Source organism: Schistocerca serialis, chromosome 2, assembly GCF_023864345.2.
Source record: "Schistocerca serialis cubense isolate TAMUIC-IGC-003099 chromosome 2, iqSchSeri2.2, whole genome shotgun sequence".
NCBI lineage: Eukaryota > Metazoa > Arthropoda > Insecta > Orthoptera > Acrididae > Schistocerca > Schistocerca serialis.
Genome location: NC_064639.1, coordinates 1,031,008,366 through 1,031,152,544, shown reverse-complemented (window position 1 = coordinate 1,031,152,544; position 144,179 = coordinate 1,031,008,366). Strand labels below are relative to the sequence as shown.

Genomic DNA, 144,179 nt, shown 5'->3' with positions numbered 1-144,179 from the left:
TCACAACCGATTGTAACCGATTTCAAACTGTCTCTATTGCGCATGAGCAGCTTCGTAATACTTTCAACCCTTTGGGTTTACTCGCACGCATATTTTGTGTGTTTCGTTGTCTGGCCGCCTGCAGCGCTAGTTGACACCTCTGCTCTCTTCGCCTTGCTCAAATATTTCTGATTTAAGTAATGAAGCAGTCCAGCGGGTACTTAGCTCTTTCGTACTTAGCACTATGTGTTTCGGGAATTTATTCTCATTGTCAAATGAAAATATTTACGTAAGTATTTTGTGTGCTATTTGTATGTGTGTTGAGCCGGCCACGGTGACCGAGCGGTTCTAGGCGCTTCAGTCCGGAACCGCACGACTACTACGGTCGCAGGTTCGAATCCTGCCTCGGGCATGGATGTGTGTGATGTCCTTAGGTTAGTTAGGTTTAAGTAGTTCTAAGTTCTAGGGGACTGATGACCTCAGATGTTAAGTCCCATAGTGCTCAGAGCCATTTGAACCATTTGTATGTGTGTTGGGCCTCTCTTGCACTGTATTGTGTCGTTTTTTTTAGGTCAAGGTACAGTACTGTGCCTACCACATTATGCAGGACAAACACACATACATACACATTATGCAATTTCACAAATAGTCAGAGTGATAGTTTGGGTATGTCTTGTTTCCTGTATATTGGAGAAAGCGCAATATCTTATAACCATAAAAAGACGGCTACAGTACAAGACAAACAGCGCAATACAAAAATATTAATGTCAATATTTGATCATAACAATGAGAAATTCTCGAAGTGCGTCGTGCGAAGCATGAAAAAATAAGTAAGTGGTGCAGTGTTTCGCTACCGTATTTAAAGAATGAATGGCAGTTGCAGGCTGTACAAAATCGTTCATTATGACGAATGAAACTGAGTCAAATGCTTCTGTTTCCCATTTGTGGTCGGCACTTCTTGGAGAACCAGTGATACAAAATGTCAACTGAAGACGTTCTTAATTATCCCTGACACTACTTGCCTCATCAACATTCTGTTATCTTTTACGTATTCCGATTATATCCATATGATGAAAAAATGTGATCAGCTTGTCTCGTTGATTTTGGTAACACAAATTTTCTTGCAGATTGACAATACATTGCAGATAATTAGTACCAATGTTAAAAATCAACAACATAGTAAATTCCCAAACATTACAAATGACGGAAACTATCTAATCTGAAGAAAAAATTGTCGATGGTTTAGTTGGCAGGGATTGGTCTTAATGTGTCCACTCATTAAGATTCTGGTACGCAGCTCAGTTTCACTAATGTATGTGTAACAGCATAGCACGCTTGTTTCTATGACACCTCCCCCCTAAAATGAGCCAACTTAATGTTGGCGTTTCATTCATAGCAATGAGTGTAGTATGTGACCCTAAAATTATCGGCTTTTGTGATCAGATCCATGTATGTAAGAGAAAAAATTATTCATTTTGAAAGTGAGTTAAAGGACAGTGATACCCTTTTGTTTTGGATACCCCAGGCTTTATATATGCAACTCATTTCTACAGGAAAAATCCATCGAGGGAATAATTTGGGACAAATAGTTCCTTTACATGGCTAGCAGGAGCCTAGAACTTCTTATCTTCGACAATGCTACGAGACTGAACACAAAATGCTCTGCAGATGCGCGCGCTAATTTCTATGTAGCAGGCTTAGTCATGGCTTTGGAGCCAGTCAGAAGGATTTCCTCTGATCAATCGAAACTAGTCGCAACCGTCCATTAGTCGCAACTCGAACAGCTTTTACCGAGTCACAAACCACAGGAACTGGGAGAATGCCTGCTTCGACCGCATTCGCGTGCTTGCAACGGTTGCAACTGTATCTCGAACGAACCTGATGTTGCTACGGTCGCAGGTTCGAATCCCGCCTCGGGCATGAATGTGTGTGATGCCCTTAGGTTAGTTAGGTTTAAGTAGTTCTAAGTTCTAGGGGACTGATGACCTCAGACGTTAATTCCCATAGTGCTCAGAGCCATTTTTTTTAATTAATTAAGATTTTCATATTAAAACTTTAATTATTTTTCATTTTCGTAATATAAAATTCAGACAAAATTATTATTTGTGTTTTATGTCGTTGTGGAAATAAATGAGATTGAGTGAGAGTGTGTATGTGGGAAATAAGTTAAATTTCAAGATTAAGATGAAATAATACATTACATAATCATAGTGTGGGAAAGATATTTGTACCCTCATTGCTGATGACGTATGTCTAAGAGTATTTGCTTTTGTAAGAAGGCAGCCAGAATAGCCATTTGCAGAATAATAGTTTTCTAAATGAATTCCCAGGTTAGTTTTCCTTTGGTTTGGTGTTGTTAAACATTATATTTGGTACATTAAACATTATATTAATATTTGCATACTGAAAAGACGCACATGCTTTTCTGAACAGTGATTGGCTTAGGCGAGTTTTCGCGCGAGAATCATCTCGAATGATGATACTGACTGGCCAGTCAAACGAATCAACCAATCAGAATTAAGCAGTTTCCGCGCTCTGCTAGATAGATATGCGGTGATAGAAGCAGCATCCGGAGAGTTGCTAGACAGCTATTAGACGTGCAGGTGATGTTGAACGTTTCAGTCTTCATTATGTGTAAAATGAAGGAGTAATTGGTTTCTTGCGCCTAGATTCCGTTGCCATGAAAGCAGTTGCATTTTCGAACAGTTTGTTGAAAGTTGGAAGTTTTAGAATTGTTTGTTGGAAAGACAACTGCGTGTGAACTTTCGGTCTGTGTAAATTCCGCGTGGCATGTTTCTTTAATAGAACACCACTGAAAAGGACTGAATGTGAAACTCACTATTAGAAGCGGATCTGTGACTGTGAGATCGCGTAGTCAATTGGGTCGGACTTATGCAAAATTCTGGCTGCTTTGCGTTTGAAGTTTGTGGTTTAACTGAGAATTAAGAATGAAAGAACAGTTTTTCACTAAATAAGGACTTTGTAGCGCGTGAATTTGTGTTATTCAGCAATAAACATTACTACTCTGTCCTCCCCGATAACGCCGGCACGGTAGCTCAGCGTGTTCGATCAGAGGGTTAGCTGCCCTCTGTATTAAAAAAATTTGAGTTAATCGATCAACGACGAACTTAAAACGGGTGTCTTACGACGTCCGCCCCGACCAGGTGAAACGAACGAAAGCGAACAAAATGAGATTAAAAAAAAGAAAGGTAGCTGACTGGTCAGCGTGGCGGACTGCCGTCCTAAGGGGCCAGGGTTCGATTCCCGGCTTGGTCGGGGATTTTCTCCGCTCAGGGACTGGGTGTTGTGTTGTCTTCATCATCATTTCATCCCCATCCGGCGCGCAGGTCGCCCAATGTGGCGTCGAATGTAATAAAACCTGCACCAAGGCGGCCGGACCTGCTTCGTAAGGGGCCTCCCGGCCAATGACGCCAAACGCTCATTTTCATTTTCCATTACTAGTCTGAAAATACTAGCACATTTATTCCAGTCGAAATGAACCACATTACCATCCGAAATTATGTTAAATCGCAATACAGGAACTGCTACGAGAGTTTACGAGGACTTTGCAGGACGGAAATTAGGCGACGTCTTTCTTCACCGCTGCTATTTCGTCATCGTGTATCTACGTCTGCAGAGTAAACGGCCAGTGAGCGGACGCCGTAATGAGGTAGGTGGATTTTAAATTTGACCAGTACGACGAACGAAAAATATAACTCGCCCCGCTGCATATTCTCTTCTTGTCTAAACTGTTTAATATCCATGTTTCACTTCCATACATGGCTGGACGCCATACAAATACTTTCAGAAAAGACTTCCTATACTTAAATATATATTCAGTGTTAACAAGTTTCTCTTCTTCAGAAACGCTTCCCTTGCCATTGCCAGTCTACATTTTGTACCCTCTCTACTTAGGCAATCATCAGTTATTTTACTGCCCAGTCAGCAAAACTGGTCTACTGTTTTAAGTGTCTCGTTTCCTAATCTAATTCGCTCATCATCTCCAGATCTAAATCGACTGCGTTCCATTATCTTTGTTTTGGTTTGGTTGTTGTTCATGTTACATCCTTTCAAGACACTGCCCCTTCCGCTCAACTCTCCCCTTCCAAGTCATTAGCGGTCTCCGACAATGTCATCGGCAAACCTCAAAATTTTTATTTCGGCTCCTTGAACTTTAATTTCTTCTCCAAACTTTCCTTTGGTTACCTTTACTGCTTATTCAACGTACACATTGAACAACAACGGGGATAGGCTGCAACCCTGTGTCACTTCTTTCTCAACCATTTCTTCCCTTTCATGCCCGTCTACCTTGTAACTGCCCTCTGGTTTCTGTATAAATTTTGAAAGCCTTTCGCTGCCTGTGTTTTACCCCTCCTACCTTCATAATTTCAAAGAGAGTATTCCAGTCAATAACTTCAAAAGCTTTCTCAAAGTGTATAAACGTCATAAAAGTCGGTTTGCTCTTCCTCGAACTGTCTTCTAAGAAAAGTCGTGGGGTCAGTATTGCCTCGCGAGTGTTTCATTTCTCCGTAAGCTAAACCGATATAGCCCGAGGTCGGCTTCCACCAGTTCTTCCATTCTTCTGTTAAAAATTCCTGTTAGTATTTTGCAACGATGACTTAGTAAGCTCATACATCTGTCAGCACCCGCTTTCTTTGGAACTGGAGTTATTATATTGTTCTTGACGGTGAGGGTATTTCATTTTTCTCATTCATCTTACTTTTGTCATGACTGATTCTCGCAAGGCTATCAGTAGTCTGACGGAATGTCGTCTGCTCCAGTGGTCTGTTTCGACATAGGTCTTTCAGTGCTCTGTCAAATTCATATCTCCCATCTCATCTTCATCTACGTCCTCTTCCCTTTCTGTAATATTGCCTTCAAGCTCATCTTCCTTTTATAGACTCTCTATATACGCCTTCCACGTTTCAGATCTCTCTTCTTTGATTAGGACTGGCGTTCCTTCTGAGCTCTTGATATTCAGACAGCTGAGTCTCTTTTCTCCAAAGACCCATATAGTTTTCATGTAGGCGGTATCTATCTTTACTCTAGTGAAATGTGCGTCTAAATCCTTATAATTGTCATCTAGTCATTTCTCCTTAGCCATTTTGTAATTCCTGTCATTCTGATTTTTTATACATTATATTTCCTTTCGCCTGCTTCATTCGCTTCATTTTTAGATTTTCTCCTTTCATCAGTTACATTCAACATCTCCTGTGATATCTAGGGCTTTCTACTAGGCTTTTGACCTGTTTGAACCTCTGCTGCCGCCACTATTTCATCTCTCAAAGCTAACCCATCCGTTTTCTACTGTATTCCTTTCCCCTGCTCTAGTCAACCATTGCCAAATGCTGCCTTTGGAAATCTCAACAACATCTGGTTCTCTCAACGTATCCATATCTTTAATTTCCTACCTTTTCGCATTTTCTTCAGTTTTAATCTACAGGTCGTAAGCAATAAATTGTGGGCACAGTTAACACCCGCCCCTGTCAATGTCTTACAATTTAAAATCTGATTCCGAAACCTCTGTCTTACTATTATGTAATCAACATGAAACCGATTCTTAAACCAAGTGTTAGCGATGATTAATTCATGCTCTGTGCAGTATTCTACCACACGGCTTCCTCTTTCGTTCCTTTCCCCCATTCCATATTCACCTACCGCTTTCCATTCTCTTCCTTTTCCTACTATCGAATTCCAGTTTCCCATCATACTTAAATTTCCGTCTGCTTTAACTATCTGAATAATTTCTTTTACCTCATCAAACATTTATTCACGCCGGCCGGTGTGGCCGAGCGATTCATTTCAATTTTTAGAATTGCTATTTTTTCCGTCAGTGTATGTTGTACAAGCCCCCGAATCATATGGTCGATCGTTCGATCTCTAGCGTCGGTAATCGTTTTTTCTCTCCCAGCCGCTCCAATTGCTTTGTGGCGGAATATTGTTCCCCAGTGTCCATTGTTTGTGAGTGCACCGGTGAAAATTCGTTTGTTCCAAGTATACGGGCACAATTACTTATCTACTCCTATCGTCAAATCATTCCCGTAATAATGTATGCAACCTTGTATGACATGTGGATATATACCAGCGATCAATTATCGGATGTTTTTACTGAACACCTAATTCCGCTATAACAATTGTAGAGTCATTCAAAGGAAGTCCGCACTTAGTAGCATAGACGTATCCAGATCGTGCAATACTATCTGGAGGCGACTCTAACCTAACGAGTACAAACTCAGACATCTGTGGATTCACTGCAGATGGTACGGATAGACAGTCTGCGAGTACATTTAAATATATTTTCCGAAAAATACCTTGAACAACCAGTTAGATAACCCACATGCAATGGAAATATTTTAGACCTTGTAGCTACAAACAGGCCTTACGTTGCCGACAGTGTCAATATAGAGACAATAATTAGTGATCATGATGTCATCATAGCGACGATGGTTATGATGTTAATGGCTGTGTCAAGAAAGCTGGCAGAGAATTTATGTGAGAAAAAGTAGACAAGTCTTTGTTAGCATCCCACTTATACAATGAATGAACATCATTTAGCTCCAATATGACGGATGTAGAATAATTATAGGCAAAATTTAAACTGATTGTAAATAATGCTCTGGAGACGTATGTGCCAGTAAGTGGATTAAGGATGAAAAGGACCCTCCGTGGTTTGACTCGTACTTCAAAAAACAACGCACGAATGTTGACAGGCAAAAGTTATTAGAAATTTGAGCGTCCACAAGAAAATCAATTTGCGAAGAATACAACTACATCAGCTGCCATACCTTAGCGAAACATCCTGCCGAGAACCCGAGAAAATTCTGTACCCATGTAAAATCACTGAACTTGTCGAAGACTTCTACCCAGTCACTCGTAGACCAGCCTGGGGTAGCAACAGAAGACAGCAGAAGGAAATCTAAAATTTTAAATTTCACGTTTAAGAAACCATTCGAGCAGGAGGAACGTACAAACATACCATCGTTTGACTGTTGTGTAGAGCCGGCCGAAGTGGCCGTGCGGTTAAAGGCGCTGCAGTCTGGAACCGCAAGACCGCTACGGTCGCAGCTTCGAATCCTGCCTCGGGTATGGACGTTTGTGATGTCCTTAGGTTAGTTAGGTTTAACTAGTTCTAAGTTCTAGGGGACTAATGACCTCAGCAGTTGAGTCCCATAGTGCTCAGAGCCATTTGAACCATTTTGTTGTGTAGACTCCCGCATAGGAGACGCAGAAATAAGCACCCATGTTGGAGAGAAGCAACTGAAGCGGTTGAAAACAAATAAGTCGCCAAGGCCAGATGAAATCACAGTTCGGTTTGCAAATGGCTCTGAGCACTATGGGACTTAACTTCTGAGATCATCAGCCCTCTAGAACTTAGAACTACTTAAACCTAACTAACCTAAGGACATCACACACATCCATGCGCGAGTCAGGATTCGAACCAGCGACCGTAGCGGTCGCGCGGTTCCAGACTGTAGCGCCTAGAACCGCTCGGCCACCCCGGCAGGCACAGTTCAGTTTTGTGGAGAGTATTCTACAGCATTGGCCCCTTACTTAACTTGCAGTTATCACGAATTTCTCGCCCAGCGTTAAGTCCCAAGCGACTGAAAAAAGTGCAAGTGAATCCTGTTTATAAAAAGTTATAAGAATGGATCTGAATAATTACAGACCCATATCGTCAACAGCGGTCTGCTGCAGAATTTTTTAAGACAGTCTGAGTTCGAATATAATAAATTGCCTTGAGACGGAAAAGATCGGCATAGATTTAGAAAGCAAAACTCAGCTTGTCCATTTCTCACATGATATCCAACAAAAACTGGATGACAGGAACAAGCAGATTCCATGTTCCTAGATTTCCGAAAAGCATTTTACACGGTGCCCCATAGCAAACTGCTGATTAACAGCCGAGCATATCGTTGAGGTTCTCAGATATATGAGTGGCTCAAAGGTTTTTTTTTCTTTTAAGTAACGGAACCCAGAAAGTTGTTCTCAACAACAAGTGTTCATCGGAGACAAGGGTACCATCAGAATGATAGAGGGAAGTGTGATAGGTCTGCTCTTATTCTCTCTAGACATAAATGATGTGACGGCTAGTATGAACAACGATTTCCCACTGTTTGCGATGAAGCTGTGTTGTACAGGAAGGTGTAGTCGTTCAGTGACTGAAGTGACGGGGACAACATTTCTAGATGGTGTGATTGAATGGCAGCTTGCTCTAAATGTAGAAAATTTAAGTCAATGCGGATGGGTAGGAAAGACATTACAGTATGTTCGAATATGGCATTAGTAGGGTGCTGGTTGACACTGTCACAATAATTAAATATCCAGGCGTAAAATTGCATAGCGATATGAGCTGGAATGAGCATATGAGTTTGGTGATAGGTAAAGCGAATGCTGGACTTCATTTTATTGGAAAAATTTTGGGAAAGTGTAGCTCATCCTTAAAGGAGACGGCGTATAAAACTCTATTGTGACCCATTTTTGAATGCTGTTCGGATTAAAGGAAGACATGGAAGCAGTTCAGGGGCATACTGCTAGACTTGCAGATTCGATCAGCACGGAAGTATTACAGAGATGCTTCGTGAAGTCAAATGGGAATCTCTGGAGGTAAGACAACTGTCTTTTCACTTGGCACTGTAGTGGAAAATTAGAGAACATGCATATGAGGGTGTCTGTAGAACTGTTTCTGCCACCGCCACCATACATTTCGCGTAAGGGCCACGAAAATGTGAGAAATTAGATAGTCGTTTTTCACTCTCTCTGATTGCAAGTGAAACGGGAAAGGAAATGACTAGTAGTGGTGGATGGTACTCTCCGCCATGCGCCGCATGGTGGCTTGCAGAGTGTGTGTGTAGATGTAGATGAAGACACGTCAATTTTAGAGGAATGCCTACGTGGAGGTGACTGCATTCTCTGAAATATCGAACAGGCTGAAGAGTGGGAGAGAAACTCCGAGCCGCGCGGAGTGGCCGTGCGGTTTGAGGCGCCATGTCGCCGATTGCGCAGCCCCTCCCGCCACTCGAGTCCTCCCTCGGGCACGGGTGTGTGTATTGTTCTTAGCATAAGTTAGTTTAAGTAGTGTGTAAGTCTAGGGACCGATGACCTCAGCATTTTGGCCCCTTAGGAATTCACACACATTTGAACATTTTGAGAAACTTCGAATTGTTTAAGAACTGCCACCCCAGGTGTTTAACAACTGGTTAATGTTGCTTAACTTTTACTTCGAGGAGAGATTGATGACTTGCTAAAAAATATGTCATTGGCGAGCACTTTTCAGAGCCGTTGCCATTGAGGTCCAAGAATTGCGCAGACTTACAAAGTTCAGAACGGTCTTTTTTCCTGAGAGAGAACACTTCCTCGGTTGTGGCGAGAGAGAGGTCGCTTCTGGTCGAGGCATGGTGCAGGGCAGACTTACATTCGAAGGCTAGAAGAGAAGACTTGACTTGAGGCTCCAGTGGGTGCGTTGCTGTTTGCAGTAGATCATGGCACCCACTTCCCTTCCACTCCCGAGAACTGAATACGATGAGAAATCGCAGTGTTAGTGAGTAGGATGCGAGAATTCACGTCCATTTATCGGCACACTGTTAGGAACAGCCATATTTCAGAATTAAATGCTTTCAAGAACGTCCGCAGGTTCATTATAAGTCAATCGGAAACGTTAATTGCATGTGTAATCCTTTCAATCTTCTGGCAGACACAGGTAATAACTGCACGAACATCGCAGATTCACTTCTCCATAAATCATGTGCATATTCCAGTCTTCTCCCGTTCACCTAAATTATCCAACCATCGTTGAGGATTTCATTCGTTAGATCTGTATTGAACCTTCTTAAAAATTGAAAGTTTCCTTATTCCCTACATTGCTTGTCGTTGAACTGATCCTGTAATAATTTGTGATTCATGTATGTCTGCTGAGAACTTTGTGATAAACAGGGATGAATGTGAACAATCGTTTTATTTCATAGCTGGATGAACACCCTGTTTGTTATCTCTTGTGAGGTACAGCATACACGTCTCATCTTTGCTAGGGCCACGTCTGTCTTGTTAGTTATCCAATCTGCAACACCTTTTTCATTACATACATGTGAGCCCGTGGGGCGCGATATGAATAGAGGGCAGTGCAACTGCAGCCGATTATTCTGACATCCACGAGGGTGGGTTGAAACATCAGCCACACCCCCACACAGGAATATGGTGATGATGTGGAGGCCATTTGATGTCTCCACGTGAATTCCAATCTCAGATACATGATTTGCTGTGAGACACATGTGAGAACTGAATAGCGACCTATGGAAACTGCACAGATTTTCAAGTGGAATCTGACAGAGAAAATCAGTGGAGACGTGTAGGACATGAAGGTTGTACTTTTTTATTGTGGTGAACGTGAGGTACTTGGTTTTCTTTTCATAATTCCACAATTTCATTTTGTTCTATTGCACCGTGATTTATTTATTTATTTACTAACGATTCATCAAGAACATTAACACATTTAATTAGACTATTTAAGCATCGAAGTAGTTGCCAGGGAGTAACTGATGAAATCATAACCAAATTCCTGTTAACAAATGGGAGTTTTATTCACTTTAATAGTGCCTAAAAGGATTTTCGTAAAAGAAACATTCAAAATTATAATCAGAAAGCACCCTCTAAATATCAAAGTTACAATTTATTCACAGGCAGAACGAAACAAGTTTTGACTGTATGAGCTTTCGCCGCTCCCTTTTGACACGACCGTAGTTGCGACCGCTCACAACAGCCTCTGAAAGACCACACTGGTGCAAATCTGCAACACACCGGATAACTTTAAACTAAGAGTTTTAACAATTTACACAAGCGCACAAACTATGCATCCCCCGTAGGAGGGATGGAAATGGTACAAAACACTAATAATTAAAATATTAATCTTGTCACTGAAGGTGCAACTTCATTTTAACTTCTAAGAAAAATCTTACGGTGAAAGGGTGGCAACTTTATATACTAAAATGATCATTTAAATAAAAGCCCATGAAATGCAATCTTATATAAAATTCTACAAGGTTGGCCAAACAATAGTCAAGATGCTCTACAGTGCACAGATCATAGGCAATAATATCAAAGTTTCCAAAGATCAAAACATATTTCAGGTATTAGGCCGTTACACTCCAAGCAATAAATTCGTTAACACACCAAATCCGACAAACATGACGGAGGCAGCTACTAACGTACGGTAGATTAATAGGGAGATTACCGAACAACCCGAACCGCTGGTTTCTCTAACCCCCCTCTACTCCACAGCGGAAAAACGGACCACCCAATTTATAAACAACCACCTTCCCGCCGTTGGGCAAACGGGGAAGAATAGTGGGACGACCCCAAAGCAAAACGGCTGGTGGGTTGGGTTGTGTGGGGGAAGAGACCAAACAGCTAGGTCATCGGTCTCATCGGATTAGGGAAGGACGGGTAAGGAAGTCGACCGTGCCCTTTCAAAGGAACCATCCCGGCATTTGCCTGGAGCGATTTAGGGAAATCACGAAAAACCTAAATCAGGATGGCCGGACGCGGGATTGAACCGTTGTCCTCCGGAATGCGAGTCCAGTGTGCTAACCACTGCGCCACCCCGCTTCGTAAAACGGCTGGTGGCCTCACCAAGAAAACAAGTAGAATTTAACAAGAGGAAATCAAACAAGATATAACGAATCACTTAACTTCTAATAAACTGCGATTTCGCGGTAAGAGCTGGTGCTGCACCCCCAAATCACTCTCCCGAACCGTCCGCTGCCAGCCGCTTCAACAGGCGCAGGAAGGCGCGCCGATCTCCCGTCTCACGGCTTCGCAGCTCGCACCGGCCAGACTGATGTCGTGGGTTGACTCCTGTTGCTCTCGTGTCGACCGCGAAGTCACTACCCCTCGCTATAAGCCGCGGCCCACTGGACTCACGAAGCGACCTCACATGCGCCGACACTCAAGACGGACAAGTCATCTTGTGTCTCAGTGCGCGACCGACCAACCAATCGATCCAACCGCCAATGACCATCGCCTGAGCAAACTCGAGCAGACTGGCGGCCTAACGCGCAAACTCAGATGCAGGAACTAAGCCCCAACCGGGCGACCACTCGCTGAGTTCTCTTACTGGCGGAGTGGAAAGGTTGATCGGAACGGCAGACATACTAGCACTCCGAACGACAGACAGACACTAACTGCCTAACAAATGCAGACGAGAGACAGGCTAGCAAGCTGGGGACGAGAGACTGACCCACTGGCGAGCTCATAGCGCCCCTTAAATGCACATGAACAGGAAACCTTTCTCCTTTCCCACCAGAGGGAGACACCAAAGATGCGATTGCCACATCGGCGCCACCGCCAGAAACGGAGGGCGACTGCTTCACACTACGCACTGCGGCGCGCTCTTCCAAACAGCAATTTTTACCACGGCTCATCTATATTCATAAATAACAAAGATGCAGTTTTTTGTAGTGACCAATAATAATAAAGGTACAGTCAAGTATCTCAACAGGTAACTGATAGAGGACTTTGTTTTTTTACTATTTCGGATTTCTTGAGTCTACTGGATTGAGTAAGCCAGAATACGTCAGTTAACAACATGCAGTCCATCCCACAGAAAGAACAAGTGGTCTTGTTTTTCAGCCATCGTTATGATGCTAAGGGAATTTCCTAGTGTTTACAGCATGATAGAACGGTAAAGGCATGTAACACAGACTACAGGCTCGTGACGGTCTTTACGTATGTGATGTACAAAACAGTTTATAAAGAAGTATTTGTTACACCGAGCGTCCAACAAGCGAACAAACAGCAGTAACACGAATGGCATGTCATTCATGCCACTGTATAGATGTGTTCAACAGTTGAAATACATTATTTGGAATTTTTTGTATTTTGGGTTAATATCCTTCTGTGATCGTTTGAAATTTAGAATATATGACGAGAAACCCTGTACATTTGCAGCAACTGACCACAAGTTCCCGTTATTCTACAAACATAGAGATAAAACTTTGAAAATAGTTATTTAGTTGGTTCTTGGTAACAGTTTTACGAGTACATTCAATAAGCTGACATATGACAGGTAATTAGCAGTACAATGTCATTTCGATTTCTTCAGTCACAAAAGTCTTTAAGGTAGATCTACAATGGAGACTATCGTTGACAAAAGGAGCTTATCTTGAAACGGCGACTACGTTTGGAAGAAAATTTAATACTTTCGTTCCCGAAACATTGAAAGCTGTCAACAAAGATGAGATAATTTCTGTACGTGTGGATTTCCGGAAGGCTTTCAGCACGGCACCACACTGTCGGCTGATAAAGAGAGTACTTTCGTATCATTTACCGGCACTGATAAATGGCTTGCAAAGACGTACTTGACGTGCACAACTCAAATGTTATCTTAAGAAATAACTGTCCGTGTGAAACTCAAGTCACGTCAAACACACCAAAGGAAGTCGTGATTAAGTCTAGCTTCTCACTGGGGCCAAAGATATACATTACACAATTACTATCAGATCGTTAGCATGAAAGGCTCTTACTGGCGGTGAAATATTACTACCGGAAGCTTATTTCAGTGATTACGGTATCATGAAGGAAATTTCCATTCAGTTTTCTGCATCAGATACAGATAAATGCAAAATGCTTGAATAAATATTAGGTAAACTCAAGTTGCTTATAAAAGCAGCAATCAGTATATTTATCCACGTGGATGGACAAACTATTATTGGTAGCTAACGTGCTAAGAAATGGTCTAAACTGGGAATATCACAGCACGTTTCGGTTAGTTAAAAGATGTCTAAGAAAGCGCAAATTCTTTTCTAAAATACAAATTTGACAACTTCTGCAGCAGCGGTGAGCTAGTGACTTACATGGTTACTAGAAAGAGACTGAGCTATGTTTTGCACAGGTCTAACAGTGGACTTTCATTGCACCGCCAGTTTGGTTCACCTTTCGGTTCACTCATCCTGATTTAGGTCGCTCATAGTGTGAGAATCTGTGGAAAATGTCATAGTGGTTACATGGGCAAGATATCGGGTAAATTCTTCCGGACCCGGGTAAAAACATATCTACTTCTCTGTCAGTTACAGATTCATTGTCGACGATATTTCAGATTATGATTCCTTATTTCGTTATTTCTTTGCATTATCTGACATCATATCGAAATGCAAAGATCAGACTCCCACTACTGAATACATGTGCATACCAGGTAATTATTCAGAGAGAATCTACAGAAAGCTTACAAATGTACAGCACAGAATTCCAATTCAAGCTATGTCAAGATCGGGTTCTGTAGAGATTTCAGTAGCATATTCAACGTAATAGTTACTCAGTTGAAACGAAAGACATTTTATATGAGAAATGGTTTGGGTGCAGTCATGGAAAAACACCGTCCAGCATACTCATTCCTCCAGCCCAAAATAATGATCCTGAAACTACTGAGAGAAACTCGAGGCAAATTGAAGCTCTGAAATGAGCCTCGTTCTGGTACGGATGGCTTGAGTTACTGTCCAAACTGTACGCAAAGGAGCTAAAATAAGGAAAACTAAAACAAAGTTACAACTATGTTAGAAATTGCTTAGGAGCGATTCTGACGATAACACGAATTCTGCAAATGACGCGTCACCTAAGCCTCCATTCTCAAAAATTTGGCTACAATGACATATTTTCTGAAAGAATTTACCCTTGTTCAGTAATATGAATGAGATATTTTAACATTTTGTCCTCAGCTTACTTTCTTCTATCAATACACTTACGTCAGAACAGATTCTTAGATTAAAAAGGGAACAAAGTAAGATTACTTTAATTTCATTGTAAGAGTTGTTACCCATCCATCATCATCTGCAACAGAGAAACGAGAGCTGTACCAGATTATTAGCACAAACGTGAATGCTGTAGCACAAACTGAGGTGCGATTTCATTGGTAACTTTGCTCAGTCTCTCTCGTATAAATTCGTATTGCGTAGTAGATGCCTGCGATAAGGGCTTGCGCAGTGTGCGTCTACATATGAGCGTGAAATAAGCCTATGTATGGTACCACGGGGTAGTCAGTGCCTGTAGAACAGCATCAAGATGGCTACAGAGCTTAACGTATGTGTCCGAAAGAGGGATGTCTATAAAACATTCTCTCATGACCTCTGTCCATGAGGTGATACGGAGGAGCTGGCGATTTCATTCGGGTCATCTGAAAGTAATTTGACGATCGGACTATTCCGTTCCTTGGGGATCTCGACCTCAAAGATGGATAAAACTAGGAGGATTCAGTGAACAACACGGTCTAGTAGTAACGGCGTCCTGAAACGATTGATTTTTTTTTTTTAAGTGTGTGCTTGTCCATAGCCTCAGCAAGCTCAGTGTCAGATGGTAGCATTCAAAGTATTGAATTAAAGTTTCCACACAATTCCTATGCCATTATGCCTTTGGCAAGACTGATAAAGAATGGAAACGAGATAGTGACAACTAGAGAAATCGTAGAAGAAAGACAGTTAAATGAGGTAAGTACCCTCTGTGCAACAACTATGTGCAAAATGGGTGCTAAGCGAATCTTAGTTCACCTTCCCTTTATCTTTGGTGACTCTCGTTCGATATAGACTTGAACGCGATTAAATTCGAATCTCCATGCGCAACAGATATAATTACACAACATTGGCAATTGAATCTTACTCACTGCAGACGTATCGCAATATCAGTGAGCGACACCAGAAAATAGTGAAGTAGATGTTTCCCTGCTGTCAGTTACTGAATAGTTCAAATGGCTCTAAGCACTATAGGACTTAACATCTGAGGTCATCAGTCCCCTAGACTTAGAACTACTTAAATGTAACTAACCTAAGCACATCACACACATCTATGCCCGAGGCAGGATTCGAACCTGTGACCGTAGCAGCAACGCGGTTCCGGACTGAAGCGCCTAGAACCGCTCGGCCACAGTGGCAGGCAGTTACCGAATGTTGTGAAAATAATATCACCTAAGAAATGAAGTTTTAATCTATCTCTGAACGGTTTGCCACTTGATTGATTGTAGTCTCTGGGCGATTTTATAGGCCCTTGCATTGGTTTATTGTATCTGGAATTGTGATTTTAATTTTTTGACGGATCTAGATGAATGCTGTGACGATATTCAAATTACACAACACTTAACGTATTAGGTAACGAGCGTAAAACATTTTGCATCTCAGAAGACTAGGATTTTGCGACAACTCTTCTATTTTTAAAATAAGAATTTAAAAAAGCTTGATGTAAACTAGCTTTTATCGTTGACAAGTACGATTCATCTTATGGTCACATTCGTCAAACCCCGAACAGCGTACATGAGACAGTATTTATAGAAGGTACAGTCACATTATGTGACCAGCTGTCAAAAGTCTGAATAACAATCTCTTGCAGTGAGAATGCGCAGGAAGAAAGTCGCTGAGATTCTGGAAGGTACGACAGGGATGTGAAGCTTGCCGAATCCAGTGCTGTGGCCATCTGCGCTATGTTTCTCGGTTGAGGATCTACATCTACATCTACATACATACTCCGCAATCTACCATACGGTGCGTGGCGGAGGGTACCTCGTACCACAACTAGCATCTTCTCTCCCTGTTCCACTCCCAAACAGAAAGAGGGAAAAATGACTGCCTATATGCCTCTGTACGAGCCCTAATCTCTCTTATTTTATATTTGTGATATTTCCGCGAAATATAAGTTGGCGGCAGTAAAATTGTATTGCAGTCAGCCTCAAATACTGGTTCTCTAAATTTCCTCAGTAGCGATTCACGAAAAGAACGCCTCCTTTCCTTCAGAGACTCCCACCCGAGTTCCTGAAGCATTTCCGTAACACTCGCGTGATGATCAAACCTGCCAGTAACAAATCTAGCAGCCCGCCTCTGAATTGCTTCTATGTCCTCCCTCAATCCGACCTGATAGGGATCCCAAACGCTCGAGCAGTACTCAAGAATAGGTCGTATTAGTGTTTTATTAGCGGTCTCCTTTACAGATGAACCACATCTTCCCAAAATTCTACCAACGAACCGAAGACGACTATCCACCTTCCCCACAACTGCCATTACATGCTTGTCCCACTTCATATCGCTCTGCAATGCTACGCGCAAATATTTAATCGACGTGACTGTGTCAAGCGCTACACTACTAATTGAGTATTCAAACATTACAGGATTCTTTTCCCTATTCATCTGCATTAATTTACTTTTGCCTATATTTAGTGTTAGCTGCCATTCTTTACACCAATCACAAATCCTGTCCAAGTGATCTTGTATCCTCCTACAGTCACTCAACGACGACACCTTCCCGCACACCACAGCATCATCAGCAAACAGCCGCACATTGCTATCCACCCTATCCAAAAGATCATTTATGTAGATAGAAAACAACAGCGGACCTATTTGGGAACCAATCCCATATGCTCGTACCTTAGTTAGGAGTCTGGAGTGGGGCACCGAGTCATACGCTACCCATGGCGCGAACAGTCCGATTGTGGTGGTCCCACAGGTTCGCGATTGGGTTTAAGTCCTATGAACGTGTTGGTCAGGGGAGTTCGGTAAAATCATCCTTGTGCTCTTCGAACCACGTACGTTCACTGTGAGCTGTGTGACGCGTTGCGTTGTCCTGCTAGTTGATGTCATCGTACCGAGGAAAAAACAAACTGCATGTAGGGGTAGAAGAGGTCCCAAAGAATAGATGCTCACTTTTGTTGATCCATTTTTGCTTCCAGAACGACGAGGTCACCCGGCGAATACCACGAAAACGATCCCCAGACAATAGCGCTCCCTCCTCTGCTCTGGATCCTTGCCTTTCAGGCATTTTACGCCGTGCAGGCCAACGCCCATCTGTCGTATGGGGCTTAAAACGTGATTCATCTGAAAAGGCCGCCTGTCACCAATCTGTTGACGTCCAGTTGGGGTAATGGTGTGCAGATCCCAGTCTTCGTCGCAGATGAACAGCAGTCATCAAGGGTGCATTAACCGGGCGCCTGCTGCGGAGGTTCCTACGCAACAATGTTCGCTAAACTGTGGTTGAGGAGTCACCATTGGTAGCCCCATGCTTCATCTGGGCGACCAGCTGCTTAACACTTGCACATCTTTTCGCCCTTATACTTCACCGCAGCCGTCGTTCACCGTGTCATCTAGGGCCCGTTGTGTGCCACAGTTGCCTCGGCACCCGCTTTGTATAGCTCCATTTTCTCATGCATGGTGTATACGAGGGTCACTTAAAAAAATGCACACTATTTTTTTTAAATCCATCTTTTATTCTACATGTTTGAAAGTTTTACAGTGCGTAGATACATCCTTTAGGAACAATATTTTCATTTCTCCACATAATTTCCATCTCTCTCAACTGCCATACGCCATCTTGGAACCAGCGCCTGTATACCCGCACGGTCAAATTCTGGACCAACCTGTTGGAGCCACTGTTTGACAGCGTGCACAAGGGAGTCATCATCTTCTAACCTTGTTCCACGAAGAGAGTCTTTCAGTTTCCCAAAGAGATGATAGTCACATGGAGCCAGGTCAGGACTGTAAGGCAGGTGTTTCAGTGTTGTCCATCCGTGATTTGTGATCGGTTCCATGGTTTTTTGACTGATATGTGGCCGTGCATTGTCGTGCAACAGCACAACATCCTGCTTTTGCCGATGTGGTCGAACACGACTCAGTCGAGCTTGAAGTTTCTTCAGCGTCGTCACATATGCATCATAATTTATGGTGGTTCCACTTGGCATAATGTCCACAAGCAAGAGTCCTTCGGAATCGAAAAACACCGTAGCCATAACTTTTCCAGCAGAAGGTGTGGTTTTGAATTTATTTTTTTTCTTGGGTGAATTTGCATGATGCCACTCCACTGCTTCCCTCTTTGTCTCTGGTGAGAAATGATGGAGCCATGTTTCATCACCTGTCACAATTCTTCTAAGAAATTCATCTCCATCATACCGTTTTTCTTGTTTCTTTGTGAGCCACTGTCAACATTCTGGGAACCCACCTGGCACTAACCTTTTTTAACGCCAACACTTTCAGTATTCTGCAAACACTTCCTTCCCCTACCCCAACGTAGCGTGACAATTCGTTCACTGTGATGCGTCTGTCAGCAGTCACCAATTCGTTAACTCTCTGCGCATTGTGTGGAGTGTGTGCAGTACGATGCCTGCCACTGCGAGGACAATCCTCAATATTGCCGTGCCCGCTTTCATCACGTAACATGCTTGCCCACCGCCTAACTGCACTGCGATCGACAGCAGCATCTCCATACACCTTTTTGAACCACTTGTGGATGTTTCCCACTGTCTCGTTTTCACAGCACAGGAATTCTATGACAGCACGTTGCTTCTGACGTTCGTCAAGTGTAGCAGCCATCTTGAAGACATGCTGTGACGGCGTCACTCACTGGAACAGGTTGAACTAAGTTTGAAAACAAGCGGGAAGGATGTATCTACACACTGTAAAACTTTCACACATGCAGAATGAAAACTGTATTTTTACAAAAATAGTGTGCATTTCTTTTGGAGTGAGTCTCGTAATAACCACGGCAGCATGCCAACAGTTTACAAACTTAGCCGTTTCGGAAACGCTTCCACCTTTGGCCCTTAAGCCAATGATTATAACCTTTTGGACGTCATCTAAATCGCTCTGTTTCCGTATGACGACAACGACAGCATTGTTTTCCGCGTCCTCCAGTCTTCGACATGCTTTATACAGCCTCCCTGGTCAGTGCTACCACCTGACGTCTGTGAGTAGTTATTCACGTTGAAGTCGAACCTTGGCGATGGTCACGTTATTGTGACGAGACCCGGTCGTGGTTCATGGTTCACAAATCCCATTTGAGGCTCCCTGCCTTCAACGGGCACAAAAATTTTATTTCCTGCAACTATTGTCTGCATGTAAAAATTTAAAATCCTCTTATACTCTCCTCATTAAGGGGAGACGGAAGGCAATTTTTATCCCTATACTGCCGATGCTATTTTACCCCTTGAATAAGAACACTTTTCAAAAGAACTATAAGTGATAAAACAATGAAATTTTTACTGCATATATAGAACATATATGCCTCAATTTACAAATAAAATGAACATAATACCTCCCATGGTTTTGAAGAAAAAAATTTTTATTCTTTCACTAATAAAATTTAACTTTTTGTACATTAATAATTATAAAACAGTTTCTGATTGTTTGGTGGTTCTCAATTTACTTGAAATAACTTATTACCATCTGTAGTACAAATTGACCAAATTTCATGTTTCTAACCCCATTAGATTATCAAATAACGCTACCTGAAATTAAAAAAAATGTAGTTTTGAGAAAAATCCATGTAAAGTTTGCAATTCTAGTACAGTTATTGATGAGAATTACTTACCACTAATATTTTACTGCACGATACTGAGCATCATCTGAATCATACTGATCTTCTTTTCTTCTCTTGGTCCCTCTTCTTTTCTGTCTGGCTTCTTTTCTGCATTTTTAATTAGCAATATCTGCTTCGCGGTTTCTCTCTTTATCTATTTGCACCTACGATTTTGCAGTATTTCCACTTGATTTTATGCCCAATAATTCCAAAGCATCTAGTTTCCTAATTACACCATCATTGAAGCATAAAAAGGCATCATAAACATAAAATTTGAGGGCTGTGAGCTGAACGAATACAGTTTTCGGTAACCGGTTCTAACTGACAGAATTCACACATTCGTTTAAATTTTGTGTTTTCCCATGAAGACATTTCTTCAACAAGGTATCTTTACAAAGGTCTCTAAATATGGGCTTAATTTCATTCATTATTGATGCAGGTAAAGAATGTTTGTCATCATATCTGGCACTTCTCCTGTACTTGCACCAAGTGCCAGGATCATTCGGGCAAAGACCGTGCGTCAGCAAAACCATCATATCTCGCGAAAAAATGGTCGTATTTATATAAAACAAGAACCGTTTCACGCAGGAAAGACCAGTCATATCGAATATGCTAAAACCTAAAAATCGAATTTTGAAGCCTTCCGCCTTCCCTTAAAATAGTTATAATCTTATGTTAAGGATTTCGTACAATAAGACAAATATTATGGCTACAAACGGTGTATATGCCTTAAGGCAATGTAACTTACTGCGCGCAAATACTAAGATTAAATATTTGAGAATGATAGCACTTAGTGACTTCCAAAAAACTATAATAACAATTTGAACCTTTATAAAAGTGTTTCCCACTGACACTCCCACAAAATAATGAAGGGAGAAAAGTTTATCGTTTACTACATTTTCGTTGTTCTCGCAGTGAAATTTCAGCATCAGGCATGCCGTTTTAATTTATTGCTTCATTAGTACTAGCTCTGTTCCCAACAAATTATTCAGACAGTATCCACGCATACCAGTCTATGTACCTGCAAAGTTGTATCATTGTACGACAAACAGTTCGGGAGACACTACGTCATAAACAATGAGATGTGTGAAAAACTGGCTATTGCTTAAAATGGAGGGCAAATTACGAAGATTACTTTCAGCCATTGTTTATCAGCGGAAAAATGCTCCTGTCGGAGCATAAAAGAAGCGAATACGTTCCTCTTTAAAAGAGTGACGTGAAAATAGGGGAGACAGCTGCCTCAATACTTATTCCACCTTCCTCGCCAAAAATTTTGTCATGCGATCATATTTGCGCTCTTTTAGCATAGAACATTCTAAATCTTGTCGCCCATTCTCTCTTCGTAGTTAAGCATTCATACTCAGACTCCCGTCTCACTACCGCTGTCTTTATGTCCCTCCCACTGCCTCCTATTCCTCCCAATGAATTGCAGTATTTTCCACTACCACTGTCTCCTCTGACACTTAACAATGCATCATTTTGTCTTTCTCTCCCTCTGCCACTTTCTCCATCACACCTCGACACTCAAAAATTTGGGAGGGGGGGTGTTAAACTTATTTTTCCACTTAAAGCTACTTGTTCAAAATTTTGGTCCAAACTGCGCTCTCCTCTGTGCTTACGTGTTAAAGTTCTGGGGGCGTCCCAGGCCATTGTATGGTCCCCAATCATCTCCATTTTTCATTTCCACAGTCTCCTCTCTCTTTTGGTCTCACTGCCATTGTCTTCATCCATCTCTCTTTCTCTTTAATTGTCATTATTTTTCTCTCACCGCCCTTTCTCTTTCTGCTCCACTAGCACTAACTCATCTTCCTTCAACCGTCGCTGTCTTTCTTCTACTCTCTCTCAGCGCAAGCGAGGGAAATATGTCCGCACGCCAAATTTTTTTGGTGATGAAGACAGAATGAGAACTGAGGCAGTTGATTCCCCACTTTTCTGTTGGAGTCTTTCCACCCCGCAACTGTACACCAGGGTCAGTCTGAGCTTGGAGTCTGTGCCTAGAGATTTTTGTTTGTCACTGTCCATGCGCCTGTCAGAGTCGTATCTAGACGTATCAAGAGTCCCATATCATTCCAACTGCACATGCCCCACACCATTACAGAGCGTCCACCAACTTTAACAGTCCTTTGTTGACATATAGGGTTCATGTATTCATGCTGTTGTCTCCATACCCGTACACGTCCATCCGCTAGACACAATCTGAAAAGAGACTCATCCGACCAGGCAATATGTTTCCACTCGTCAACAGTCCAGTGTCGGTGTTTATGGGCCCACGCAAGGCTAATGCTTTGTATCGTGCAGTCGTCAAGGGTACACGAGTTGGCCTTCGGTTCCGAAAGCCCATATTGATGATGTTTCGTTGAATGGTCCGCACGCTGACACTTGTTGATGGCCCAGCACAAATCTGCAGCAATCTGCGTAAGTGTTGCACTTCTGTCAAGTTGAACGATTCTCTTCAGTCGCCGTTGGTTCCGTTCTTGCAAGCTCTTTTTCCAGCCGCAGCGATGTCGGAGATTTGACGCTTTACAGGATCCCCGATATTCACAGTACACTTGTGAAATGGTCGTACGGGATATCGCCACTTCATCGCTACCCCGGAGATGCTGTGTCCCATCGCTCGTGCGCCGACTATAACACCACGTTCAAACTCACTTAAATCTTGATAACCTCCCATTGTAGCAGCAGTAACCGGTCTAACAACTGCGCCAGACGCTTGTATTCTTATATAGGCGTCGCCTGTTTGTATATCTCTGTATTTGAATACGCATGCCTACACCTGATTCTTTGGCGCTTCAGTGTAAATTCAGAACCGAGTGAGACCTAGTGGACGACGGGTGTTCGAAGTTGTGAGATATTGTTGTTCCTTGAAATTGACACAAATATTTTTTGAAGGTTCGCTGTGACCTTGAAATATACATCGTTTAAATTTTCTGTCGCTGAGTGCGAAGCACATTTACGTGAAAATGGCAAGTAGAAATGATATTTTACTAACAGAAGAAGGTATAGGGGAAGCGTTGTTAGAAGAACTCAATCGTGAAAGTGACGTAGGTCACTTTCCTGACGAAAGTGATTCTGAAGCTGACGCTGCCTCAGCAGTTATAGACATTGCCGAAACTGATCAGTCTGCCGAATCTTCAGAAAGCGATGAGGAAAATACAGTCGTCCACAGTAAGAATGGTCATTTTTGGAACACAGCTGTCTCTAATAGAAGAGGCAGACCTGTTGCCGGTAAAGTTTCAATCCGTTTTCCAGTTGTTGAAGGCAATGCAAATAATGTCAAGTCAGAAAAGAAGCGTGGAATTTACTGATAGACCAGTCAATTGTGGAAATAATTGTCATATTCAGCAATCAAAACATTTAGGGTGCTAGTGTACATGGTTCTGTTCAGAGCTTTACTCATGTTACGACTCAGGATGAGATTCTTGCTATCAGAGGCTCACGTTACGCCGGGAGACTACCCAAAAGCAGTAAAAACTGAATGTGATTTATGGCACGAAGATGCTCGGATAATAAAGTTTCGTGCAACAATCAGCCTAATGCGCTTCAAGTTTCTCACAACTTGCCTTAGATTCGATGATAAAAGTACAAGGGCAGAAAGACAACAACTACATAAACTAGTTTCTGATAGGGAATAACTGCAAAACATTATATAATACGCATGCTTACTGTACTGTAAATGAGAAAGTTGTAGGTTTTTGAGGCCCTTGTCGCTTCAGGGTGTGTATCCCACAGAAACCAAATAAATATGGCATGAAAATTGTAATGATGGATGATGCCACGGCATATTATATGGTAAATGGTGCAATGTACACTGGTACAATACAGAAAGAAACAAATGAATCTGTACCGGAAAATCATGTGTGAGAACTTTCTCAACTTATTTCACGGTACAAAGCGAAATCTGACCATGGGCAACTGGTTCACGAATGCACCAATAGCAGATCGTATGCTCGTATCTTACAAACTGACAGTTTTGGGCACGCTCAGAAAAAAAAGCGAAACAGTGTCTTGATTTGTTTCTAGAAAAACCCGAGGGAACATGTCTTTATGGTTTCGATCAGAAGAAGACCCTCCTGTCTAATACATCAAGAAAGAATAAAGTAGCCCTGCTTTATTGGACCATACCCGGACGCATCACTACTGATGAAGAAACTGGAAAACCACAGATGATGGTTATGTACAACATGACTAAAGCAGGAACTCATACCTTTGACAAGCTATGCAGCACGTCTTTCGTGGTGAGACAAACAACACGTATGCCGCTTCGCCTGCGGTTCGCCATAGTGGACCAGGCAAGTATCACTGCAATGATTGTGTACAGAATGGCCAATCTCTGTTGTAAGGATTCGAGACAGCAGTTTCTGAAGAATCTCTCTCTAGCTCTGTGCAAACCATTCGTCGAAAAGAGTCCCACTTCGAGGTACGCAAATAAGAGTGACGAGAAGAATTTTTCAAGTTTCTAGACACTTCTGAAACTTCATGTATTGTAACTTCAAAGTGCAATGGGTGTTTCCATACACCCATATGCATAGGACAGGAAAAATTCATTTGGTACGCAGTAAATGCAACAAATCTTTCCGCCCTCAACACAATACTGAATTATACGAAAAGTGTGGAAATAATAAACGAATGAATGAATGGATTTATTAAAAATTGAAAACATCTTAAAATATTTGTGTAGAACGTGTATTTTATTAAACGAATAGCTCTTCATCCACGTAACCTGCAAATAAAATCGTTAGAGCCGGATCAGTTTCAAGTTTCATTATTGAAAGGCTTCTACGACAGTTTCTTTCTTTGTCACGAATTTCGGATGCATTAATGCTAACATTGATTGAATAATTGCATGGCATACGTGAAATAAAATGGGTTTAGTATGTGACAGGCCAGTTTCATTACAAAACGTTCTATGTTCAGGCAACTGCTGCAGCAAATAATTGAGGATCACTGTGAATTTAGTGCACAGCTCGCATGACAGTTTCAGATGTGTACACTAATGGGGTTAAAAAGGAACATATTCGCCTATACGAGGGTTGGAACTTAAATAGTGGCAACTATTTATTCACAACCGATATAAAAGAGTCACATGTTTGCACCTGTTACTGTCCTTCAAAGTAGTCACCAGCGTTGTATAGAACCCGTTGCCAGCGATGTGGAAGGTGTAATATACCGTTAGTAGAGCCTGTTGTGTTGGTGGTGCGAATGGAGCGGCCTACTGCCTGTCGAATCTCTGGACCAATTCCGAAGCGAATGTCGCGAAGTGATTCCTTCATCTTCGGAATCAAATCCGAAACAATCCGGGGAGTATGGTGGATGGTACAGTACTTCCCATTCCCATCGACCGAATAGAGCAGCCACAGCTTGCGCTTTATGTGCCCGCGCATTGTTGCGCAAAATGATGGGTGAGTTGCGCAGAAAGTGTCGCCGCTTCTTTCGCAAAGCTGGTCGCAGGTGATGCTCCAAAAACGAACAGTAACAATGTGCATTGATGGTCTGCCGTGGAGGAAAGTAATGCGTTAGGATAACACCATCACAGTTGTACACGAGAATTACCATAACTTTAGACCGCTCCATTCGCACCATCAACAGAACAGGCTCTGCTAACGGTATACTACGCCTTCCACATCGCTGGCAACGGGTTCTACACAACGCTGGTGACTACTTTGATGGACAGTAACAGGTGCAAGTCCTTTGTATCGGTTGTTAATAAATAGTGCCAATATTTAAGTTCCAACCCTCGTATTTTGTTCCGACAGCTGCATTTTTTTCGCTGGTTCCCTCCTTTTCTCTTCTACAGCAGGGTGTGCTGCTTATGTAAAACGAATCCTATAGGTTAGCAAAGTTTTGACAGTTTATTTACATGCATCTACATATTTAAATATTTTTTTACGCATTAAACACGAATAAGTGCGAGTAATACAAGCGTAAAACGAAATCGTTCGCTTTACATTTTTTCCTGGTTGCTCACCGGAAACTCCCGGCTTACGATTTGTACTTTAAAAGAGGAAAAAATGTTGTTAGAAATATTTTACAGCGTTTTCAGTCCTTCCAGTTTTACACAACTTTTGGCAGTCATTTTAAGTTCTTTTAAGGCATGTTAAGAGCCTTTTTAGCCCATTTCTTGTCACTGTGGTACCACTTCGGGCGTATTTATAAAGGCGTGAAAAGCCCATTACACACAGACAGCGCGTCGTAAAGTTTTATTGGTGAAAAGTGCAAACTAAGAACCTAGTTTGGTGATCTCAGAACCCTTGTGATGAACCTAGAACCCTTGCCATGTGTTTGCTACGTCACTTAAAACTACATTTTCGCCTCAGACAGCATATTATGTGCATATTTTGCGTCATAAATCTTCTGGGTCTAGGTAACGGATTACAGCATCCGAGAGGACGTCATCTTAAGAACATATGGTAAAAATATCGGCTATTTGCCATGAACAGAACTTACGGAAACGGTCATCGCCACATTGGGAACCTTTGGTACCCAGAAATAATGGTATTTAGGGGTGTCTTGATAACGGATACAGATTTTCGAAAAGTTTAATTTCTAAAGAACGTGCAATTAAAGCTTGAGCCGTTTGCTATGGGTAGACAATTGCGACCCACGGTGTAAAAACGGTTAAAACAGTTTTTTGCAGTACTTCATAAATACGGTAAGTTTGAACCTCTGGATCTCGGTAACCGATAATGATTTCGAAAAAAGTTTCTAATTTACCCTATAACATAATCTTAAGAAAATATGATAAAAATTTTGACGATCTGCCATGAATAGAAATTACAGAAATTGCCATCGCCACGATTGTTACATTTCGTACCCAAAAATTATGTTTTTTCGTTTTTTTTTGGAACCGACAATGAACAGTGTTGCTATCTATAAGACACGAAAGGTCCATCCAAGACCGCACCCAAAGTAAGGGAACCAATCGATTTTCTCAGTTTGTCATTGGGGCTTACTGGCACTAACATACACTGATGGGAAAAAAATTGGACACCAAGGAGGATTTGCGCGACACATAAAAAGTGGGTAGGCATGTTTCAACATTCGAAAGATGATGTCTATTCAAATTTCGCATCAGTCGCCAGTATGAAGATACAAATTGGTTTGCTTTAAGTACACGCTAAAACGATCGTGAGTTACTTACCTTTGAGATTGGACGTGGTGATTGACGTTAGTAGGAATTGCCCTTAAGGTGACAAAGACGTCATTATCAACGCCTCACTGTGTTTAAACGAGGTCGTGTAATGCTCTACTAGAAGAAGAAGATGCCGTGTGGCTAGGGCCTCCCGTCGGGTAAGCCGTTCGCCTGGTGCAAGTCTTTCGAGTTGACGCCACTTCGGCGACTTGCGTGTCGATGGGGATGAAATGATGATGAAAGACACACAACACCCAGTCATCACGAAAGGGGATGTTCCTTCTGCGATACTGTAGAAAGACGTGGCGGGAATAATAGGCACTGTAAGTGATTGTTGGCAGCGGTGGCCTCGGGAATGTACGGTCGCAAGGAGGCTGTGGTCCGGACGGCCAGGTAGCATTACCGAGAGGGAAGAGCATCCTATTCGGCGTTGGCTCTGGAGCATGGTACTGCATCTACAGCAGCAACATGAGCAGCAATTGGCACCACAGTGACACAGCTAACTGTTACAAAGCGGTTACTTCAAGGACACCTCCGAGCCAAACTTCGTGTTGCGTGTATTCCACTGACATGGCGTGCAGACGATATATATATTTTTTTTTTTCTCAGTAAAAAAATATCTAACCTCTGCTTGAACAAGATGTATGGTGTGGTCAGCTGTCTGAAAAGAGCAGAAAATGAATAATACTCTAACGAACGTTATTCCCATTCCTGTAACTCAGATCTTGGGTCTCGCTTAGCTAGCGAAAATATTGATACGTGCTGACAACAACCTACAGCATTCAATAACAGCGGATAGCTGACTATTACTTTCAAAAAGGCTTCCTAACATTCGAATTTATCTTTGATGTTAGCATGTTTATCTTGAGAGAAAAGCTGTCCTTGCTTTTGGCAGTCTACATTTTATGTCCGTTTCACTTCTGGCGCCACCAGATCGTTCTTTAAAACCTATATAGCAAACCTCCCCTCCCCCTGCATCGCCTGACTTAATTCAACTACAGTTTATTATCCTCCTGTTTATATCTATACATCAAAAGAGCGAAAAGTTTCATCTGCACATAACATTTACCGCGTGTTAGCTCAGGAAGCTTTGCCAATAAATGCGAACAGCGTCTGGTGAAGGAAGTTTTCGATCTGCAGTGCACTTCAGACAGCAAGAAACAAAATAATAATGTTAAGTACACCTGGATAATCGTCTTGAGCGTAGGTATGGTTCACGCAGTGCCCAGCCTGATTGCTCATAAAGGCGTTATTAGTATGAAAATATTGGTATACTCATATGAGTATTACTGTTGAACATACAGGATGTTACAAAAAGGTACGGCCAAACTTTCAGGAAACATTCCTCACGCACAAAGAAAGAATATGTTATGTGGACATGTGTTTGGAAACGCTTACTTTCCATGTTAGAGCTCATTTTATTACTTCTCTTCAAATCACATTAATCATGGAATGGAAACACACAGCAACAGAACGTACCAGCGTGACTTCAAACACTTTGTTACAGGAAATGTTCAAAATGTCCTCCGTTAGCGAGGATACATGCATCCACCCTCCGTCGCATGGAATCCCTGATGTGCCGATGCAGCCCTGGAGAATGGCGTATTGTATCACACCCGTCCAGAATACGAACACGAAGAGTCTCTACATTTGGTACCGGGGTTGCGTAGACAAGAGCTTTCAAATGCCCCCATAAATGAAAGTCAAGAGGGTTGAGGTCAGGAGAGCGTGGAGGCCATGGAATTGGTCCGCCTATACCAATCCACCGGTCACCGAATCTGTTGTTGAGAAGCGTACGAACACTTCGACTGAAATGTGCAAGAGCTCCATCGTACATGAACCACATGTTGTGTCGTACTTGTAAAGGCACATGTTCTAGCAGCACAGGTAGAGTATCCCGTATGAAATCATGATAACGTGCTCCATTGAGCGTAGGTGGAAGAACATGGGGCCCAGTCAAGACATCACCAACAACGCCTGCCCAAACGTTCACAGAAAATCTGTGTTGTTGACGTAATTGCACAACTGCGTGCGGATTCTCGTCAGCCCACACATGTTGATTGTGAAAATTTACAATTTGATCACGTTGGAATGAAGCCTCATCCGTAAAGAGAACATTTGCACTGAAATGAGGATTGACACATTGTTGGATGAACCATTCGCAGAAGTGTACACGTGGAGGCCAATCAGTTGCTGATAGTGCCTGCACACGCTGTACATGGTACGGAAACAACTGGTTCTCCCGTGGCACTCTCCATACAGTGACGTGGTCAACGTCACCTTGTACAGCAGCAACTTCTCTGACGCTGACATTAGGGTTATCGTCAACTGCACGAAGAATTGCCTCGTCCATTGCAGGTGTCCTCGTCGTTCTAGGTCTTCCCCACTCGCGAGTCATAGGCTGGAATGTTCCGTGCTCCCTAAGACGCCGATCAATTGCTTCGAACGTCTTCCTGTCGGGACACCTTCGTTCTGGAAATCTGTCTCGATACAAACGTACCGCGCCACGGCTATTGCCCCGTGCTAATCCATACATCAAATGGGCATCTGCCGACTCCGCATTTGTAAACATTGCACTGACTGCAAAACCACGTTCGTGATGAACACTAACCTGTTGATGCTACGTTCTGATGTGCTTGATGCTAGTACTGTAGAGGAATGAGTCGCATGTCAACACAAGCACCGAAGTCAACATTACCTTCCTTCAACTGGGCCAACTGGCGGTGAATCGAGGAAGTACAGTACATACTGACGAAACTAAAATGAGCTCTAACATGGAAATTAAGCGTTTCCGGACACGTGTCCACATAACATCTTTTCTTTATTTGTGTGTGAGGAATGTTTCCTGAAAGTTTGGCCGTACCTTTTTGTAACACCCTGTATAACACGTCAGCCTCGGTTGCAAATAGAAACCAATCTTTACCTAGGTTTCAGCCAAAATAATTTGACCTTCAGAAGCTAGTGGCACTAAACTATTGCATGCCAAAGTTTGGGCGTGTCAAGTATAAAACTGTAGCACCGTAGTCCCCAGTCATAAATCTACATTACTTAGCTGGAGAGAAGCAGCAGGCCCCATTGCGCGAACGAGCTCTCGCGGCCTACCGACCTCGTCTGCGCAGTGGGACCTGATGTTTCTCTTCAGCTAAGTAATGTAGATTTATGACTGGGGACTACGGTGCTATAGTTTTATACTTGACATGGACAAACTTTGGTATGCAATAGTTTAGTGTCACTCGCTTCTGAAGAAGGTCAAATTATTTTGGCTGAAACCTATGTAAAGACTGGTTTCTATTTGCAACTGGGGCTGACATGTTATATGTTTAATTATCACAATTGCTGACGGGGCTGCACGACGTTAAAAATTCTTAAATTACTGTTGAGGTCTAATCGTTGAAGTTTTGGGCTAATCTTAATTTCAGCCCATACTGAAAGGAATCTGAACTTCTCACACTTTTGCGTACTTCGTAGATTTCGTAAACATTACGTCGTCTGGCAGCCAGAACATAATGCAGACGTGCAGGAAGCACTCCATTGTTGTACAGCATCAAATTCTTTAAGCTGTAGGTTGTTCCTTACAGCGAGTCGAAAATAAAGAAATCTGAAATTTAGAGAGCACAGTTTCTGGCGCTAGACTGGTTTTCCGGATCCTGTCATGCAGGGTTCCAGCTACGAAAACTCGTTCTTCTTGTCACTAGAATAGACAAGACTTTACAACGTCTTAAGCTTTATTTACAAACTCTCTTGTCACAACAGTGATTTGTGCATGTGGGACTGATTCATCCTGCTAAATTTGCTTACATTTTGTTCTCATATCGATTAAACATTCTGAATCATTCCCGCTTAAGATATTACATTGAGTTAGTAAACAAAACTTTTTTTTTATTCCAAGAAGCTCGTTTCATGCGTAAGGTAACCCTTTTCTCGTCTCTCACGATGCGAGCCATCTACCTCAGCTACGATTGTGGCCATGAGAGAGTGTTTACTGCAGTAATGACTTGTAGTCGGAGTTGTAAACTACTCACTTTTTTAAAACAGTAGCTGCTTTCGAAATCAGTTCCAATTTTCCCCAAAAACTGACCTTATCACTTCCGTTGTCTAACACTTGAACTGACCTGCTAATTGTCGCAACTATTTGGCGAATGTTAACCTTCTGTGTCACCAATCTCCTGGAAACCTCGAGGTGCAGCCATAGTCGTCTGTTTCACGAATACCAACAAAACAAGACAAAGTCTCTGAACAGATTCGAAGTAAATATCAGTGACAGGAATCTGTATTTTGTTCAGTTTCTCGGTATCAAACAAGTCGGGAAAATTACGGAAGCAATAAACAAGCTTCTTAGTATACGTTATATGTGATAAATCTGAAGGTGAAAAATGTGTGAGGGCCCACAACTGTGCTTTCGCCTATTTCTTCTGTTTCGTTGCTGCTTAGATAACCATACACTCGGTTTTTTCCTTGTGAATTCACAATTTAATTTATTAGTGTGTGGCATCGATGTATTAGTCTGTTAGCCATAATATTTCCACATTTTGTGTATGACACAAGATCGGAGGTAGATACAGTCTATTGATGATGGCGATAATGTTAATGATCTTGGTGTAACTTCTATGTACTGCTGCTGAAGCTGGCACAGCTTCGATTTATCAGAATCTGTGATGTTTAAATCCACTGATGCAAGATATTTACTTTCTTTGCTTCATATCAATGTGGCAAAGCGCGCTACCCGCTACAGCATTCTCCGGGTGACACTCTAGCAGGTAAATTTTATTTGAACGATGGAATAGCACTTTGCTTTTATTCTCGTGACAACCTAGGTGTCCAGACAGATAAACCGTTAGTCACACACACGGTACGCTATTCCGGACGACGTGATTCAGCAATCGGCCCAGCCTCTTCCATGACTCTCCGTGCGGAATGTTAACGGAGCTGTAACCGACTAGCTATTAGTGCTGCCTATCTTGTGCCGTACCGAAGGGCGGCCGATACCAAGGTGACTTACCATCTACATCACGATCGGCCACAATTTAAGTGAAACTCACCCAAGCAGTGGGACTACCGGAGGGATATTAAGAAAGATAATTTAATGTGTGCTTGTAGATCCGTGATAACCTTAAATAGCATTTCTTTAATAACAATCAATGGATCAGACACTATGGATGTCATGGTTTCAACCGATATTGCATCAGTGCCCAAACGTAAAACCTTCAAAATTCTCTGCCGACAATGTCAAGCGAGAAAAACTCTCGATTACACTGTCAAAACTACAAATAAAGCAACATGTTTCGAATATATAAACTCAGACTTTAAAAAATATACAGATGATATTGTAAAGTTCAAACTAAATCTTCAATTTTTAAAATTTTTTTGATTGGGTAGCACTGTCAATCAAAGGTGGATAACTGCAAAAGTAATACCAATCTATTAATAAAAAATGATGGAGCCAAATGCGATAACTTTGGAGAAATAAGATTAAAAATTCCAGCATTCAGGTACTATGCTGAATTTTTTAACAGCAGGTTTCATCATTAAATGAAACAATAGTCATAAAGGAGCGAAATCGATTAAAAAAGATCGTTCTTAATCAGATGATAATTTCTCTGTTCAATACGCGATTGAAAAGTACCGGGATTCCATTAGAAAAACTGTATTTGACATTGCTTTGCTAGGAAAATACCTTTTAAAGCTAATTATATACATAGATATAGAAAGTTAATTACATATATAGATAATATAGACTTTGGAAGGTTATCAGATATCGAAAGAATGGAAACAGGGGTTTCAAACATAGCAGCGATGTACAATGAAGAAAATATAGTGCTAGAAATGGACACGCATAGACTAACAGAGACGATACATGCGAAAAAAGATAAAGGTGCAAACTTACAAGTGCTGTTTTCAATACATATTCACAAATTGTAAAACAATACACACTAAAGTTACAAATATAAACAGCCCACAGACTATTAAAATATTTTATTGGGCGATGCGAAAATTATACTGCAAGGATCAGATAACGGTCTTCAAGGAACACTCACGTTATGTCCTGAACATCATTGCTACGCATAGACTAAGAAAACCACGACGGTCCCTTTCCACAGAACAATAATTTTCACTGCTCACTTGAACTGGTATACACATTAATAAAACTTTTTGGACAATATTTTACAAAATACAAACAGAAAATCTGCAAGCAAGCTAGTCTCATATTCTATCAACCTTGGCAGTTCCAGTCCTTAGAAGTGGGTGTAAGACATGACTATCAAGAAGAAATAAAAATACAATCTGCTGAAACATCATTTTTCAGAACAGTCAGTGGATGTACAGGAACAGGCCGTATTAGAAATGAAAACATTCACAAAATGTTAAATGTCAGACAATTTATACACACTGTACAAAATATAAATAAAAATGCTGCTCCCATCCCCAACAAATGTAAGAAGAAGCCCGAAATATTTAATGCGACACCAACCAAGAGGCAAAAGAGATGTAAGTCCACTAAGATAGCAGTGGGCATAGGAAGTCGTAGTCTTATCTAATCTATAATTGGAACTTTATGACGACGAACAAAATATATTTTTGCTATGGGTATTAAACAGTTTTAATGATACATACATAACACTCGCCACAATATACATGTTTTCAGAACTTCGTGTTTCATTGTCCAGATTTAGAGGCATTTAACAGCCAATGTAACCTGGTCGGCACACAAATGACACACGCCTTATGACCACTGCTGAGTACGGTTAAGATGTTGGACGTCTTACATCATCCCCTTTATGACCTCTCAGTGAATGTGGACTGTGGATGAAATTCCTAATTTGTTCTTGTATCCGTATCTTCATCTGTTCTCTGCAGAACACTGTGAAGCGCGTGGCAGCGTACCTTACCATTGTCGCATAAATTAGGGTTTCTTCCTGTGCCATTCACATATGGAGGGCAAGAAGAATGACTGGTTAGACGCATCTGTGTGCGCTGTAACTGAATCGCCACAAGTTGGAAGGGCCTTAGTCAGTCCAATCTAGTTTCGAGAAAACTAACAAAAAAGTAATTACTCTAAACCCATTCTTTCTTGTCAGCTAAAAAATATCAGTAATGTGTTATATTGGTGTGAATATCAAGGTTCGTTTCACAAAAAGGAAAAAAAAGTGGACGCAAAAAGTTTTCAACTCCTATGACCGAGGTCGTTTTAACACGTTTCAAGATTTCCTAAAGTAGATACTGTTTTCTCTCTTAACAACTGCGTTCCGCAGTGGCTTTAATAATAACCAATAATTACAAATTATTGCCACATAAGTTGTTGACCTGTGCTGAAATTTATTATGAGCTTCGCTAGTTCGAATATCGTATAGAACCTTTCAAGCTTTCCAAATTCTTTTTTGTTTACGCTGAAATCCCTGTAACAAGGGAGAAACGAAAAATATCGTTGAATTTTCCCAAATCGGTTACAGTGAGTCAGTGCCACTGGCATTCTCGATACAACACGACTTTTGTTCTGTCCTCATAGCTGTCGGAATATTGGTTTAATTCAGTGACTAATGGAGGAACGCTCTGCAGAAACTTATAAAGTGCACTCTTCGTTGGATCCTTGATTTCTAATGCCTCCACGGCACATACACAAATGTGATAATTTTTTAAATGGCATGAATGTGAAACAAATCAGTTGTCACCTGTCGCAGATAAATGTTTCCTGGACGGGAATCTGTGGGATTTGGACATTTTTCACGTAACAGCAACTATGTGGGGCTGGTCTGTCCCTTCAGATTCTTCTGTAAGCTTGGTATATACTTTTTGGATCCTTGTCTTGTGAGCCATTGCCTGTAGAGTGGCACATCGTTTTACAACATCGTTAACGTGTGGGCTTCAAATTTCACCTTCAGCTCATCACATGTGCAGCAACGGTCTATTTGAGGACGTCCGAAATGCAAATTGAATTTTTCCTCGAAAAATGTTGCATAAGATGACCTTTATCTCGTGATGTTTCTCCTTAAATAAGTCATACATCACTAGAATGTTAAGTCTGGTATCTAAATATTTTATATCTTACCAGTACAATGGCTTTCTTTTTGTGGAAAACTTTCAGTGTGTTGCCGGACAGTTCCTATTTTTTTCTGTTGGAAGGGCTCCTTTGAAATGCTAGAAGAGCTTCAGTCACTGACTGAAGTCCCTATAGCACATAATGTTTTCTGTAGTATATTTTCCACCATAATTAAGCATCTGACTAAGTGCCTGCTAGCATAAAAAGATTCGGCTACACTTCAGCAACACGTCAAAATACTTAACTCCATTTTGAGTATTTCCTGAGGCCCATTTAGCAAGCTGCGATTCAATTAGCCTAATGTTATCTTCGCAGTCTCTACAGAAGTGGTACATAGGGAGCTGTAGTACAGGGCTAGATTCTTCGTTTAATACTGTTTCTTGAAACTCTGCAATAAGGCTTCTGCAGGATAGTTATCGTCTACTTTCAAGCGTGCGCCTGTTCAAGCTTTTCACCGTTTTCCACGACCATCTCCAGTGGGTAAAACAAACCTGTGACCTTTCGTGCTTTCTTTGTATACGTTCAGTATTCATGTGAGTATTATTTAGTATGGGTCCTAGATACTTGAACAGTCTTGAGACTGGGTCCTTCGAGTACGTGTAATCAGCCTCGTTTGTAGACTAACCACGTTCACGCAGTGTCCTATCAATGAAATAAAGTCCCACCAGTTCTTCTTACAGTCGACTCAATGTAACCATTCCCTTTCATTGTTGCGTACAACAATTATTTAATCTCTATATCTTGAAATTAATTCCAAACAGCTGTAATTGGTGATACTAATTTATTACGATCGATTTCGACGCTCTGATGGTTCAAATGGCTCTGAGCCTAGAACTTAGAACTACTTAAAACTAACTAACATAAGGACATCACACACATCCATGCCCGAGGCAGGATTGCACTTTTGGAAATAAGTACTGGTATCGTGCTGAGTCAAATGCTATTCGGAAGTCAAGCATTGTGTATACACTAACTGGTTTGATCCATTGCTTTCAGAAAGTCTTGTGAGAAAAGCACGAGTCTGGCTGCCAAAAACTGATGCTTTCGGAATCCAGGTAGGTTGTCACGGCGGAGATCATTCTGTATCTCATTATGTCTGAGCTCAGATTACCTTTTAACCAACGTTTTAAAAGAGTTTTTTGCCGAAGAAATCGGACGGGAGATTTGTGGATCACCTATGTTTTCCTTCTTGTAGGCGGATGACGGGTATAATGCGTGCTTTCATCCCAGTACAGCGCACAGTGTTTTATTCAAGAGGTTCACAGTATATTTTTTGAGAAAGAGAGGATAGCTCTCAAGCAGCTTACGCGTAGAAAATGATGTAGATTCTATCAAGGCCTAGAGTTTTCTTCAGTATTCGCGATTTTAGCTGTTTCGTGACGCCACTGACGCAGTTACGTACACCATCCATGGTTGCAGTGTTGCGAGAATAGAACTGGGGTGTACTCCCCAGCCTTCCTTTGTAAAGCAACACTGAAAAACGGAGTTCACCATTTCTGTCTTTACTTTGCTCTTGTCAGTTTCACTGCCTACGTCATCCATGAGTGTCTGAACTCCAACTTTGTTGCCACTGATAGCCTTTATGGCTCTGAGCACTATGGGACTTAACATCTGTGGTCATCAGTCCCCTAGAACTTAGAACTACTTAAACCTAACTAACCTAAAGACAACACACACATCCATGCCCGAGGCAGGATTCGAACCTGCGACCGTAGCGGTTCCAGACTGAAGCGCCTAGAACTGCACGGCCACACTGGCCGGCGATAGCCTTTATGCACGATTAGAATTTATTCTGGTTTTGTAAGAGATCTTTCAGTAAGATTCCGTTGAAGGACGTATACCTCTTCCGACAGCCAAATGTATTTAATTTACCATCTCTCTGTACAGAGTGGAACATTTAAAACTCTTTTTGGAGATATCTTGGAAACTACAAATCGGATTAAAAAAGGGTATAATAAAAGTTGTTGGTCTCCAAGGCGGATACCCAATGACAGCAAACTCGATCTCCCCCCCCCCCCACCTCCCCCTCCCCCCTGTTACCCCCACAGGGGGTGTGGAACGGGGGTGAGCTTTCAGTCTGCAAGAGGAAACAGCATTTTATATTGCAGACTCGGATTCTCCGAGAAAAAATTCGTAACTTCTGTATTTAGCATTGTTTTCGTCACGTGATGGATGGCGCTGTAATCGTCAAAAATCAGAATGGGTTAAAAACCGTTGAAAAATGTCGACTACAACGAAATCAATGCCACACATAAAAGTTATGTACTTTTTCCCTCAGAATCCGAATCCGCAATAAAAATGGTGTTCCTATTTAAAATTTCAAGGCTGCCCCCATCTCGCTGCCTGGAGGTGGGGTAGAGGATCGAGTTTGGTGTCATTCGACATCCCCCTTCGAGACGAATAACTTTTATTACAACCTATTTTTAAATCGATTTCTAGTTGTCCAGATATTTCCAAAAACAGTTTTAAATGCCTCATCATGTATCACCCTATGATCTGATTTTGACCTATCGTACAGCACTCGTTGTCTGTTTAGAAATTACTTTACAGAGCCTATGTACCAAGAAGTCTGGGGGCGCGGACCCAGGATACGGTTCGTGGGGAGTCACAGTTTATTACTGCCTTTTCAGACCCCTCGGAACATATAACTTGCTGTCGCCCTCGCTTTTAACGTCTCGCAAATGTGTTCGATTTTTATAATGACAGCAACAAAATATATAAAATGTTTTAATACAATGATAGTAAACTGTTTAATTCCTTTACAATATTTTAGTGTAGTGATTATATTAACAAATACTACTATTATCCGTTTATTTATTTACATCAGTGAATAGTACAGTGCAAGAAACTGCAGTTCAGAAAAGTGTAACCTTTCAAAAGAAGACATAGGAAAATTTAGGAAGTACATGTGTCATGCGATTAATTTAAGAACTAGAGTTGCACTAGTCTCACCCGACTTTGATAACGTCATAATTTACACATCATAAAATCGAAGCGTGCACTTACAGTTATCAGCAGTTCAGTAAGTTCTACGATTTTAAACATTGGTCCGCAAGCTAAAGGTATACGAGCGTTAAATGGTGGGGAGTGCTGTTTCTTTCATCCTCTTCCGCGTGCGTTAGGGAAGGCAGCTCTCCTGGATTTTGTTTCTTGGTGTTGTGTCGTCCCTTAACTACCTGTAGTTCGCTTGTAATCCTTGAATGAGGAACCTTGTCGGGTTTGTTTTTGACAACAGGTAACGTCAGGCAAATGCTTTGTGATCAGGCAGCGTTTGAATGAGCACCGTTACCTGTCCAAAAGGTTCCCTGCCGGCGGCCAGGTCGCAAGCCCTTCCATGTGGGCTGGTGTTCGCTCAAGTAACTGACAAATATTCAATTTTAAAAATCGTTTCTAATTGCTGGCATTCCTTACCAATTTCGAGGCTTATTTTTCAAGCACTTTATTCTCAGAAAGTCAGATGTGTGATTTGGAAACTGATATTAGTAGAAATAAAATCGAAACGATCGATTTATTACCTGCTGCGAGACTCAGGCTTACCCTCTGCGAATACATAGGAACCAGTACCAGCTGGTGAGGAAGTGGAGGCAGCCATCAAGAAGCTGAAGACCTACAAGATCCCTCGAATGGATCTAATACAAGCGTAACTCAATAAAAATGCAGGAAAGGAGTTTGTGAAACATTTCCACAAGCTTGAAGTTAATATCTACGATAGGTGAAAGGTTCCCTGATGATTGGGACTAGATATCATACCCGAAACACGTGAAAGGCGATACTATGATGTGCTCTGACTATAGAGCAATTCGTCTATTAACTACAGCATATAAAATATTCTAAGACATGCTTTTTTATAGGCTTACACCCTATGTTGAAAATGATGTTGGTGACTATCAATGTGCTTTTCGTCAGGGAAGATCTACTGTTGATCAGATCTTCACAATACGGCAAATAGAAAAATACAAAAACATCTGAATTGATACACATCACCTCTTTATAGACTTCATATCAGCCTACTACGGTATTGACAGAAGGGAACTGTATACAGCAACTGCTAATAAACTGATCGCCTTAGTGAAAGGTACTATGGAAAGCAGACGGAGTCTAGTTAATATACAGAACATGTTATCAAGTGCTCCGATCACAAAAGAAGGAGTAAGATAGAGAGACGCTTTACCTTGCCTTCTGTTCAATATAGCCTGGAAAAGGTTATAAGACATGCGGGTATCAGTACAAGAGGGACTACCCGGTATAAATCAGTTCAGGTGCTGGTGTATGCAGACGATATAATTGCAAGAAAGCCAAGACCAATGAAAGAAGCCGTTACAAGTCTTGGAAGAGCTGCTAGAAAGATGAACCTACAGATAAATGAAGGGAAAACTAAGTATCTGCCTATATGTAAGAAAAATTATCCTAATGAGCCCCCATACATAGAAAGTGAGTCATATAAGTTTGATGTCGTGTGTCGTTTCACTTATCTCGGATCAGAAGTAAACTGTAAGAACAATGTTTTCTCTGAAATCCAAAAACAAATATTGTCCGCCAGAAAGTGCTACTATGGCCTCAGAAAATGTCTGAAATCTAAGTTGCTGTTCAAGAAAACTAAAGTTAGGAAGCATAAAGTTATAGTACATACAGTGCTGAAACATGACATTAACAAAATATGATGACAAGCAACTGGGCATATTTGAAAGAAAGACCTTCAGACAAATTCTTGGGAAATTGTAAGAAAATTGCGTCTGGAGGTGGAGTTTCAACTATGTATTATATAATCCGTACGCTGAACCAGCTATTGTCAGCTACAATAAGATTAATACTCTGGAATGGGCAGAACATGTACTGAGAGCAAACTACGGAATGATTAAGAAGATATTCAGAGCAGTGCCTGAAGGAACCAGCAGGCTAGGAAGACCATAGCTAAGGTGGCAGGAAGGTGGCAGAGAGGACATAAGGAAAATTGTAATTCGAAAATGGAGGACTTCCACACTAAACAGGGAAGAATAGATTAATCTTCTACAGAAGGCCAAGGCTCACAGAGGGCTGTTGCCCCAACATTGAAGACGACAATTAGACTAAGTCTGGGTTTGTTCGGGCCCTCTAGTGCAAGTATTTCTATTTGACTTCACTTCGGCGATTTGCGCGTCTTTATGCTGAAGGTGAAATGAAATGATTTGTTCGTCACAAATACGCTGTCCCCGAATGAAGAAAGTGTTCGGCTCGGTAAGAAATCCCATCCAGGACTCGGTGATCAAGAGGCAACGATGCTAACTACTAGATACGACCTGAGGACTTCAGAAAAACATAAACGCTTCTACTAACTTTCTGTGGGAATGGCTCCCAAGGCCCCCTTTCTTCCTTCCTTCCCCCACTCCTGCCAATGGATCATCAACCGTAAATATCTCTCTCAACATGAACTGTTGTACTATTAGGTTGGTGCATAAATTTGTAGTTTTTTGTTTTGGATGTTGGTTTATCGGTTGCTACGGGTTTATTTATCAATTGTCGCTTTTTATTTGTAGTTAAATGTTGCTATTTGAGTATACTTTGTCACTTCGCCATTTTAAGATCGTGAGTGGAGGTGTAGACGCTAGAAAATCGAGTGACAAGTAGAGAAATCGGAACATTCCCGCCGTATTCTTATGTTTGAGTTCAATACAGGGTGTGACACTAGCAGAGGCAGCCGGAAACACTTGCGCCCTCTATGGGAATAAGCTGTTGAACAGAGAACGGCAATAAAACTGTTTTCTCGTTTTAAGGAGGACCGTTTTGACATTAGTGACTTTGTACGTCCAGGACGACCTTCAGGGTTTGATGAAGGTCGTTTAAACGCATTAAACCACAATGGTTTACGTCAGTCTATTCGAGAACTGGAAAATGTGCTGTAATCATTCCACCTTCGTGCGAGATTTGCGTGCAATCGGGAAAGTTCAAAAACCAAGTATGTGAATACCGCACGTTCTAAGCCAAAACCACAGAAAACAGAGGGTGACTTTATGCGCATCTGTGCTTGCTCATTATCAACTGGCTTGCGAAAAAAATTGACGATTCCTATCTTGTATCGTTACTGGTGATGCGAAATGGTATCTTTATCTTAAACATAAGGGAAAGAAACGCATGGTTGAGCCCAAACATAGCGGCAACTAGCGCGAATCCATAAATGATAACGCTATGCATCTGGTGGACACAGAGACGGTGTGCTGTACTAGGAATTGCTTCCCCGTGGTGTAACCATCACTGCTAACATTTATTTTTAAAACTGAAACGTCTTGCAGACGCAGATCAAGAACTACAACCAGAAAGACTATGCGAAGTGACGCTACTCGATGATAACGCCCGCCCGAATTCTGCTAGACGACAGCAAACACTATACAGGAGTTGGGTTGGGAAGTCATTCCACACTCACCATATTCACCTGATCTTACGCCCTCAGGGGTTCACCTTCTCCGCTCCCTATCGGACAGCCTTAAAGGATCTTCCTTCCCGGATGAAAATGCTCTTCGTACATGGCTCAACGAGTTCTTCATCTTAAAATCTGGTGATTTCTACAGTCGCGGAATGGAAAGCTACCCCGGCGATGGCAGAGTGTTGTAAATAGGAGAATATTGATGACTAGAGTCTCTGTTACGTGTATCTGTTGTGTTTATTAAGCTCATGGAAAAACGCTACGAACTTATGCACCAAACCTGTTACATATCTGTCCAGTGCTTGCTCAGCTATTCTCTACGCTTGAGGAACAGTTCCTAAATACGCTCCTGTCCAGACCTAAATGCTTCGAATTCCTCCTTGTGGTATGACGCTGCTGTCTCTTTATCTATAGTCTACTGGAGATGTAAATCTTTCTAACTGTACTCTGTAACATGTGTATGACTGTGGTGAGTACTGGTGCACTTCAGTGTCGTGTTTGCGATATTGTAGTACAGAATGGAACAAAATGAGTGGATAATGGGAATCCCGCTGGAGGTATGTCATCTGTTTCTCTCGAATAGAATCGAGGGCGCGTAACAGCCCATCTAACAGCTCACATGCTCTTACTTTTTACAGACTGATCAAAGTTTTGAAATTTACTCCGGGACATTTGCTCACAGTGTGGATCGTTATCGTTTCTCCACTTTCCGGCCAAGTGCTTGTGATGAAAATTATATCGCAGCTATCTACCTACCGATCTGTCGCTAGAGCACTACCATGCGGGACCAAATCAGATGAAGACGGCTTATGACTGCTGAGATAAGGTTCTCGAACTTTTCATAATCATGACATTTCCATGACAGTCATTCTCTCATCTTTGTACACAATTTAGAAGGAAATCTCTCCAAGACAAATGTAATAATTACAGTTCCAAATAAGCAGGTGCTGACACATGTAGACGTTACAGAACTATCAGTCCAATAAGTCATTATTGTAAAATAATGACATGAACTGTTTACAGAACAATATGGAATGACTAGTAAAAGCCGACTTCGGGGAAGGTCAGTTTCATTTCTGAGAAACCTAGGAACACACAAGGAAATACTTATCTTACAAGAAAGAAGACAAGCTAGATTACAGCATTTGTGTTAGAAAAAGTTAGTTAGAAAAAGTATTTGGCAATGTTGAGTGGAATACTCTCTTGGAAATGCTGAAGGCAGTAGGGATAAAAAACGGAGAACGAAAAGCTATTTACAAGTTGCACAGAAATCAGACGGCACATGAAAGAGCAGCGGTACATGAGAAGGAGTGGAAAAGGATTGTAGCCTATCCCCGATGTTATTCAATCTGTACCTGTAGTAACTACACTACTGGCCATTAAAATTGCTACACCACGAAGATGACGTGCTACAGACGCGAAATTTAACCGACAGGAAGAAGATGCAGTGATACTCAAATGTTTAGCTTTTCAGAGCATTCACACAAGGTTGGCGCCGGTGGCGACACTTACAACGTGCTGGCATGACGAAAGTTTCCAACCGATTTCTCTTACACGAACAGCAGTTGACCGGCGTTGCCTGGTGAAACGTTGTTGTGATGCCTCGTGTAAGGAGGAGAAATGCGTACCATCACGTTTCCGACTTTGATAAAGGTCGGATTGTAGCCTATCGCGATTGCGGTTTATCGTATCGCGACATTGCTGCTCGCGTATTCGAGATCCAATGACTGTTTGCAGAATATGGAATCGGTGGGTTCAGGTGGGTAATAATGAACGCCGTGCTGGATCCCAACGGCCTCGTATCACTAGCAGTCGAGATGACAGGCATCTTATCCGCATGGCTGTAACGGATCGTGCAGCCACGTCTCGATCCGTGAGTCAACAGATGGAAACGTTTGCAAGGCAACAATCACCTGCACGAGCAGTTCGACATCGTTTGGAGCAGCATGGGCTATCAGCTCGGAGACCATGGCTGCGGTTAGCATTGACGCTGCATCACAGACAGGAGAGCCTGCGATGGTGTACTCAAGGACGATCCTGGATGTACGAATGGCAAAACGTCATTTTTCCGGATGAATCCAGGTTGTGTTTACAGCATCATGATGGTCGCATCCGTGTTTGGCGACATCGCAGTGAACGCACATTGGAAGCGTGTATTCGTCATCGCCATACTGGCGTATCACCCGGCGTGATGGTATGGGGTGCCATTGGTTACACGTCTCGGTCACCTCTTGTTCGCAATGACGGCACTTTGAGCAGTGGACGTTACATTTCACATGTGTTACGACCAGTGGCTCTAGCCTTCATTCGATCCCTGAAAAACCCTACATTTCAGCAGGATAATGCCCGACCGCATGTTGCAGGTCCTGCACGGGCCTTCCTGGATACAGAAAATGTTCAACTGCTGCCCTGGCCAGCACATTCTTCAGATCTCTCACCAACTGAAAACGTCTGGTCAATGGTGGCCGAGCAACTGGCTCGTCAAAATACGCCAGTCACTACTCTTGATGAACTGTGGTATAGTGTTGAAGCTGCACATGGGCAGCTGTACCTGTTACACGCGATCCAAGCTCTGTTTGATTCAATGCCCAGGCGTGTCAAGGCCGTTATTACGGCCAGAGGTGGTTGTTCTGGGTACTGATGTCTCAGGATCTATGCACCCAAATTACGTGAAAATGTAATCAAATGTCAGTTCTAGCATAATATATTAGTCCAAGCAATACCCGTACATCATCTGCATTTCTTCTTGGTGTAGCAATTTTAATGGCCAGTAGTGTATTAAAGGAACGTAAGGAGAAATGTGAAAATGGAATGAAAATTCAGGGAGAGGAAATGCCCAAGCATCGATAGGAGTAAATGGTCATAAATATATTGCTTGTGTAGATGCCTCAATGAGTTAGAGTGTTGTTTTTCCAACGACCTACGAACATGAACTTGAAAACTTCGAGTAAATGCAAAAGCGAAAAATAACGCCGAATCGACCCCTTTTTAATGACATAACACGGAATAAGCGGCTTTTCTGGAAAGCTGTGAAATTGGTCATTTTCCGAGAGACCGTGTAAAAAACCATAACTCTGAGGACAGCAGTTTTCTACTATTGATAGCTCCTAATTATGTGGCACTGAAGTAGGATGAAAGCTCTTATTTTAAGGCTAAGGTTCGCGGACAACCACAAAATGACGGTTGATTTCTTGCGTTAAGAAATGAACCACTACAGTAGATGTGACAGCTGAAAATATCCAAGTTCCAACGACGTCATATTTCGTGACGCTTTAGCACATGAGATCGCAGAAAATGACGTGGTGTGGTGAGATCTCTAGTGCAAATCATTAATTAAACTGCGTATTTTGTACAAATCAAGTATAACCATTAACTATAGTACACTAGTTTTACAGACAAAAAAAAGAAACAATATGGCGCCTGCTCGGTTTGCATCTATCGGTTAATCACAGCACAGGATAAACCAGGTTTTTGATACAAATTATCGGGAAATATGGTTTTTGAGTGTAAAACTTTTACCTCTATTCTGAGTTTAAAAGGGTTTGAAGGTGTCTGCAATACTGTGGGAAAAGGAATTTTTGGCGATGAAACCAGAATGTTCCCGAAAACAGGAATTCTCCCATTAAAAATAAAAGAAACTACGAGACGTTCTGGATTGTGTAGTTCAACTATGGTTACGGCCACAGATCGACGCATGCCTGTGTTTAAAGCCCTAGGTAATTGTTTCAACTCCAGAATGAGAATGCTGACATGGCAAGCAGTTGTTTATGTGTACCTGGATTAGCAGGTCTCAGCAATATAGACATTCACAATTTACTAGAAGAGGAATTTTCCATACCAGTACGAAATGTGTACATCGTCATATGCTCGGTATTTCGCTGAATGTAGTGTTCCGTGTGCGAATATGTAGACTGTGAGTGGCTGTTTTCATAATGTAGTAATGAGATGATAGACCGGCTGCATAATGTGATGTCAATGAATATAATCGTGAAACATGGATCTTGCTGTTGATGGGGAGACTTGCGTGCCTCAGCGCTACAGATAGCAGTACAGCAGGTGCAACTACAACGGAAGGGTACCTAGTGAGAGGACAGACGAACGTGTGATTCCTGAAGAGGGCTAGCAGCTGTCTCAGTAGTTTCGGGGGTCACAACCTGGGTAATTGACTGATCTGGCCTTATAACATCAAGCAAAGCGGCCTTACAGTGTAGGTACTGAGAACTATTGAAAACGAGGGGAAACTACAGCCTTGATTTATCCCGAGTGCATGCAGCTATACTCTATGGTTAAATAAGGATGGCAGCTTCTTGGGTAAAATAGTCCCTCATTCGGAACACGGGGTGGTGACGACTTAGGAGGATGTCGTCATCAGCAGAAACAAATATAGCGTTCTACGGATCGGAGCGTGGAATCTTAGATTCTTTAATTGCGCAGGTAGGTTAAAAAATTTAAAAAGGGAAATGGTTAGGGTGAAGTTAGATATAGTGGAATTAGTGAACTTTGTGGCAAGAGGAACAGGACTTGTGGTCGGTGAATATAGCGTTATATATACCAAATCAAATAGGGGTAATGCAGGAGTACGTTTAATAATGAGTAAGAAAATAGATATGTGGGTAAGCTACCATGAACAGCATTGTGATCATAGTATTGCAGCCAAAATTTACCGCAGTAGTACAAGTTTATATGCCAACTAGCTCTGTTGATGATGAAGAGATTGAACAAATGATGATTAAAAGAAATAATTCAGATAGTTAAGGAAGATGGAAATTTAATTCTGATGGGACTGGAATTCGCTTGTAGGAAAAGGAAAGGAAGGAAAAATAGTAGGTGAATATGGACTGGGGGAAAGGGATGAAAGATGAAGCTGCCTGGTAGAATTCTGCACAGAGCATAACTTAATCATGAAAGAAGATTGTATACGTGGAAGAGATCTGTAGACACCGGAAGGTTTCAGCTGGATTGTATAATGGTAAGGCAGAGATTTCGGAACCAGATTTTAAATTGTAAGATATTTCCAGGGGATGGTGTGATATCTGAGCACAATTTATTGGTTATCAACTGGAGATTAAAACTGAACAAATTGCAAAGAGGTGGTAAATTAAGGAGATGGGATCCGGATAAGATGAAAGAACCAGAGACTGTTGAGGGTTTCAAACGGAACATTAGATAACGGTTGACTAGAGTGGGTGAAAGGAATACAGTAGAGGTCGAATGGGTAACTTTGAGAGGCGAAAAGAGAAGGTGTGTGAATATCAAGCGCTCAGAAGGGAAACCTGAAAGGTGGAAGGAGTACATGTAGTTCTATAAAAGGTAGATGAACTTGAAGGCATTGTTATAGAAATGTAAGAGGACGTAGATGAAGATGAGTAGGGGGGCATGATACTATGAAGAGGACTTGACAGAGCACTGAAAGACCTAAGTCGAAAGAAGACTCTTGGAGCAGATGACATTCCGTGAGAATTACTGACAGCCTAGGGAGAGCCATCTGGTGTGGAGGATGAATGAGACAGACGAAGTACCATCAGATTTCAAGAAACATGTAATAATTCCAATTACAAAGTAACCAAGTGTTGACAGGTGTGAATATTATCGAACTCTCGGTTTAATAAGTCATGGGTGCAAAATATTAATACCAATTCTGTATAGAATACAAGAAGAAACTGACAGAAGGCAACCTGGGGAAAGATCAGTTTGGATTCCGGAGAAATGTAGGAACACGGAGGCAATACTGATTCTACGACTTATCTTGGAAGATAGGTTAAATGAAGACAGACCTACGACTGTAGCATTTGTAGACTTGGGAGAGAAAGCTTTTGATAATGTTTACTGGAATACTCTCTTTGAAATTCTCAAGGTAGCAGGGGTAAAATACCGGAAGCAAACGATTGCTTAAATCTTGAACAGTGATCAGACGGCAGTTACATGAGTGTAGGGCCATGAAAGGGAAGCAGTGGGTGAGAAGGGAGTGACACATCGTTAACGTTATTCACTCTGCACATCGAGCAAGCAGTAAGGTAAACCGAAGAAAATATGGAGTAGGAATTAAAATTCAGAAATAAGGAATAAAAACTTTGAGGTTTGTCGATGACACTGTAATACTGTCTGAAACAGGAAATGACTCGGAAGAGCATTTGAACGGAATGGACATTGTCTTGATAGAAGGTTATAAGATGAACATCAATAAAAGTAAAAGGAGGATAATCGAATGTAGTCGAACTAAACCAGATGATACTGAGGGAATTATATTAGGAAACGATACACTTAAATTAGTAGATGAGTTTTTTGTTTGGGCAGAAAAATAACTGATGACGGCCGAAGTACAGAGAATATAAAATGCAGACTGGCAATGGTAAGAAAAGTTTTACTGAAAATGAGAAATTTGTTAACATCGGATATCGACTTAAGTATCACGAAATCGTTTCTGGAAGTATTTATCTGCAGTGCGGCCATGTATGGAAGTGAAATATGGACGATAAACAGTCTATACTTGAAGAGAGAGAATATAAGCTTTTGAAATGTGGTACCACAGAAGAATGCTGAAGATCAGATGTGAAGATCACGTAACTGATGGGGAGGTACTGAACAGAAATGGGGAGAAAAGAAAATTGTGACACAACCTGAATATAAGGGATCGGTTGACTGGACACATTCTGAGACATCAAGGGACCACCAATTTAGTATTGGAGGGAAGTGTAGGGGGTAAAAGTCGTAGAGGGAGACCGAAAGATGAACACAGGAAGCAGATTCTGAAGGATGTAGGTTGCAATAGTTATTCAGAGACGAAAAGACGTTCACAGGATAGGGCAGCATGGAGAGCTGCATCAAACCAGTCTTCGGACTGAAGACAACAACAACAACAGTAGATGTGTCGCCAAACGAAAATATCCCAACTCCTACGACGTCACATTTCATGATACTTTAGCACGTCTAATTGTACCGAAACGATGTGTTCTGGAGAGCTCTCCAGTGCGGAGCGTTAATGAAACTGCGAGTTTTCGTACAAATCATGTAAAAATACGAAAACCACTAACTGTAGTACTCAGTTTTTCTTCAAGCAATAAAACAATATGGTGTCTGGCAGATTTTCATCTATTCGCTAATCAAAGCACAGGATAAGTGGCGTTTTTGATAGGAATTAATTTGCAAAATTATTGGGAGGTATGGTGTAGATGTGTAAAACTCTTAACTCTACACCAAGTTAAAAGGGTTTGAAAGTGGCTTCATTATTATGGAAATAAGAATTTTTGGTGATGAAACCAGAAAGTTTCTGAAAAACATCAATACTTCAAGCAAAAATAAAGGGAACACCGAAACCCTTAGGTTCTTGTTGCAACTCCAGGATGGGAATGCTGACATGGCAAACAGTCCGTTGTGTACATCCGGAATAACAGGTCTCAGCAATGTAGATATTCTGAATGGGTACTGATCCCTTCAGAATTTACCAGAATACGAACTTTCCATGCCAGCAGGAAATGTGGAAATGGTCAAATCTTTGGTGTTCTGCTGAATGAATTTGTCTTCCATGTGCTAATATGTAGACTGCCTTAATACTGCCGTAAAGAGTTGACAGATTGACGGCGTAATGTGATACCAATGAATATAATGTAATTGGTAAACATATTTCCATTTTTGATATAACACTAAAAGGGGAAAAAAATATTCAAATGTGTGTGTGAAATCTTATGGAACTTAACTGCTAAGGTCATCAGTCCCTAAGCTTACACACTACCAAACCCAAATTATCCTAAAGGCAAACACACACACCCATGCCCGAGGGAGGACTCGAACCTCTGCCGGGACCAGCTGCACAGTCCATGACTGCAGCGCCTGAGACCTCTCGGCTAAACCCGCGCGGCAAGGCGAAAAAATACGTCAAAAATAACGAACGTAGAGTCCTTGGAAAATCGGCACAAAAAACGGAAAACTGGAGCAATTAAAGTCAAAACTAGCAATAAAATAAATTAAATTTGCAAAAATAAAACAGAAATTGGGCATAAAATAATGATGTTTTTCTCTTCCTTGCTATCATTATTATATCCTCGTGCAGAGCTATTGTCGAGTAATTACGGGTATAGAAATACATGTGAGGCGCGTCCAGCGGAGCCTAAAAGTATATTATGAAATCCCTATACGACTCCACAAAGATTTAGCGACATATTGGGACTCAGATACCGCCCACACCTTTGCAGCGCTCCGATAATTCGCACTTCCGGCGCAGAGGACAGGAAGACATCTTCGCAAGCTCCACTGTGGCAACAGCTCTGCTTGGTGGTGAGACGTGGCACCGCCTGTTGTGACTCACCACGCAATCTATTCTCGTTGGAGAGGACCAGCGGCGTGCGAGCCGTGGATAACGGTCTCGCCCGAGGCAGCTCGCTCACCAAATACCACTCGCTATGCTTCTCTAACACGGCTGCATCACTGTCACCACTGTATGTGGTAGTACCGCGACACGGTGTCTAACAACGGCAGGTGCAATGCACTTAAGGTCCAGTCGAGATGAGACTATAGAAATCTTGAGGGCATTAGTCGTAGCTTGCGTATGGATAATCTAACACATTTCATGGGACCAAGTTGCGCGTGAAGTTTACAGGTGTATCTACAACTATATCTACATCTCCATCTTCATCTGCAGCTATACTTTTCAAGTCACCTTACAGTGTGTGGCGGAGGGCACTTCCGGAACCACTATCTGTTTCCCCATTTCCTGTTCCAGTCACGAATGGCGCGTCGAAAAGATAACTATCGATAATCGTCCACATTGCCTCTAATTTCTCAGGTTTTCTCGTTGAGATCATTTCGCAAGATGTATGTGGGACATACAGTGATGGAAAATAGTATTCATACACCGTTATTCATGTAGAATAACTATATTAATTAGAATTTAAGATCATAAGCAGAGAGTAGAGCTCACAATTGGTTCACCTCTTACTTTAGCAACAGGCAGCAAAAGGTCATTATTCACAATGTTGATAACGGCTGTGATGTGGAGTCTGAGTGGGGTACTGTCAAGGGGGGTGGGGGGGGGGGGGGTGCCCCAGGGATCAGTGCTGGGGCCACTCCCGTTCCTTATTTTATTTACATAAATGATATGCCCTCTAGTATTACGTGTAACTCCAAAATATTTCTGTTTGCTGACGCCACTAGCTTGGTAGTAAAGGATGTTGTGTGTAACATTGGCTCGGTTTCAAATAGTGCAGTACATGACCTCAGGTCATGGCTTGTAGAAAATACACTAACGCTAAATCACAGTAAGACTCAGTTTTTACAGTTTCTAACACACAATTCAACAAAACCTGACGTTTTAATTTCACAGAATGGGCATTTGATTAGTGAAACTGAACAGTTCAAATTTCTAGGTGTTCAGATAGATAGCAAGCTGTTGTGGAAAGCCCACATTCAGGATCTTGTTCAAAGACTTAATACTGCCATTTTTACTATTCAAACGGTATCAGAAATGAGTGATCGTTCGACACGTAAATTAGTCTACTTTGCTTATTTTCATTCGCTATTGTCGTATGGTATTATGATTTGGGGTAACTCTTCTCATTCTAAAAGGACATTTTTGGCTCAGAAACGGGCGGTTCGGGCAATAAGTGGTGTTAGTTCACGAACCTCTTGTCGACCTCTGTTCACGAGTCTGGGTATTTTGACATTGGCCTCTCAATACGTATACTCTTTTTGTCGTTCCCAAGAATAAGCAGCTTTCACTCGGTTAATACTCGGCAGAAATCAAACCTGCATTTGGATCGGACTTCCTTAACTCTTGTGCAAAAAGGTGTGCAGTATACTGCTGCATCCATTTTCAATAAGCTGCCACTCGAATTCAAAAATCTTAGTAGTAATCCACGTGCTTTGAAATCGAAACTGAAGAGTTTCTTCATGGATCACTCCTTCTATTCTGTCGAGGAGTTTCTTGAAAAATTAAGCTGATTTTATTGTATTGCTGATAGCGTTTACTTAAACCTATGGACTGACTTTTTGAGGTTCATGAACATTAATTTTTATCTGTCATTACGTTTATGTTGTAATTTCATGTACTGACACGTTCCATGACCTTGGAGATTTGCACCTCAATTTGGTCCTACGGAACTTGACGAGTAAATAAAATAAAATAAAGATGTTATTTGGTAAACTAACAACATGGCATTTTCTTCCTAATCTATTCACATAAAAGGATTAACTAAAGTAGACTTCGTCTGAACACGCCTTGGGGGGCTCAAGGGTCATCCTTGGCCGACAGGTGTCACTAGTTACTGACATGGAGGTGCATGTGGTCAGCACGGCGCTCTCACGGTTGTTGTCACTTTTCGTGACCGGATGCGCCACTCCTCAGTCAAGTCGCTCCTCTATTGGTCTTACAGGAACTGAGTGCACCCCGCTTGTCAGAACAGACGGTCACCCACCCAAGTGCTAGCCAGAGAGGAATTAGAGTTTTGCAAATGCTGCGCCAAATATTATTTTTTTCCGCACATTCGGATAAGTTTGGGTCAACATTTGTAAAACTCTAGTTCCTCTCTCTCAAACCTCACCCTATGGGGAGAGAGGCAGATTTTTAGTTTTAGCGAACCAAAATCTACGAAGAAAATAAGTATTTTTTATTTATCCGTAACCATTTTCCTCGCAAAAATGAGAACATCGATTTTCTTGAATCGTAGTGGTCGCTCGGTTCCAGGCTGTAGCGCCTAGAACCGCACGGCCACTCCGGCCGGCAGAATCAAAACAAATGTTTAAGACAAAATGTACGTAGTTTTTTATGTAGAATCTGATTCTGCAATGAAAAATGGGGGTTCCCATTTGAAATTTTAAAGTTGCCTCCCGCCCCACCCCCAGGGGGCTGGGGTGGCGGGCTAATTTTAGCACCAGCAGATGTCCCCCTCGAAAATAATCAACTTTGCATTCTACACATTTTTTCGTGTGAAGCTTATATTTCGAGTTACTCTGGTTTGTCAACTTAAAATTTAGATCCTGTATATTACTTATGCTTAACTGTTTCAGTATTTGGGTCGTCTCCACACCAAATGTCTGCCATCATTTACTACTATGTATTGGTAAATGATGGCAAACTTTTGGTGTCTAGACGACCAAACTACTGAGCTGGATCTCACACACTTTCAACCAATAGTAGAACACTGAGGTGTATGAATTATGGTACGGGGATCTGTGACTACGTCTGGCGTTGGGCAACCTGTTTTTGTTGAAGATAACATGGACAGATGTTAGTATTTAAATAGCCTAAAGGCAAATCTGCAAAAGACCGTTACTAGCTTGGGGCCAGGCACAGATTGCTACTTTCAACAAGACACTGATCCTGAGCACAAAGCGGAAGTTTTTCATCTGTAGTTGTTGTACCATACTCTCCATGTACTAGCCTTTCCAGCGCAGAACACACACCTTAATCCATTTGAACATCTTTGGAGTACGCTTGGAGCAATTATCAGAAATCATGAAATACGAAGTAAGACTGCTCTGACGCAATGTCTGTGCCATGAAAGGCAAAATATTACCTCAGAGACTACCAAAACAGGTTCAGTCCATGCCAAAGATTTTAACATAAGTCGTACATACAGGAGGAACGACTACAAAGCACAAAAATTGTCATTATACTTACGTACATTGTAATTTCCTTGGTACGTATGCATACATTTTCCCCCCTGTGTGACGCCAACCGGTACAGGATATTTAATTATTTTTTGGAGAAGGTTAATTTAGTTAATCTTTTTATATGTACAGATTAGAAATGAAACACCGTACTGTTAGTTTATCAGATAACATCTCTGGTTGTAATCCTTCGTTCTGCTAAATACAGTTACTCTACCTGAACAACGATATATTAATACTTTTTTCCGTATATCGCCGTATGTTGTCGGACTCTTGCCGAAACGTACTGCCTCGAAATTTCAAAATTAGACCTCTACGTGATGCACAACTCCTCTCTTGTAGCATCTGGAGTTCTTTCAGCATTTTCTCTTCGTTAGATCTTTTCTGTATCTCCCACTAATCCAACCCTTTAAAGGCCCCAAACTGATGAGTAATACTACAGAATCGGTCGAACAAGTATTTTGTAAATCACTTCTTTCATGGATGGATTACATTTGCTTTACATTCGGTTAAGACTATTCCTATAAATCTCTGCCTGACATCTGCTTTTCCTACAATTTGTTTTCCGTGGTTATTCTACATTAGATCGCTACTGATGGTTAAGTCCTGGGTATTTTACGATAGTTCCTTTTTCCGGTGACTTGTCACCAATAGTGTAATCGTGTGGTAGTGAATTTCGTCGCCCAGTTAATCGCAGACGTTACATTTATTTAGTTTCAGTGTCAAGTGCCAGTCCCTGCACCAAGCATCATTTCTGCTGGTCTTCCTACGGATTGTTATAGATTAACAGGCGTGTATGTGTGTGAAACCTTATGGGACTTAACTGCTAAGGTCATCAGTCCCTAAGCTTACACACTACTTAACCTAAATTATCCTAAGGACAAACACACATACCCATGCCCGAGGGAGGACTCGAACCTCCGCCGGGATAAGCCGCACAGTTCATGATTGCAGCGCCTGAGACCGCTCGGCTAATCCCGCGCGGCTTAACAGGCGTTGGTATCTTTTTAGAGACAACATCATCACAGTTTATCAGCAATTTCGCTTCCAAATTTTTCTTTAGTTTCATTCGCAGCTTGCTCAATGTTCTGATAAGTTTCTAAAACGCTTACAAAGACTGAATGATTTTGTAAATGGATCTCTGCAATGTGGATATTCTTCAGCATACATGACATGGGCTAGACAGTTGCTTTCCTTTGCCAGACCGGAAAAATAGGCTTCCAAGTACAAAGATAAAACTACAATGTAAAAGCATTTCACAATCTTATCGAAAAACAAATTAGTTCCATTGAAACTAAAGTTGGCGCTGCACATACCCAGAACTACGAATATGATTTACAGTAACAGCACTAACAGGTGTTAACTGCATGCTGTATCCATGCAAAACAGTAGAGGAATGTGTCGTTATTCGATTGCACCATTCTTTAGGTCGTTCGTAATAGCAAGGACCTCGCAGTATAAGAGATGTTTTCAACAAGAGCGAAGATGAACAAGTGCTCATGGCTCTTATAGTACACTGACGGAAAAAAGATCGCAGCGCCAAAATGTAATTAACGTAGCGTAATGAAATTCCGGGAATACATTTGTATAATTAGCTTATCCAAGTGATTAACAATACAAGATCACAGATTAATGTAATCGCGAGATAAGTCATTCCAAATGTGAAATACTGTTACATTAATAACCAGTGTAGTCGTCAGAATGTTGAATGCAAGCATGCAAGTGTGCATGCATTGTGTGGCACGGGTGCCGGATGTCAGTTTGTGGATTGGAGTTCCGTGTCTGCTGCACTTGGTCGATCAATACAGGTATGATGAATGCTGTTTGTGGATGATGCCGGAGGTGTCGTCCAGTGATGTCCCATATGTGTTCTATTGGTGACTGAAATGCTGATCCGGCAGGTCAAGGCAACATGTTGACACTCTGGAGAGTATGAGCGAGCGTTATACTGATAGAAAACACCGCCTGGAATGCTGTTCATGAATTGTAGCCAAACAGCTCGGATCAACAGATTGGCTTACAAACCTGCAATCAGGGTGCCTGGGATAACCTAATGCTGTCATACGAAATCACACTTCAGACCATAATTTAGGTCCAGAGTGTCTAGCACGCAGACAGGCTGGTTGCAGGCCCTCAGTTAGCCCCCTTGTAACCAACACACAACCGTCACTGGCACCGAGACAGAACCAGCTGTCATCAGCAAACACAACAATAAGCTCTCGCTTGACACCACTGAAGTCGCAAATGGTAGTGGTTTGGGGTCACGGCGACTGGATCTAAGATGTCCTTGAAGTGGCCGATTTATAACAGTTCGTTGTCTCACTGTGGTGCCAACTGCTGCTCAAACTCATGCTGCAGATGCAGTACAACGTTCCATAGCCATACGCCGAATTGGATGGGCTTCCCTTTCGTTAGTGCCATGTGGCCGTCCAGAATCCAGTCTTCTGCCGATCGTATATTCTCGTGACACCGCTGCCAGAAATCTTATACAGTGGCAACAATCCCGTCAAGTCTTTCTGCAGTATCGCAGAAGGAACATCCAGCTTTCCGTGGCCCCATTACATGACCTCGTTCAGACCCAATGCGTTGTTGGTCAAGGCGTGTTTGTCGCCTTAAAGGCATTCTTGACAAACATCAACTCACCACGACCAGTCTCAAAGGTTAACTAACGCTCACGACCGTTACAGCGTGTATATAAAAGCAAACCTGACTTGGCTCCTCACAGTGGTGCTACTAACACCACTCTTATGCGACTGGTGCGAAATTTGAATAGACATGATCTTTCAGATGCAGAAATAGGCCTACCAACTTTCATTCATGTGGCACAACTCCTTGGTGTAGCGATTTTTTTCGCCAGTGTATACAGGGTCTTAGAAAAAGGTACGGCCAAACTTTCAGGAAAAAATCCTCACACACAAAGAAAGAAAATATGTTATGTGGACATGTGTCCGAAAACGCTTACTTTCCATGTTAGAGCTCATTTTATTACTTCTCTTCAAATCACATTAATCATGGAATGGAAACACACAGCAACAGAACGTACCAGCGTGACTTCAAACACTTTGTTACAGGAAATGTTCAAAATGTCCTCAGTTAGCGAGGATACATGCATCCACCCTCCGTCGCATGGAATCCCTGATGCGCTGATGCAGCCCTGGAGAATGGCGTATTGTATCACAGCCGTCCACAATACGAACACGAAGAGTCTCTACATTTGGTACCGGGGTTGCGTAGACAAGAGCTTTCAAATGCCCCCATAAATGAAAGTCAAGATGGTTGAGGTCAGGAGAGCGTGGAGGCCATGGAATTGGTCTGCCTCTACCAATCCATCGGTCACCCAATCTGTTGTTGAGATGCGTACGAACACTTCGGCTGAAATGTGCAGGAGCTCCATCGTGCATGAACCACATGTTGTGTCGTACTTGTAAAGGTACATGTTCTAGCAGCAGAGGTAGAGTATCCCGTATGAAATCATGATAACGTGCTCCATTGAGCGCAGGTGGAAGAACATGGGGCACAATCAAGACATCACCAACAATGCCTGCCCAAACGTTCACAGAAAAATCTGTGTTGATGGCGTGATTGCACAATTGCGTGCGGATTCTCGTCAGTCCATACATGTTGATTGTGAAAATTTACAATCTGATCACGTTGGAATGAAGCCTCATCCGTAAAGAGAACATTTGCACTGAAATGAGGATTGACACATTGTTGGATGAACCATTCGCAGAAGTGTACCCGTGGAGGCCAATCAGCTGCTGATAGTGTCTACACGCGCTGTACATGGTACGGAAACAACTGGTTCTCCCGTAGCACTCTCCATACAGTGACGTGGTCAACGTGACCTTGTACAGCAGCAACTTCTCTGACGCTGACATTAGGGTTATCGTCAACTGCACGAAGAATTGCCTCGTCCATTGCAGGTGTCCTTGTCGTTCTAGGTCTTCCCCAGTCGCGAGTCATAGGCTGGAATGTTCCGTGCTCCCTAAGACGCCGATCAATTGCTTCGAACGTCTTCCTGTCGGGACACCTTCGTTCTGGAAATCTGTCTCGATACAAACATACCGCGCCACGGCTATTGCCCCGTGCTAATCCATACATCAAATGGGCATCTTCCAACTCCGCATTTGTAAACATTGCACTGACTGCAAAACAACGTTCGTGATGAACACTAACCTGTTGATGCTACGTACTGATGTGCTTGATGCTAGTACTGTAGAGCAATGAGTCGCATGTCAACACAAGCACCGAAGTCAACATTACCTTCCTTCAATTGGGCCAACTGGCGGTGAATCGAGGAAGTACAGTACATACTGACGAAACTAAAATGAGCTCTAACATGGAAATTAAGCGTTTCCGGACACATGTCCACATAACATCTTTTCTTTATTTGTGTGTGAGGAATGTTTCCTGAAAGTTTGGCCGTACCTTTTTGTAACACCCTGTATAGTGGCCGAAGGATACTACACGGAGAAATAAAAATTTATTTTACTGAATTTTTATTGAGCTATAACTGTACCGTCGCAGGTGCGGTCAGATTGTTAAAAATGTACTACCGTTTCTGGAAATCGACAAGATTTTGTATCACGTAACCACACACACAAGTACGCTATGAACACCCATAGACGCTACGAATGTTCTTCAAGTTTTTCGAGATAATGGCGGTGTATTTAACGTCAGGCGCTGAGAATAACTGACGCAAGATTTCGATTATAGGTGGCATGTTTCGTTACTGGCCAGAAGAGCCAGGCATAGCGTTGCCTTGTGGCACGCGTCCCCTACTGATGTGCTGCCTCAGATAGCAACAGCGAACTCACCGCCGGGTGTCCCAAAATTCACTTCTTACTTTCTGTTCTGTAAGTAGTTTGCAGATATTCCATGCACAGAAATTCGTGGGAGAGCCGGCTATGACAAAACTATTCCACCAAATATGCAAGATATACGAGACACGCGAAATGTTATCAGATTACAAAACGAATTTTATAATTGCCAGTCCAATCAATGCATGTGAAGACAGGCGTGAATACTACAGAACCCTGAGTGTAGTAAATGATGGTTGCAAAATAGTAACACGAGTTATTTGCAGATTAATCGAAAAAACTGATAGAAGCCGATCTCGGGAAAGATCCGGTTGGGTTCCGGGGAACACAGGAGGCAATACCGGCCTTTCGAATTACAGATATATTAAAGAAAGGCAAAACTACGTTTATAGCATTTATGGGTTTAAATACAAAACAAACACAACATTTCTAGAATACAGGAGAACTCACAAGCTACAGAACTTACACACTCAACAAACACACACAATGACAACACCACACAGAAAAGAACCAGATGGTACACCATAACGTACACACATAAATTAACACACAGAGTTGCAAACATCCTAAAGAGACAGGGATTCCAAATAGCATACAAGACCGGGCAAACACTTCAATTACACCTAAGCCAACCAGCTACCGAGAGGAACAAATTCCAACAATCAGGAATATATAAACTTAAATGTCAAAGTTGTGATGCAGTATACATAGGCATGACATGCAGGAATTTTAAAACACGATACAAAGAATATATCAGGAGTTTGCAGTACGAAACAAACCATTCCACATGTGCAGAACATTTAAAACACCATGACCACCATCCTACAAACATGAAACAAGAAATGAAAATAACGAGAATAAGCAAAATTGACAAATGTCTTACACAAATTCAAGAAAACTTCCACATTCAGAAAGCCATCGCTGAAAACAAACATGTGATAAATGAACAAACACACATCAGCACAGGCTCCCTACTACACTTAACAAAAGAAATGATAAGATAAAAATCGCCCCTCACACAACCAGAAAAAAAATCCCCTCCCCCCTTCGCCATCTGGACACATACACGCACACACACACACACACACACAAACACACACACACACACACACACACACACACACACACAGCCCACAATATATATATCACACCAAAACACACACACACAGCCCACATAAAAAATGCATTAACTAACAGATCACAGAGACTTCAATAATTACACTCGAAAGTTGGCAAGGACATTCGATCTTTGTCAATAACATATGACAGTCGGCAATACAAACCAAAACAGTGCATCAAAACAAGTGTTCAGTTCCTAATGCTGTGAAATATGAGAAAAAACGGCAAATTGACATTTATAAGAAGAGGAACAACACCAAAAATGCAACAGGAGCGTAATATGTAGAATATCGTCCTCGCAACCTGTAAGTACAGTTCAAAATATTACTACATAATAGCAAAAACAAACAACCAGAACTGTTTCAGTTGTTGTCAGACGGTCCATAAAGTAAAAATTATCAGTATACCGTAACACCTCTATATGTTTGGGCTCAGAACATGTCCTAAAATTCTGCAAGAAATGGATGTCAAGGATACTGGACGGTAGTCTTATGGATCACTTCTGCTGACATGTTTATAGACAGGTGTGACCTGTGCTTTCTTCCTGCTACTGGCCACATTTCCCTGTTTGAGAGATCTACGATAGATTATAGTTAACAGAGGGGCTAACTCCATCACGAATTGGGTGTAGAATCTGATAGGAGTTCCGTCAGGCAGTGGGGTTTTGATCAGTTTTATCTACTTCAGCCATTTCTCAGCGCCACCAACATTTATTTCACCTATCTATTTTCGTGAGTATGAGACTTCAATCGGGAGAATACTCCTGGGTTTTCCTTCGTAAAGGAACATTTGAAGATTGGGTTAACAATTTCTGCTTTTGCTTTGCTACTCTCAATTTCCGTTCCATACTCGTCCATGAGTGACTGGACACTAACTGTGGTGCAACTAACAGCCTTTACATATGACAAGAATTCCATTGGTTTTTGTGAGAGATCATTTGACAACATTCTGCTACGGTAGTCACTGAACGCTTCACGCATTGCTCTCTTGACCGCTAAACGTGTTTCATTGAGTAAATCTCTATCTGTAGCCTCACGGTTTGCCTTATACCTGTTATGCATTACTCTCTGCTTCTTTCGAAGTGTCTTTACAGAGACTGTGTACCACAGAAGATCTCTTCCATTATGAATTGTTGTACTGGGTACATATCTATCTAGTGCATGATCCACTGTTCTTTTAAACTTGAGCCATAATTCCTCTACACGCTCCTATCCCGAGCTAAAAGTTTCAAGTTGCTCATTGTGATATGGCGCTACTGTTTCACTGTCTAGTTTGCTGAACGTATAAATCTTCTTGCTTGTTTTAGTTGCCCTTTTTGTTTTGATATTCCTTGTTGCTACAATTGGCTCATGGTCACTGCCGCCAGTTTCCATGTGGACTCAATCAAAGAAATCAGGTCTGTTTGTTGCCGTCAGGTCTAATATTTATCCATTATGAGTGGGCTTCTGAACTACCTGCTCTAGGGAGTTTTCAGAGAAGGCACTTCACAGGATGTCTTGTCACGCCCGCCACTAACAAAACTATAATTAACCCAATTGATTGTTTTATCATTAAAGCCTACTCCATTGATTACAGTATTTTCACAAGCACCTTCACGAAGCACACCCCAGTTTTGGCCGTTCTTGCATCTACACGTAATTTTGCTTCCGCGAAGGTCTCGTGTTAACATTAGTCTCTGTCCCTTCGCCGCTCTTTTTCCCCATGCTCAGTACGGATTCAGGAAGTATCCTCACAGATGAAACAATTCAGCTAGCATTTCTTAAGACTTTTGAATTGTGTGTGTGTGTGTACACAGTGACATGTATACATACGAACAGATCAATGTGACATGTTTAACCACGTTCGAACATTGAACCTGCCTTAGAATGACATACTCCTAGATTTGTTTTACCAAATACTTCACTTTACATAATATAGTGATATCTTTAGAATATTTATTAAAAACAGAAAGGTTGCTATGCGACTGGCCAAAGGCTACCACTAAATACAGGCTTTTCAGTATCAGGAGGCAATTTGTTTTGCAAAAGTGCGAGAAGGCCGCCTAACGGTGGAAAAGTATCACAAAGTTCCGTCGCCGAGATACATGTAAGTCATAATGTTTATTTGTCGAGTAGCATTATTACTTTTTGTACAAGTTTTAAATGATATGCTTGTATATCCACTCTCAGGTAGAGTCGCTCATTGGTGTGAATATACGACGTAGCCAGAATGACAAATTGAAGTGAACCGTGCAGCAGTACGACGGACAGACAAAAAAAAAAAAAAGGCTAATCAAAGTCTCCACTGGATTCTTCGTCATTAGAACGATCTACGCTACAGTCTAATGAAAATTAGATATGGAGAGCAGGGAGAATGCAGTGTGTATTTGAATGCCTAGCCCTGAAGGACGTAACATGTTGTCAGGTCCGGGATTTGTCTTCAGCCAATGGTGGCTGTAACATGGCCGATGACGATGTGATGACGGGAAGCCCCGTTGCCATCCCATGTATATGTTTTAAATATGCGTGCAACTTCGTGGAAAACAAGATCCACAAATACAGAAACCAGCATATTTTTGTATAACTTTATTTGTGACAAGAGGTGTTTCGGGGTCTCACCTGTCTTCAGGTGACGTGACACATCTATCTCTTCATCAACACAACTTTTTAACGACATTATTTTTAACGCTGCAGCTGTCCTGAACACATTAAATGTTCATTTTGCTACCACGTTTCTTAGGAAAGTTTTCTTGGGTTCTATATTTGAACGTTAGATGTCATTTGGGACAGTGCACTCGTGGGAATTAATTTTTTTTCTTCAGATAGGTTCGTGCGCTTGTCTTTGTAGCGCAGGTGAAGTATTTGTAGGTTGTATTCGAGTCCAACTTCAGCAACACCTAAAGCAAAAGTGGATTCGTTTAGGTTTTCTCAACGTAGAGCATTCGTGTGTACAGAATCGTATACTGAAATTTCTTCCTGTTTGGTCTATGTACAAATAACAGTACGTAAACTTAATATTAATTGAAAGTAAATAAACAACTCGGGAACTGTCATAGCCAAACGAATGATTTTGCACAGGTCAGCTGCAGCGTTCAAAATGCTGTCGACAAAACAGGTATACAAATATATTACACCAACTGAAGATGTATGAAATCTCGAAGCGCTTCTTGGCGTAAATAAAGCTCCATAAAGTGGCTGGCTGCTGTGTGTTTGCAAGTAATTTAATTCACAGCAACGGAGCTCAACCACCATCAACATGGGTAAATTAATGACAAGTCTTCAATTATACATAAGAGATGTTTCGAACCATCCTATTCGTATATCAACCATGGTATGCTGATTTCTATCAGCTGGATTCGCTATTTAAATGAAGAACGGCGAGGCTGCACCGTTCCGAATCACCAAACTGAACACCAGGGTCCCAGATTTAAGTTCAGATCCCTCTACAGTGTATCGCGACCTGATACCAAGCCGCCTTGCGGATGGTGACAGAAGCGGTCGTCTTACGATCTTCGAGAAGCGTAACACAGGCGTTTCGCTGTCTTCCAATCAATAAATCTCTGTAGAAGTACAAGAAGAACGCTACGTATGTTAACGTTATATAGTAATACACCACATTGTAGTGACATGTCAGAAAAGGCAACGGCTAATCCTGTACACAACAATGAAGTCTCACTAGCAAAGTAGTATTTCATCCCAGTCAATCAGTCAGCAGAAAAAGTCCCTTATTAACGTGAAGCTAATTATGTGATATGTGTAGTTTTTCAGGCTGCGATATGTTGTTGCTGCATTCTTTCCCCCGTAGACTCTCTTGGCGCAGCTTTCCAAGACTGACTATTATCTCTGCAGATCTACTCCAACCTATACCCATTTGAAACTGGTGACTGTGGTCAAACATTGGTCTTGCTCTACAATTTTTACTCCCCCCCCCCCCTTCCAAAAAAATCTTCCCCCCCCCCCCCCATTACCATCTTCGAAATTCCTGGATGTCTCAGGGAGCGTGCTATCAACTCATCCCTTCCTTTAGTCAAATTTTGTCACAAATGAATTTCCCTCCAAATTCCATTCAGTACCTCATCATAAGTTATCCAATCCATCCACCCAGTCTTCAGCATTCATCTGCAGTATAACACTACAAAAGTTTTTACTCTATTCCTGCCTGAACAATTGGTTGCCCACATTTCACTTTCGTACATGGCTACACTCCAAACAAATTATCCTTAAACGACGTTCTGACACTTTACTTTATACTCTTTGTTAACAAATTTATGCTTTTCATATATGCCTTTCTTGCTGCTGCCAGCCTAATTTTTATATCCTCCCGATCTCGACCATTGTCAGTTATTTTACTGCCTGAAAAGCAGAACTCATCTACAAATTTTAGTGTCTCGTTTCCTAATCTACTTCCCTCGGAATCGCCTTATTTAAATAATTTTGTTGATATTTATTCACCTTATAACCTCTTTTCATGATACTATTCAATTTCATTCAACCGATCTTGCAATTCTGTTGCCGTATCTGACAGAATTGCAGTCCCATCGGCAAGCGTCAATGTTCTTATTTCTTCTTACTGAAATTTAATTCCCGTTCCACATTTCTATTTGATTTTATTTGCTGCTTGGACAATGTACAGATTCAATAACATCGGCATTACAATCCTCCCTCTATTCCTTCTCAATTACTTTATGCCTGGCAGGGATCTTAACTTCATTTACATCTCATTTCAAAGTTTTAGTTTGTTACTTAGCACTCGCAAATTGATTTCGACTCTGTGTGCGACCTCCTCGTGGGCCAGGAGATGTCTGCTATTACTTCACCGTCTTTCGTCTCAAGTGTTACGAGAACGTGCAGTCGTTGGTAGATCCCAAATCATGGAGTGAACTCACGCTTATGATCAACAGCGTAGAGGAAAATAAAATTTCAGTTGTACAGAATCTCTTGCTGGCCGGAGTGCCCGAGCGGTTCTAGGCGCTTCAGTCTGGAATCGCGGGACCGCTACGGTCGCATGTTCGAATCCTGCCTCTGGCATGGATGTGCGAGATGTTCTTAGGTTAGTTAGGTTTAAGTAGTTCTAAGTTCTAGGGGACTGATGACCTCAGATGTTAAGTCCCTTAGTGCTCAGAGCCATTTGAACCATTTTGAACAGAATCTCTTGAAATGACGTGGGAGCTTACCATCTTGTCATTATACACAAGGAAACAGTTCAGGGGTACAGGCAGATTCCATATTCTCAGATTTCCGTAAAGTGTTTGGCATAGTGCCCCAACGCAGATTGTTAACGAAGGTACGAGCAGACGGAATGCTTCCCTGAGACGTGAATGGCTAGAAGAGTTCTTAAGTAATGGAACCCAGTACGTTGGCCTCTACGGCGAGTGTTCTTCAGACAAGCGTATCGTCAGGAGTGCCCCACGGAAGTGTAGTAGGACCGCTCGTATTCTCTCTGTACACAGATGATCCTACACAACAATCTGCAGCTGTTTTCTGATGTTGCTGTGGAGTACGGGGCGATGTCGTCGTTGAGTGATTGCAGGAGGATCCAAGACGACTTACACGGAACTCCTACTTGATATGATGAGTGGTAGCTACCTCTAAGTGCAGAAAAATGTGTGTTAATGCTGATGAGTAGGAAAAACAGTCCTGTAATATTCGAATATAGCGCTGCTTGACATAGTCACGTCTGTTAAATATCCAGGCGTAACGTTGCAAAGCGATATGAAATGGAATGAGCATGTCTGTAGTAGGGAAGGCGAATGCTCGACTCAGGTTTATTGGGAGAATTTTAGGGCAAGGTGGTTCATACGTAAGGGAGACCGCATGTAGGGCACCAGTGCGGCCCATTTTTGAGCACTGCTCGAGTGTTTGGCAACCTCATGAGATCGGATTAAAGGAAGACATCGAAGCAGTTCAGAGGCGAGGAGCCAGATTTTTTACCGAGGGGTTCGATCAACACGCAACTACTACGGAGGTGCTTCGTGAACTCAACTGAAGGGGAGACGATCTTCTTTTCGAGGAACACTCTTGTGAAAATTTAGAGAACCGACATTTGAAGCTGACTGCAGAACCATTCTACTGCCGTCAACGTATATTTCGCGTAAAGACCGCGAAGATAAGAGAAATTAGGGCTCATACAGAGGCATATGGCAGTCGTTTTCCTCTCGCTCTATTTCGAGTGGAACAGGAATGGAATTGGCTAGTAGTGGTTCAAGACACCGTCCGCCACGCGCCTTATGGTGGCTTGCGGGGTACGTATGTAGGTGTAAATTAGACAATGAACGAAAAAAATAGGTCATAGGCTTTTGAAATCGCTACGTTGAAATCAGCCTGAAATAATTTACGGAAACCTTATTCACAACAAAGAGCAGGTGAAAGTAACCACACACCTCCAAGTTACTTGACCGCTGCCTACGACGCTGCCAGAGCCCTCTCTCGTTACCGCTGGAAGTAATCCGAGATTTTGTATTAATTTGGGCACTAAAGTACCTCTGAATATGTGTATTAACTCACAAAGTAGCAAAACAGAAATGTGTATTCCTGTCTCAGGACTGAGCAGTTCTGGATTTCTTCTACTACCTCATGCAAAGATAACGATTTGCAGGTAGGACACACGAAGGAAGGAAAATGAGGATTATATTGTACATTCGGTTGACAAGATCGTCAGATAAGCGGAAGTCGGGGCTGGGGAAAAAAGAGAAAAATAACGGGCTCGAATGTGAATCATTCGTCTTAACCTCTTATGCCACTTGGCTCGGTACGAAAACATAGGAACTTATATTTACAAATACAAATAGGCATTAACAAGGTACTGCACGAATTTTAGCAACTGACGTTGTCTATAATATGACTGAAAATTAACTTCGGACTTAACTATTACTGGCAGTATGTGGAAGACGAGTTGCCCACATGATCAGCTGTCGGCGTTGCTGATCTTTGAAACTGCCACAACAGCTGTGACTCATCTGAGAGAGCTGCACAGTGATGAAACTAGCTTTCTGTGTCCCGGCCGCGTGTACAAACACAGGAAACGTGCAAACACGAGATAATGGGTTGGACAAGGACTGTCCGCACGCTTCGGTGGCCAGATATAACTCGGAAAAGCAACCTATGGACCGGCACTGAATAAATATCTTCCACTGCTATGCGTATCAGTCTGTCAGGATGAGTTACTTTCTGGACATTTGTTTTATTATGGAGACACGCTCAATTCAACCATACAGTTTCTGCAGTTCAAAATCTTAGAACCACGTTCTGCTAAAGGGACAAATAACTAAGAGCTTGCCGGCCGGAGTGGCCGAGCGGTATAGGCGCTACAGTCTGGAACCGCGCGACCGCTGCGGTCGCAGGTTCGAATCCTACCTCGGGCATGGATGTTTGTGATGTCCTTAGGTTAGTTAGGTTTAAATAGTTCTAAGTTATAGGGGACTGATGACCTCAGCAGTTAAGTCCCATAGTACTCAGAGCCATTTGAACCATTTTTGAAGTAAGAGCTTACGTAACGCAACTCTTTTTTCGCAGCTGCTGCGTCTGTTTTTAATCTGTCGAGCTTGCAATGAAGCCGTCGTGTGGCCACGGGAGCAGGGTGGGAGTGCTACATAATGTGGCGATTGCACGAACACGTCCGCTACTGCTCTGTTAACTGTGTCAAATCTCTGGTACAGACCTGAATGTGAACCACAGTTTCGTTTTGATACGAGTGACGTCAAGTCAAAAAGTGATTCAACCGGTTGTTCACGACCAGTACGACGAGAAACGGACAACTGTAAAAGATCGTGTTGCGTCAGGTTCGGATTTACGCACGGGCTATCAAGGATTCGGCTTATGCGACAGCAGCACAAATGTTTTAAATAAAATATGTCTTCGTTTCATTACTGTGGTGGCTGCCCATCTTACGGTCGTAGACGAAAATATTTTGTGCTTGCGTATATGGCTGAATTTCTCAGCTGGTCTGCATTCAGTCAACATTCACTTCTCAAACCCCAGCGGTTTCTCACCTCAAATTCCCAGTGGCACCCGGTCAAACGAAGGCACCTCATTTGGTAAACTCCATAAGACTTGTAAAATAATAGTCAACGGAATTGTCGCGGTCTGGAGAGAGTTCGGTTTCGCGGATAGTCGAGCTCCCTCATATGATGATTTCAGCCAAAACAGAAGCCACAATTTTTTTATTTATTTGTTTACTTCCTATCGCCAGATACGGTCTCTAGGGCTCATGAAACTGGGCAGTAATGTTTTCAGATATCTTTCTTCGGCAGCAAGATAATGTGGGAAATGCACAAAATGCCTTAAGACCAACAGCGTCTGAAGAGACTTTATTGATGTCACGCGATCACCGTGAGCGATTTAGCGGGAAAAACAGAAGACAAATAAACAACCGCACTTTCTTTAATATAATTTTTGTTGTTGTTGTTGTTGTTGTCGTCGTTGTCTTAAGTCCTAATATGGTTTGATGCAGCTCTCCATGCTGTTCTATCCTGTGCAAGACTCCCCATCTCTGCTTAACTACCGCAGCTTACATACATTTGAACTTGCTTACTGTCTTGAAGCCTTGGTCTCCCTCTAAAACTTTTAGCCCCAACATGTTCTTCCATTGCTAAACTGACAACTCTGTGACGCCCCTGGATGTGTGTTAAAAACCGATCCCTTCTTTTAGTCAAGTCATGCCATAAATTTATTTTTCCTCAGTTCGATACTAACAAGAAATAACTCCATAAATTTATCAAAATCTCTGTTACAGAACTGTGACGTCTGTACTGGGAATTGCTGTGCGACTGTACTAGTCATCGCAGGCGAATAACAACAACGTAAGAGTAAAGTAAATTACCACAATTATGGTTTTTATGTTTTTCCGTGTAATGTGTTCTTATGGGCGGTCTAAAATACAAACTAATTCCAATAAAAATAAAAATAAATTTTAAATGTGGAAGTGCCAAACGCAATTTCTATACCTCAGTCGGTAAAAACGGAAGCCTTATAAGGATCACTTCGTTGTCTGTCTGTGTGTCATGTCAGTTCGACCGTTAAGAACCCCTTTATGTCAGGAACGGGTAGACGTATCAAGCTGAAATTTATGCTACATGCTAATGCAAATTCTTTACAGACGAATGGAAAAACTGGTAGAAACCGAACTCGGGGAAGATCAGTTTGGATTCCGTAGAAATATTGGAACACGTGAGGCAATACTGACCCTACGACCTATCTTAGAAGCTAGATTAAGAAGAGGCAAACCTACGTTTCTAGCATTTGTAGACTTAGAGAAAGCTTTTGACAATGTTGACTGGAATACTCTCTTTCAAATTCTGAAGGTGGCAGGGGTAAAATACAGGGAGCGAAATGCTATTTACAATTTGTACAGAAACGAGATGGCAGTCATAAGAGTCGAGGGACATGAAAGGGAAACAGTGGTTGGGAAGGGAGTGAGACAGGGTTGTAGCCTCTCCCCGATGTTATTCAATCCGTATATTGAGCTAGCAGTAAAGGAAACAAAACGAAAAATTCGGAGAAGGTATTAAAATCCATGGAGAAGAAATAAAAGCTTTGAGGTTTGCCGATGACATTGTAATTCTGTGAGAGACAGCAAAGGATTTGGAAGAGCAGTTGAACGGAATGGACAGTGTCTTGAAAGGAGGCTATATGATTAACATCAACAAAAGCAAAATGAGGATAACGGAATGTAGTCGAGTTAACTCGGGTGATGCTGAGGGAATTAGATTAGGGAATCAGACACTTAAAGTAGTAAAAGAGTTTTGCTATTTGGGGACCAAAATAACTGATGATGGTCGAAGTAGAGAGGATATAAAATGTAGACTGGCAATGGCAAGGAAAGCGTTTCTGAAGAAGAGAAATTTGTTAACATTTAGTATAGATTTACGTGTCAGGAAGTCGTTTATGAGAGTATTTGTATGGAGTGTAGCCATGTATGGAAGTGAAATATGAGCGATAAATAGTTGAGACAAGAAGAGAATAGAAGCTTTCGAAATGTGGTGCTACAGAAGAATGCTGAAGATTGGATGGGAAGATCACATAACTAACGAGGAAGTATTGAATAGAATTGGGGAGAAGAGGAGTTTGTGCCACAACCTGACTAGACGAAGGGATCGGTTGGTAGGACATGTTCTGAGGCATCAAGGGATCACCAATTTAGTACTGGAGGACAGCGTGGAGGGTGAAAATCGTAGAGGGAGACCAAGAGATGAATGCACTAAGCAGATTCGGAAGGATGTAGGCTGCAGTACGCACTGGGAGATGAAGCAGCTTGCACAGGATAGAGTAGCATGGAGAGCTGCATCAAACCAGTCTCAGGACTGAAGACCACAACAACAACAATAACTAAGGTCTATGACCCCTTGGCGATGTAAAGAAATTCAAGCTTCTACGTCAAAGCAATCAAAAGATACGGCCACTTATCTCACATTTTTTATACTCGCAAACTCACCCACCAAAATCTGTAAGGTACTTCTCATTGATCTAGAAACATGAAATTTGGAAGAAGCGAGGTTTCACTGTACAAGTCATGGAAAAAAATCCTAAACGTGTTAATTAATAATCATATCAAATAAAAAAATTTTTGTGATTTTTTATCCATTTGATTAAATTTTCTCGGTTTAAAACCTACGAACTTTCGGCCGAGCTCTCCTCCGCCATTGTCAAGTGGTGGCTGTCGAATGACTGCTGCTGCCGTCCTTATATAGCCGGGCTGTCTTTAGTGCCGTCAGTGGTACTCGCTCCAGCGCCATATACGGAAAGGTTTTCATTGCGCGCTTGCCGCGCCCGCTTCAGCTTTCGGATGGCAGGGTTCCAAGCTGTGCTTAGCTGCAGGCTGCCGTCTTTATTGAGGGTGTTGTCAGAAATTTTTAACTCGGTCGCTTCTTTTTTAACACTGTCCCAAAAGTCAGTAGTCCGCGTAATAGCAAATGCCTCGGCAAATGCAATACGGAGTCCGTTTTCTTAAGCATGTTCTGCCACCGCTGATTTCTCGGGATACCGTTGGCGAGAACATCTCTCGTGTTCCAGACGGCGCTGGTCAATAGTATGGTACGAAACTCTCCACATCCACACGATATTTATATACTCCTGGCGTTGTGTTGCGCGGCCCCTCCCGCAGGAGGTTCGAGTCCTCCCTCGGGCATTGGTGCGTGTGTTGTTCTTAGCATACGTTAGTTTAAGTAGTGTGTAAGTCTAGGGACCGATGACATCAGCAATTTGGTTCCTTAGGAATTCACACACTTTTTTCTCTGGCGTTCTGAGGCCAACATCGGTTTCACAGGCCTCATTAGCTGTCGAAATTTAGCGGTGCCCTAAAAACCGTATCGATTTTATGCTTCTTTTGAAGCCGGTTAATCTTTCCTGTTAAAGAGTTACAGAAGCAAGATTACGCAAGGAGACTGTGGTGTGTGAAGAACAGTTTGGGCTCATGCCTGGAAGAGGAACGACTGATGCAATACATGCTTTAAGGTGGATAGTGCAGAGACACGGCGAGCTACAAGCCGATCTACATATGGCTTCCATTGATTTGGAGAAAGCATATGACAGAGTCCCAAGGGACGAAATATGGAGAAGCATGAGTGAAGGAAATGTACAGAGGAGCAATGACACAGGTGAGAAATTGTGTGGGCATGACAAAGGAGTTTCCAGTAGAAGTAGGGTTACTTCAAGGGTCTGCGCTTAGTCGCTACCTCTTTGACCTGGTTATGGATGTGCTGGCGAAAGATGTGAAGAAGGAAGCGCCGTGGAATATGATGTTTGCGGATGATGTTGTTCTTTGTGAGCAGAGCATCGATAGACTTGAGGAAAAGCTGGAGGATTGGAGGAAGGCACTAGAAGAAAGAGGGATGAAAATTAGCAGAACAAAGTCAGAATATTTAGCACTGAAGTATGTGCAGATGAGGTCTTGCAAGATCCAGGATGATGAGCTGAAATCGATCTGCAAATTTAAATACCTGGGGTCGTACATACAGAGGGACGGAGACTGGAAAGCGAGATACAACACCGAATAAATTGCGGTTGGAACAACTGGAGGAAAATGAGTGGAGTGTTGTGTGAAAAGACGGTGAGCATTGGGTTGAAAGGGAAAGTGTACAAGTCGGTGGAAAGGCCTGCTACAGGGTGTTTCAAAAATGACCGGTATATTTGAAACGGCAATAAAAACTAAACGAGCAGCGATAGAAATACACCGTTTGTTGCAATATGCTTGGGACAACAGTACATTTTCAGACGGACAAACTTTCGAAATTACAGTAGTTACAATTTTCAACAACAGATGGCGCTGAAAGTGATGTGAAAGATATAGAAGACAACGCAGTCTGTGGGGGCGCCATTCTGTACGTCGTCTTTCTGCTGTAAGCGTGTGCTGCTCACAACGTGCAAGTGTGCTGCAGACAACATGGTTTATTCCTTAGAACAGAGGATTTTTCTGGTGTTGGAATTCCACCGCCTAGAACACAGTGATGTTGCAACAAGACGAAGTTTTCAACGGAGGTTTAATGTAACCAAAGGACCGAAAAGCGATACAATAAAGGATCTGTTTGAAAAATTTCAACGGACTGGGAACGTGACGGATGAACGTGCTGGAAAGGTAGGGCGACCGCGTACGGCAACCACAGAGGGCAACGCGCAGCTAGTGCAGCAGGTGATCCAACAGCGGCCTCGGGTTTCCGTTCGCCGTGTTGCAGCTGCGGTCCAAATGACGCCAACGTCCACGTATCGTCTCATGTGCCGGAGTTTACACCTCTATCCATACAAAATTCAAACGCGGCAACCCCTCAGCGCCGCTACCATTGCTGCACGAGAGACATTCGCTAAGGATATAGTGCACAGGATGCGTGTGGGCAGCATTTGGTTTACTGACGAAGCTTATTTTTACCTGGACGGCTTCGTCAATAAACAGAACTGGCGCATATGGGGAACCGAAAAGCCCCATGTTGCAGTCCCATCGTCCCTGCATCCTCAAAAAGTACTGGTCTGGGCCGCCATTTCTTCCAAAGGAATCATTGGCCCATTTTTCAGATCCTAAACGATTACTGCATCACGCTATCTGGACATTCTTCGTGAATTTGTGGCGGTACAAACTGCCTTAGACGACACTGCGAACACCTCGTGGTTTATGCAAGATGGTGCCCGACCACATCGCACGGCCGACGTCTTTAATTTCCTGAATGAATATTTCGATGATCGTGTGATTGCTTTGGGCTATCCGAAACATACAGGAGGCGGCATGGATTGGCCTCCCTATTCGCCAGACATGAACCCCTGTGACTTCTTTCTGTGGGGACACTTGAAAGACCAGGTGTACCGCCAGAATCCAGAAACAATTGAACAGCTGAAGCAGTACATCTCATCTGCATGTGAAGCCATTCCGCCAGACACGTTGTCAAAGGTTTCGGGTAATTTCATTCAGAGACTACGCCATATTATTGCTACGCATGGTGGATATGTGGAAAATATCGTACTATAGAGTTTCCCAGACCGCAGCGCCATCTGTTGTTGAAAATTGTAACTACTGTAATTTCGAAAGTTTGTCTGCCTGAAAATGTACTGTTGTCCCAAGCATATTGCAACAAACGGTGTATTTCTATCGCTGCTCGTTTAGTTTTTATTGCCGTTTCAAATATACCGGTCATTTTTGAAACACCCTGTATGATATATGGGCCAGAGACATGGCCAATCACAGTAGCCCAGGGAAGGAAGATGGAAGTGGCGGAAATGAGGATGCTGAGGTGGATGTGCGGGGTAACAAGGAAGGACAGGATCAGAAACGAATTTGTTAGAGGAGCTGTGAAAGTGGGACCCATGGGGAAAAACATACAAGACAGCAGACTAAGGTGGTACGGACACTTACAGAGAAAAGGGGAAGAGTATATCGGAAACAGAGTTAAAGATATAAAGAGTGAAGGAGCGAGAAGGAGAGGAAGACCGAAGGTGAGGTGGAAGGATAAGATATCCCGGGACCTAAGGGAGAAAGGATGGAAGAAGGAAGAGGCAATGGAGGAGGAGGAGGAGGAGATTAGTGTTTAACGTCCCGTCGACAACGAGGTCATTAGAGACGGAGCGCAAGCTCGGGTGAGGGAAGGATGGGGAAGGAAATCGGCCGTGCCCTTTCAAAGGAACCATCCCGGCATTTGCCTGAAGCGATTTAGGGGAATCACGGAAAACCTAAATCAGGATGGCCGGAGACGGGATTGAACCGTCGTCCTTCCGCATGCGAGTCCAGTGGAAGAGGCAATGGATAGAGTACTATGGAGGAGAAGAATCCAAAAGAGCAACGCCGACCCTACGTGACGTGGGACAAGGAGACGATAAAGAAGAAGAAGAAGAATCTTTCCTGTTACTGAGCCACAGAACGGCAAGAACGCAAGCTTCTTCGTGCCTTCCTCGGAGGTCTTCTGCTTATGTTTCTCCGGCGAAATCTGGCGGTTGTGTAGTCGTTTTCTTTGAAGACTTCCCGTAAGTAGCTCAGTTTCTTCTCAGTATTCTCTCAGCATCTGAAACGGCTCACGCTCGATGCATCGATGTCCTCAGAACAGAACTTTTCCGCGAAGAGCGGTGACACCTGGTAGCATGCAGATTTCGGTATGTGTGGTGGGTTTCCGATAAACACTGTAGCTGAGACGCCCATTCTCTTTCCAGCGGGCGAGGACGTCTAGAAAAGGCAAGGCACCATCTGTCTCCACTTCCTTCGTGAATCTGATGTTATCCTGGATGCTGTTGATGTGGTTGAAAAATTCTCCCAGCTTTTCACGCCCGTGAGGCTAGACAACGAATGTGACGTCGACGTAACGATAAAAGCAAACTTAGGCTTTGCAGGAGCCGTGTCCAGAGCGATGTTCTCAAAGTACTTCATGAAGAGGTTGGCTGGAACTGGAGCTAATGGGCTTCGCATCGCCACGCCCTCCGTCTGGTTCAAACAATCTCAATCATACAAAAAGTACAATGATGGCAGAGTGTGCTTAAATTTTATCAATATATATCGCCGCGAAACTATGTATTCGTATATTGTTATGCATCTGTCTGTCCGTCTGTTACGAATCAGTTTCCTCCAGAACAGATAGTCGTATGAAGCTGAAATTGATGCAAGGCCGTGTTAAAAGTGAGGGGTGTTTGGAGGGGGCGATAGCCCCCACCGAGGGTTAAAACAAATGATATAGTAAATAAATTGCAGTTGTTTCAAAGAAAATGCCTTTTGTATGCTGCACATCGAAATTTTTATTTTTATTTACGCACCCAGACACGTTTCGCCTATTCACAAGGCATCTTCTGTGGGTGTCCTGAAATATTACGTGATTTGTCCTTTTTATACATAGGTTATGGTTTCAAATGTAGTTATAGATTCAAAAACAGTTCCTTAATGTTTTTTTCTTTTTTTTTACGAAATAGAAAGGTACTTACAGGTAACAGGTAATTTACTGCATCAAAGCAAACTGATTTTTCTCATCTGGCAACCAGGTGGACATCCTGCAGTTCACTTTCAATTCACTGTCTTCATTACACGTCACTGTAACTGCCATCTTTTTAACACAGAGGTTCATTTGTTTTTCTAAGTGTTACCAACTGTTTTGTGTGTGTAACGAAAACAGTGGGCTGAAAGTGAACTGTAAGATGTCAACCTGGTTGCCAGATGAGAAAAAGCAGTTTGTTTGGATGCAATGAATTAGAAGTTACCTGTACGTACCTTTCCATTTCGTAAAAAAAACGTTAAGAAACTGTTTCCAAATCTATAACCTACATTTGAAACCATAACCTATGTGTAAAAAGGATAAATCACGTAATATTTCAGGACACCCACTGAAGATGCCTTGTAAAGAAGGCGGAACGCGTCTGGGTGCGTAAATAAAAATAAAAATTTCGATGTGCAGCATACAAAAGGCATTTTCTTTGAAACAACTGCAATTTATATACAGCTGCTGAGAAAATGGCCACTACAAGAAACGTGTTAATGAAATGGTAATTTATGCTATCTGCGCCAAAGTTAAGCACGCGAATTTGGAGTCTTGTTCAGTTGATTTAGACATTTAATTCAGTATTCTCCAAGCCATCTTACTCTGTGTGACCTGCGATCCCCCTCCTGTTCGAATTGTGGGCGCCACATATTAGCAGGACGTCCCGATCTGTCACAGAAGCACGCTTTACAATTATAATTTTCAAAATATAAATACATTTACATTTGTGAACTGAACCAGCAAAAATATAACTGTCAACAAATTAAGAACTACAGTTTTAAAGGTATCTTATTCTAATCTCAATTTGTTTGCTTTTAATTTGCTTATCAACTCTGTGTCACCAGTAGGCTTATGAGCTTGTTGCTGTGTGTTAACAATTCCATAAAAGAAGTGAAAGCCACACAGTTCAAAAAATTTAAAGCTTTTTGGCTAAATTAAAACACATTTTTGCGATTTTTGATATTTGTAAGTATCAAAACAGCTCAAAACGGTAGTTTTTGAAGGTTTTTTCCCCTTCTGGGCAGTCGCTCCCACTAACATAACTTCATTAATCCGCCCATGAATTGATGTCACATACTAAGGTCTACAGTTCTTTTGCGGGGTAAAACATTCAAGCTTCAAAGTCAGTACAGTCAAAAGATACGGCCGTTTATGGCACTTATGTTGCGAATTCAGTCATCAAAACCTATAGGGTACTTCCCGTTGACCTAGAATCATGAAATTTGGCAAGAAGCAAGCTTTTACACTAAAATTAATGGTAAAACTCCGAACATTGTTAATTTGTAGTTATAGCACACGGAAAAAATATTTTCTTGTCATTTTACCCGACTGCCTGTTACGGTCCCTTTTTCTCAGGAAGGGGAAGACGTAGATTCGAAGCAGGTTACTATGGTCGATGTGCAGTTCAAAGGGCAGGGCGAGCGTATTCGTTTGTTGGGAAGGAGAAACCGACAGTGCTTTTGCTCTCTTTCGGCCGGTCAGCAATGACAGACTCGATGCGCACACCCTGCAATGTTTCTCAAACGATTTTATGGAAACTATTTGATACAAAAAATCATTTTTGCTTTGCTTATAGCTTTATACAGTATATCAGCTTAATGGTGATGTGCCCATGCTTTCGGTAATGGTCACAGTTATTGTGGTAGGCTGCGCGAAATTCGAAAAAGTTTGCAATCAAATATTGGTGTCACTATGATTTTGCGGTTGGTGCACATATTACATAATATGTTGCTGCGTATGAAATTTAGCTAAAATATTGAATTTTTCTTTAGACTTCGCTGGAGGACTCTATCTGTCACGGATTGCGAGAAAACTGATCTGATGTAGCACACTCATTTGCTATCGCGCCGCGCCAGCGATAAAGCCAGAATGAAATATCCGCAACATTCCTCGTAGTTCAAAAATGGTTTGAGATATCGCAATGAGATGTTGATGAAGGATAACACGCAAAGAGGAGAGTATTTTGCCGTATGGTTACTAAGCAAAACTTCATTATCCATCGTGTTATTCCGCTGACTACAGGCTTTTTCTGTGAAAGAATATAATTTTTAAGGGCTATCCATAGCTAGTTAAGCGAGAAATGCCGAGTGTTTTGGAACAACGTAAGTGAAGACATTACACGTTTATTTTTCTACCGAGGATGTGGCCTTTCTTCCTCAGTTCCTCACTTAAAAAACATAATAAACCACTGTTTGAGAATTTTCTCGCAATTATGGCTGCACAACATGTTAGTGAGGTGACAAAGTGTAAATTCTGCTGTGCTTTGGCGAAAGAAGCAGATTTTAACATGGTTACAAGAGAAACGTGTACGTTTTACTCGTAATTCGCCACTCATAACGCTTCTGTAAAAGTTACAAATGTTGAACAAACCTGGCGAAAATAAATGGCTACTTTTGTTGCATTTTCAGCGGAATTCTTTTTAGATACTAACGAAAGCAGAAGTGGCACCTTTTTGAACGGTCGTCGTGCGAAAAATGCGAGGGCAGGCTTCAATCTAGGACAACACTCTCGCTCCAGGGCTCGGCGTTTCCCCTGCAGCGGTTGCCCGCAACCCCCACGTGTCGCGCTTTCCCCACGGGTGTCCTGTTGATTGCTCGTCTACCCGCCATATTGTTCTGCGCTGACTCTATAGAATCGAAATTTATGTCACATACTGATGCATACGGCGCCTTGTCAGTACAAAAAATTTAATCTACGTGAATGTAATCAAATGATACAGCCATTTATGTCCTGTATTTTGTTAATCTGCCAGTACCGATATCGATAACAGGCAAAAATCGTCGAAAATATCGATTCCCGGGTTGGATATTTTACATAATTAAATTGTATGGAACCCTCGGCTCCGTACGCTTAAAGCGTTAAAGTGTCGTCAGTGCCTTGAAGTGTCGCCAGATGTGACGTTACGCAGAGAGATTTGATTCCGACGGGACGGCTGTAGGCCGGTGCGAATGTTTGTTGGGCGACCAACAGTTGGCAGTTACTGCCCTTTGGACTGTCGCCAGCCGAGCTGCAGTGGACGGGGCGCTGGAGAGAGGGGTGGCTGGGTTTTCCCCGGGCGGAAAGAGGCGACCACGTGCGCGTTCCGGCAGCGTGGTCGCGCCTTGGGATGAGCTAAGATGGAGGAGTCCTGCCGCTTGAAATATTGCCACTTAGCATAATATCACGGAAGATGCGTCAAACGCCTTACACGCATGCTAGGAAAAAACTAATGGCAGCTTTGGAACCTTCTCAATGAGACAAGCTGATTGAAAATTGAACGATGTTTGTAACTACAACAATTAAAAAATTATTACCATTTCTTGTATTATTTTTTATAAAAATTGTAACAATTAAGCCCATTACGTTATTTACACTTACGAGACACTAACTGAAAGCGGGTGATACCAGCAATCATATGAGCAGATCACTTTTCAAGTTAAAGTAGTATACAAAATGTTATTAACAGTTTAGTTAATTTTACGTAAATAGTGCCATAACTATGAAATCCTCCACAGATACACAAATTTCTGATTCTATCAGCATGAGTAGCTCCTTTAATTATCCAACTAGTTTCATTGCATATTCATTTATATTCGTGAGTTATAAAATAAGTTGGTGTTTCGACTAGAGGGCTGGATGTGGCGAAATGTGTTTAAGGCTTATTTGAAATTATTTAAACAATGCATAAAATGTTTTATTGAGAGGTCGCAAAGTGACGGCAAAATTTAAAGAATGAATTTACGTAAAATTATTGTGTAAAGTGTGAATGGTGATCAGGGAATTAAGGCCTTTATTACGCTGAAAAAAAACTTTGTCAAACGTCTTTTATAAAAGGCGTTTTGTAAAAGCTTTGATAGTGTAGTTTATGACATACTTCATAAAAGTTTGTGCTTGAATTTTGGCAGGGTAATAAAAATAAGGGGTCAAGACTGTTCGCTCGGCTTGGAGTCCGGAATCCCTGCGGCAGTAACAAATCTCGCCTGTGGTGGAGGTAGTTAGCGAGGGCGGAGCTGCGCAACAGGTGTCGGGACGCGATTCGCCGGTTCCAGGCACGGGGTGGTGTCGCTGGCGTCGCCAGTTCGGCGAACCGCCGGATCTCGCGCCACGCGTGAACGCACGGGGTGCTTCTCGTCGGCAGACGGTGTCCGGGCCATCAGTCCACCGTGAGTCGCGACAGGGTTTGCAGCGCAGCTCAAGGACACCTCAGCGACAGCTCGACTCCCAGCGCCCTCTCCGCCATGCGCACCACTCCTCCAGGCCGTCGTGTGGCGCCCTCTGACAACGCAGCCAGAGGCACCGGCCGCGGCGGGAATCGGTTGCGCCGGCTGCAGTCCCCCTCTGCCGTGCAGCGGAAGAGGGTGCTCGGGCAAAGAGGTGAGTCTGCGGCGCGGCTTTTTGCACGCTATACTTCGTTACTCTACTGACGAGGGCAAAGTAGGTGACTAGCGCTGCCGATACGCAAGCGACACAAACTTTTAAGTTTCTGTACTATGACGCATTACACTGTAATAGTTTTCGACGGATCATGTAAAAGTTAGGTTCGAACTTCTGTGTAGAAGATACGATAGAACTGCCCTACAATACCGTCACAAGTTTTATTAAACTTCCTTTTAAGATGGCTGACAATGTTACTTAAGACTGTACTACAGGCCTTGCGAAATACGTAGTTACTGTCTTCTGATTTTGCTTTCTCCCACTCATTTCCCTTATTAAATACGTTCGTAGTCCCCCTCTGCTACGTTGACTGTCGCGATAAAAAAATATTGAGCGTGTAGCGCAACTGATAACAAGCTTCATTAGATAGTGCCAGACGGCGTCTCATGTTGATAACGGCGCACCCATGCTGCTTCGCCCGGCAACAGCTCCACGTTGTGAAATCAGGTGCCATCTTGCCGCAGTGCTGCCAACGTGACTGCTGCCTTGGTGGGCAGACTGGGCCGCGCGGTGTATTTGCGCTGCTCGTTGCGGGCATTTGGACAATATTAGTTGCTTCTAAAAAAGTACTCCGCCCGCGTATCGAAATTTCTTTTGCGCGAGATGGTACGGAATTGTTCTAGATGTACTCTGCCCGGAGTGAGTGTTTGCCGTTGTACTAGTGGTACCGCCGCTCGATTTAAAAAGACGAACCGCCTGTGCTGTCACTAGAATTAGACTTCAAATTTTATAAACACGACTTGTGCTTAAGAATTCTTGGCTCATGGACATGATACTAATAGTGATCTGTTCGTCGTATTTAAGACTCTACTCGTTAATCTGTGTAGTCGATTTGTTTACATATTAAAGTGACGTTCCGATGTTGCAGCTAAATAGTATTAAAGAGGCAAAGTGTTATTAGCTGCTTTTCAGTTAATTATCCTCCAAAGTAGTCGTTACAGTACTTTTCATGTGGTTATTTAATTTAAAAAGAACTGGTGGGTTCCGTACGTAGTTAGTTTAGTAGCAAATGAATAATCCGCAGCTATTTCACTGTCACGTCTTAAAATATGCCAACATAAATTTTGTAACGTGCTTTCTATAAATATAGTTAATGCTGGCTGACACGTTAGAAATTGGGCTAATCGGTGTCTTCTTTGATACAGTTTACAAAAATGATATAACCTATTAGCAGATTGTGCTCTCAAATAGTTCCAGGATCGTATTGTACCGAGCTGTATTCTAATTTTGAATGTATTCTAAGGTATTTGCATAAATAGTCGTTAGCGACTACTTAATATGATTGGATTGCCTCTGCTTAGAAAGTATCGTGCCTGGCATAAACCTACCATCAGAGTTACCATAACAGGGCACAATTACGAACAAACATAATGCCAGGAAATAGTTGCTGTAAAATAGATCGTATGCTGAGCGTGTTAATGTCAAAACTAAGCTCTATTTCCTGTAATTGTCTAATAGTAATACATGCAGAACTAGTTCTGTTTCCTTTTTCAGTACGGTATTTAACTGAAAATAATGTAAGCTGCACTTTGATTCGTTGCCTTATCCTTCACTAACCTATTTTCAGTGTAATTACCACTCTCGTCTGCATGATACACCATGAATACAGCGTACATGTGGAGTGCAGTTCACGTTAGTTGTGGCTATACCGGCTACATTTGGGAACCGTGATTGTGGAACAATAAAGTACTTCAGTTTTCTGATACTTTTGCTTCACGTTTAATATCTTGCAACGCTTTTAGATCATATCTTTCTAGTCCCCAGGCGTTCATACATACAGAAAAATAGTTAAAATGTCTTTAATATACCTTCCCGTTGTTACCACCTTTAGTGGTGGGAGGGAGGATGTGGGGACAGTGGTTGGCGAGATATTGATAGCCAATAAATTGATTTTCCAAAATACCATAGAGGAATAAACTGCGCTGTTTTCCGCAGAGGATTGTCTTCTGTTTCTTGGCATTGCTTACTGAACAGAGGGCTTAGTTTTGACACATTAAATGTATTTTACTTATTTTTTATTGCCTCCGCGAATTTAGGTTCGCCACTGACACTGGAGGTAACCAGTAAAGTTTGGTAGGATCTCTCTCTCTCTCTCTCTCTCTCTCTCTGTATGTGTGTGTATGTGTGTGTGTGTGTGTGTGTGTGTGTGTGTGTGTGTGTGTAGTGCTATAAACCGTATACCTGTTGCCATAACGGGTCGACAGAAGCGTCAGATCCCACGCGTCGGCTTTGACCCGTGACGTAAGGGTGTTGTCGTGTGACGTCATGACGGCGCGGAGTTTGGTTTGTGTGGCGTTTGATGTTGTGGTTTGTTGTGCTCTCTGGTGGTATGTTCAGGGTTTTCGTTTATGTTGATATTGGTATCGGGAGATGTTTTTGAGCTATATGGGTCAAGGGAAGTGTTTGATCCTAATTTATGGGATCGGGAGGTGCTGTTGAGCTATATAGATCACGGAAATGTCCGATTCCAGAAGATATTGTTTAGTGATATTTGGGGAGTTTGGGGATGTCGGTTTTTTCGTCATTTAGTGTGGTTTTGTATGGGGGTGGGTGTCTAAATTTGTTTGTATTTAGTTTGCCCCCCACTTAAAAACACCCCGTTTCCCGCGCTTGTCCCGTTAGTGTCATTAGGGTTTTTGTGGAAAGTGTGTATGTTTTTCGATGTATTTTCGTCCTCGTCATGTGTACGTACCGACTTAATATGCGCCATATTGGAATCGTGGCTTATGGTCGTTTCCGCCATATTTGTGACGTCATGGGTCAAAGCAGACGGGCGGGATCGGACGCTTCCGTATTTCCGCCATGACTGTCTCCCTATCGCCGACCGCCTTATGTAATGTCCTTTGAGTGTGGTAAAGTTTAAGGTGAAAAATAATAGCCCTTTGTTAACCCAGAACGAATTTGATGCATTTTATAGGGATGATAGGCAATGAAAACATCTTAACTGCAGCTGTCTGTAAAGGTTCGTAATTTCTGTAACTGATAACGCCATAACCAGAGATTTGAAAGTGCATACGTTTTTCTAATCTGCCAATAACTAGGCTTCTACTAGACGTTTTACACACACACACACACACACACACACACACACACACACACACACACCCTTTCTGCGTCACTTTATTTTTAAAAAACGTTGTTCATCTGCAAAATTTAAAGAATGGACTTTAGGTTTTCATTGCCTACCACAGATAACCACTGAACAATGAACTTAAAATTTCAAGGAATAGAGGGAAAATACTGTAAGGCACACATACTGGGGTGTGTACAGCAGTTTAACGATCGGATTGACGGGTTATAAATCAATACATTGACTTGGGATGTCAACAAATCAGGAGACAGAATGAGAAAAGAAATGAAATTGGTTCAGTAGCGGACAGTTAACAATAGACTTTTAAGTCGCACGCTAGACGACTTGATTTTACGAAGTTCAGAACATAGTCTGCGTAGTAATGAGACAGTAAATGTGCTTCGGTAGAACAGCACTGAACAACGGTTTAATCTCAAAGGGCTCGCCGCAAAGGTCTGGCAGAGCATGATTTGGCAACTAGGCTAGACACGCAGTGGTCAAATAAGTGTGAGTCGGTCTCGTTATCGGCCATCAGTGACGCCTCGCTGTGGTGATAACGGACCGTGAGGCGGCAACGCGTATCGGGGCAGACGCTGCGCTCGGATTGCTTTGCTTCGATGCTGTGTGTGTGTGTGTGTGTGTGTGTGTGTGTGTGTGTGTGTGTGTGTGTGTGTGCTGCAGAGGTCACGGCCAGAGCGTTCGTCAAACGCAGTTTCTGCTTATGTCTGTATATTTCCGTCATGCCTTCTCCAGCTGCTGCTCAAGGGGCATCAACTCGACGGCTGCCAGCGACTCGCTTGTTGACATTGCGTGTCGTGTAGCAGAGGATGCTGGGAAGGCAGCACAAATTGTCTGGCGTATGAGCGGAATAGTTAAAAATGTGTAAACGTTACATTTATGTGACTTACTGACGCAGTTCCAGGATAATAAGGGAGAGTTAACACTTTCGTTTTCCACACCGATTGCGTCTTTACATTCGGCGTTTAATTGCAAGCTGTCTGCAATACTACCCAAAAACGGAGTTTGACTAACGTCCCCCATTACACAACTTAAAAGTAACGTTTCCGTCAATGCGAAGCGTGCAAAATGCTACACAACATACCTGCGTCCTGGGAGTTGACAGACCAACCTGTGATTCTACAGTTTGACGTAGACGCCAAACAGCGTATTTCTCTGAAGTAAAGACCAGCGACTGTCAAATACTCTCGGAAAAAGCATTTCGTTTGAGACGGTGATTTACTTGTAATTTCTGTTGACACAATCACGTTGTACGAAGCAGCGATTTTGTCAACAAACAAAATTACAGTAGAAAATATACCAGCATCGACTTGAAGCGAAGTCAGAGATTTGGGATTTGTTATTCACTTACCCCTTCATTAACTGAGGTATTAAACATAGAAGAGGATGTACCCGCTGAAAATGAAAAAATACGAGCGAAACTTGGGTAATTAAAAACCCATCTTTCGAGAAGGGAATATTCGCATCAACAACTTAGATGGTAGCATACTCTTCAGGCGTACAAGACGTTTTCATCAAAGCGTTACTTCTAATCTGCAGAAAAATGTTAGGTATCTTTTAATTAGCACAGAATCACTGCTTTATGCAGTTCCTAAATGAAGGGCAGTAGTGTACTACTTGATTAGGTGTCTACAGTGCTTAGTCAAGTACGGATTTGCGTTTCATTGGCTTGTGTGAGCCAACTTGGATGTTTTCGGTGTGCAGTTTAGTGCAAAATACCTACAGGTCGACTTGAATTATTAAAAGGTGCATGAAGTTTCGCCAGATTTGTCCTACAGTGCTACAGGACTGTTAGCTGCATTTACACGGCGTGCTTTACATTTGCTATTATCATTGAAGTAGGCCACACAGTAAGACGTGATTCATAGGAAACATAATGTGAACGCATCTCGGAGCACGCAGCGTTAAAAGCAGGAAAGCCCGTGTCACAGCTTTTGTTGTTGATGTCTAGATATACAAAATTACTTCCTCGCAGTGCTCCTATGTTCACAGCATTCTCTATGCGAATCATTTCTTAAAGTACGCTACCGGTAGTGCGTACCTTGTAATAAAATATGTGTAGGTTAGAGCGCGTCTGCCTTCAATGTGGTGATACTGCCAAATAGATAACTGTACTCTCATCACGTCGCGATCTATAGCTCTTTAAATCAAATGTCACTGGACATCCCAATAAACATAACAAAACTATTGTATTGTTATTCGGATGCTGCCAAAGAGAAATCTTCTGGAGTGATTAGTGTCGTCTGCAGTATGGTAAATAACTTTGACGTTGAATTGCTACCGTCGGTTCTTGCATTAGCGATTTAAAGTTATGTAAATCTTAATTTTTGAGTTCTCAGAGGAGACCTAGCTTGCCTGGTCGGCTGGAGTACGTCTAGGAAGACGGTAAGTTCTGTCTGGACGATAAGGATCTGCTAGCAAGTTCTCTCTTCAGAGAAAGTAACTTGCTTACTGAAGAAATAGCGCCTCTGTTAAAAAAAATTAACTCACATTATGCCACTGCGTGGTGGGATATTTTGGAAAAATTGGTTATAAAATGCCATTATCCGAAGCAAGATTAGGAAAGTAAAATTTTCCTTACACGAAATTTAATGTCTTTCTTCGGCGGCTCCAATTCTTTGCCATACTGCAGAGTAAATGTCTGGCATTCGATCTCATTCTTTCCACTGTTCCCCTGTTCACATGAAAAACAGTTGCACCTTGGTTCTGAGTTCACGTCAAACTGTAGGCCCCCTGCAGCTGACTGGTTGTCAGTTCGAAGGATGCAGGGTAATTGCGTACCGACTCTAGGTACGCCTATTAAAGCTCTACTACGCTGCAACAAACGTTCGGGTTGTCAGCTAAAATTCTTAGTGTCATGGAAAATGAGCGTACGCTTGTTAAACATTAATTTTCGTATTGCAGCTGGGTATATTGAAGACTCACGGACTGGTAAATTTTAGTACTGCTACCATCTTTGGAACCTGAGTTTACAGGGACATGAGCAATAAGCAGTTAAGTGACTCATTGGATACATTCGTAGAGTGTATTAAAAGATCCGAAAGCCCACCAAAATACAAGTGACATACGGTTAACTGAGATGGGTGAAAATAATTTGTACAGAAAGAGTAGAGTGTGTCTATCTCGAAATTTGTAAGATTGCTGGGTATTCTGTTACTTCAGACAGAATGAGGTCGTCGATCATAGTATTGATCTCGAAGTCTCCGGTTTTGGAAGTTCGGTAGCGAAGGTCGGTGTAGTCCGTATCGTGGATTCGTCAGTTATTTATGCACTGATCACAGGAATGGATAGAAGACAGTTCTGTTTTTGTAGTGGCATATGCTGCTTAGAGATAGTCACGGAGTAGAAAATCGGGTTTAAATTATGTTTCTAATCAGTGAAACATTGAACCTGTTAAAACTAAAATGTTCAGCTCAATTATTAATAATCGCTTTACTTCGCCTAAACAGTTTAAGTGCGTGTAATTAATGCACACACAAGCGACCTTAACTGCTAAAGCGGATAAATGTTGCGCGCAAGACGAATCTCATTACTGCAGGAATCAGGTATGCCAGACGAACAAAATCACTATTTCCTAAATTGTGGTCGTTTTTCCGCGTTCCCTTGCTGTTAGTATAAGATTGGTGTACACATAACATCCTCTAATCGCCTCAGTAAGCTTCCAACCGGAGCAAAATAAATTGCCGAGGCTTTGGTAAGTCTTCCGTGGTCGCGTCAAGATTGTTCAAGATTCACGCATGCATCTGTACAAACGGGTGTAATGGCTCTGTAATGCAGCGTATTCGTTGTTTCTGTGAATTGCAATCCCAGTATCGGCACATCTCAGACGAATCTTACGAGGGGCACAACTTCTGTTAAGAACTAGTTAGCCACTAAATAGCAGTGACTGCCAGAAGTAAAATAAAATTTTCGGAGATCGAATACTGGCTTCTGAAAGGCAAGAAGTACAGCACGACCAATTGACATGCCATGTTAAAGCCAACCTTCAGGTTGGTGACGTCTGCACCCTCATGTACACGCAGTAGCAGCACAGTCATGTATCTTGCTGTTACACACATGCTGTAACTGCTTACGTTTGTGCGGTGTTGCAGACATCTAGAAGCGACAGGTTGGCTGCGTTTAGTAAAAGCCAACTACGCGGGCCTGGCGTACTGCCTTTCAGCCACGAAGAACGGTTGAGGTCCCCCTCGCTCGTCTACGTATAGGCCAGTCCTATGACTCGTGGCATCTTGCTCCGGCGAGAGGACCCTCCTGTGTGTGGTGCTTGTGGCGTTCAGATCACTGTGCGCCACATTTTGGTAGGCTGTATTTTCGAACAAGAGGGCAGCGGCTAGCTGCCCTCTACTTTAAGTGACGTTCAAACGAATGTAGTGAGGTTTCTACAGTTTCATAATTTGTCTCCGAAAGTTTTAGGGAGATGTTCTTAATATGTTGAGTGTGACTGGCTTATTCATATTTCTTTTCAGTTAAATTTCCCTGTACCTTTCTTTCAGCTCTTGTATGACTCTATACCTGTTGTAATACCGAGCGTAGCACTTTCCGCCCTTCCTTAGTTGTCTTCAGGCGTGTAGCTCATCGGGAGTTACATGGAGTGCCTGGCTGCCGTTTTATAGATTTTTCTCCTCCCTGTGTGTGTTCAACAGTTCCTGAAATTCTATCCACATTAGTTTTTCATGAGTGTAAGGGCGCTGATAAGCTCGCCGTTGAACGTCCTTAGACCCCCAACACACACAAACTGGTGGTAGAGATTTCTTTCTTGGAAAGAAAGACTGTAACCTTGGTTGTTAGCGTGGAAGATTTCTCGGTGTACGTAAGATAGGCGCGGTGCCAACACGGCACCCGTCCGGCCTAGTCCACACGGCTTGTGTACATTGCGCGCTCAGCTGTGGCTGCCTACAGGTGTTCTGCTGTTCTGAAAACATGGACGTGAACTTACAATCACAGCGGCATTATCTAAAACAGTGGAACCTCAGCAACACATCGGTATGCGGGTGTTTAGTGTAGGAAGTAAACGTTGTTACTTTGTTCGATGTTTCTTGTTCCTGAATAACCTCTAATATGAAGTACCCTGCTACTGTCAGTTACTGTAATTAGTTGTAGAACGATCCTTAGAACCGCTTCCTTACATGCCATGTTCTAATATGGAGCTAGGCTGAATGACTTCCGAACATGGCCGAATCTCTTAAATCTGCTTATCCGGCTTGAAAAAAAGAAATATCGATAGTAAGAAGCATCCAATACATTGCTTCTCCTGGAAACACTAACCAAACTTAGGGAATGGCAACTGTCTTCAAATTTCCAATTAGGTTCTCTGAGGAGCGGACGGTTTCTGTTGTACAGATGGGTTGTAATACTGACGGAGCCAAACATATGGAGCATACATGGAAGAAGTGTGGCACGTTTAGCGCTTCTTACAGTGCCACGCTGCACTATTCTGCACCATATTTCCGGAAGGTCTGTGGCTTTCAAAGCGAAGTAGTATGTGTGCGAACTAGTAAGATTGGGTATTGCTAGATTTCTTTCTAAATCTTGCCTAACGCTTGTGCAACTTGTAACTGCAGGCACATAAGGGAGAAAATTACGGACATACCTTAGCGTAATATTTAAAAAATATTATGTTGGTCGTTTGTACCCTTATTATACACCGGCACAGAATTTTCACATCTTGGACTTAACGTAATCATGTGAATTCATTTTACGGAAGATTACGCACTATAGTGTACCATGCCTATGTTTTGACTTCCGAAAACATGATTGAGGGTTGATGAATTTACTCCATCTCGTCCCCGCGTTTTCTCTCTTTGGCCGGAACATAATCCATTGAAGTCTCCGTCAAGAGCGACTTTATGAGGGTTACTAATGCTTGGACTCAGGAATACGTTACCACTGCTTGGCGTCGGTTGTCTCCTCAACATATTCCCGACAAATCGAAGTTGTGTCTAGATATACAAAAGACGCTGTATGCTAGATTTCAGTTGACAGCCTCTTATTAAAAGCCGGCTCGGGACACTGTATAGTAGTACCAATCATGTAGCACACGGATTGAATCATCGCACCCAAAACGTGTAATAATTTCGATCTGGTTCTCTTAAAAGGTTATGCCAGCGGATCTTCCCAGAGAACTAAAGTGATGCAACCTTTGACACATGAAGGGAAAAAATAAAAACTACAGGAAAGATAGTGTAGCATGGATTACTCGGCGTAGAGGTGGCAAGTCATCCGCTCGAAAACTTATTCGAGGTATGTGAGCCTCGAGTGGCTACATATGTGTACCTAAAGTAAGGTATTAGATCAATTCCAAGAGTAGGGTAGTAAAGGAGGCCTAAACGTAACAGGCGAAGAGTTGAAGCACACAGATTAGCGAAATGTCAACTAGATATAACTGGCGCGGGGAAAAGAGGAGCAATGTTAACTCTACACGGTGCCCATATGATGCTTAAAGGAAATAACTCGATACGGTAATAGCAGAAAAGCATCAAAGCAAGTAACGTTTAACAGGTCTGAGTGTGACGCCGATTCCCCCTTGAATGAGACCACAGGGAAGCTAGAATATTTGTGACATTGTCAAACTGTAGCAGCGGACATTCAGAAAATACGAGCGACACTTGTAGTTTCGCGGGCGTAAATTTTCGCCTTCGCATTTAATGTGTCAAACACAAAGATCGGGTGAAACGATGGCAGTAAGGAAAACTTCAAGAGCTCATTTGTTACCTGAAATGTAATCACTGTTAATGTGAAACAAAAGTTAGTTTCACTTCGGTTATCGATATAATTTAGTAGTTTGAAGATGACTTACGCGAGAGCCTAATAACCACTTACTGCAAAGAATCGCTAACAATAACTGGCTGCAGGAAGATGTCGCTCTAGCCATGGGTCGCACCACATCAGATACAGAAATCGTGCTAAGCTCAATGAATACGAAACGTTGCTCGAAAATAAGTTAGGGGCCCCTCAACAGCGTGGTTATAAGCGACCAGGTGTACAGTTCTGACACTGGTGTGCTGCTAACACAGAGGCGGCAGAGCGAAGTTCCCAGCGTGTCGTTGAAATGTGGGTAATTCCATTTCAAGGCCACGTAAGTTTATGGAGGAAAAAAGAATGGAATGACGGGTGAACTACAGAAAGTAAACGAAACGTCAATGTTTAGAGAATCTGGTATACCGGAAACAGTAAAAACTGTTACGTGATTTGATGAGTAAAGCACTTTCTTTACGACATACTGTAGCTGTGCACTTAGGCTTCAATTTCTCCACGGGCGTTGAAGATTTATAACTCTTCTGTCCTGTGGCAAATGCCTCATGTTTTGAGAAAGGGATTCAGATTTAGCGTCATGTTTCTGTAGCGGTGACAGTGTGGTAAGAGTACGCAGTAAGATCTCTTACGTGAAAAGTGAACGAGTAGCTGCGGACCGAATGCAGTGTAGCGCAGCGCTTCTACGTAGAGCGGTGTCTGGCGTCTATCCTTGACCCACAAACCAAACCAGATCTGACATGGCCTGAAGGATAGCTCTAATGGTCCACTGTGGCTGGAATTCAGCCAGCTGGTACTCCTCGAATAAGTGGCGTCAGGATTAAAAATGCCGATGTATCTCATCGGCTTTGTTAATGTTGAGAGCACATACGCTAGTAGGAAAAACTTCCTTCAGAGCTCAGTGATGTCTGTTTTCAGTCCGCTGCGACTGAGCATATTCTTCCAGTGCACTCAGGTTGTAAGACACGACCTGCTTAGTTATCGCATGTCTACTCACGTAGCGTGATACGAGACTACTTGTAAGAGAGAGTTTTCAGGTACTCTCCATCCAGGAGAATTTTTAGTCTGCTTGTTAATAATCTAGACTGCATCACCGAGAGTAATCGGACAGTAAAGTACCATATAGCCTTTTATCAGTGCTGATGAAGCAAATGAAGTAGCATTTTCTCTTAAGGTATCGGGATCTGAACAGCCGCTGTGAGAACTAATTTGCTGGTGGTGTCTGATACTCCCAAAGAATACAGTATTATTCCCCATAACCTGTGCAAGCATCTCTGATTAGTGTTCGTATGCGAAAGGAGGAAAGATTGCCAACTATGAAGGTCGATCGTGGTTGCTTTTTAGGATGGCCTAAATGCTTACGGTGGTTTCACACAGATCGGTATTCAGTCTTCATGGCAAATTTCATGTGTCATCACACCAGCGTCACACACAATTCGGTATAACATCATAGAACGACCTCAATGAAGCTTGTAAGTTTTTCGCAACACGCACACGTTTCCGGAGTTTAGGTCGTAGTCTAATTTGGAAACTGAGAATCTCAGCGCCTGAAAACCTGCGCATGTGTAAAATTGGTTACTCAGTTGGTGTCATGTTTCGTATTTACTGAAGATACTGCTTTGCAGCTCTCCATAATTACTCTCTAGCTGTTGACAGGTGTCCTTCGTGGGTCCGCCATCACAGAATAAGTGGCCATAGGTTCGTTTGAACACTTGCCAGACAGGCTGTACTGCACATGCGCAGCTACGATGACGTAGGCAGCCCGTGTTTGATGCTTGCTCTGCTCATACGCTTTTCGTATCACTTTCGTGTGCACTTTCGTGCGTGGCGAGGCATAACGTGTCCATGTTGTTTAGAGGACCAAGGGAGTTGTACCCTGAGCAATTGTTTCATCAATTCTACCCAGATAAGGAATGCGAAAAGTTTGCAGTTCTTGGCATTTCAAAACTAGACTCCACAGCTCAAAGTACCATAACATTTTGCTATGTAGTGACTTTGACAGATTTTTTCTTCTAATTCGTACTCTGCAATAATATGTAGCATTTCCAATCAGGTTTACTTCTACACAGCACTGCAAAAAGCTAGTAAGATGGAATATAAATGTCTTGCAAATACGTTTCTTGTGTAGCGTACACCAGAATAAAGGACGATAAATTTCATGGCTGTTTCAGAATGTGTAAAAATTAAGTTTTCTGAGGGGCAAAGAAACTGTAAAACTGACAGTTTATATTCTACTCTAGGAATAAAGCCACGTGGGGAGTTAAAACAATAAAACACGGTATGCTGCCAGTCTACAATTCAGCATAGGGCATTCTATAAATTTAAGATGTAAACACAAATTAAGAAATGAATTCAGGCCTAGAGGAACTACTAGACAAGTGCCTTGTGATCGGAAAAGTTTCACAGAAGGCATATTTTGTTAAAGTCTGCTACAGCTGTCAATATATTTGACACAAAATATTTAGTTCAAAACTACTGACCAAACTTTCCTACTTAGTCAGCTTAGTCAATGTTTACGTATGTTCGTACGTATATAGCATTAAGAGATCTTAGTGTCATATAAGGAACAGGACATCAGAGACTACTCCAGCAGCGTCGGAATTTCGTAAACACTATTAGAATGCTTCATTCCGCTCTAACTGCACATCTTTGTCCAGATGCACTCTGAAGTACCTGATATTCAGCTTTTCTGTGTGGTTTTTTGTGATATTAATTTTCTTGGAGGTCCAGTACTGTATTCTCATGTTTGGTCCTTCATTATCGTATGTCGTTCGTCCCATAAAATGAAAATTTGCACTTCAAATTCAACGAAGTTGAAAGTAGCCAATAGTGCGGAATGAAACACTTCGTTTAAAGTAAACTGTCTCAGCGGGAAAAATTAAGTAAATTTCTCTACAAACTGACAGAAATAGCTTCATTAAGACATTACTGGCAGATTACTAATAACGTGGAAATAATATAAAATCAGAAAATTGAATCCACTAACTTACTTTGGTCTTTCATGTTTATGAGAATGTATATTAATTCACGTCATGGCTCCGGGCCACAGAAATGTTTTGTTTTCATTTGACGTGAGCTGTAAACGAAGAGACAAGCAATATCACGAAACATACACACGGGTCACGTGGAGGACGCCCCACCATAACTCATCTCGCTCTGCGCATGCGCGAATCTGGCAGCTTGGGCGCACCGGAAAAAATTTTCCTGGTAGCACTCGCTACTTTCTGCTTCTGCTCATACGGCAAACAGCCACGCTTCAAGTAGCCAGAAGCGGGAGAAGGCACTACTAATACGCAGAATTCAGCTCTGCGCATGCGCACTAGCCCGCTGGCAACTGCTCAAACGAACCTCGTGTGTAGTTCATCAGTTTAAGACGCAATCGCAGGAGGTAGATCGTAGCACATAGGTATAGGGGTTCCATGACCATGCCGAGGTCACTGTCAGTAATTCATATGAATGAGACGGACCAACATAGCCAGTTTCTTTTCTGTAACAACTCTTGATCCAAACCGCGTCACATTCTGCAAATCGCGGTACATAGTACTGCAAAACTGGCCAGTCTTGATAGGTTCAGTGTTTCACCCGGTGCCCGACAACAGCAATGAAAAGAAACGGGGTAGAATGGTAACAGTGGAGAGTTAAAGCAGGAAGATTATCTACCTGAGCTAATAAACTTTTGGCCGCGTGCCGAAGTAATAGGCATCCTTACCTTCCAACAACTTCCAACTATAATTCCGTTAGTGTTCTGTATGAGGCGATAAAACGAAAGGTGTACTGTTAGATTGTCAGTTCAAAAAATGTCACTGAGGATATTCGTGTCTTCGAATAGTTAAATGAACATTTAAAACAGCTACATATACACCAGACTGAAAATCCCGCCTTGATTAATTTAGAGCCCAATCTTAAGTCATTGGGTGGAAACGGCCCACCACCACCACCTCCTACAGTACAGAAAGTCTAGTAAATAACCATAGTTGTAAGCACTCAGTTTTTGCATGGTTTTAGCAGCTGTACTCCAGTGCGCGCTAATAGGTTTTGCTTAAGTCAGTTACGGATCTGAGAGGTATTAAGTCTCGACGCTGCCGGATTATAGTGTTTGCTCGAAGCTTAGCAATCGTGACGTCCAGCGAGCTGAAAATTTGTCATCTCAAGTCTCTGACAAATCTACGCACCCAATAATAAATACGAAACATTTAGAAGCTTTAAAATAATTATAGAAACATTGTACCTCTGAGGCTTCTTTGTGGTTAACATATGCCGCTGTCTGGCTACTGTTGTAGACTCAGTATAGTAGCCTTGTTTTTCGGACTACTCGAAACGGAGCCCTCCGAGGGACTGCTTTATGGTAGGCACCTTTACTGCCGGGCGGGACGTTTTGCGAAGCCAAAAAGGCCTCATCATAGGGCCCTGAGAAAGAATGTCCCACAGCTTAAGGAGAGGGACGACTGCTTTTCCCCAGAGCGTCCCGTCAGGAGCGGCTGGGTACGGGAATGACGATACCGTATTTCCAAACCGGATACGAACCAGCGCTACATCACCTGCCTAAAACTCTGCGTATACCTCAGGGACCATCGAGATGCGCGGCGGTGGAACATTGTATATTACGAAGAACGGGATCTTGGTTTCACCGCCTGTACAGCAAGGTTTGCTGTATGCTGATTATTTGTAATCGAAGGAGTAGAGGGAACCTTTTGGAAGCTCCCCTCTTCCTACGTTCACAAGATCTTGCAGTGTATGGCTGGGTCCTTGAAAACAGACCACTTCGTAATCGAACACTTCTAGTTGAAATTGTCGCGTCAGACAGAGTATCTAATCTTCTGGGATGCAAGACTGTGTGTACAGAAATGGTTACCTCCTCAGACATAATGCAGATGGACGCTGTGGAAAAATTTGGGCAGAGTCAATGGCACATTGGAAAAACAGCAACATTTATTCTAACATTCAACACTCTATAATTACCTATACATAGTCTTGCAGGCGTAATTCGTTTTAAGGTTTGACAGTTTGTTACCAACCAGCGCGATACTTCAAATGTGAATTATTTGGTCACGCCACTGACATATGAAGGGAGGGTTACGTGTGGAAGTGCCCCGCTCACAAATCAGGCGACTTACACACTTCCTACGAAATGTAGACTGCTCCAGACGCTGCCCTGTATGGAGCAGCAAGTGAGAGGTTCATGACGAGAAAAGGAAACATGGGAGTGGTAAGGGAAGCATATTCAATAGTGAAGCTAAAAAGGCTTTCAAAGCTATGTAACGTCTGGTATTTGTTACTTCTGTATTGGCCCTTAATTAGTTTCATAGGGCATTTTAGATTACGGCTAGATGGCGACACCGTCGTTTATGAATAAGCCCCTATTTGCTACCTGATATTACGCGCTGCCCACCATGGGAACATGCGGAGACTGACTGGAGCCTATCGCGCAAGCCCAGTTCGGTCTGCGTGCAGAGGATGGTGAACCAAGAATCCAAATTGAGCAGCGCTCCCTTTTGGCTCGAAAAGCTGTGAAAATGTCAGCTTTGCCTCAGTCATCGGTATTTAGTGCGGCGGTCCATCCCAATTTTGAGCGGCTATTCAGGAATCTGCCTCGTGCGACAGTCATTTGGGATATGTGCTACCTACTGCCTAACGGACCTGGACACATCACCCGAGGGTGGAGAAAACTGCCACCTTTGCGGCTCTGAGCACTATGGGACTTAACATCTTAGGTCATCAGTCCCCTAGAACTTAGAACTACTTAAACCTAACTAACCTAAGGACATCACACACACCCATGCCCGGGGTAGGATTCGAACCTGCGACCGTAGCAGTCCCGCGGTTCCGGAGTGCAGCGCCTAGAACCGCACGGGCACCGCGGCCGGCCGCCACCTTGGCGTTTCAGAAGCCCAAAGTGATTTTAAGCCTGATTCAGAAAACTTGCATTCCAGACGTTATTACAACTGTTTAAGACTTAAATACGTATCACGGTTCTGTCGTTGCTTGTACGGATGGCTCCCAGCAAGAGGGTGCTCACAATTCTTGTTTTCTCTGATATGCGCTTTCTTGAGCAATTTCCAAATTTACGCGGATTTCCTGGCATTACAATGGCTCTATGGACTGACACACGTCACACAAGGTTTCTCGTTTGTTCACTCACTCATTGCGCTACAAGTGGTCAACCAAATTTGTAAGACTAGTTGATTCATCTCGTGGCTTACTGCAGCTCCACGACCGTGGTACGGAGGTAATGTCTTGTTGGGGTACCTGGACACATGAGGATACAGGGAAGCGACATGGCCGACAAAGCAACCAAAGAAGCACGTGGGGATGGCGTTGTACGTCGATGTGCCGTCGCCTTGCATACAGTCATCTCATCTGTCAGACGAATCAAGCGTCAATGGAAAACAGTGTTTGGTGGTGACGGAAAACAAACTGCGGTCTTTCAAATAGACCCCACAGGCACGGCGCAATTCATGCCAACCTCACAGTTTGGAAGTGCTGCTCAAAAGATTGTGCGCATGACATAACCCCTTAACACGCGGTTTTCTCCTCGGGCTAGAGGATCCGCCAATCTGAAGTTCCTGGTGCGCTGCTTCATGTTCAGCGTATTCTGGCTACGTTTCATACGTATTGCCATTAGCACAACCTTTTGTTTGGCTAGAGATCTGCCCACCATCCGCCCGGACTTTAACAATGCTACGCCTATTCTGAAATTTTAACTGTCTGGCCTCATCCCTAATGTGGTGGGGAGGGGGGGCGGACTTGATGCATTATAAACTACTCTGCAATTGGGGCAACCGTCGTCCCCACACCGCCATGAGAATGGCAGGCTGATGCTGACCTTTCGTCAGGGCACTGATAACCATGATGTTGAGCACTCCTATCATCCAAACTGAGTCTGCTACCCACCTAAAAAGCAAAATCCATAGCTTTATTGTAAGCATTACCTAAGCTAACTCAAAAGTACTTCGTTCACATTTTTTCGCACTCCGTTTTCGCTGTTGTGTAACTGCACGTAACAGTCCTATGTCGTACTGTAGCTCACATGCTATGATAGGGCTTAGTTACAAAATACTTGTAAAATGCAGTTGTAGAACTACAGGCGCCTATATACAAAACTCCAGTGCAAAAAGATTTAAATCGGGAAAAAATCTGAGATCCACAAGTTAAAATTGTGGTTCCACTTGGAGTTAGACATTCGTGGTCCATCTTCCATACTTTAACCTCATTACAAGCAATTTCAGAGCATTTGATACTACCATAAAAACCGATTAACACGTGAGATGGTCATTCTAGTGTCCTTGCACACAGATTGAAATGGTAACTAAAGTGCCCCTCCCACGAAAAACAGATCTTTGTCACTACTGGATTTTTAAAAATCAGAATTTGAGTGTCATTGGGTAGCTGATACAACCTTGTGGTGTGTGGCGGAAGTTACTTCTACTACAATTACCCCTTCCTTCCCCTTATAAATCGACGAGTTCTGCGTGGAAAGAAAGATAGCTCAACCACAGTATGAGCTTTAAATTTTCTGTGTGCACCTTTTGCCAGAAGTCGGCCTATGTGGAAGTGACATTGCCTGACCCCTCCTGGAGCGTACTGTCGGGACTGCAACGGTTAATTGCTCCGCGATAGACAACGCATCTGTTGTAGCTTGTACCACCGGAGTAACGGAACGAGCCTGTCTTTCAATTTCCTTTGCCATTAAGCCAACCTGGTGAGTCATAAACTGATGAGCAGAACTACAGAATCGATCGAACAAGTAGGTAGTCCGTTAGCTACTACCTTCGTCGACCAATTTTTTCACATTATCCCACAATGTGTGGATCTGCTTTTCCTGCCGTTGCTTAAGTGTGGTCCACCTCAGATCGCTGCAGAAGTTTACTCAAAGGTATTTCACGGTATTTGTCTGCAATGAGACGTTGCCTATAGTGTAATGGAATAGTATTTCTATTCGTCTTCCTATGTAAAATACGTGGTATTTATTTTTGTGATTTAAAATGGCGTGCCAATCGTCCTAAAACGACACTCCGATCGTAGCAGCTTATTACTCAAGCACAAGTGGTCAGATTCGTTTGCATTATTTAAGAGGCTTCACCGCCGTAATTAGCAGCGTGGTTCTAGAGTGCGCACGCGCTCAGGGGATCTGATCAGGGGAGCCCGGCAGCCCGTGGAGTAGCGGTTCATTGCCTGCACACCCATAGGAGGAACAAGTGTCTGCCATCGTGCGGGGGGGGGGGGGGGGGCTGGGCGGGGGGGCGGGCGGGCGGTCAAGGAAGGGGAAGGGCTGAGGGGCGGGAAGGCAGGAAGTGAAACGCTCGCCCGAGCGGCGAGGAATGTGTAGCGGTGGGTAGCACGAGGCGCTGCTCGCTCTCTGCGCACCACAGATTGCGGCCGGGCAATTGGTCTGGCTGCGATAAACGGCCCAGGCGGAATGCCGACACTTTGCTGTTAGGAGCCGGCCCTGCTTGCTCGCCGCAGAACTGAACGTCAGCGCTTCTGATAAAGCAGCGTGCTTGTTGCGTACATATCACTGCGCCACATTTTCCTGGAATGTATTTTATTTTCAGACCAGAGGTCAGCGGCAGATTTGCCCTTTAAGTAACGCTGAAGCGAATGTGGTTATTAGGACTTTACGGTTTCGTGATGTGGCCAACTTGATAACTAAATTTTTTGGGATGTTCTTAGTGTGATCACATGTTCTTTTCATAAGTTCACCCTTTTACATAAAGACCTGTGAGCAAGTGATTGGGTCACTGCGAGTGAGGTGGGGGGTCATTACATAGTTTTCCTCCTCAACTTGCGACTGTAATTTTATTCACATTAGTTTCTTTTAATATGCGTAAGGGCGCTTATAACTTCGACGTTGCGCACTTGTAAGCTACAAAAACACTCTGAAAGTTCCCTTAGTTACAAATAGTGACAGTACTGATAGAAGTGATCGAACGTGTATGTTCAATGTCTTAAGTATGCAAATGATGGGAAGGACACAAGACTGAGTGCATTAAAGTACTCTCTACCTCACCATATTTTCAGATCAGGACGAAGGAAACGCGCGTAGCAACATGGCTAGCACTCCGAGCTGTCATCTCATTATTCATGCCGAGTTAGGTTCAAATTTTACCACCTTGACCTAATTAGTGGCTTCGTGTCATACCGAGTAGTTCTACATGTACATACACTAGTGGTGTTACATGGCCACATGTTTGTTCACCAGGACTTTCCTGAACTTCCTGGGGTTGTGCAGGTATATTATCCGTACAAAATTGATATTTCAGTAGAAATCGTGAGTGTTCGGACTGTCTTAGTGAAAAGATATATACTTGGCGCGGATTGTTACTAATCTTTTACGTAAGTACTCGGTGGTACTAACAAAACAAAACACTGGATCAAGTAAAGAAACGCATTGTACTACCAGAATTTTTTCGAGCTAATGGCTGCAAAGGACGAAGTTCATTAATGGCCAATGGAGAGTTCATAACTTACTCCCAATTCCCTAATTTTGGTACTAAAGAGGTGACGACCATCATGAGGTAGCAATATGCACTCAGATTACGATAGCATCGCGTACACGTGGTATAACGCGTCAGTGCATTGGAGAAGCTGTCACCTGTGCTCAAATGATTCATGTGAGGGTCATCCCATTTCCCTAAACTCGAGGAAATTCAATATTTTGAGATCCACAGTGTCAATAGTGTGCCAAGAACACCAAATTCCAGGCATTACCTCACCATGGACAACGCAATGGACGACTGCCTTCACGTTAGGACAGTGCAGCAGCATTTCCTGGATTTGTCAGTGCTAACAGACAAGCAACACTGCGTGAAATAACCAGAGAAATGAATGTGAAATGTACGGAGAACGTATCCGTTAAAGCAGTGCAGCGAAATTTGGCGTATTGAGCTATGACAACACACGACCGACGCAGAGTACCTTCGCTATAATTGTAGTTACGAACGATGGCTGTCGAGTTAAGACTTGTTCGCACCTACGTCAAGTATACTTAGACAGCCAATGGGCATTCAGTATCTTCTTTGTGCCGCAGCTAATGCGAGCATTAAACGTGATCGCGGCGAGTTGTACAGTGAATTTAGATTACACTTGTTGCGAGTTGTCATCGCAAGTTTTGGTGACAAAATCTGCATAAGTGAGACAGAATTTGCAGGATATACGCTGCTTAAAGTGGAATGCACCCGCATGCGCGTACCGCAACTGTCGCTGAGAATCGTCAACAATGCAGTCCCCGTCCGTTCGTAGACTTGAGCAAACCGTTATCGTTCGTGGATCGGAGCATAGCAGCACATCGCCTGCAGCGCGTCTCCGGGGCTCGTGACCGTATCGGTCGGACCCTACGCGACTAGAACACAGTGGCCTGGTCAGAGTAGTCCGAATTTCAGTTGGTAAGAGCTGATGGTAGGTTTAGTGTAACACACATCACGAAACCGTGGAGCCCGTTTGTCAACAAGCACTGTTGAAACTGGTGGTGGCTCCATGAAGGAAGGTGTGGGCTGTTCACTTGGAATGGACTGGATCCTCTTGGGCAACTCAACCGATCATTGACTGGAATGGCTTCTTCGACTACTTGCTGCCATTCATAGACTTCACGTTCGCAAACAGCAATGTCTAGTCACCTCACCATAATTGTTAGATTGGTCTGAAAAATATCCTGGACAAGACGAGCAAATGATTTGGTCACCCAGATCGCCCTAGATGAATCCCATCGAAAATTTATGGGACACAATAGAGGTGATTTTGTGCACAAAATGTTGCAGAAGTAACACTTAAGTGGTTACGGACGGTTTGAGGCAGGTATGGCTCAATTTCTCGTTCGATCTGCCAGATACATTTCACAAAGAACAGACGAGATTAATATAAATCACAATGAACGTTTGGAAATTAGTGTGGAAACAAATTATCAGTTATTACAATTGTCAGGGAAACTACATTATTACATTAAATGGAACAAAAATCACTAAATTGAAGACAATTACACAGTAACATTAAGATTATGGAGCCATTTCCTGACATTGTCCGTTAACTTGTGGAGCGACATCAGAGCAGTCTCTGAAACCATGAATGTTAAAACAAGATGGTCCATTGTTTGTAGCTCGCCAGTCACAACGCGAATCGTCTGTATAGCCCCATTTGGTTGTTTGCTGTCTGCATCGTCCAGCTCCCGTGCGGAACCTGTTTAGAGCGGACCAGTGTTTCCTGTTGAGATTGAAGCCTTCAACCCTTTTGGTTGGGTCGTGGTTTAGGTGATGGTTTTCCACGACGCCTCTTCCCAGACCCTGCTATGCATTCTCCCATTTAGCATCGAGACCATCAATATTTCTGCAGGGGACTACCAAACGAGTTGGCTCAGTGCTACGTAGTTATTGCAAGACACCGGTCAAAAGGAGGGCTGACATGGTGTTAGGAAGGCCCATGACTTTTGTGACATTGCTTTACTCTCCGCTCGGTATTGTGCTAAGGCCGGTATTACACTATCAAATTTCTTTGTCAAAGATTTGATCAAAGCTGTGATCAAATATTCCGTCAAATATATTTGACAAAGATCTTTGACGTAGCGCTAGGAGGGGTATTACACTGGCATCATATTTTTCGTCAAAGTTCAAGATGGCTGACAACTTGTTATTAACCGCAGCAGTTGCATGTACCATAATTGCACTGTGTGCACATGCGGAAGAGAAGCGGGAAAAAAAGGAAACATACCTGGGTGAAGCCGTGGGTTTTACGACGACACGATTAAAGCATTCAACAAAACTTGTTACGTGATATAGTGGCGGACGTAAAGTCGTACATAAATTACTTACGAATGGATGAGCATATATTTCTGTATGTGCTCAATGTAGTGTATCCTCATATCACAAACAATAATATTCACTTAAGAACTGCTACATCTGCAGAAGACAGGCTCACTGTAACACATTACAGAAGAGGGTTAGGTTAGGTCAGGTCTCCAATCTTTGTAATCTATTTTTGTATTCAGCGTGCCTCACGTTGTAAAGCGGATCAGCTTCATACATCTCTGTTAATTTTGTAGTTGTCGGCACACACCAATTGTATTTACCGGCAATGTTTATAAAGCACTACAGACGACAGAATGTAGCGATGCTAGCGCTCCATGTGGTAACATGTCACGAGATTAGATTTACTTTCATTCCAATTGATCCGTACTGAGGTGGTCCTCCAAGATGTGGAACATGTCAGAAAAACAATACATGACAAATATTTACAACTAAAACAAATAAGCTAATGTACCATTCCACAGGTCCCAAGTGGAATGATAGTCATTTTTTGATGAACACTATATGAAAGTCATTTTACAAACACTAATGCACTGAATTTAAAATAAAAAAGTATTTTCTTATAAGGTAATAAACATGTAACACAACTACTATAATACTTATTTACAATGAACACATTACTGCACTGAAATGGTGCAGAAGTTTGTACTTTATACACACAAATCAGTTGGTTGTACTGAGAAACCCATCAATGGAGTAGGAGTTGGCCACCAATAAATCCTTCAGGCTTCTCTTCAACTGAATTTCATTGGCTGTTAAGCTTTTTATGGCTGCTGGCAAGTTATTGAAAATGTGTTCCTGAATAGTGCACACCTGTGACTTTAAATCCTTGTGAAGATTATTCTTATTTCTAGTATTGATTCCGTGAATTGAGCTGTTGGTTTGAAAAAGTGATATATTTTTAATGACAAATTTCATTAAGGAATAAATATATTGGGAAGCAGTAGTTAGTATCCCTAGTTCCCTAAACAGGCTTCTGGAGGATGTTCCTGAGTTCACACCACATATAACTCTTACCGCACGTTTTTGTGCCCGGAAAACTTTAGCTTGGCTTGATGAATTACCCCAAAAAATAATCCCATATGACATTATGGAATGAAAGTAAGCATAGTATGCCAGCTTTTTCATTTTTATATCCCCTATGTCTGACAAAATTCGCATAGCAAACAGATTTCAGTGAACAGAAGACAAGCGTCTTCTTTGATCAAATCTACAGCGAGGCCCTAGATTTGATCAAATATTGGACAACATTTGACAGTTCCCTATTACACCATCAAATATCGTTGACAAAGAGATTTGACAAACTTGATAGTGTAATACCGGCCTGAGCAAAGTGGGGAGTTGATGTTCCAACATTTGAGGTCACGATCAGTTCAGTTGACATCTAATAAGAACCGAGCCGTAATTGGCCCCGTCGCGGCCAGCAGAATTAGCCTACAGAGGCTGCAGAGCGGCGAGCGATGGTGTCAGCCGGTGAGATAAGAGCGCGCTGCGATAGCCCGCGGCCGGCCGCTGAGAGCGCGGCGGTGCCAGCGTGAAGGCAGCGGCAGTGGGAGGCGAGCGGGCGCAGGCGGCGGTCGGTCTGCGCGGACGAGCATCAGCTGATGGCGAAGTGGCGCGCCAGGGCCCGCGCCACCACCGGCGCCGAGATGCCAACAGGTCGGTGCCCCGCGCCGGGCCGCCATATTGGCCGGCCGTTAACAATCTGTCCGCGCTGCGCGCACAGTGTTCGCACCTTGACGATCGCGAGTGCCGTGCAATAAAGCTTCGGAGTACAGTGAAGAGGTGGCAGCGTTACGGAGTTACGGCGGACGTTGCGTAACTATTAGGCACTACAGCTGAACACTGCGAGAGGGCGGAAGGTAGGAGGGTTAAAATACGGTTCGCCATCTGCGCTGCCCCGTTTGACCGTGCGAAGTATCCTCACACGCAAACGAGCTCTCTAGGTCGACACGGAAGTCATTTCTTCTTTGGGCTGACGGGTGTTGACAGTTAAATCTCCTACCAGAACCTTGTCACTGTTGAAGCAAAAAGACTTACATGTTTAAAGTATTCGAAATACTTTTGTACCCTTTCTCTCATACACGAACATCCCCTGTAAGAGAATGATACTGTTTGACTAAATCTGAGCCGGCCGGGGTGGCCGAGCGGTTCTAGGCGCTACAGTCTGGGCTATGGATGTGTGTGATGTCCTTAGGTTAGTTAGGTTTAAGTAGTTCTAGGTGACTGATGACCGTAGAAGTCCCATAGTGCTCAGAGCCATTTGAACTACATCTGACTCTACATACTTTTTTTCCAAAATGAGCTGAACCTGTTCATTTAGGTAGCATAACTGAAAGTAGGCACGGGAAAATTGTGCTGTGATTAGACGTGTTGACAGAAGTATTCTTCCTCGGCGACGTCTTCAGGGTGTGTAAGTCGAAGACACTCCAGTAACCACTAGTTAAGAGCGCAAACACCCTTCCCACATTTTTACAATGGGCTCCAAAATGCGGCTTTCGTAAATATTTCCCCAGTATCTCTTCTCATCGTTGTTGAACTGTCTTTAAAGTACTCTCCAGTATACATTTTTTGAAATAAGCTTCTGGCTACCGGATTTGCTGGTTATATAGGCGCCGTTTTTGGAAAGTGCTTCGGGTATCATATTCCGTGTTAAATTTAAGTGTCGGTTAATCGGTACGCAATACTTTGTGGAGCGAAGTAGTATTGGTTATCCACTTCGTATATTTAATCGAAAAAGACAGCCGTCGTGCTGACTGAATCGGAAACTCGAACAGCTTATTTCGGGATGCTTACAGTGAAAAAAATGGGAAACTAGATTTTTCATCGGGATAGCAAGACGTGTAAAAACGTAATCTAAAACCTGCTTTCGCCGTTCGGAAGTAACAAGTGGTAGCAACAGAAAACTGTCATGAAATGAGTTGTCTAAAAAGTTTGTTACAAATGGTGAGATCGACTATTCTGTAAGGCGAATTGTGCGCACTTACTGTTACGAATTACAATTTTCGGTTACATGAGAACTCCTAAGAGGGCTTAATCTTCAGATTCTGACCGTTAAGATATTTTTAGAATTCAACCAGAACGAGATTCGATAGATGACGCTCTAGTAATAGAAACGATGGCGTTGGCGATTAGCGAACGGCCTATGTGTACTTCAAGCGTGTTGTTTTTTTTATATTTGTGTGGAATAGTCTGTAGCTGTAGCTTTGAGTTCATCGCATATCGTGCATTAACAGCAAGAGCTGCCGCTATTTGCTTGCGGTCGTGTGAACGTCAAGAGTGTTATCAGTTATTTCTTGTCGTTGCTAACCGGATACTATCGTGTGTGTGTGTGTGTGTGTGTGTGTGTGTGTGTGTGTGTGTGTGTGTGTGTACACACGCAGAGATTCCAAACGAAGCTGTTGTGACGTCGTAAATGAACTGGATAGCACGGAGCCATGTTCCAGGGTGTCTTCGTGGCCGGTGAAAGCGGCGCTGACCGATGTGCCCGTTACCGCCCGTTCGCTGTGTAGTGCCACGCTTGAACGTTTCGACACGTACAAAAATTGTGAAACAATGTCGGGCGGGGCGTCTGCGCAACTGCTGCTAGCAAAGTTATCTAAGGGTGCTTGTGCACTTGAGAACAACATTCTCGCCAGCTGTTCGCGTGCTGCTGCGGGCATAAAAACCTGCGCAAAGCGGAGAACCTCGCCTATCATTGTAAGAGCCACATAGCTCACGGAGTGCGTAAGGGTTTCGAGCGTCTTTGAGCTCGCCGAAAAAAAACAGCGCAAGTGGCTTGATATCGTTGCGTGCACACTACCTGCTCTCGAGCGGTTCGTGCATAGATTTTAATGCACGGTCTACGCGATGACTAGAAATTTGAAAAGTCTGTAAAAACTGCTGTAAAAAATGCTCCTTGCTGATATTCACTTGTAATTATCATTAAATCATATTTTAACATAGTAGAGATAGCAGAGGCGTAGGGCATCTACTCAGTGGCCAGTATTAACACTAGAAACGGTTTGGTTTAATATCTTTCGCCTCCTCAGTGGCTAACAAATAATTCAGCAGAAAGCGTTTGGAGACTTCACTCAGTAGGAAAGACAGGCAGCAGTTAAATATGCACCGTAATGTGTCTGAATACGTGGAAATCTAATTCATACATTACCGTCTAATTTTCCTACGTCTGTATATCAAGACTTTAGACTGAAAAGTCATAGATCCTTCAGAGAAAGCTAATGAGCTGTGTCTAGTAACGGGCGATTTGATATATTTCAGTAAACGTCGGGCTCCCACTGTCCGTAACTGTACATACCTTCGCTTGCAACTACACTGAATGTGGCTTTTAGGAAAGCATGCCTTGGTTCCGAGACAAATATTTGAACTGTAACTAGATATTCTCAGTAGGACATAACCGTAATTGTTTCCATCTCGCTGTAGCACGACTTGAAAAATATTAGATTCGAAAATGCCTTGCTCTTAATTGGGTAGTTGGGCGAACAGTCGGCGAGCTTAATGAAGACTTGTCATATGTACTACTCTGATGATACAAAGGCAATCTTTCACCCTTTTTGCTCCTTGTGAGGAAACCACTTCCAGTATGCTGGAATTACCAGATGTGAACTGCAGTGGTTTGAATGGTGCGGTTAAAAGTAGTGGATGGTGTTAACGAGGCTTAAGCTAGTCTGATACGGCGAGTCAGGACAGAATGTTTTCGTTGCTCTGGTGACGCGGTCCATACACCCACTGGTTGTGTACGGCTGTGCGGTTGCAGTGGAGCGCTTGCGACACGGGCAGAGGCACGCAGCACAAGCTGTGGTGTGATCTTGCGCAACCAGCTGCCCCTTCCCCCCTCCCCCTTTTCCCTGCCCCTCGCTTCCCCCTCAGCGTTTCCCTTCTGTGTCGCCGGCAACACCAGATAGACAGGATGACGCTCCGTACTGCATAGCGTCGACGATTCAGTGCCTATCCCTATCCCAACTCCACAAGTTGTTTCGAAGCGCGGTCTGCTATCTTTAACTCATTCCTACTGTCAACGATCGAATATCAGACTGCCACGTCTAATTCTTTTTGCCATATGCACTAATTTATCTGTTGACCGATCGACAAATTTCGTAGCAGCCTACACAAGTCCCGACTGACCGCACTCAGCTATTACAGCACCGCCCTGTTCCACTTATGTTCATTGAGTGTATGCTCTGAGAACCCACTTGGTTCTGCACAGAAACAAGAACAGGGCTCTGCCTTGGATGTTAAAGAGATAACAAGACTAAAGAAAGCAAAGAGAAAGCTGTGAGCGAATTAGTAGCTAATGCAAGGAAAAAATTAACTCGCGCTGTTACTTCAGCGGCTGGGAGCCCATTACTTTCTTAATTAGCAGTGGATGATTCGTGCAGTTCGGAACGTCAGCAGATCACATTTGACGCAAAAGATCTCATGATAAAGGTAGTAAGCTGCAACGTGAGGTTATGAGCTACATTACTTTTTTCAGCCACTGGCAGAGTTTAAGACGACCACGAATTCAGTGCTGTTGTACCCCCACAATTACTCAAGAAAACGAATCCTGAAACCAGCAACAGGCCTGAGGAAATATCATGGTAAAGCAAAATAGACGTTCGTGTAAAAATTTCTAATTTATGTACCTGTAAGTTCAAGAAACGCCGTTTAAATTAGGACTAGTAAACATAGTGGTGGTGCTCATCATCTAATAAATATCAGGTGCATAACGAATGAAATTATTTAAAACTGTTGGAACTGTAGTAAAAAATCTGACCTTTGCTATTTATAACAGAGGGCTTCAATATAGGCTGAACTTAAACACGTAAAACAATGAAAAATCGTATTTTATGAATTAACGTCCATCTAGTCTAAATGTGAAGTATCATTTTGTTTCGATGTGACTACCATTGTGATGTGGCAAACATAAAACGGGTAATAAATTTCTTCACCCTCTTTTTTTTCCTGCAAATCGGGCGTAACTTGTGCAACAGCAGCGAAGACTCGATTTTTCGGGCCGAGTAAATAGTTTTTTAGGGGAGAAACATGCACTTGGTCTTCAATGAAGCCCAAGTGAAAGAAATTTAGTGTTAAGTCAGGGGAGGGAGGTGCCCGTGCGATTGGCGCTTCGCGACCAATCCATCGATCCATCTACCTGGGAAGCAATTATCGAGGTTGGGGAATGGGGACCGGTGCACTATGTAATCAAACTTGAGGTTGTTTGCTACAGATTCTGTAAGTTCTCAATAAATTTCCATATTTTTCAAATGAACACATCGCCATTAGGTTGTATCGTTTAATTATGACCCAAGGTTTCGGCCTTGCATGCCATTTTCGAGTGAGTGTCATTAACATATTGCAGGACATAAAACTCTAAATTGGCAATAAGCTTTGTCTTGCAATATATGTTCGGCATTAATCTAACCGCTAGAAAATGGCAAAAAGCCCGAAACCTGGTCGTAATTGAAAAAGTCAAATTGCGGTGTGTTCATTTAAAAAGTATTGTAAGGTTGGTGCTTGGCAAAATAAAAATTTCTATATCATTCCGAAGTTGTAAGTCCATTTTGACTCTCATTTGTAATAGAACAGCGTTTAATTCCGCGAGCGGTGACAAAATGGCAACATCTGTCTAGAGGTTGGCACACCGGCGCTACACACGGCACAGTTCATTGGGTGGAGAGCTTGGCTTCGGTCGGTCGAAACCCCTAAACACATCCAATTTGTCTAAGGGCTTCAGATTTTAAGTCAGAGCCACTTTCCATAAAACCTTATTTTGCAGGCCAGTATTAGCTCCTGCACAAGTAACTCTATGCGAAGAGGCCGGGATGCATGAAGTAAAGGGGAGGGGAAGTCTTCATGCTTTCAAAACAAGGTTTAAATAGCAGTATTTTCCCATACATAAATAACCTTAGCCCCCAAGAACCATTGAGCAAGGTGGGGTGGGGTGGCTTCTCTACCCTTACTATACAGTGCAGCTCTGATTTGACTCAATGGCCTACCAATGAGAAAAATATTGCGGGCGTAATCTGCCCCGTTCGGATCTCCAGGTGAAGACCTGTCGAGAGGTCATCAGAAAGAACAGAACTAAGTGAAAGCAAAAAGGGAAAACCCTGTACTAAGGGAAAAAACTCAAACAACATACGTGCTTGTGTAGCCATAGTTTCCAGCAGTTTCCACAATTGTAGTGCTTCTTCAAACACTGTAATGCGCATGTAGATTTTATGTTGAGTAAATTGACATTCTCAGTGTGTTCGTTGCTCTTCAAGTTCTCACGTTGACTCGTGTACGTCTCAATTTCGGGTATGTACTTTTGGAAGGATCGAGTTTTCTGAATTAGAATTTCTTGGGCGATACTGATGTCGACAAATTACTAGACCTATACATGAAAATACTGTACGTAAATTTAATAAACTTACATAGTACATGTGTTGCACGTCAGTGGAGATCGTGAGGGCAAGTGGGGAGCCGGAGGAGATGATAGTAACACTGCGACTCCTCCTCGACCCAGAACAGATCTACAGAGCCGCAGGTGACTGAGCCTCGGTTCATAATTACGGACTGTTCGCTGTAAGAGGACTCGTCCCGGCGGCTATACTCTTCGCTACGGCAAATGATACTGTTCAGTCATATACGTACTGTAAACGCAAAGTTAACAGATATGCCATTGAGACTGAAATAGTTTAAATTTAAGCTCTTAAGTAAATGCACTATCCGCACACAATACTGAAAGGAAATGTTTGAGAGACCGAAAAGAATGACCAAAAATCTTACCCTCTTCAGGCTTCAATCGAACAAGCTATTCTCGCCACCTACCGTGCCAGTCTCCATACCAAATACTTAATCATACTATGCCTCCATTTTGACCTACAGTGTTTTCTGCTTAACAAACATCCAGGAGAAAAGATAGTCCCTCATCATAGTTTCTTAAAAGTTCCACTCGCTCTTACGTGTATGCCTTCACCTACATACTCCGCAAGTCATCATATGGTGCTTGGATTATTTTCCGTTCGTGTAATTTGGCAGGATCATCATTAAGAAAGGTAGCTTAACTGGGTTGGCATTACGTGATATTTAGAAAAGTTAAATGTGAACCACAAGAAGAAAATCTTGAACCACATTGTTGGATAATACGAAAAAGTCAGAATTAAAGAAAACACCCACCGCGGCGAACCGTGTTTGAGGATTAAACTAAATACGCAATTTTGTTGCAAGGCGGGGCCCTCAACAGCTTATCGATAAGATACTACCGTTCAGAGATATTCTGAAGTGAAAACAGTAGGAAAAATGTAGATATCCTGCAACTTTGTCGCCAAGCTTAAAGTTGGATATTGTTCCTCATGACTGCATTAATTTTTCAGCTGTGGGCCGTCACACTAACGGTCTAGTGACACCTCAATTTCTCCCGGCGTATGCAGTATTAGGTAACTTAAGAGAATTCACGGTAAAGCTGTTAAAATGACAGGGTGTGCAGCTGTCGAAATTTCGGAGGTTGTCGACTACGTCACCCAGCTGCATTGTTTAAGTAACCTGAACACAAACGCACTGGCGGGTCCAAATAGTGGAGCAGATGTATCGCATGGGTGCGACGGCCGTACCATCTTTGCCCTCTTGCGCCTACCTGCGCTGCTGCTGCTGCTGCTTGCTAAGTGGGAGCAAATTGCGCGGTCACAGCAGAGGCGGTCACGTGACTGGATGCAATATATATGGTTGTCTTAGACGCACTGGCGGCTGTATCTTAATCAGCCGCAGCGATGTTTATGGCGTGCAGAAGTGACTCGGTCTGCTAATTCACGGACGCCAGTTAAGATTCCGCAGACGGGACTTATTTATAAGAGTACTTGTAATAAATGTGGACGCTGCATAAACTGGTTGCAGAACTATTGCGTCAACTAGTGGAAGAAAACCGGCAGCAAGCGACTTGGTGGAATGCAGACGGATGACGTCTTTGACAACCGCCGATATTTCGACAGGTGGATAGCCATTTTGGAGGCCTTAAATTCCATAAGGATGACTTTTACAAAGGCAATGTTCCGCAATAACAACTTAATGTCCTCAAGGCTGGATCGTTATAGTCTCATACCGCGGACGAGGACAACCAGCGGTTGTGCTGAAGCAAGATTATACTCAGAAGATCGGTAGTTGACCAGCTGATGGAGCGAATAGCAGATGGTGCCGACCCGGCTACGTGAAGTCCTTTGGAACCACGTAAAAGAGTTAGTGGTGCATTCAGACACCGGTTCTATTTAACATTGTTGGAGAATATGTTAAGAGAAAGGCTTTGAAGATGGACTGGTGGAAACCGGTTTGGAGGGCCAAGAATCAGTAACTTAAGATTTGCTGATGACGCCATACTGTGTGCAGAATCACAAGTGGAAATAAATTACTACATTGAGTTCAGAGAAACGTGGAATGTCCATTAATAAAGACGGATATAATTGACAGGCGAATCGCTACCAGCTGCTGATATGCTATCAGAATATGAAGTTGGTCACTTCATCTGCCTGGTGGCTCTACCCAGGGAATAAGCCGTAAGATTGTTCTGGGTAGGGATGCTGCATTGGCGCTGACAGTGATTCGGAAGACAAAGCCCTAAAGCGTCTTTCTAAATCGGGAGACCTGAAATCTCTGGTATTTCGTTTCCTTCTATGGCGTTGAAATGTGGACGGTAACTGAATCTGACCTCAAAAGAAATAGATATGTGGACGTAGGACGTTGCCGAGAATATCATGGATGAGCAAACGTACATAACACAAAAAAAACTTCTTGGCGTGAAGTTTGGAAGGTAAGAAGACGAGGTACTGAAGCTATGGGCGAGGGGTCGAGTCGCGCTTGGGTGTCAGCCAGTAGAGCACTTGCCCGCGTAAGGCAAACTGTCAGACAGTTTTAATCTGCCTGGAAGTTTCATACCAACGCACATTCTGCTGCAGAGTGGAAATTTCACTCTGGCAACAAAAGCAACCTTAACGAACTCAGCGGAGAAGAGGTTGTCCTGTATTTGTTTCCAACGGTTTCTGCAGGTCTTTCGTCCCGTAATTCGACGACAGGATAACTCGAGAATGATCGTCCCAGACAGTCGAAGGAGAAAGATTGCAGGGAAGACCACCTAGACGATGGATAGACTAAAGAGATAACACACCATTCTCAGGACCAGCTGCAGAAGACCGGGAAAAATGGACACACTGTTAAGAAATTGTCATGGGTTAGATTAGATTAGTTTTTCGTTCCATAGATCCGTGCTGAGGAGATCCTTGTAAGTGTGGAACAGGTCATTTTTAAGCTAAAATAACAATACTAATAGTACGAATATATAAATCATGTTTCTATTAAAAAATTCGTCAACAGAGTAGGAGTTGGCCACTAGTAAGTCTTTCAGGCTCCTTTTAAACTGATCTTTATTTGTAACTAAATTTTTGTTTGCTGGCAAACTATTGAAGATGTGTTCCTGAGTAGTGGACCCCTTTTTGAACTAAAGGGCTATTAAGTCCTTGTGCAGATCATTTTTGTTCCTGGTATTGTACGTATGAACTGAGCTGTTGGAAAAAGAGATATATTATTTAGGACAAATTTCATTAAGGAGTAAATATACCGAGAGGCAATGGTTAATATACCTAGTTCTTTGAAGAGGTTTCTACATGACCTCTGTGAATTGACTCCACAAATATGTATTACACGCTTTTGGACTCCGAAAACGTTTTACTTGAAGAGTTACCCCAAAATATTATACCATATGACATTATGGAATGAAAGTAGGCAAAGTATGCAAGCTTTTTCATTTTTATGTCTCCTGTGTCTGCTAACATTCGAATTGCAAATACAGATTTGTTAAGGCGTTTCTGCAGTTCTGTGGTGTGTTCCTCCCAACTGAATTTATCAAGTTGTAATCCCAGGAGTTTAAGACTGTCAACCTCTTCTATCTGCTCTTCATACTTTATGCATATGCTGGGTGGAAACCTCTTGCAGGTTCTCAATTGCATATAGTCTTTCGAAGTTTAATGTCAGTGAGTTGGCTTTAAACCATTTATTAATACCCATGAAAATACCCATGAAAATATCATAAGCAGATCTTTCTAGAACTACACTCGACATACTATTTATTGCAATACTTGTCATCTGCAAACAAAACGAACTCTGCTTCTGGCAGTGTAACTGATAAGAAATCGTTAATGTACACAAGAAAAAGCAATGGCCCTAAGAAGGATCCTTGTGGGACACCACATGTAATTTCTTCCCATTCTGATGATCACTGATGACTTAATTCACTAGTCCCTTGCACTGACACCCTTTGTTTCCTGTTAGCGAGGTATGACTTCAGCCATTTTGCAGCACTGCCTGTGATACCATAGAATTCTAATTTATTTAAAAGGATGTTGTGGTTCACACAATTGAATGCCTTTGACAAATCACAGAAAATACCTGCTGCTTGTAACTTGTTATTTAATGAATTAAGTACATTTTCACTGTAGGTGTAAATAGCCTTCTTGGTATCAGAACCCTTCAGAAATACAAACTGTGTTGTTGATAGTGTTATTTGTGGCCAGATGGTTGAGAAGTTGCCTGTACATAACTTTTCTAAAATTTTTGAGAATAAACACCAATTAAAGTATCAAAGGCAGAAAGGTCCAGAGGAAGACATAGGAACCTTGTTGCAAGATAGTATTTTAGACTTTTAACTCGAATTATGGTGTCCCTCGTAGATTTGGGAAGGAGGGGGTGGATGGGCGGGGTTTGCATATTGCAACATGAAATGTCAGTTGGTACTAGTTTCGGAATTTGTTTCTTAGTGCGCCCAGTCAGGGCCAGGGACTGCACCACCAGCGGTCAGCCGGCCTTCCGCGAGCACTCGAGCGTGTCGGCCGTACCTGGTCGCGTGGTGCGCTGTTCGCTGGCTGCAGGTCACGCGCCACGTTGCCAGATTTGCGGCCACGGAACCTGTAGCGGGCAAAGCTGCGAGTGAGGGGCCAGGAGGGGGGAGGGAAAGACAACACCAGCCGCACTGATTCGCCAAGGGCGCCAGGAATGCCGCCGCGCGAAGCTCGAGATTCACGCCTCTAGCGGCCACAGCTAGAGACTAGCCGGCGCAACTGCTACATGTCCGAGTGTACTCCCGTTCACTTCTAACGCAGGATGTGGCGGCAGTGTAATTTTGCGCAGCGGTCAGTCGCGTCATCGAGTTATTTGTCAGTAGATATTTTGAGGCAGCCGTGCATTTAAATTTAAATCTACATACATACTGTGCAAACCACCGCGAAGTGCATGGCAGACGGTACGTCCCAGTGTACCAGCTATTTGGGTTTCTTCCCGTTCAACTCGCGTATGGAGCGCCGGATGAATTACTCGAATGCTTCTGTGCGTTCTGCAGTTACAATGTCATCACGACCCGTCCTGCGAGCGGTACCTAAGGGGTTGAAGTATATTCGTAGAATCGTCATATAAAGCCGTTTCTTGAAACTTGGTAGACTTCCTTGGGATAATTTCCGTCTACCTTCGAATCTGCCACTTTTTCAGCACCACTGTAACTTACCCATGGGTCAAACAAGTTGCCATTCGTGCTGTTATGTTAAATATCCTTCATTAGTCCTATCTGGTATGGGTCCCACACTCCGTTTCAGAATGGGCCACACGAGTGATGCGTAAGCAGTCTCCTTCGTACATTGATTTGCACTTCCACATTACTCTACCAATAAACTGAAGTCTGTCCCCTGCTCTATCCACAGCAGTCTGTGGTCATGCCATTTCATATCCCGACAATGATAAACCCAGGTACTTCTATAAGTTAACAGATTCAAACTGTGAATCATTGATACATACGATACTAAGTTTTTCGTTTTGTGGAGTGCACAGTTGCCAGTCTTTGCATTACTTTCAGATCTTACCTAGATTAGATTGAATATTTATGCAGCTTCTTCCAGACAGTATTTGACTATACATAACCACGTCATCTGGAAAGTCAGTTACTATTAATACTGTCTGAAAGGTCATTAATATACAACATGAACAGCAAGGAGCCCAGTACCTGAAGTTATTACATCTGACAGTGACTGTCCATCAAAGATAACATGCTGCATCCTCCCTCCCAAAAGACTGTCACAAAATTGATTCCCCATGTGGTTGAACTTTCGACAATAAGTGTAGGTGTGGTACTAAAATGTTTCCTGTATGTTAAATACTTAATCTGCCTGACTACCTTGATGGAAAGCTTCCAGTATGTCATGTGACAAGTGAGAGTGGGGTTTAACACAATCGGTGTTCTCAGAATCAATGCTGGTTGGCATGGAGGAGCTCATTCTGTTAGATCAGTTTCAAAGCAGTGCAAAACATTAAACCAATAAATTTTAAAACATCATTAAAAACGAGAAACAAGATGGTTTAAAAATAGTTGTTGGTAGCTGTTTGAAAAGATCACTTCGGAACCATTTAGCAAATAATACCGCTCAAAAGAAACATTAATGGCCTACGGTAGTACATACTCAATTCTGTTATTACAGCAGGGGAGCACGGTAACAAATCTCTGAAACGAACACGCACAGGATTGTGAATTTGTTGGGCAGGAGTGCAGGCAGGTGGGATGTTGATGCTTGGTTTCTTTGTGAGGTGGGAGCATCAGGTAAAAAGTTTGATTTAGCCCAGACCGGTGGCCACTTGTGTAGCCATCTGAACATCTTACTGTGTCTGTGTTATGGTAATCTGAGGGTTGGGCAATGATCTGAAACTGAATTGATTCCTTTTGCAAAAGATTCTAATCAGGCTGAAATTAGTACTCAGCTAATGTCACCATATGTATGTGCACTGTCGTGATCTTACATTCTGAAACAGCCACCCTAGAACAACTCTTGACTGGAGTGAGACTTCTGGTTCAAATGTCCACCAGTGTGTTGGACATTGGTCTAAGATAAGTTTGAACTGTTTGAAAAACTCCAGATTCATTTGGATTTCACATGTAAAAACGTTGAGCTGGGTTTTTTGAAGTGATGCTTCTGTACATCAGAATTATGCAAATCGGTTCAAATTTTGTAGGAAGTGTCGGTTGTCCTATTTTGTGAAAGCTTCGTCTGTTGCCACAACATAAGAAACACGGTTCAAAAGACAATAAAAAGCCTATACTGGATCAGTCATTGCCTGAGTCAAAAATGTAGATCAGGTGCGAAGCTGACAGTCTGTTAAAATTATGATAGAGTAAAAGTTGTGAAACATGAAAAATGCTATCACAACACACACAAGTTGACTATCCCCTGGGCAGATCTAAAAGAAGGAACTAGCTTTTTCACTTACTTGGAAGCTTAAGATATAAGTTAAAACATCTTGACATTCATGCATTTTTGGGTGTTAAACGTTATTCCATAACATAGTGGGCTCTGACCCACCCTGTTAAATGTATTGTGATTTGTCTGAGAACATAAAAAAGTTTCTGGGCTTCTAGAGTGGAATGCATCTAAAATAGGAAGTATCAATCCATGTATCATATTGCTTTGTGATACAATGTGTTATTACATGACATGGGTACTAATACTAACCAGTAATAATAAAAATGTTACGATGTTCTGATTTAAATGTCTTTGAAGCTACCACCCCAAGCTTAAAAGCTATTTCCCTTCTTTTACATCCCTAACTTTGCCAAGGATATGTTTGCCTTTCTTTGTGTTACAATAAGTGTCCCTCATTTGGTTTTAAAATATTGATAAAGTATGTGGGTCCTGTAGTAAACAGGGTTAAGGAGGAAATTGAACATACACAAAGAGAAACATAAATGGACAGTTTTTAAACTCCAGAGACATTTAGACAATAGAACTCACACACTGAGCTAAAAATTAGCCTCTGTAAGGCAGCTGAAGTGAAATGCCCAGTGTAAAGTGGAGATTAATAAATAACATTAAAGCCCCTGCATCTGTCACAACTGCTACAGTTCACTTTTGGTGGCTGCAGCTACTTGGATTTGTTCATCCTTGTTGGCTTGTCCATTCTAATACTGAAATGGCAAAGAAATTTTATCATTGTGATTACTGCTGACACAAGCTTCCTAACTAAAAAGTGTCTGCAGTGTCTTTGTAGAGTAAGGACAGAAAACTCCATTGACTCTTGTCAAATTGTGTAGGGTTGTTAGCCTGCCACTTCCTGTGTTCTTTTTAAAAGAACAGACTGAGAGAGGACTGGCTGGGACCCTCTCCCCTCTATTGCAGTACACTACAGCAGCAATACACACTTTGCTACTCCTAAAATTCTCTTCAGTTTTTTACAAGAAATCCTTTGAAATTGCACTCATATCTGGGCCCACTAAGTGCTGCTGAATGTAGCAGCCTTGTTCCAACAATAAACACCTTATTTCACTCAACTTTCTTAAATGCTGTAGCCATTGTACTGCAATGGCCACTCTTGGCTGTGGCATGATAGTGTCAAGATGGAGCAACTTGTAGCTCTTGTAAAACACTGGACAATATGTGTGGTTTAACAATATGCACAAACTTCAGTACTGGGTAATTCAGAGTTAAGAGTGAGATGTGTTAAACCACTCCCTTACTTTTCCCTGTTAGTAGTTGCTCACTGTTTATTAGTACAGTTGTGCCTTACTCCAGCAGAGGTCTGGCATACCAGGCATTTTACAGCACTTGCTAATCTATGTAATAACAATCACATGAATGGGAAACTAATAAGCTAATTTTTTGTTACAGATTACAGGCGAGGTTATTTCAGTCGTTTTGCTGCACAGTTGTTTGCAGATCCATTTGGCAGCAACAGAAAGAAGGCTAGACAGCCTCAGAAACCAAAGACAATGCCATTGTACAATTCTCAAATGGATCTTTGCAGGTAAAGTTTCATAAAATTAGTTTTGCTGACATTAACTATGTTGCAAAGTATAATACAAACAAAGCTTTGTAGAATTTTGCTCAGGAGGATTGAAAATATTTGATATTTGTGACTTAAATTAACAGCTTGGTGATAGTTTTAGTGTAATTGTTTATTAAAAAGATCTGTAACTCTATTGCAGGTAACAGACCTGTAAAGAAACTTTTGTGTGTCTCTGGTAACTTGACGACTAATAAATTTTTCTTATTACTCCCCTTAAAACTGTTTACACACGACTTTTAACCAGCTTTTGAGACTATGGGATCACTGCAGAATATTTTTAGTCTTTTTCATCAGTGCAAATTACTCCAAGGCAACCTCCAGTAACTAAATGGTGTCAAGTTGCTAAAGGGCTGTTCACAACTAAAATTTGTAGTGAGTTACATGCGTGGAGATACAAAATTAATTTGTGTTTATTGCTCTTCATATTGCTTGTTGGAATTTTACACATTCTTCTTAGGCTATCAATATTTTTGGTAGTTAACACTGCTCTAATTAGTAAACACTTCTTACTTTTTCATTTCATAAGCTAATTCCCAAAGCACAGCCTTGTTAGATTTCACTACTTTCCATTTCTTCATCTTTTGTTCATTATACAGGGTGTCCCACTTAAACCTCCCCAATTTCAAAGACCCAGGAAAAAACTGCAGTAGATAAGACAATGAAAAATGCATCACACTGTAGAGCATGTCAAGAATTTTTTTATCATACACACACATCTACATGTGAACCATCTGTAGCACGAAAAATATTGAGTCTATATTCAATTTTTTGCCAAGTTCTTTGTAACATTTCCTCTGTTATTGTTGTAATTGCATTAGTGATATGATGTTGCAACGTAGGAATATAGTCCATTTTGGTCACACACATGGTCCTTCACAAATTTGCACATGAAGAAATCAAGAGGTGGAAAGCCAGGTGAACATGGTGGCCAGGCAATGAGTTCTCTGTCAGATCCAACAATCAGGAAATTTCCTCTCCAGAAACTTGCAAACAGCTGCTGACCAATGCAGTGGAGCTCCATATCTTGTTGAAAAATATTGGATTGCAAGTCTTGCATTAGAGGGTAGAAAACTGCTAAAACATGTCCAGATACACTGACTCATTGCAAAGAACGGTCCAACAATCCTGTCGTGCATTAACCCCACCACACGTTTAGTTTAGGGCTATCACAAACATGTTCAATGACAACATGCAGGTTTTGCTAACCCCAAATCCGGAAGTTTTGCCTATTAACCCTTCCTGATAGATGAGAGGTTGCCTCATCTGAGAATAAACATCTTTCCAGGAAACTGGCACCCATATAAATACACTGCAGTATATCCGCAGCAAACTGTTGCCAGTGTGGTTTGTCCTTTGGTGTCAGATGTTGCAGAATTTGCACTTTGTAAGCGCACATATGAAGATACTGGTGAACTAAACAATGCAATGTTGTTCAAGGTACACAGTTGCCTAGATGATTCACGAATTGACTTATGTGGGCTTCTGAGAAACGTTTCTGTGATGCTCTCCCCTGTCTCTTCTGAAACTCCCTAATGTGCCCTGCCAGAAACTTCCTATACCATTCCTTAATTGTTTTCACATCAGGTGGATCACATTCATACACACAACAATAATTTATTTGCATAGTAATCAGGGATTTTGTTTCTGCGAACCACACTACTGGTTGCATGTGCTGCTGTGGAGTAGCTATTTTCACTTCATGCAACCATGCCTGCACTCTGGTGGTGATACTTGGCACTTCTGATGTGAGAATATAAAGTCTTAGAAATGCTCTACAATGTGGTGCATTTTTCATTGTCATATATGCTGTGGTTTTTCTCTCCTGGGTCCATGAAATTGGGGAGGTTTCAGTGGTATAGCCTGTATAACTCCTTTAGACACTGCCCATGCCATCAGCAATCCATCAGTTATATTTTTCCTGCTCTGTAATACCCTTTTGAAATTTCTGAATAAAATGTTTTTACATGCATCTGTTTCCATTTCAGGGACATGCGCAGCTTAAGTATTTCGGACATCAGTGCTGCAGATTTGAGTTTCTCAGAGAAAGGAGACTGGGATGGAGAAGATGGACTAGCAATGCAAATACTGACAGCAACATGGTTCGATGATTTATCATATAATGATGACAGTGGCTGTGGCAGCAGCCGAAGCAGCAGCATCAGCAGTGGTTGCCGTACAAGCTCATGGGAGTCTTTATCAGCAATATTCACTCCTCCAGCTCCAAAATTTTCTTTTGAGTTACCGGTAAGTTAGCTTGCTTACCCCCACACCCTCCCATGATACCTTCTGTACAGGGTGTACATAAAGTCTGGGAACAATGTTATTTATTGCACAAGAACTAAACATTGTACATGTCATACATATTGCGTTTTGAAGAGAGACTCTTAAAGTTCTTTTTACAAACATTCGCTACATGAACCAGCAGTGTCAATACAGTAACAGTTCTGGATATACCCGTTGCAGTGTGGCATTGTTGACTGTGGCAGTCACTTCCCTTATTTTTTCCCAGAGCTCTGCTACATCATGTGGCAGAGGTGGTATATACACAATATATTTGTGTCCCCATATAAGTCACTGAGAGTGAGATCTGGCGATTGGGGGAAGCCATTTCATGAAACAGCTGTCCCCTGCTGTAGCACGGCTAATCCATCGAGCTGTGTGTTCAGGTACCCACGTACTTCACAGTGAAAATAGAGTGGAGCCAAATCTTGCTGAAATATAAAGTCTGATTGCATTTGAGGCATCAGCCATTGCAGCAACATGTCAAAGTAGGAATATCCAGTGGTAGTGCTCTCAGCGAAGAAGAATGGCCTGTACAGTTCTCAACATGACGAGGCACAAGACATTTACCTTCGGGAATCATGCTCAGATTAAATGCATTCATGTAGATGCTTTGTACCCCAGATTTGACAATTATGCCTATTCATTTTCCCATTAGTGTGGAAAGTGGCTTTGTCACTAAAAATTAAGTGATCAACAACACTACCCCATCCTTATTCAAATGTTGCTACAGCAAAGAACTCAAATGCTTGTCTTTGTCATGGTTGTGGAGCTTCTGCACTAGCTCAAATTTGAATGGTTTCATAGATAGCTTGTCGCAGGACTTTACGTGCTGTCATCGGAGCCATTTAGAGTTTGTGGGATGCAAGACGCTCAAATTTCTTTTGACCCCATATGAATGTCTCGTACCTGCTCCATTCAGTTCCATCACACTTGGATGTCTGCTTCTCTTTGATGGCCACAAGCAACCCAGTGTAACAAATTTGTTGTCAGTGGTAAATGGCCTTCCTTGTTGATGACTTCTTACCATACTTAGTTCTAAACACCAGTTGAACAGCTGTAGCACACTTGTTTTAGTCGGACTCCAACACGGAGAAAGCTCATGCTGCACTTGAACTCACCATGTTTGTGAGAAGTGCTGACTTATTGGCAAATCACTAAACTACGCTGCGGTGGTATACATGGAGAAAGGGGGAAAAAACTATCAGGTTTTCTTTTCAGTGACACGAATAATATCGGTACAATGTTTTGTTCTTGTGCAATAAATGAGTTTTCGTGGACTTTATGTACACCCTGTGTTTATATTGTCACAGACAAGTTCTAAGTGTAAAAATTGGCTACAGTAAAGTTGGATGTTCCTTGATCAAAGCATGGCTGTTAAATGTTAGTCAGTAAGAGTGAAAAATTACAGATGCTAATGAACTGCAAAAATACTTGCCAGTGCAGTCAAGATACAAAGTTAATCCTCAATTAAGATTATAACAGCAGTTTGTGAGTATATAGAAATTATTGCTTAAGCATTTTCCAGAGAAATTGCCATCTTTCACAGTATCTTGTATAGTTCCAATAGATTCAAACTGCCTTCGGCTGTTAAAGGAGTCAAAATCGTATGTCTTAAATGTCCAGATTCTTTCTCTGCAACTTCTTTTTCTCTTCAGTGTGATTGAAAGAGCTAAATTCTGTGCACTTTCTTTGATGTTCAGAAGTAAATTTTTAAAGTGTCAGCAGGATGAGTTACTGCAGAATAAGGAAATTTAAATCTGGAAAAGTTCTTGGCTATAATACACAATGTAGAAGTGTAAAAGTTCAAGAAAAATTTCCTATGGTCTGTGATAACATTTTCAGATCTTACCTGGATGTCACTTCATTTTAGTGAAAACTGGTATTAATTTTGAATTAAGTTACTACATTTTCTAAAATTGGGTTTATGCCAGGTGGAAATTAGTTCAGTAAGACAGCAGTAATGAAACCTGGTTACACTCTTGCCTTAACATTAGAGAAAGTGAGAAATTATGCAGGGAAAGAAATGGAGGGGAAAGTGATTCTAGAATGATAAAACTAACTGAAGTTCAAAGTATCTGTAAAGATAGTTTCATGTTTCTACTTGAATTGGTGAATAAGCAAATTTTTAGAAACCTACTTGTTTTTACAGGAACCCTCTCAAGGACTGGACATAAAAATTGACCTGGGTACTTCTATCCAGAATTTTCAGACTGCAGTGTTACCATATGGAAACATTGATATGTACATGCAGAATCGTTCACAATACCACCGACTTGCCCAGGCTGATGATGACAAAGAAGAGTTTAAACAGGTATGGTACAAAACAGCTATAATGGTTCATTGCATTGCTCCTGACACATTCCCATATTCATGTTTAAATGTGAACACTAATAAGATTTATTCTTACAAAATCCTAATATTAATAACTGGCGGCAGGTTATTAACGTAAAAGTGTATTCCGTGTAATGGAGAAAGTGTTGCCACAGTATTTACACTTGCTGATGGAGTCTTAAACGGCATATAAAATATTCTGCTGACAAAGTGAAGAACGTATAAGACTTCATCAGATGTCAGTGTAACTTGTGCACATACATCCCATTTGTGGGTATGTTAGTAATAATTTCCTGTGACAGATAGATCAAATGGCATTACTGTTAATGTTTATTACTAGGCCTGGTAGTTTATTAGGACCATAAACAGCACCAGGTGTCGAGTGATCACTGTGAGAACACAAGGGTGGAGCATATTTGGAGAGTGTTAGCAGGACAAGTGAGTGTAACAGGGGCTACATAGTCCCCATTTGGCTGGCAGGTCGAATTGTGCAGTATAAAGATTTGTGGGTTGTTCAGATGTGATGGTGACCAACTTCTGAATAGCATTGGGACCTAAGGGCAAGCATACTCAAGGTTCAGGTTGACCATGTCTGACCCAAGGGAGGATTAATGTACTGTGCAACAAGCACATTGTAACCTTCACACCTGTGCATGTGCTCAGAGAAAAATTAATGGACATTCTGCAGCAGTCATCCTGCACAAATGTTCAGTCAGCAACCAAAGTAAGGAATTACTGTCCCATTTGTACTGAGTCTTTAATGCAGTGCTGCAAAAATCTGTTTAGTGAGACTGGGAAGCATGTAGTTTGTTGAAGCAATTGTAGTTCGGGACTACCTGGGATGATGGTGACCTGGGGACATCACCTATTTTGGAGAGGCTCAGTGGTTAGTCCTGGTATCATGGTGTGGGAGCTATTGAATTGAATTGAGTTCAGGACACGATTGGTTGTGATTGAGGGATTCCTGATGGCACAATAAGTCACTGATACCCTGCATCCCCATGTGTTACCTTTTGGGTGAAGTATTCCAGTGCACAACTTAAACAAGGCACTGCTCCTCCACACATGTCACCCCTCTATGAACTGTCAGCACTACAGTGAAGCACTCCAATGGCCACCAAGATCTGCAGATCTGTCTCCAATAAAAATCTGTGGAACCGGCTCGCACATTAATATGCCCCAGAACTAATATGTGGGATATTGAGAACCAGTTCCAGTAATTCAGAACCAGCTTGCTTTTATAAAATATGCTGCCTGCCTAGGCTCCAGTGACAAGATATACCCCAGCTTAGTTATTTTGCAAATATGGTCTCCTTTACCCGGATAAAATCAGTTTGAATGTACCATCTGCCCTTCCTTGAATATATACTTTTGTCTAAGTTTACATTCATAACATAATTACTGGTTCAATTTCTTCGATATTGGTTCTGCATTGAGTAAAACACATGCTCCCCCCAGGGGGTCCACAACTCTTTCGTGGATACGTGCGTGGCGAGCACGGGGCCCCGAGCCATTGCAGCCTTCTTTCTCTCCCGGGCTGCATTTCCTTTCCTTTCCCTTCCCCTCCTTTCCCCTCCATACCCCTTTCCCCTCGCCCTCTCCTCTCTCTCTATTGGTGTCCTTGCTTATGTTGGCCCCCGCTATCCTCCTGGTTCTGTTGGTTCTACACTCCGGCTTTTTTTGCGTAATCATCTCCTCCTTTTGGCGTTCCTTGGTCCCCCTCTGGGGTTTGACCTCCATTCCAAAATTTCTCTTCCGTAGTGTGAGCCATTTGGGGAAGAGCACCTTACCTAGTGTCTCCGACGTGTGCCCTCATAGTACATTCCACCTTTTCTTTTACGTCGTTGTCTGATGCTAGGGTGCATAGCCAGCACGGTAGCCAGCCCGTGTGGTGGGGTCGCTATGTACCCTTTTGGTTGAGCCCCCTGAACACACAGGGATCACACTTCTGATACCTGAGCTGTGACCTCCTCATGCATGCCTTGGAGTGGTTGCTCGTCATCCTGGAGCATCGGAACTCCCGGCAATGGCCGCCGTGCCAGACGGCCCTTGCTGTGGCTGGGTGGCGCCCGTGAGGAGAGCCCCTGATCGGAGTGGGTGGTATCAGGGCGGACGCTATGCAGATGAAACGCATACGGGTCCAAAACTCTGGCCGCTCTTCTGCGGCCGTCTCTCTGCGTGGTACTGATTCCTCAAGTGCTGCTTCTCTTGCCCCTTCGGCCTTCCCTTCCGTGGCTACCCCCTGGGAGGAGGGTCAGGCGCGTCGTCTAGGGGCAAAACCTTTCCCCGTTATCTAGTTTGCACCAGGACTGATGGAGATACTTTCACCAGTGTCAAACCTTTATTCTTTGTGGAACACATTGAAGACAAGTTCGGCGAAGTGGACTCCCTGAGCAAGATGCGGTCGGGTTCGTTACTGATAAAAACTGCTTCGGCCGCCCAATCTGCGGCCCTTCGTGCCTGTACCCATCTTGGCACAATTCCCATGTCCATTACCCCTCACCAGTCTCTAAATATCGTACAAGGTGTGATTTTTCACAGAGACCTCATCCTTCAAACTGATGAGGAACTTCGGGACAATCTCGGACGGCGGGGTGTTCACTTTGTTCGGCGTGTTCAGAAGGGTCCTAAAGATAATCGTATTGATACTGGTGCCTTTATCCTGGCCTTTGAAGGGGATACCCTTCCTGAGAAAGTTAAGATTATGGTCTATCGCTGTGATGTGAAGCCGTACATCCCACCTCCTATGCGGTGTTTTAAGTGCTTGCGTTTTGGCCACATGTCTTCTCGCTGTACCCAGGACCCTCTCTGTGGTGACTGTGGACGTCCACTCCATGAGGGGAGTCCCTGTGTTCCCCCTCCTGTATGTGTAAATTGTCGTGGTAGTCATTCTCCTCGTTCAGCAGATTGCCCCGTCTATAAGAAAGAAAAAAAGATACAGGAGTATAAGTCTCTTGATCGTTTAAGCTACACAGAGGCCCGTAAGAAATACGCACGATTGCACCCTGTGTCCATGACATCTAGTTACGCCTTGGTTACATCTTCATCCCTTCCTCCCCCTTCCTTACCCCCATCCCGGACCCCTCTCCTTCCCCCTCCCCTGCGGCTCCCACACCTTCTCCTCTGGGCGCTGCTCCCCCTCCCCAGCCGGAGAAGTGTCCCACTCCTTCGGCGTCTGCCGGTCAAGGGCGCCTCTCCCGGGATGCCCCTTCCCGGCACCTTCCAGGTCAAAGGTCTGCTGCAGCGCGGCGACCGCGAGAGCCGCGGTCTATCGGCCCCCCGGTCGCCCGGTCTCTTTCTGTTCCTGATCTTGCTGCAGCTGGCTCCATTATGCCACACAGCCCTCCTCGATCTCAGCCTGAAAAGAAGAAGAAACATAAGTCCCGGGACAAAGAGCCTCTGGTGTCACCAGAGGTCCCTTCCCCGGCTTCACAACCGGATTCTGACCTGTCGTTTATGGATGTCGCCCCCTCCTTGTCGGTGACGGGTGGGGACCCGGCGGTATGACTGGATTTAGCGTGTTCAGCCCTCATTTAAACCATCGTTCTGTGGTTCTCCAGTGGAATTGTAATGGCTACTATCGTCACCTTCCGGAATTGAAATCCCTTCTTTCGTCCTACTCAGCAGCTTGTGTGGTTCTCCAGGAATCTCATTTTACTGATGCTCACTCACCGACCCTCCGTGGGTTCCGTGTTTTCTGTCGAAATCGGGTCGGACCCTTGCGGGCTTCTGGTGGCGTTTGTACGTTAGTCCGTACAGACATTGCTAGCACGTGGATTCCTCTCCACACTACATTGGAAGCGGTTGCTGTTAGGGTCCACTTAGACTCTGCAGTCACAGTATGCAATCTTTATCTCCCTCCTGACAGGACTCTTACACCTGCTGCCTTAACCACCCTTCTTCAGCAACTTCCTCCTCCCTTCCTCCTCCTTGGGGATTTTAATGCTCATCATCCTTTGTGGGGCAGTGCCTTTCCATCTAGACGAGGTCTTCTTATAGACCAATTTATTGCAGACCACGACCTATGCCTTCTTAATGATGGCTCCCCTACTCATTTCAGTGCTGGTCATGGTACCTTTTCTGCCATTGATCTTTCTCTTTCTTCTCCCTCTCTCCTCCCTTCATTACACTGGTCGCCACACGACGACCTTTGTGATAGTGACCATTTCCCGTTGATTATCACGCTCCCTTCCCGCTCCCCGATGGACAGGTTACCTCGTTGGTCTTTCCACCGCGCCGATTGGCCTCTATATACCGCACAGGTCGAGTTTTCTCCCTCTTTGTTGGGTTGTATTGATGACGTCCTACGTGACGTGTCTGCCGCGATTGTTCGCGCTGCTAACCTTGCTGTCCCGCGCTCATCTGGACAATTTCGTCGTCGGCAAGTCCCGTGGTGGAGTACGGCCATTGCCATTGCCATCCGTGATCGCCGTCGAGCTTTGCAACACTTTAAGAGGCACCCATCTGTAGCCAGCCTTTCTACCTTTAAGCGCCTTCGCGCTAAAGCCCGTTATTTAATTAAACAGAGCAAACGGATATGTTGGGAACGATTCGTTTCTTCCCTTGGTTCCACTGTCCCTCTGTCACGGGTATGGGCTACACTTCGCTCTCTCCAAGGTTGCCATCGGCAGTCCACCCTCCCAGGCCTTCACCTCCCAGATGGCATTTGTACGGACCCATTAGTTCTCGCAGAACATCTTGCGACCCATTTTGCAGTGGCATCAGCATCGGCCTCCTATCCAGCTGCTTTCCTTCATCAAAAACAGCAGGCTGAAGCTGTCACCTTATGTTTCACCACTTGTGAGTCAGAATCTTACAACGAACCTTTCACTGAATGGGAATTTCTTTCTGCTCTATCTTCTTCTCATGATACGGCCCCTGGCCCAGATTCCATTCATAACCAGCTGCTTCAACATCTCAGTGCTCCACAACGGCACCATCTTCTTCGGGTGTTTAACCGTATCTGGCTCCAGGGTGACTTCCCTTCTCAGTGGAGGGATAGCATTGTGGTTCCTGTCCTTAAGCCTGGTCAGAACCCCCTATCTGTTGACAGCTATCGGCCAATTAGTTTGACCAATGTTGGTTGTAAGTTACTTGAACGGCTGGTAGCCCGTCGGCTCACTTGGGTCCTCGAATCTCGGGATCTATTGTCCCCTTACCAGTGTGGCTTTCGAGAGGGACGATCTCCAATCGATCATTTGCTTCGCTTGGAATCCGCAGTTCGGCAGGCTTTTTCCCAGCGCCGCCATTTGGTTGCAGTGTTTTTTGACCTTCGCAAGGCCTATGACACGGCCTGGCGCCATCACATCTTACTAACCCTTCATCAGTGGGGTCTTCGGGGCCCACTCCCGATTTTTATCCGCCAGTTCCTGATCCATCGGTCATTCAGAGTTCGAGTTGGTACTGCTTTTAGTTCTCCACGGACCCAGGAGTCAGGCATCCCACAGGGTTCTGTCTTGAGTGTCCTTCTTTTCCTCATTGCTATCGATGGACTTGTGGCCTCTGTCGGTCCCTTGGTCGCCCCTGCCCTGTATGTGGATGATTTCTGCATTTGGGTTAGTTCCTCCTCAATGCCATCTGCAGAACGGCAGCTCCAGGTGGCTATACGGCGTGCCTCTGCATGGACCCTCTCACACGGGTTTCAATTCTCTCCTTTAAAATCGCGGGTGGTCCACTTCTGTCGCCGTACTACGGTCCACCCTGATCCAGAGCTCTATCTCGCTGCACAAAGATTGCCTGTGGTTCCACAGTTTCGTTTCCTAGGTCTTCTTTTCGACAACAAGCTCACTTGGCTGCCCCATATCAGACTCCTGAAGGTAGGATGTTTCCGAAAACTCAATGTCCTTCGCTTCCTTGCCCACTCCTCTTGGGGTGCGGACCGTTCCCTCCTCCTCCGTCTTTATTGTGCTCTAGTTCTGTCACGTTTGGACTATGGTTGTCAAGTTTATGGTTCAGCTGCTCCTTCCACGCTGCACGTGCTGGATCCAGTCCACCATCGTGGTATCCGTTTGGCCACCGGTGCATTCCCTACGAGCCCTGTTGATAGTCTCTTGGTTGAAGCTGGGATCCCCCCCCTTTCTGTTCGGCGGTCCCAGCTTCTGGTGTCTTATGCCCTTACTATCCGTTCTTCTCCCGCTCATCCTTCCTATTCTATCCTATTCCCAGACCATGGACGTCGCCCGCCTGACTCCCGCCCTCGGGCGGGTTTACCGGTTGGGCTGCGCCTTGCGTCTCTTACCCGTGATTTTCGGCTTCCTTCTTTGTCCTGTCTTCCTCGCTCCCTCCCCTCCACCCCTCCTTGGTTAGTTCCTCGGCCTCGAATTCGGATGGATCTCCGCCGCGGTCCGAAAGATTCCATCCCCCCGGTGGTGTTCCGTTCCTTTTTCCGCCAAATTTTATGGGAGTTTCGGGATGCTGTTGTTTTTTACACTGATGGCTCTAAATCTGCTGATCATGTTGGGTATGCCTTCACGTCCTTTGTTGGAACGGAAAATCATCTACTGCCACCCTCATGTGGGGTGTTTACTGCGGAATTGATGGCAATTTCCCGGGCCCTTACCTTTATTAAACAATCCCAACACAACCGCGTTTTGTTATGTACGGACTCGTTGAGTGGCCTTGTTGCTATTGACCGGTGTTTTTCGCGCCATCCCTTGGTCTCTGCCATCCATGACCATCTCGCTGATCTTCACCGTGCTGCTTGTTCCATTGATTTCCTATGGGTCCCGGGCCATGTGGGTATCCCGGGTAATGAGCTCGCTGATCGTTTGGCTGGGGGAGCAGTTACTTACCCCCCGTTTTCTGTAACCCCTCCTGCAGCGGATTTACGGCTTCACATCAAATCCCACTTTGCACAGTCATGGGCCAATTCTTGGGAGGCTACTCCACTGTCTAATAAACTTCGTGCCATTAAGGTGAATCCAGGCCCATGGCGTTCTTCCTTTAGCCTCTCCCGCAAGGACTCGACCACACTGTGTCGTCTCCGCATTGGCCATACCAGGCTGACCCATGGTTTCCTTTTGCGTGATGAGCCGCCCCCGCTATGTGGTTGTGGAGCCTTCCAGTCAGTGGCCCACATTTTGGTTGAATGCCCCCTTCTTTTGGCTCTGCGTGCTAAGTACAGACTCCCCCACACTTTACCTTTGATGTTGGCTGACGATTCCCGGATGGTCTCTCTGGTTCTAGGTTTCCTCCGGGAGAGTGGTTTTTATTCTCAGTTTTAAAGTTTTTAATCTCCCTCTGGTGTTGGGGCGGGCCGGTGAGTGTTTGGGTGTCTCCCACTGTAGGCAGTGTTCAGAGATTCCCGATTCACCTCCCTGACCGGAATCCTCTTTTCTTTCCCTTTTACTCTGTTTTTACCCCTTCTTTTTAAGGCTTGGTTAGTTTTTCTATTCCCATCCGTACTTTCTGCATTATAGCAGTTGTACCTTTTAAGACACAGGTGGTCTTGCTTATGCTGCTTCAGCATAGTGTTGGGTCCGTTCTCTTGCCAACTTCCTTCATTTGTTTTTACTAATGACAACGTGACTGCCCTTTTACGTTTCCCCTTTTTCTGTTTTATTTTTCTGACTATACTGAGATGTCCCGTTAGCAGAATGGAGTCTATTTGAAACAAGGGACTGATGACCTTGCTGTTTGGTCCCTTTACCCTCAAACAACCAACCAACCAACCAAAACACATGCTTTTCGTAGACTAATTAATATTGTCAATTTATTAAATTTCACCATTATCTTATTATTCAACAAAACAAATTTATCTGGAGTGAAATACAGTAAGAATGTACTTCTGCTTCTTTCCAAAAACATAATTATCAAAGGCCTTTACATAATTTGCATAGCACTACAATTTTTAAATAAATTTCAGTTCTGATATTCAAAAACAGTACTGCTTGATTTCCCTCTTTAAACAATGTGTACTTGCTTACTTCCAGTATATAAATTTGTTGGTTGTTCTCAAGTATAAAATTCTGACAGCACTCAGAACTGTAAAGAGTGAGACAGGGATCAAAATTACATGAGAACTCATTCACTAATCTGTCAATTGTGGTAACATTTGAGCCATCTGAAGCAATTCTTAATATGCTAGATGAACTTACAGCTCATAGAAAAATCACTTACAAAAAACATTGAATAGGAAATACAGTGAATACTGGAGAGAGAATACATGTAAATGACGGGAATGATTTTGAGAAGAATTAAATGTTTTGTTTCAATATAGTGTCCCAGGAGCAGTGGTAAATATTTAGGGGGAAATAACAGGAATGATCATTTCAAGCAGACTAGTAAAGTGTCTAAAATGCATACCTTAGGAGCTATGAGTACTGTCATATCTGCTGCTATGAAGCATGTCACTTCCTCTGAAAAAGTTCATAGCTCTTACAGTATGCATTTTAAGGCCCACATTGGCTATTTCTGTTGCTTTCAATGACAATTGCTGTAATGTCCCAGAACATTGACCATTCCTTTTGGGACAGCCTGCATGAAAACAAAAAGCTTACGTGAACTGTGAAAGTTTTGTACTGTTCAGTTAGAAACATGAAATCCTTGAAGTGTTTCTTCTTTTGGCTGGAAAGTTAGCAGTTCACTGTACTAAAGTGTTCACTGTAATTCTGTTGCATGTAACTATAAACTTACAATTATTTGGACTGTCTTAATAAAAGTAGTCTTCAGTTCAAGAAGCAAAATGAAAAATCTAAAATTATAAAAACTGGTCATTTAAATTTAAAATTTATAAAAAAGTGGTGTTAACTCAGAGAATCTTCTTTCCAGGTGAAGTGTTCCTGCTGCGGCTTCATGTACATTGTGCCAGCGGATCAGTAGAAAATGCCGAGTGATTGTTAAATGTGATTTCTGAGGCTGTGAGCTTGGTGTTGTAGTCTCCGCATTAAATTTTGCAGTGTTGTGAACGGACTAGTTTATAGTACAAATTGTATTTGTAAGGTGATTTAAAGAAAGAAATAATCACTGTTTTATGTGACAGATTTTATAGTTTAAAATTGAAAGGTATTTTTGTTACCAGTATTAAAACTAAATTTTCTTGTGCTGATTGTGTGATGCAGCCTGCAAAAATTAGAAATCAGTGATTCAGTAATGGAAGAACAATCAGTAGTGTAGCTTTAGTTTTGTGGATTACAATCTGGAAGTATCAATTCATATGGTGCCAAAATCTTCCAAACTGTCTAGTGTGTCCACAATATTTGTGCTTTCAGTAACTCTTAAAATGCATTGTGTTCAGAGTTTGTGTTAACTTAAATGTTATATGTTTATTATTCATACATACCACAAACATTAAAGCAATTCCAGCTTTGTAAATTCATGTCATGTATGAAATTGCTGCATAGACTACCTGATATTCGTCTATTTTCATAGTAGTGTGCCAAATAAAAAGGAAATAGGTTTTGGTATTATCAAACACTGACTGATAGTTGATAATTTCATTTAGTCTTTGCAGCGAATACTATAGTATTTAGTGAAATGCTTGAGGTGCAGTGCAATGATATTGCTTGTAATACTTCCCAGAAACATATGAAGTGTCATGAAAGGTGTTTGAGAGTCTTAAGTCTCAGATCATAACCACTGGAGTATTGATTTCCAAAAAGACTTAATACAAAATGACATCATTAATTTTGTATTGTTCCTATTTATATCATTGATGACCTAACTTTTACAAAGTTGTTAAAGTCTGAATCTCTGTCACTCAGATTTGTGGTTTGTTTGTTCAATTCTATAGTCACAATTTTAGTTTATTATTGTTTTATAATAGCAAAAATTTGCAAGCAGTTCTTGCAAGATATTTGCATCGTGCAATACCAAACAACCTAGTATTACATACATACATTCCTGTTTTTTGTTCAGTGTATAGCTTTATTTTAGAATGGATTGTTTTTAGTGCCTGTACTATTACATAATGTATAACAATCAAATGGATTTGGGGCATTTAAAGGGTTGTGATGACCAATTTCCAAACAAGAGCAAATATTTGTTTCCATTAAAGCAGGATGCTCTGGCATTGTGTAATAAATAAGGTACTATAGTTTTATCCACTATGCTCAACAGCTCTGTGATATAATTTATATAAATGTTAAACATTCACAGACATGACATGTTACGGCTTTGCAGTTCATTGCACTTAAAATACAGGAAAAAATGCAAGTCTGTGGAAATACTCATATCTTGCCATAATTTGATCTTTCACCTTAAGGATAAAGTTGAAGTTGACTCAGTGAAGAAACTTCTATAGTGTGGCTTTACCCTATCTATTCCAAATCAGATCTGAAATGCCAAATAATAATACTTGCATTTTCTTCTGATGTAATTTTTCCATATGACATTTCTGTTCTGTTTTATCCACTGTTGAAGAAATAACTGTTAAATGTGTAGTTAGTGGAATGTCATAGGGAATCTCATTGTCTCTAAATTTGTAAATGATCTCATGATGAAAACAAATTTTTAATTCAAAGCCACAAGATGAAATTTGACAAGAGGAATATTTTTTTACAAATTTAGTCTTAACGGATGTTTATGGCATCTACCTTTGTCATATGGACATGACTGAAGAGTTACTCTGTAGTATTATGTGTGAAGTAAATTTTATAAATATTTGTAATTGAATACTTGCTTAATAAAGGTATAAATGGAAATGATTGTGCAGTTAGTTTACGTATTAACAAGTGTCACTGTCCTAAATTGAAATTCCAGTTCCATCTACTGTACATGCAATACTTACTCCACATAAGACTGTGTAGTTGCAGATGTTTCTACCTACTGCAAAATGTCTATTTCTTAGCAATGAAAGACGAAATAGTCACTGTGGCCACCTAATGTAAAATCGGTTACAAATGAAAAGCCATTCATACTGCTCGCATCATGTCACGGTTGGTAACAATAGTGTCTTGTGTCAAGTTTCCAATAAATTATGGGTAATTATGCATCCTAAAACTGATATCAGTTGTAAAAGATTGACATACCCAAGTAAAATTCATCAGCTTAAAAAATGAACTATATTATACATTTGTTTCCTGCATTCAGAGCTCGTAGGTCTCTGGAGGATGAGAATCTGCTTTGCACTATCACTTCAAACGTTTCCCAATTTTTTTGTGGTAAAAATGACTGTTTCCACTTCACTGCCTTCATCAATTCTGCTTTTGGTCTGAGGTATTTGGGAGTCCAAGTCAGTGAACGTTGTCTATTTGTGGAAAGGTTTCACCTTTGTCAAGAAGGGCTACACCATTCATTAATTTGAACACTGATAGGTAAGACTTTCATTTCTTTTGTCATGTTGTTTAACTTCTTCACATGCACTGCCGGCTCAAATTCTGCATTAATCTTATCACAAGCTTCAGTTTCAACGACACAGCTTGAGCACTGGCTGCACAATTTGAGGCATGTGCTGCATGATCAGTCATAGATACAGCAACCCGATCAACAGCTGCTATGGGAATGGGCTACCTCCCTCTCCCTGCCACACCAACTAATTCATCTGTTCTCCAAAGTTCTTGATCATATTTTTTGGCGAATTTATTCCCATGGGACCTCTATCCATCTCTTTGTGTGAGTGATATTCCCACAATGCAGCACTGCTATTGCTGAACTTATTGGCAGTGTTCAGTCTTTCTTGGCAATAGCCATTACATTGTGTATGGAAAACTTACACCTTTTTACCCATTTACTCCAACAGTCATTTCGCAAATGAAATACTCATCAGGGGGCAAACAGCATACCAACATCAAAACAGGAAACTTATTTCATTCTGAATGCTTGTAGTGCCACATTTTCACCTGCTGACAGAATGTGGTACCATTGTTTTAGTGTACTACACAAGCAACCCACACTGCAGCATTTGAAACATCAGTTCAGTTATAACCATTCAGTACTATTAGCAAGTGGAGCATCACAAGACTGTAAATGTCAAAAATGATTGGTTTCACTGATAAATTCTGATATTGGAAAAATCAGATTTTGGTGTTGGTAGCCCAGCATAATCAGCTATCTGACAAAGATGACTCATTTGTTGATAAAACTGATAATGGTAAGTGATGAAGACATCTGTGTTCATTAATAGTGATAACAATGAATTGAAAAAATCTACAGCAAGGAGAAAGGTAAGAAGTGACAAGTGTCCAAAGTAAAACTTTTGACACCTCACCATCCCAAGATCGCATTTATAGCCTGCGTTTGTCCACAGTGTTTTGTCAACTAGCTGCATGTGACTGTATTAGAACATGCCCTATGAAGATATATAAATTACTAAATGGCTAAAGTGGTCACCCAGTTGTACTTGCAGGTTGCCTGTCTAATGGCCTCCAGGAGCAACAAAAACCTCATTTTCAAAATTTTGAGAGATTATTGACCAAATTTAAAATGCTGCCATTATTAATTTACTCATAAAGAGGTATAATCTTACATTAAAAGTTTAACAGACTAAGTATTGAAGTTAGAAACAATGTATATGCTCTGAAGCAGTGACTCACAGCATGCAAACTCAGTATTTGAGAATGAGAGCACCTCATGACATCTAACAGTTTTTCCATAATTTGTGAATGTTCCTTTGCTTACAGATCCACAAAATAATAAAATGAAAGCAATTCATTACTTACTAAATGTTTACTGTTCATTTGGTAAAACTTCAGTGTCAAGCATGCTGTTTTAATTTATTACTTCCTTACACACTTTGCATACAGTGTCAACATCTAAAGTTGAAGAGACCTACAAAATGCTGTATACATGGGAATGTGATTCTTTAAAGAATTGAGGGGTGGGATTGAACATACAGTTTGCCAGATTTCGCACACTAAATTTTAATTTTACAGTGGAATACAAAAAGGCAATACACAGTAAACCGTTTGTCCATTGTACCTCAGTTTATAGATTTTGATAAGATTAGTTGCAATGTATAAAATAAAACAATACAAAACTATCAAAACAGTCCCAAGCCTTCAATCCAGAAGGATAGGAAACGTACCTTGTTTAGCCACATTCAATATTTTGTGTGTGTGTGTGTGTGTGTGTGTGTGTGTGTGTGTGTGTGTGTGTGTGTGTGGATAGTACTGTCAATTAACTTTACTTAATGGAATTTGTCCATGATTGTAAGTAGACATCAAAAAATTTGTTAAATGACAAACTGATTATTGATTATGAACTTTTTCTTTTAGCTTCAATTACATTTGCTGACAAATTGTTGCAAGGCTCCTGCTATGCACTCCACAGTTGTTGAGAATATACACCTAGATAACAAGCATAAAGGAAAATTCTAAGCCACACACACAGTTCAAAAGTTATGAGACTGTTAAATTTGTGCTGCTTATTAGATTTTATATTTTCTCTCTCAGCAAATTCTTAAAGCTCATTTGTGCCAATTATTGACACACACTTTTGTGTTATTCATAGATAATGCCCTTTGAAGTGTGGTTTTAAATTAGCAAATTTCCTATCAACCAGCTGTGATGTGCATGAAATGTCAGCTTTGATGTTAATTATAAACGAAATGTTGTAAGAAAAGGGGTGACATAGTACAAATATCAATTTTGATGACCTCCGGAAAGACACACTGTAGACTAAAAGAATTAAACACCGTAAATGTGAGAATCTTAGCCTGGTGTCAGATTTTAGTTCTTATGCTGGCCTGGCAGACTGTGTTCAGTTTTACTCCTGAATTTTTGAAGCAGGTACTGTCAACACCCATTTACAACAGTAGTTTCTTCTGCCACCTAGTACTTTAAAATATTTGACAAAATATTTTACTATGATAAGTTACTAGATGATAGACTGTCTTTTTTACCTGTGGTTCTGGGCTCATAATTTATTTGCACAATGAACCCCAAGTACAAAACACATTAAAAGAAGAATAAGCCAGGTAAGAGGGTAGTTTGTTGAAAAGAGCCAAATGTTCAGTAATGACACATGCTGAGAGCCTTATGCCTTATAATGATCACAAAAATCAAAGATAAAGTTATCCCCAACACACACTTTCCTTGTAACCCTATAGTGCTTTACTAGGCGTGAACTTGTTTGAAGTAATGTGCCCCAACTGTCCTCCAACCTTTGAACCGACTGTCCTAGCCAGTACAGGGAGGAGCTATTGTAAACTCCAATCCATGTTGCAACTGGTATGTTGATGAATTACTGGCAGAGACGAAAGAAGGGATATGTGACAGATAAAAATCTTTGGACCACTTCTGGATGATACCCTAAACATTTGGACATATGAGGCTGGTTTTATAAGTCTGGTAAGAAAGCAAGTCCAAATGTATATTTTGTAAACAACTGACCTTGTATCTTGGCATAATCTCCTTTGATGGATGTACACTTTGTCCCATGATCCTCCAGTTTTTTCATCCGATTGGTAAAATAGGTTCATCAAACTGTGCAGAATACTGACTGACTGCTACTATCACCACCTCATTTGCTGAAAATTTCTTCCCAGTAAGACAAAGTATCAAGTTAGGAAACAGGAAGAAGTCACTTGGGGCTAAGTCCAGTGAATAGCATGGATGAGGAATCGATTAAAAGCCAAATTCATGCACTTTCACCATTGTTATCACTGATATGTGAGATGGTGCATTATCCTGGCGAAAAAGCAGTTTTTTCCATGCTAACCTTGGAAGGATAATAGTGATCAGTTATGCTTCTGCTTTTTCCTAAGTAACCAATGAGGATTATCCCTTAGGAAACCCAAAAAACAGTGGCTATCACCTTACCAACTGACAAAATGGTCTTGCCCTTCTTCAGAGCACTTTCACCAGCCTTTGTCCATTGATTTGACTACCTTTTTGAAATTGGTGTGTAATGATGGATCCAGGTTTCATCAAGAGTCATAAATCAGCACAAAAAGTCATGTGGATTGCAACTGAACATTGGCAGATGTTGTGTTGAAATGTGCACAGGTGTGTTTTTGGCTGACTGAGCAACTGCGGCACCCACCTCGTACACAGCTTCTTCATTCTCTGTGCAGGATATTAAGCACTCACTCAGTTGACATGTAATATCATAAATTTTTATTCAGCGGTCTTGCATTACCATATCATGGATTTTATCAGTGGCTTCCTTGGTGGGACCTCAATTGGACTGTCGGAGCATGCTTCATCTTCAGGACTTGTCCAACAATGTTTAAATTCATTAATATAAAAGTAAATGATCTTCAATGATGATGCATCAACAGATTAGTTAGTAAACTTACATCATGCACGTTTTTTATTATTAGAGGGTCTTGCATGTTTGCTGTCAAAGTCAGACTCTCTAGAGAGAAATAAAATTTCTGAGAGTTTCTTCGCTAACACTGAAATGCAGTTCAGTGATAGAAAGTACATCATATTTTCACAGAATTCATATTTCATTATATTCTTCACAGTATCACAGATGTTAATGTTTAATAAAACTTTATAAATATCTTCAGTGCATAATTGTTGTAAGCACCTCGAAACTGCTTGGGTAAAGATACTGGAAATCCATTCCTTCTCAGGACTGCAGACTTCCTGAAAATACCTACGCTCTGCACCATTGTCTATATGACTACATTATCCAGAATTTCCATTATCAACATGGTTAATTTCCACCACTACCAATGTTAACGGTACAAATAATACTTTTATAAAGAAAGAAAGAAAGAAAAAATAGTGCTATCAAAACATAAAAACTAAAGATGAAGTATTCTAGTGCTAGTTTCAACAAAGTAATAAGCAACTATGACATTGTGCTTTGTGCAGGAATTATTTAATGATCCAAAATAAATATTTTCCTTTATATTTGATTCTCAGTGTGGCTCAGTAGCTCAGTGGTCAAGTACAAGACATGAGGTCTCAAGGCCTAGGATACAATCTCTGATCAGTCCTAGGGTTTTTCTCCATCAGTTGTCAGCTCTTACACCTTTGGTGATGTTCATTAATGCAAATAATGTTGAAATACTACATGGTTTGGGGTCCAAATTAAACTGTATCTCCTTATGTCTGGCCAGGTAAGTCAATCCGGAGTTCAGGTCAGTGACAGTTTTACCTTTTTTAATTGTATTAAGTTTGAATTTAAACAACAAATTTTCTCAACAGTATGCAGTAAGAATATTGGATTATAGACTCCGTGACCGAGCGAGGTGACGCAGTGGTTAGACACTGGACTCACATTCGGGAGGACGACGGTTCAATCCCGCGTCCGGCCATCTTGATTTAGGTTTTCTGTGATTTCCCTAAATCGCTCCAGGCAAATGCCGGGATGGTTCCTTGCAAAAGGGCACGGCCAACTTCCTTCCCTAATCCGATGAGACCGATGACCTCGCTGTCTGGTCTCCTTCCCCAAACAACCCAACCCCCAACTCCATGTACTGGCGGATCAGTAGTTTCTGTCTATACTGTGATGAAGCATCAGTACGTCCTGCCTGTAGTTTGGCGGATACATACAGACTAAGAATATCAATAAATGAAGTACACAAATTTCGAGTACTTGGTTCATTTCTTGCTGTTTATGTCAACAGAAAATTCTGCTGTATAACAAATACCTACAAGTGCGTGCAATACTTCAGCAGAAATCAGTGGCAGCTCGTGAGTATACATTCCAGGTGTACGTAAATATTTAGATTCAAATAAAATTGAGAGCGTGGAATTAATAGCAACTGCTGTATAACAGTTAATGCCTATCAACAAGTTTATAAAACTATCGCCACTGGCAGTAACGACACTACTACTAATAATAATAATAATAATAATAATAATATGTATAATTTATGTGACAAAAGAAAGAATTGTTTTTGTGGAACTTCGTTGTTTTGTACATAATTAAGGCAATAACGAAATAATGTGTAAGTTTTCGCAAATCTCCAGTTAGCATTTTTGTGTAACTGGGAGTTTTCGTGCTTTTCCATTTTTTCAGGCAAATGTAGAAAATCCCTAACAGATGTATTAGTTCAAGAATTTACTTCCGGGCCGAAAATGGGATATTCTTACGCTGCATCCACGCAACTTGTGCTAACAGTACACTTCCTTTCCTTGTTAAATGTTCGCTTGCAGTCACGCTTATTTGATTTCGTGACTCTCTCAATCAAGGATCTGTTCTCGGAGGCCCTACTAGCTCCTTTGCCGCTAACGTTTCCTGGTAATTTACTTTTATGTCCCCGGAATCAGATTTTCATTCTGCAGCGGGGTGTGTGTTGATATGAAACTTCTGGCAGATTAAGGTTTTGTGTCGGACAGAGATTCGAACTCGGGACCTTTGCCTTTCCCGGGCAAGTGCACTACCGACTGAGTTATCCAAGCACGACTCACGACCCTGCCTCACAGCTTTACTTTTATGTTAGCATTTAAAATAGATTCAACGTAATTCATAGTTACACTGCAAACGAAAGCCGATTACCGCACAGTAAACAAAGAACTCCAAAAAGTACCATTTGTGGAAACGATTAAACTCAATTAGTAATGTTTACCAAGTTGATCACTTGACTAGAACACAAATAAGGCGCTGAGATCCATAAGGGCCTAAAGCACACCGCCATCGATCCCACATTTAAGTAAATATCAGAAAAACCAGTGATACAGCTTTACGTGAATTTTCATATGTACAGTGCTGGCCTACAGCACAGATAAACCTGACTCAGCATAAGATCAACAGATTTCAGAAGCATGAATAAATGCTACAATCTCAGAATCGAGGGTAGTGTGCTTTAGGCACTTATGATTCTCACAAAATGGTTCAAATGGCTCTGAGCACGATGGGACTTAACATGTGACGTCATCAGTCCCCTAGAACTTAAAACTACTTAAACCTAACTAACCTAAGGACATCACACACATCCATGCCCGAGGCAGGATTCGAACCTGCGACAGTAGCAGTCGCGCAGTTCCGGACTGAAGCGCCTAGAACCGCTCGGCCACCGTGGCTGGCCGATTCTCACATCACAATCCACCCCTTCAGATTTAGTGGTAAGATGGCCCAATGAATACCCTGTCAAAACATGAACACAGATCAAACATGAAAACAGGAAGAAGGTGTACTGAACTGTGAAAAAAAGTAGAAACAGTGAATGGTTCAAGCTTAACAAGTCCACTATTGAGTGATCATCAACAGCTGCGGCGTCGTGGTTAAGTGGTCATGGTGTTGGATTGTTTAGTGGGCGAACTGTTAGAAACCCACACGTGCCATTTATTATTATTTTTTCACATTATGAACTGTCCTCGTGGTTAAGTGGTCATGGTGTTGGATTGTTTAGTGGGCGAACCCCACACGTGCCATTTATTATTATTTTTTCACATTATGAACTGTCCATCCGGTCACTGAAACAATTGTTCTGTTTCTGTACTCTTGCCGTTATATATTGGTTATAGAATATTAGTCATGTGGTAGTAAGAATACGTTACCGTCGCAAGTAACGTGATGAATAGTGAGAGCAGGCGAGATACCACATAGACGTCTCACAGAAGTGTGAGTGAGCTATATTAGAACTAAGGAATTCAAGAGTCAAAACTTCCAAAACGCAACTTCAAAAAGTTTAAAGGTATATCTTTTGAAAGAGCACAGATAAATTGTGTGATTATGAAACTCTTGGTTTCATTCGTTGCAGCTTATACACTGAAGAGCCAAAGAAACTGGTATATACCTGCCCAATATCGCGTAGCGGCCCCGCGAGTACGCAAAAGTGCCGCAACACGATGTGGCATGGGCTCCACTGATGTCTAAAGGGAGGGAATCGTCACCATGAATCTTGCAGGGCCGTCCATAAATCTGTAAGAGTACGAGATGGGTGGAGATCTCTTCTGAACAGCGCGCTGCAAAGCATCCCACAGATCATCAATAATGTTTATGTCTGGGGAGTCTGGTGGCCAGCGGAAGTGTTTAAACTCAGAAGAGTGTACCTGGAGCCACTCTGTAGCAATACTGGACGTGTGGTGCCTTGCATTGTCCTGCTGAAATTGCTCAAGTTCGTCGGAATGAACAATGAATATAAATGGATGCAGGTGGTCAGACAGGATGCTTACGTACGTGTCGCTTGTCAGAGTCGTATCTAGACGTGTCAGGAGTCCCATCTCTCCAACTGCACACACCCCACGCCATTACAGAGCCTCCACCAGCTTGAACAGTCCCCTGCTGACATGCAGTGTCCATTGATTCATGAGGTTGTCTCCATACCCGTACAGGTCCATCCGCTCGATACAACTTGAAACGAGATTCGTCCGACCAGCCAACATTTTTCCAGTCATCAACAGTCCAACGTTGGTGTTGACGGGCCCAGGCGAGGCGTAAAGCTTTGTGTCGTGTAGTCATCAAGGGTACACGAGTGGGCCTTCGACTCCGAAAGTCCGTATCAATGAAGTTTCGTTGAATGGTTCGCACTCTGACACTTGTCGATGGCCCAGCGATCCAGCGTTGCAATCTGCAGCAAGTTGCGGAAAGGTTGCACGTCTGTCACGTTGAACGAATCTTTTCAGTTGTCGTCGATCCCGCTCTTGTAGGATTTTTTTTTCCGGCCGCAGCGATGTCGGCGATTTGTTGTTTTACCGGATTTGTGATATTCATGGCACACTCGTGAAACGTTCGTACGTGGAAATCCCCACTTCATCGCTACGTCGGAGATGCTGTGTCCCATCGCTCGTACGCCGACTACAATACCATGTTCAGACTCACTTAAATCTTGATAACCCTCCATTGTAGCAGCAGTAACCGATCTAACAACTGCGCCAGACACTTGTAGTCTTATATAGGCGTTGCCGACCGGAGGGCCGTATTCTGCCTGTTTACATATCTCTGTTTGAATACGCATGCCTACACCAGTTTCTTTGGCGCTTCAGTATATGACAAACTATTATGTTTTCATCATTTCCTTGAGTGTGATCACATCACATTCAAACGAACACCTAAACTGGGCAAAGAGGCATATCTCGCCAAGTGTTCAAATTAGGTGCGTCGGTAAGAAATTAATATCATATGACACCTGTGCTGTCACTAATGCCGTGTATGACACACCAGACGTGTTTTCCAGTGGAGCATTCGGTTTACTTGTCGCCTTGTCATCAAGGGTTTGCGGTTCCCGCCACTTACGGACGTTACACCACGGCACAGACACAAATTTGTATACAGCGAACAGCGAAAAAAAAAAAAATTCGTACGGGGGAAGATTGAACTCAGCTCTCCTACTTGGTACTACAACACCGTGACCATTTAACCACGGCGCTCTTGCCGTATGAGGCCGCTCGAGACTGGAGTTTTTGTTCTTGGACCGTTCTCTGTTTCTATTTCGCTTTTTTCAGTAGACCTTCCTCCTGTTTTCGTGCTTGATCTGTGTTCAGGTTTTGACGGGCTGTCCACTGGGCCCTCTTACCACAAAATCTGAGTGGGGTGCGATGGGGAGTTTGCCTTGTCAGCGCCTCAAATTGATTACTGTATGAAAAAACTCATAACATAATATATAATATACTACAACTGATTCAGAAACCCACAAAATAGGTTTACTGTCAGTACAGCTATAACACATACTGACATGCAGTCTGATTTTATTACAATATACAGGGTGGTCCATTGATCGTGACCGGGCCAAATATCTCACGTAATAAGCGACAAACGAAAAAACTACAAAGAACGAAACTCGTCTAGCTTGAAGGGAGAAACGAGATGGAGCTATGGTTGGCCCGCTAGATGGCGCTGCCATAGGTCAAACGGATATGAACTGCGTTTTTTTTAAAGTAGGAACCCCCATTTTTATTACATATTCGTGTAGTACGTAAAGAAATATGAATGTTTTAGTTGGACCACTTTTTTCGCTTTGTGATAGATGGCGCTGTAATAGTCACAAACATTATGGCTCACAATTTTAGACGAACAGTTGGTAACAGGAAGGTTTTTTAAATTTAAATACAGAACGTAGGTACGTTTGTACATTTTATTTCCGTTGTTCCAATGTGATACATGTACCTTTGTGAACTTATCATTTCTGAGAACGCATGCTGTTACAGCGTGATTACCTGTAAATACCACATTAATGCAATAAATGCTCAAAATGATGTCCGTCAACCTCAATGCATTTGGCAATACGTGTAACGACATTCCTCTCAACAGCGAGTAGTTCGCCTTCCGTAACGTTCGCACATGCATTGACAATCCGCTGACGCATGTTGTCAGGTGTTGTCGGTGGATCACGATAGCAAATATCCTTCAGCTTTCGCCACAGAAAGAAATCCGGGGACGTCAGATCCGGTGAACGTGCAGGCCAGTCCACCTGTCATGAAATATGCTATTCAATACCGCTTCAACCGCACGCGAGCTATGTGCCGGACATCCATCATGTTGGAAGTACATCGCCATTCTGTCATGCAGTGAAACATCTTGTAGTAACATCGGTAGAACATTACGTGGTGAATCAGCATACATTGCACCATTTTGATTGCCATCGATAAAATGGGGGCTAATTATCCTTCCTTCCATAATGCCGCACCATACATTAACCCGCCAAGGTCGCCGATGTTCCACTTGTCGCAGCCATCGTGGATTTTCCGTTGCCCAATAGTGCATATTATGCCGGTTTACGTTACCGCTGTTGGTGAATGACGCTTCGTCGCTAAATAGAACGCGTGCAAAAAATCTGTCATCGTCCCGTAATTTCTCTTGTGCCCAGTGGCAGAAGTGTACACGACGTTCAAAGTCGTCGCCATGCAATTGCTGGTGCATAGAAATATGGTACGGGTGCAATCGATGTTAATGTAGCATTCTCAACACCGAGGTTTTTGAGATTCTCGATTCTCGCGCAATTTGTCTGCTACTGATGTGCGGATTAGCCGCGACAGCAGCTAAAACACCTACTTGTGCATTATCATTAGTTGCAGGACGTGGTTGACGTTTCACACGTGGCTGAAAACTTCCTGTTTCCTTAAATAACGTCAGTATCCGGCGAACGGTCTGGACACTTGGATGATGTCGTCCAGGATACCGAGCAGCATACATAGCACACGCCCGTTGGGCATTTTGATCACAATAGCCATACATCAACACGATATCGACCTTTTACCAATTGGTAAAAGGTCCATTTTAACACGGGTAATGTATCACGAAGCAAATACCTTCCGCATTGTATTAAAAAAAAAGAAATCTTATAAATGTTCACACATTCATAAATACTTACGCCTTAATTTGCGATGTGAATGTAAAATGACTTGTTCCACATCATTACAATATATCATACAAAATGATCCATGGTATATGAAAGTAACTAACGAACTATCAAATAGAGATTATGTGATGAACAATGAAAAAAGTCAAACAAGGTTAATGAGCGTAACTGTATTAAGAAGCAATTAAGTTAGATTATAAGAAAAGAAAAGTAGTATATTAGCTTTACTATTTCGCCAGCAAATGAATAAGACAGTCGTAAAGAGGTATTAAATGCAGACAGCAATAGCAAGAAAAACATATCTGACAATTTCTTAACATCAAACACGAATTTAAGTTTAGAATGGATTCTCTGGAAGGGTTTGTATGGAATGTAGCCTTATCTGGAAGCGAAACATGACTGATACAGACAAAAAGAAAGATAGACATAACTAATGAAGAGGTGTAAATCCAGATGTGTTTACTGCAAGCATTTTATACTATATGTCAGAATGGAATCAACAAAACTGACAGATTACTGTCTGATGTAGAAACAGAGACCAAACAAAGTAGACGTGGGGAGAAGTTTCATTATGGAGAATTTTAAAAATCAGATAAGAAAATTACATGTTGAAATATATTAACTAATTCTTTAAGCTGCAGTTTCTTGGCTATGTACTCCTCTTATATTGTAAGAATCTTTTTAACAAAAACAATACACTGATCAAACGTGAGAAATGACTGCTAATCAACACATGAACCATGCATGTAGTATCAGTCAGTATGCTGTCTGGGTGTAGAACTGGCAAGGCGCGCGATCTGTCTGAGGTCAGATTGTGATGGCACAGAGGGTCCGC

At 42.4% G+C, this 144,179-nt stretch overlaps 1 protein-coding gene across 2 annotated transcripts; it reads left to right on the top strand.

The window, feature by feature from the left end:
• The first annotated feature begins 78,970 nt into the window (after nucleotides 1-78,970).
• Nucleotides 78,971-131,909, top strand: LOC126458454 (uncharacterized). 2 transcript variants are annotated; one of them, XM_050095523.1, is made up of 5 exons: nucleotides 78,971-79,146; nucleotides 116,478-116,613; nucleotides 118,641-118,899; nucleotides 121,088-121,249; nucleotides 130,039-131,909. In XM_050095523.1, exons 1-5 carry the CDS (start codon nucleotides 79,011-79,013, stop codon nucleotides 130,087-130,089), a joined length of 744 nt encoding a protein of 247 aa, XP_049951480.1. In that variant the 5' UTR covers nucleotides 78,971-79,010; the 3' UTR covers nucleotides 130,090-131,909. The 2 variants fall into 2 exon arrangements, with proteins under 2 accessions (XP_049951480.1, XP_049951481.1); XM_050095524.1 differs by lacking the exon at nucleotides 78,971-79,146 and adding an exon at nucleotides 102,391-102,495.
• The last annotated feature ends 12,270 nt before the right edge of the window (nucleotides 131,910-144,179 follow it).

What these genes read in the sequence shown, in the direction of transcription:
- LOC126458454 (XM_050095523.1), top strand. Translation starts at nt 79,011, where the DNA reads ATGCGCACCACTCCTCCAGGCCGTCGTGTGGCGCCCTCTGACAACGCA. An exon ending in TCTCAAATGGATCTTTGCAG is followed by an intron (nt 116,614 to 118,640) that starts GTAAAGTTTCAT and finishes TTTCCATTTCAG; the next exon opens with GGACATGCGCAGCTTAAGTA. An exon ending in ACAAAGAAGAGTTTAAACAG is followed by an intron (nt 121,250 to 130,038) that starts GTATGGTACAAA and finishes TCTTCTTTCCAG; the next exon opens with GTGAAGTGTTCCTGCTGCGG.